We start from the raw sequence: 144,179 nt of genomic DNA, 5'->3' as shown, positions 1-144,179 counted from the left end.
GTATAGGTTTTTACACTGCTGACATTAAAACATTTGAACACAGTTGTACGAACAGCACCTAAATCAGAATGAATCAGTGTCCATTAAGGATTGACACTGTAACCAGGTAACCATGAGCAATAAGACAACATTTTTTAAAAATCTATTTTGAAAATATTTAAGTCCTTGAAACTACAACTTGATGAAATCATCTACTTTCAGTTTTTCCTCAGACTGGAGACTGATTTTATGCACTTTGGAAGGACTGTAAAAGGAAGTACTTCAAAAACAAAACTAAAGAATTTCCACTAGGGAAAATACATTTTTCTTCAAAATTACCTTAAGCATTAAACAAGTTCAGAACTCCAACACCAGAAAACATCAACACTGGTCCATTCTAATAAATAAAAAAAAATCAATTATTGCTTGAAATTCAAGTTTATTCTGATGTCCTATGGTCATCTCAATGACCTCAACCAAGAGGTGAATCTACAAGGCATCTTGTTTGACCTATTTATACTTCATGTTTCAGCCGTTTTCTTTGTTATGCCATACTGGTCCATACTTTCCCCTCTGCTTTGCAGGAGGCTGTAGCAGATTCATCCAGAGACAGTCAGTTTATGATTCACACCCTGCACTGGTGACATACAGATGTAAGCCATGCTGGTATTTCACTGCTGTACTCGGGAAGTGCTGCACTGTCAGACGCGGTGAAATACCAGACAATGGGTAAAACAAGAAATATCAAGACAACTGCGTTAGCTCCACTGGCCTCTCAGCTGCAGGCAAGAGATCCCACTTAGTGAAGAGAAGAGGAACAGCATTAAATCAGATTTAATCTCACCAGAAACAGTCAGTAGGTAAGGGAACACTACTGGAGAAAGAAACAATTATCATTTGAGATCTGATGAAGAGACTATTACCTTCACAGATCCAGTTGAACCTGTGACCACTAAGGTCTTCACCCTGAAACATTAACCTTGTTTCTCTCGCCATATTCCCTGCCTGACATGCGGAGTATTTTCAGCACTTCCTGTTTTATTTAAGTGTTTTAAGCTTCTGTAGAATTTTTTAAAATATCTTCATCACTAAAGCAGAACACTGATGTTTATGGGATGGCAAAATGCAAGAACTGCCCACCAGGTACCATGATGGCAATGATGCTTCCCACGATGGGACTGAGAAAGGTGCAATGTAAATGCAGGGCTTTTTCTTTCCCTGTTTAAACTGGCTTCCACCATTTTCTATGGATGACTATTTGTATAATGTGCAAACCACGTTGCTTATATGGCAGATATAATGTTATAAAATGTCCTGAGGTGTCTCAATAAAGCCTGACACATTGGTAGACTCATAGACGGCTCAAACCTTGGGTCATTGAGGTATGTGTGAAATACATTTCCAAAAGGACAGAGGCCCCTAGCAGCTGAAGATACAGCCACCATTGGGAATGGTAAAGGGTACAGATACCTATTGAAGATAAAGAGCAGCTATTACAGCAACTGGGAGGAAATACCGCAGATGGAACTGTAAACAAAGGACAAATGCAAAAATGAAGGCATTGGCTCAAAACTAAACTCCCTACTTACCTACCTTGTTACTTACTGACTATTGAATGGCTAAGATAAGAGTGGACATAGAGAGGATGCTTCCAATAGTGGGAGAGTCTAGGACCTGAGGGCACAGCCTTGGAATACAGAGACGCCCCTTTGTTAAAGAGATTAGTAGGAAAATTTTTTAGCCGGAGTATGGTGAATCTGTGGAATTTGATCCCACAGATGAGTGTGGAGGCCAAGTCATTGGGTATATTCACAGGTTCATGATTAAGGGCATCATCAAAAGTTTATGGGGAGAAGGCATACTGCAGTTTGAAAGGGAGAAGCACAAGTCAGATATATCAGTATCACAATGGAATAAAGGGAATTTCAGAGGCATGAGAGAGGAGCTTGCCCAGGTGGATTGGAAGTGGATACTGGCAGGGATGACAGCAGAGCAGAGGTGGCTGAAGTTTCTGGGTATAATTCACAAGGCACAGGATAGATACGTCCCACAGAGGAAGAGTTCTCAAATGGCAGGGGTAGGCAACCAGACAGACATACTTTATTGATCCCGAGGGAAATTGGGTTTCGTTACAGCCACACCAACCAAGAATATTGAAGAAATATAGCAATATAAAACCATAAATAATTAAATAATGAGTTAATCATGCTAAGTGGAAATAAAGTCCAGGACCAGCCTATTGGGTCAGGGTGTCTGACACTCCGAGGGAGCAGTTGTGAAGTTTGATGGCCACAGGTAGGAATGACCTCCTATGACGCTCAGTGTTACATCTCAGTGGAATGAGTCTCTGGCTGAATGTACTCCTGTGCCTAACCGTGGTTGACAAGGGAAGGTAAGGACTGCACAAAAGCCAAGAAAAGAGGAAAAAACTGCAGCAAAAGTGAGTGGGAAGCTGGATGATTGGGAAGTTTTTATAATCCAACAACAGGCAACTAAAAAGACCTAAGTAGGGAAAAGATGAAATTATGAGGGCAAACTAGCCAATAATACAAAGGATACAAAAAGATTTTCAGTTATATAAAGAGTAAAAGGGAAGTGAGAGTTGATATTGGACCACTGGAAAATTATGCTGGTGAGGTTGTAATGGGGGACAATAAAATGGCAGATGAATGTAATAAGTACTTTGCATTAGTCTTCACTGTGGAAGACACCAGCAGTGTGCCAAAGGTCCATGAGCATCAGGAAGCAAAAGTGAGTGCTATTGCTATTACAAAGGAAAAGTGCTAGGCAAACTGAAAGGTTTTAATATGGATAAGTCAAGTGGACCAGATGACCTACATCCCAGAGTTCTGAAAGAGGCTGCTGAAGAGATGGCAGATATATTGGTTATAATCTTTCAAAAATCACATTAGTCTGGCATGGTTCCAGAGGACTGGAAAATTGCAAATGTCACTTCACACTTTATGAAGGAAGGAAGGAAGGCAAAAGAAATTATAGGCCAGTTAGCCTAACTTCAGTGGATGCTAAAAGTGTTGAAGTCCATTATAAGATTTTGGGATACTTACAGACTAGTAATAAAATAAGTCAAAGTCAGCATGGTTTCTGTAAAATCATGCCTAACAAATCTAGTAGAGTTCTTTGAGAAAGTAACAAACAGGGTGGATAGAGGAGAGGCAGAGGATGTCACTTACTTGGATTTTCAGAAGGCATTTGATAAGGTGCCGCACATGAGACTGCTGGACAAGATAAAATCCTATGGCATGGATAACGGAATGGGTCACAGGCAATGAGTGGGAATAAAGGAAGCCTTTTCTGGTTGTCTGCCAGTGACTAGTGGTGTTCCACAGGGGTCAGTATTGGGACTGCTACTTTTCACATTGTTTGCCAATGATTTAGATATTGGAACTGATGGCTTTACGGCAAAGTTTGCAGATGATACGACGATAGGTGGAGGGATAGGTATAGCTGAGGAAGCAATGCAATTGCAGAAAGACAGACAAATTGAAAGAATGGGCAAAAAAGTGGCAGATGGATTATAGTGTTGGGAAATATACGATAATGCATTTTGGTAAAAGGAATGAAAGTGCAGACTATTATCTAAATCAGCAGAGAATTCAAACATCAGAGGTGCAAAGGGACTTAGAAGTCCTCATCAAGACTCCCAGAAGGTGAATTTACAGGTTGAGTCTGTGGTAAAGAAGGCAAATGCAATGTTGGCATTCATTTCAAGTGGAATAGAATATAAAAACAGGGAGATAATGCTGAGGCTGTAAAAGACACTAGTCAGGCTGCACTTGGAGTATTGTCAACAGTTTTCGGCCCCATATCTCAGAAAGTATGCGTTGTCATTGGAGAAAGTCCAGAAGAGGTTCATGAGGATGATTCCAGGAATGAAGGGGTTAACAGATGAGAAGCGTTTGGCAACTTTGAGCCTCTACTCACTGGAACTTAGAAGAATGTGGGGAGATCTCACTGAAACCTACTAACGTTGAAAGGACTAGATAAGGTGGATGTAAAAAGGATGTTTCCTATGGTGGAATGTCCAGAACTAGAGGGCACAGCCTCAAAATTGAGGGGTGACCTTTTAGAACAGAGGTAAAGAGGAAGTTTTTTTAGCTAGAGAGTAGTGAATCTGTGGAATGCTCTGCCACAGACTGCGGTGGAGGCAAAGACCATGGATATATTTAAAGCAAAAATTGATAGTTTCCCGATTGGTCCGGACATCAAAAGTTATCACAGAGTTAGATAGAGCTCTTATAGATAGCGGGGTCAAAGGATATGGGGAGAGGGCAGGCACGGGGTACTGATTGTGTATGATTAGCCATGATCACAGTGAATGGCGGTGCTGGCTAGAAGGGCCGAATGGCCTACTCCTGCACCTACTGTCTATTGTCTATGGTGAGAAGACCGGCATATGGGGTTGAATGGGATCTGGGATCAGCCATAAGCAATGGCACAGCAGACTTGATGAACTGAACGACCTAATTCTGCTCCTATGTCTTATGGTAAAAAATGCTGAAGGCCAGAAGGGGTAGGTGGAAGTTACAGACACACAGAGTAAAGTTTTAGATAACCTTCAGTTCATGAAGAAATTGGTCAGGAAGTTTTAGAAACACCGGCATCAGTTTTGCTGGGGTGGGTAGAGTTTGATCACAGAATGTGAACTTAGAACAGATCATCTTAGTAATAACATCAAAGGTCCAACGTTCACGCCAGTGTAAGTTATGACACCTGGGTTATGAACAGCTTGAGATTCAACCTCAGCCAGTGAGATGGACAGTGGTGGCAATCAGGACATTACATTTTTGTGGGAACCAAAGACAATGGCTTTAGTTTCCTCAATGTTTTGTTGGAAGTCCGCGCCAGGGTTACAGGGATGCTGGAGGAGCATTCTGACCATTTTGAAACCCTGGGGGATTCTAGAATACAGCAGATGTCACCAGCCAAATGCGCTTACAGGGAATGTTCCCCATGGACAGCAAGCAGATACCAGGACTTTTTTCCCTTATAGTTCTGACTGGTTGCTGCTTCCTATGAAGATATTGTACTAAATATTTGTCTCCTACTACTTCCTAGCAGCAGTCAAAGCAATGAAATGGCAGCCCATCGTAAAGTAATCCACACCCCTCACAGCATCTTGGAAAAGCTATCAAACGAGATGGAATACCATAAGGAATGGAACGGAGTAAGGTCATCCAGCTGTGCCACGTTACATAGAAACTGCCAAGGTCACAAACCTGCTGCTTACACTGACCCACATTTGCTGCTCTCTACTACCAAGTTTTCACATAACCTTCGAGATTCACCAGCCAAAAAACAAAAGAAAATCTGCAGATGCTGGAAATCCAAGCAACACACACAGACTGCTGGAGGAACTCAGCAGGTCAGGCAGCATCTATGGAAAAGAGTGTAGTCAACGTCTCGGCCCAAAATGTCAACTACACTCTTTTCCATAGTTGCTGCTTGGACTGCTGAGTTCCATCAGCATTTTGTGTGTTGCATAGATTCACCAGTGCAGCTTTCTCAAAGCCGTTTCTGTCCACACAACATGTCCCATACAATTTTAGGTGACACATATAAACAGAGAAGGGCTCTGAAGTAATAAGGTTTCATGGTAAAAGTTTCTCCTTGTCATTGAGTCTAAAATGCACAACCATGCACTGGGTCTCTACTGCTGAAACTTGAATTCATTTAACACAGCCAGGTAAGTTTTAGAAGCAGAGCATGAGAGGCTCCAGTATAGGATCCTGAGGTTTATACCAGTGGCCAGGGACACCTTCTGTCTCCTGGACTCTCTGTTAAGACCCTTCCTTTCCACAAGCAGACAGCTGCAAGGAGTTGACGAGGTCAGAATCCCCTCCCTCGTCTTATCCGCCCACGCTTTTACTTCCACGGAGGTGTGTACGGTACAAGGTGAGCTCTGTTGGCCAAGGTCCCAGCAGCCAGACACATGTCAGGCTGGAGCTTGGAGGCAGCTGCCTGCTCAGCTGGAGATGGTTCCTGCTACATCCATGTCCCCCAGTATCTACCCAGGTGATTCCACCCACCACATCAGCTGGGCTGATGTGAGGCAGCCACAAAAAATTTGCTGGAAGAGATCAGCGGGACTAGAAATATCTGTTGAATGAAAGGAATTTTTCAATGTTTCTGGTCAAAATCAGGTCCACCATCTGCAGTCCCTTCAGTCAAAGTGAAAGAATAGACAGCCAGCAGGGTGGCTAACACCTGAGTGTCAAGGAGTTTGGAGGGAGAGTTCAGGATGTCAAAGATATTTTTTTCATAGATTGTTTGGTCAAGTGGTTAGCACAATCACTTTACGGCACTGATGATCACCATCAAGGGTTCTATTCCCGCCACTGTCTGTAAAGAGTTTGTACACTCTCCCCATGGCTACGTGCGTTTCCTCCGAGTGCTTTCATTTCCTCCCACGTTCCAAAGACGCAGGGTTAGGTAAGTGGGTACACTGTGTGAGTGCCAGCAGCATGGTGTCACTTGCCGGCTGCCCCCCCAGCACAATACTTGCTGATTTGATTTGACACAAACGACGCACTTCACTGGGTGTTTCAATACACGTGTGACAAATAAAAGCAATCTTCTCTTTCTATGAATGGGGCCCATTTACATAAAGCTACAGATGAAGTTGCATAAAGTAACTGAAGCATTGCCAGGAGATGCGTAGGTGTTGTGCGACAGCGGGAGCTCACAGAACATAGCACAGCAACAGGCCATTTGGCCTACCATGTTTATGATGACCATGATGCCAGTTTAACTCATCCTATCTATGGATGTGGCCCATTACCCTCCACTGCCTGGGTATTCGTGTGTCTGTCTAAAAGTTACTGTTCCACGTAGTCTAAGTGCCTCTTAAATGGTGCTATCGTATCAGAGATCATAGAAATTAGAACAGTACGGCACACACACTCTACAATGACCTTTTAACCTACTTCACAATCAATCTAACCCTTTCCTCCATCTTTCTTATAGCCATGTGCTTATCTAAATGAGTCTCTTAAATGTCCCTAATGTATCTGCCCCTACCACCATCCCCAGCAGCCTCTACTACCATCCCTGGCAGTATTCGGCCCGAAGTAAACCATATTTCTTTCCCTGTGCTGGGGTACCGAATGGGGAGGATGAAGGTAGACTGGGTATGTGTCTGCTGAGGATGACCCAAGCACTCTGAGCACAGAAGTGGCCCGGTCACCATGGCTGGGCACCGAAGACAGTGATCCCTTTGACTTCCCGCTGGGATTAGGCAGGTGAGTCACCCTCTTACCTCTCTTCAGCAGGAAAGGCTAGCTATACCGACCACGGCATCGATCATAGGCCTGACCCATCTGAAGTCAGCACGTGGCCACAAATAGAAGTGCCGGCCAGGGCTGAAAGGCTGAGATGCCCGTAATCCCGGGCACCCGAGGCCCGCGCCATACTCCTCTCCCAGACCGGCTGCAGAGGAGTCAGTTTACGGCACCCTACCGGCGAGAAAGAGGCTTGTTAAAAAAAACCCTCAGATCTCTTCTCAGCAGTTGGCAAAGCCCAGCAGTGAATGGTTGTCTATTCCAGGGGCCTACAGTTACGGGTGGGGGGGGGGGGGCAATGCACGTGAAATGTAGCTGAGATAGGGAAGGGGCTCAGAGTAGTTTCCTCAGTGTGGAAATTCAAATATGAGAGGGCACAGGTTTACTATGAAAGGGGAAAGTGGCTTTCTCTTTATTTTATAAAGTGAGGGGAAAGGAAATGTGAGGCAAGATATTCCATGCACAGACAGTTAAAGCTGCCTGGGGAAATGGTAGAATTAGATACGATGGCAAAGATACGGGAGCATGAACAGGCAGTTGAAAGAGGGAAATGGATCGTATGCAGGCTGACGGGATTGGTTAGATTGGCATCAGGATCAGCACAAACATTATGGGCCAAAGGGCCTGTTCCTGCTCTCTATCGTTCTACATTTTATAAAACCGTCCTGCACACAACACTTGCAGATCCCAAGGCAATGCATTTTTCATTTTACACTACTCCATCCGTGATCTGCCTGTTAAGAGGTGATTCCTGAGAAGTGTTTTACATCATGCAATTCAGTATTGTACACTCGTCACCAGATACACTATCGCACACTCACCATCGGATTCACTATTGTACACTCATTGCCACTACCCCTGACCCCATACACATGAGGAAGCAGAGAATTTCCAGGCTACTACCACCTCGCAATTCTCAACGTCTGGGCAAAACGAAATTCCCTTTCCTTCCCCTTCTGCCTACAAGTTATCATTGAGTGTTCATCTCAGATTGTGAGAAAGGTTTCTGTCTTCATCACCTTTAGGCACAGATTTTCCAGACCATCTCCACCCTCTGGATAAACACACGTACATCCATTCCTACTCAATGCCTTTCACCTCCCCTTCTACCTTTCTGTTAAGACAAGTAAGTTATTCTTGTTCACCCTGCTGTTCACTGTGATGTTTTCATTGCTGTTGATTAAATCTTCCCTCAGTTTCCCAGCCTGCACAGTCCCTACTTCATACTGAACATTCCTCAGTGCTGCCAACATCCTCATTTCACCCCCCAGGGTTTGTCACATGCCTCCCATGCTGTGATGCCCACAACTGTACATAGTATCCCCTCCCGCAGCCTGACTCATGTTGTGTGCAGCTCTAGTGACGGCCTCCTTATTTGTCCTGTACTTTAGCCAATAAAGGCGGGTATCTCATATCTCCTCTAAGTCACTGGATCTGGTACCATCAGTGACCTGAGAGTATGTGACCCTGCTCTGTTTCTCCATACTGTTCAACAGCCCAGTTGGTAACTCATTTTCCCTTGCCTTGAGTATGCCCATCAGACAATTCCAGGCGAACTTCCCTCAATCCCTCACACAATTCCTGCAACCTGCCTGATCCACTGGGATCCTGCTGAAGCAACACTGTTTCTTCACATGAATCTTATCAGCGCAAATGGTAAATGTATTTAAAACAAGCAAGAAAAGCTGGATAGGTCTGCTGCCTCACAGCTTCAGTGACCTGAGTTCGACCCTGACCGGGTGCCATCATGCGGAGTGTGGACCTTCTCCGTGACCGTGTGGGTTTCCCCCACGTGCTCCAGTATCCTTCCACTCTGCAACGACGTGCTGGTTGGTAGCCTCGTACCAAGATGCAGAGGTGGTGGCAGAAACAGGTACGATCGAATGTTGAAGAGGAGTTTGGGCAGACACGGAAACGGGATGGAGACACACACCGTATGCAGATTGATGTGATTATTAGATTGTCATCATGGTCAGTACAGACAAGATGTGCCTTCCTTTGTGCTGTACTCTTCTATGGTCACTAAAGTCCCACAACATTTGGATCCACAGAACCCAATGGATAAGTCACAGAAACAACACTAAACTGCTTTAGAAATTTGACAGAGCTAAATGTTGTTCAGGTCAGCAAAAAAATAACACCCTGTGATTTTTCATATCCATCTGCTAATCATTTGGAGGACAGCACATCAAACTCCCTCAGAACTGCCTGGGGCATCAGTTCCAAGTCTGCAGGGTGGGATTGGAGCCCAGATTTTCAGACAGAGGAAGAAATATCACCCACTGAGTGGCACAATCAGGAGGAGCAGGTGGACAGGACAAGTGATGTCTTACTTCACAGTAATTGGGATCATGTGATCATTTTATCCAACTTAATTGTGTTAACCATCATGAAATATTTAGCATCCAGTTGGCAGAATGCATTGCATTTTATCTTCTTACGAAGCAAGTTATCTATGATTGCAAATATGGAAGGCAGCTGTTTCTCAAATGGCACAGTGATGCTTGTGTAAGCTCTGGGGGTGGGGGGGGGGGAGAGAGAGAGAGAGAGAGAGAGAGAGAGAGAGAAAAGAGTTTGTATTAAAGTAAAAACAAAAGAAATAAAACCAAAGGTATATAAAAGACATGCCTCAGGGGAAGACACTAAAGGGAAGACAGTCAAAGAGACAGGCAGACAGCGAGAGACAGACAAGGAGAGGTGAGAGAGAGAAAGAGAGAAGGCAGAGAACAGAGAGAGTTGAGAGAATGGAAAGAGAATAAAGAGAGAAGTAAGAATGCAAACACATATTTTAAGGAAGGTATTCTTTACCTATATGTTAAATCATGCATGTCTGAGCCATCGATAAAGGGCCAAATGCTGGCTTTGTGGCATCAGTCAAAAATAGGCACAGTATCAGTGAGAGATTTTGTGTTCCTCATTCCTCTGAGACTGCTGCCAAACGTCCATCTGTCATTCTCCCTCATTGTTATCCAGTCAACAACTGGCGACAAATTTGACCACCTTAACTGGACAGCAGATCTGGATCTATTCCCACATCCCAGCCACAATGAGAAGAGAAGTTTACAGATTCTCTTCTGCACTCCCATCTTCACCTCTCGCGACTCTCAGCTGTACTTATCAGCCCTCCCATTTCTGATCCACATCCCGACCCCCAGTGACTTCATCTGAGAACACATTAGGTTTCATCTATAATTGAAAACACCCATTTGATTTGTTCCCAATCCATCATGTTCTCACTGGATGAGTGCGGAACATCGTCCAACCAAAACTTATAATTACCGAAGCATTCACCTTTGATTCCTCTCTGCTCCCAGGCTGTTGATTTCATCTCACCTGTACAATGTCTAAGACCATTTGTAATCTTGGAATCATATCTGGTCACACTGATAGTGACCTCATCACTAAACCACCAGCTTCCATCACCATAACCTTACACACCTGGGAATCCCTCGGTCACACCTTTCTTACTTTGATTTGATAATTACAGAGCTCTTTCATCCGCCATCCCACTGACCTGAGCTATTCCAATCTGTCTGAATCCTCAACTCATACCGATTGGCCCACAATGGCTCCCATCCGGGTAATGCTCTTGGTCTTTTTAAACCTCCTCACTCCTTCCAACACCATGACCTCCTCCATTTTCACAACCTTCAAGATTGCTGCCCTCCAATTCCCTACTCACATTCACCTCTTCACCAACGGCACCCTCGTCTTTAGCTGCCCAACCCCACCCCGCCATAAACTTTCAACTCTCCCCAACTTCCCTTACGCACAGCTGCTGACACCCCGAGGTGTCTCCTGTCCACTGTTAATCATGTGCCACCTCACCCCCCTCCAACTGGGGATGGGTATCCTCACACCCCCCTCCCACCCCAACCGGGGATGGGTATCCTCACTTCCCCCCACCCCGACCAGGGATGAGAATCCTCACCCCCCCCCCCCTCCAACTGGCGATGGTTGCTTTAGCATTGGCAACCTGTGATATGAAAATAAAAGACCCACAAAAACATACAAATAGGGGAAAAAGCTTTACTTTTTCAAATTCAAGATTATATGTACACAATTTCAACTTTCTCCAAACACAGCACACTCAATGAAGAATGCATCACGTGGAACAGAGTCACACAGTGCAGAAACAGGCCCTTCAACCAACTCAACCAACCCAAGAAAGCAAGTCCAGTTAGCCCATGTTTGGCCCAAATCTCTCTTAACCTTCCCTACCCTTATGTCTGTTCAAGTGTTTTTTTAAGAGTTAATGTATCTGATTGTAATCACCATCCTGACAACAGAGAGTGTGCCTATCAGTCAGTGAAACAAACCCAATGATGTTTTGAACTGGAGACGGCATGGTCGCCTAACGGTCACCACAATGCTATTCTAGCACCAGTGGTTAGTGTAATGTTATTACACCAAGATTGGGGTTCATTTCCCGCTGCTGCCTGTAAGGAGTTTGTACATTCTCCCTGTGTCAGTGTGGGTTTGCTTCCACATTCCAAAGATGTATTGTTAGGGTTAATAAGTTATGGACATGCTCCATCACAGCATGACAACACTTGAAGGCTGTCCAGCAGAATCCTCGCTGATTTGATTTGATACAAATGACAGATTTCACTTTGTGCTTGGATGTAAATATGAGAAATAATTAATCTTATTGTATCTTATCACTCCAGGAGTCTCCCTTGGCAATTCATCCTGTCCAGGTCACCAAGGAACACACTGGTTAATCCACAACATTGGTCTGATCCCTGACTCTACAACTCTGAGGGAAGGGCATTCAGAACATGAAGCACATACCTTGCTGAACATACCCACTAAATGGACACAGTCTCTCTAACTGCACGTCGCAACCCTGCTCCTGCAATCTGCAGGAGACAGGCAAGCAAGTGTCTGAGAGCTTATCACAATCTGAAAAATTCCAAATCAATTCTGTCTACTGAGAACACTTCACTCTCCCATGACATATTATCCAGTGGAGCATGTGGTGATATTTCTGCTTCCATATCTCAATAACCTTAAATCTCTGAGCCACAAGCTCATCAGCTGCTGAGAAAGGAATGAGTCTGCACGATGTGTCGGGCTTCTGGGGATGGTCTAGTTTTCAGTCCTCCTGCGCTGGGCCAATGACCCTCCAGCTTGCTAACTTTACGATGATATCCGTAGCCCTGAAAACACCATTTATGTTCAATGCAACAGTGGGTTCTGTGCACTCCCCCTTCAAAAAAACAGCAGCACATATCCCCATGTTGCTTTGGATTTTCAGCATCAGTGTTTATGTTAGTAGACATCCCTGTCCATTCCTCATACCTGCTGTCTCCTGACAAGATGAATTACAAAGGTTGAGAGCTGCCATGTTCAGTCAGACTGGGACATAATTCTCTCCCTTAATCTGTTCCTATTTGAGTGCAACAGTAATACAGAACCTGGGATGACTATTCTTACATCCCCCCCCCCCCCATCCCAGACCGGGCATGGGTAACCTCACCCCCCAACCAGGGATGAGAATCCTCACCCCCTCCCCAACTGGCGATGGGTATCCTCACCCCCCCCTCCCCCTCCAACCGGGGATGGGTATCCTCACCCCCCTCCAACTGGGGATGGGTATCCTCACTTCCCCCCACCCCGACCGGGGATGAGAATCCTCACCCCCCTCCAACTGGCGATGGGTATCCTCACACCCCCCTCCCACCCCAACCTGGGATGGGTATCCTCACTTCCCCCCACCCCGACCAGGGATAGGAATCCTCACATGCCCTCCCACCAACCCCTGATATCATCTCCTGGCTATAAGCACAGTCAGGAAATTTTTGCTCATTCACCCACCACCAGCAAACCGTAAACCCACTTAGAACCTCTCTAGATACACCAGTGAACTTCACCTTGTAAAATCTGAAGACCATTAAACCTCAGCAGCAAGGAGGTAAAATGAAGAATGAAATTAGTTCTTCTGAACATCAATTATCTCCATTCTTTATTGAAACTACTTACTCTCCCAATCCCAGTCCATCCCATTCCTGACCTTGCCCATCACAGGTCCCTGTCCCCAGCACATCAAAAGCTGTGCTGAAGAGTCTCTCCCACAATCAGCCCCTCATCCCCACTAACATCCCACATCCCCCAATCCTCTGACACTGCCTCTTGTACCCTCCCAGCTTCCAGCACTTTGTGAGTGAGAGTCAGTCCATTTCAACACTCCTTTGAAATGCTTTCGGTTACTTCTTTGTTTTGGATACAACTTGTAGATTTGTACTTCTAGTTACTGACATAGATGTATGAGCCAAATTATAAACAGGGTTTAAAGGTGACCTTGCAACCTTGCTGGTCCTGCCACCTATCTCATAAATCCACTCCTAATGCCTCACGATCACATAACAGACACTTCAGTACATATTAATAGACAATTTTTCAGCAAGAAAATGAAAAGGGCACAGCCATTCATTCCACAAACAATGACTGTCCTGCCGTGCCCCACAAGGGATTAGGGATCCCATCTGTCCCATCAGTGGAACATGGCATGACATCAGCAAGTTACAAATTCCCCTTTTGTTCTTGACAGTGACCTAGATCAAACAGCTGACAGGGATTCTCAGTTTACTGGCTCAGTGTATCAAAGAGCACTAGCATACGGTATATGTCAGTGATTTATTGTTACCAAGAACCACAAGTGTCAACTAAGCAATTACATGAGGTAGAGAGAGTCCTCTGTCTCCAAATCTTGTGCATTCTCAGCAATAAAGGAATACTTATTCCTGCAACATTTTAACTTCCCTCCCCTTTCACTCACACCCTCTCCCAGCCCTGGAGTTTCCTACAACTCAGTGGTAGTTTTTGTTGGACTGCAGATCATGGTCTCTCTTTGGGGGCTTGCTATTGATTGCTTGGTGGGTGTTGGGGGGTGATGCTTACTGCTAGAAGTGAGGGAGGGAAGGATTGATACTTCGCTGCAACTTGTGTGTGGAAGGGGTGTGGGGACTTTCAGGTTCTAACATTCTTTTGTCATTTATTCTTTAGAGTTTTCTTCTGTTTCATGGATGTCTGCGAAGAGTAAGAATTTCAAGTTGTATACTATATACATTCTCTGAAATTAAATTGAACATTGAACCATTGAAAGGTCTTCTAAAGTCCTGTCCAAGAACAATTTTAGGAAGTTTATTCTTTTTCTGGATATCATCAGAAACACAAACACAACCATGATTCTCTTAAATTCACACTGGGCACTGGTGTGCACAGAAAAGTAATGTGATGATATAATTAGTCTTGGGAATTTTGCTATATATTTGTAGTCACAGAAAAGCGACGTTTTACTACTTGTAAGATGTTCAGCCTCCAAGTCCTGAAAGAGGCATTCTCACAAACTAGGGTGGGTAGAACCCATGACTTTGCCAAGCAAGTTCATGTTTGGTCAGAGAAGATGAAGAACCACTGAGGGAATTTCAGTCACCTGAAGACTCTTCTGCCAACCTTGGGGTAAAGGATGAGGCAGAGTAAAGGTCAAACCAACCAACAGGAAATTGGCATCAGCACTGATACACCAGGACGAAGAAACCACTTCAACTGTATAACACTGTAACTCTGACTTGGTTGTATTAGGATGATTACTGTCTTGCTACCAGCAAAGTAAATAACCAAGGTTAAACAACCTGCCATCATATTCAACCAAAACAGGTTAATAACTTTACAAGTGCCTGTTTCAAAAATACTGCCCAGCTTCAAACCCACTCTGTGCGGGTTTCATTGAGGTGCAATTAGCTGGCCTTTAACCAGTGAAAGATAGACAGGGTCAGTTTCTCCCTTTTTGTTGGTTGGCCCATTGTTTCAGAGCCAGCCAAGACTGGACCAACTTCAAGACAGGTGTACACTCCAGAGCTGCCGTCATTATTTCTGGAGTCGGCCATAAGTCTATGTGTTCTTGCAGGAAGTACCAAAACTAAGGCACTCAATTTTGAGTGACTAATACAAAGTAACGTCTATTTACAAGATAACATATATATGTATACCACGATTGAGCAACTGTCTGGACATGAAATACTTTTCAGAAAATAAAGAAACATTAACAATTTTCAGATATTGCTTTACTATAATAAACAGAATTACCACATTAAGTTCTCACAGGCAATGATTAATATGATACAACAGTTGTACTTTAAAGGTTCAAAGCAAATAAGAAAACAAGTGTTTGAAAGTCTAGTCATCATCATTGACCAATTTCCAAGGGTAGGTAATGGAGCTGTCCTGAGGACAGAAGTTAGTTGGAATTGGGCTCATTGCTGACCCCTTGGGTTTAGTCCTCAGCTGATAAAAACACATTGCAAGTGGTTAAGAACTTTTTGTTACACATTATTCTGGTGAGCATTGTGTTGTTAGCTGTGGAAGACGGATCACCATGGAGGTTGTTAAACCATCTCAATCCCTAATTAAACATCAATTTACGATTTTTTCAAGTCCACAGTATCTGAGTATGGATCAAAAGAATAAAAGAAACAGAAGTACATCATTTGGTCCGTCATCTCATAACATCAAAACAACAATTCATCACCAGCTCAGTGTGATCTCAGCCGCCACATCCCTTAGGTAGAGAATTCTCATCTTAGTCCTGAATGGAGATCCTTTATTTTGAGATTAAGTTAAGCCAACAGTCTGCCAGCCAAGGAGAACATCAATTCCTCATCCACACTGTCAAGCTCTTTAAGAATGGTTTACTTTTCAATGAGATCACCTCTCACCTTTCTGAACAGCATAGCCCTCATCTGCTTAATCTCTTCTCATTGGTCGAGTCCAGCATCCCACATAACAACATGTTGAAGGCTCTCCACACCTCCAAATGTATACATCCGACGTACGCCAAACAGTATTTCAGATGCCATCTCACCCAGGGCCCTGTACCATTGCAATAAGAGGCCTTCATCTTTTAAAAATCCTCTTGTAATAAAGGTCAACATACTGTTTGCCTTCCTAATTGCTTACTGTTTCTGCTTGTTAACCTCCAGTGGTTTACGTGTGAGTTCACTCAAGTTTCCCTGAGCACTGACCCTTTTCTATCTCTCCCCATTTAAAAATATCCCATCCTTCGATTTTTCCAGTTATGGATGACCTCACATTTTCCCACATCATATTTCATTTTCCATGTCCTTACTCACTTACATGTCCTCCCATATACCCCTAAAGATGTTGTGCATTCTTCTCATAGTCCACATGGTGAAGGAGCGTTGTATCGAGAAACATGGGCAGAGCACTGCTAATCCCCTCAATCAATTTACTGATATATGTTATAAACAGCCAGAGCCCCTGCACTGATCCCTGCAGCTCCCCACCAATCACAGCCTCCTGATCCAAAAACAAACCCTTTATTTCCACTCTCTGCTTTCTATCCATAAACTAATCCTTGATCCCAGTCATTACAGAACACCCAATACTGTATACAAATCTTGTTTCATAATCTTATTAGTAGTACGTTACTGAAGGCGAAATATATCACATGAACTGTTGGCCTTGCCTATTCTTCTAATTACAGTACTGCATAAAAATCTTAGGCACCCTAGATTTTTTTATATCGTTTCAGATGGTATGGCCATAACAAAGCCCTGATTTCAAAATCATTCAGGCTGTCTGGGATTACCTGGAAAGACAGAAGCAAGCGAGACAGCCAAGTCTGCAGAAGAACTATGGCAAGTTCTCTAAGATTCTTTGTCAGCCGACGTTCTGACAAAACTGCACAACAATGTACCTGAGAATTGTTGCAATTTTAAAGGCAAAGGGTGGTTGACAACAAATACTGATTTGATTTAGTTTTTACTGTTTACTGCTTTTTGTAGTAATTTTGTGATATCTACAAACTTTACATTATTTTTGAAAGGATCTTCGCTTTACAGATTTTTTTTTACATATGCCGAAGACTTTTGCACAGTGGAATTCTATTTGATATCTTTCAACCTAGTGTTTTGGAAGCTGACCACAAATATCTCCTTAGGATATAGGTCCTGGAGATCATCAGCCATTTGCTCCATTAATCTCTCAACTACTAGCTCTTTGAATGCTATTTTTCTTTGACTTGGAGTCCTGCATTACTTTCTGTAAATTTTCCCTGTGTTCTTCTGTAAATTTAGTTTTGCAGCCATTTCTTATTCGCAAATATAATTGTGGTTGTCTCAGTCTATAAGGATCCACATTAACTTTCCCTAATGTATTTCTCATCACGTACAGTAAAACTAATAATCCATGTGCCCTGTTACTCACACTCTTAAAACTACCATGTTCACTGCAGAGTTTATTATTCTGTGCAGCATCCAAAAAGTGATTTAAAATTGCGTTGAGATGGAAATAACATTTAATAATTCAGAAAATCTGCCAGACTAACACACTGTAGTGCTAGATTAACAGAGATTTATGATAGTTATAGAAACCCTTACGGTCTGTTTTTAAGTACCTTGGTAGATTACACTCACATTCTGCTTGTCTTTTCCTGTTTCCCCTCTGACACCTCACTTGGTTCTCTACCCAGATGAAGGGTCTTGACCTGAAACTTTGATTACCCATTTCCCTCTACAGATGCTGCCCGACCTACTGAGTTCCTCCAGTGTGTTGTTTGTGGCTCCTCTATTGAATTCAGACTGTCTGCTTCTTTTTTGGAAACAGTAGAAGACCTTTACTTTTGATCTAATAGTCCTTTTAATTTCTCTTGGTAACTATGGTAACTATACCAACTTTGCCTTTCTTTTTTCCAAACTACTAGCAAACCATAAAATAATTACATAAATTTAGCCACTGCTGTCGTACTGTCATCCTTTCAAAGGCAGTTTTCCAATCCACCCTGCCCGTTCACACTTCATGGTTGTGTAACAGGGCAAATAAAATTATTTACAATCTTAAGATAAAATTCTATCATAAAATAATTGGTGTTCCCTATCAAAAGGATCTCAGGAAACTTAGTAACTGAAACAGAAAAAAAGCGAGCTTACAGCTACAGCAAGCAATTGGGAAGCCAACTAAATGTTGGGCATTTATTATTTGAGATACAGCCCTTCCAACCCTTCAAGTCACATCAGCCAGCAATCCACTGATTCACCTCTAGCCTAATCAAGCTAACACTTACAGCACCTGGGGCACCCTATGCTGCTTGTATTGTCGGGAGTGTGGAGAACCTTGACTAGATTGATTCCAGGGAAGAAGGGGTTCACAATGAAAGGTTCACCCAGTTGGGCCAATGCTCAAGGCAGATGAGGATAAGAGGAAATCTTTTTGAAACATGAACAATTCTGGGGTGGAATAAGGTAACCTACAGCTATCTGGTTTGCCTTAAAATTACACCAATGTCAAAGTTGACGGCATTTAGAAAGGGGAATACATCCAATCCTTTCATAATACTCATCACCTTTCAAATATCTCTCACGTTTCTTCATGACATGGGTGGGGTGGGGATGGTGGGTGGATCTAGATGAGAGGATACGGAATTTGGGGGCATCGTTGCCTATTTCATATGGAGTGGGGAAATTTCTTCCCTCACAGGGCTGTGAATTTCTGAAATTTTCTGTCCTGGAGAGCTGTGGAGGCAATGTCAGTGAATATATTCAGAGAGGAGACTTAATGTTTGAAAAAGGGAGACAAGAGGTAGAGGGGGAGAGTGACAAAGCCATCACTGGATCACCACAATCTTACTAAATGCTGAAGCTGGTTCAAGGAGGTGAACATTCCCTCTCCTGCTTCTTGGGTTCTTCTAAACCCCTTCAATACCGAAGCATCAACTGACCAACTCATCTTTGGTCAAGTTCAAGTCAGGAATGCCTTCCAAACAGTCCAACTTTATCGTTTTTACACAATTCTTTCCATTTGGATTCAGTAGCCGAGCTGCACTTTTCAGTTCACAGTTTTAATGGTGGCTGAAAGTCAGTGTCTATGCTTCAGACTTAGCAGAATTAATCTCGGGGTTGAAGCATGGAATCTGAATTAAAGAGCAGTTTATGAAAGTGTCGGATTTCAAGAGATTCACGTTGGATGGATATATGTTTATCACTCACTAAAGTGAAGAATGCCAGAGTGGAGTATCACTGCTGGCATGTAATGGGGAAACCATCTGTCCAGACTTGCTGACTGCTGCAGGATATTCATTCGAGTATTATTTTGAGAGACGGGCTCAGAATTGTCCAAGATTAGGAGGAATTCTACCTAACTCCACAATCTGTCTCTGAAGTCGTTCCATCATCAGGGCACTCCAGCCTCCACCATCCTTGGGACTTTACAAAATAATGGTTATAAAGCATTTGATGCATTGCATGCTGTTCTGGCCTATAGGATGGATGTGGTTGCATTGGAGGGAGTGGAGAGGAGATTCACCAAGATGTTGCCTAGATTAAAGGACATCAGTTAAGGGGAGAGATTGGACAGGCTGGGCTGTTTTCCCTGGAACAAAGGGATCACCAGATAAGAGGTATATAATTTTTTTAAAAGAACGATAATTAAGCTAGATAGAATCTTTTCCCCTGGTAGGGGCATCAAAAATAAGAGGAACACACAAAATACCTGGAGGAACTCAGCAGGTCAGGCAGCACCTATAGAGGGGCATAAATAGTTGATGTTTTGTGCTAAGACCCTTCATCAGGACTCAAAGATCAAAATGAGGATGGGGTTTTAAAGCGGATCCTCATTTTTACACCTTGAGTGGATGATACTCTGTCAGAAGAGGTGGTGGAATCAGAACAATCATTACACTTAGGAGAGATTTAAATAGGCAAGGCATTGGGGGGCATACAGGTAAATGGGATAAGTGCAGATGGGTGAGAAGATTGGCATAGGTTAATTTCTATGCTGTGCAACTCTATGACACCTCAGGTTAGGTGATGAGAGATTGCAAATGTCAGTAACAGAGGCCAACATACTGCTCTTTTCAGAACTGGGAAAGAGTAACTCTATCTTCAGCCACAGAAGGAGACACTGTCTGCCTGATTTGCAAACCCAAATTCTTTGTATTCAGTGGAGTCAGACATTTCACAATAAACGAAATCCTGAGCAAATCCAAGATGCCCAAATCCAATGGTGCCTTCAGAACAGCGAAAATGAAATGTGATTTTTCTAAGCCAGCAGGTAAAAGGGCAACACCAGTTCACAGATAGAGAGGAGAAGGCAGCAGGAGACATGAACTTACTCTGGAAATGGTCAGAGGCATGTTGAAATCCTTCCCTCCTTGAAGCCTGAAGCCCCAAGGTGCAGGGCCAGTAAGCGACACATTGTACGCTGACATCTTTTGCTTTCCCACCAGCCACTGACACCGTTACTGGGAAAGACCTTTAGGGGGTGGGGACAGTGAGGGAAGAAACAGAAAAAAGATTGTGAACAAAAATTAACTTTTTTAAAAGTCCCAAAATGACTGAGTTGCCCAATGAAAGAGATTGGACTGCCACCCAAGAATAGAAACAAGTTATCTGGCAGGAACAGACCACAGGCAGAGTAAGCCATATATGGACGGTAACACAACACCCAATATGCCAGGATTGTATGACTCACATCACCAATATAGGACAGATCTTTCTAGGCTCCCCAAACCTATTCAGAAATCTTGTAAATGGAAAATAATCGTAATTAACACCGAAAGGCTGCAGAATCTTATCAACTGGCATCATATTTGATAGTTTTTGTAAATAAGATATTTCAATGCGAAATAAAGACGTTATTTTCAAAATAATTATGCGTTTGTAAATGGGATGTAATATTTGCTTGTTACAGTTTTATACATTTATTAGTTGCAAGTATGGTTTTTAATTTTGAAAATCCCGCCAAACCTTCTGTAACTTTATTTCACCAGCTACAGTGGGGCTGAGCAGCCAAACGTCCCAACTACTGCACAGGTCGACATCAGAGCGTGGAAATATTCAAATAATCCACTAAAATAAAAATCCATGTTATCGATATCAGAATTATCTCGCTGCAGGTGGGACGCACGGGCAAATAATAACTTTTAAAGCCCCGGCACATCACAAGTTTACGTAATGCACCAGTTTGCTGATTGCTTGGGATGGGGAGATGCTTGTGAGAGTTTTAATTTCATCAACAAAACGTCGAAGAAGCCGCCGGTGCGAGCGTGCAAAGCACGCGCTGGAAGTTTGCGATGGGATTAAAGAATTGTACTATAGAGCTGGGATACTAAATTTGGAAGCAAAACCAGCGTTAAACAGGTGCAACCGTCCTAAAGCCCTGTGCCTTTTTACTATTTTCAAAACCGTTTTTTTTCTGTTATTAAACAACCAGCCATTACCACAACCCGTCACCCCGACACCGTCTCCACAAACCACTCGGCAAATCAATCGGGGAGCAATAGTTTCTTAGTGCTGCATGCAAACTGCCAGCGCGTCGCTGGGCACGAAAGCCGGCGCTCCAAACAAAAAGAGTAGAAAAGCAAAGGGATGTTTTCCATACCCTGTCCCTGGTTGCTCGCCTTCGTCTGCAGAAGCGAAGCTGCCGGGTGTCAGTAAGCGCATTTATCAGCTCCGAGCCCCGGGGATGACGTCAGCTGACGGGCACTGACAGCCGGCCCGGCCGCGCGGCCTGGCCACTGGGCACTGGGCACCGGGCAGTGGGCAGTGCCGCCGGACACGGAGGCACGCTTTACGCTCGGACGTTGCGGCAGGGTCCGACCTCGCTCAGGTGTTCCGGCAGATCCTGCCTTCGGCGTTGTCATCAGTCCAATCTTTGAGTTAAATGGTTGCAAGAGTTTTTTTTATAATTGTCTTAAATGCCATGTTAGTGCAAAGTTGCGATTCGAAGGTCCTGACATTTTTGATTAACAATATCGAAATAGGGCAATACAGGCCCTTCGGCCCATGATGTTGTGCTGTCCTATACAAACCTACTCTTAAATATATTTAAAGAGTTCTTCCAAGATGAGCTTTATTTGTTACTTACGCATTGAAAAATACAGTGAAATGTGCCGTTTGCGTCAATGATGAGCGCTGTCCGAGGATGTGCTGGGGCAGCCTGCACGGCGCCAAAGTAGCACGCCCACAACTTACTCCCGTGCATTGGGAGGAAATCGGAGTGCATACTCCTTACACACAGTGGCTGGAATTGAACCCCCCCCCCCACCCCTCATCACTGGCATTGTACCCCCCCCCCACCCCTCATCACTGGCATTGTAAATTGTTATACTGTGGACCCCAATCAATTTAACCCTTCCTTCCTACGCAGCTGATGCACCATCAATAACTCTTGGAGACGCAAGGTGAGATATAGGCTTTTATTGGCTGGAAGAAAGGACAAGCAGCAACTGACCACCACACTATATCCTGGAGACTGAGGCCGGGGCTGTGTCTCCAATCGCCTTTATACCGGGGTCCGTGGGAGGAGCCACAGGAGCAGTCAGCAGAGGGGGGGGGGGATGTGTCCAGACCGGTATATGTAGTTGTAGTTCACCACAACAGCCCATAATAATCCATTTTTTCTTACAATCATAGGCATTACAAAGGGTCTCTTAAATGTACCTAATGTAGCAGTGCGAGCATTCGAGTGGAGCATGATGCTCTTCTAAGGGGTTGTCCATTAGTGGGTCCTCAAGTGGCTGTAGAGGCCAGTCTGGGATCCACATATTCTTGTGCAGTAGGGGCATGAGTAAATGGTGGTTGTGGTTAGTGGCTGGGTCTTTTGGTTGTTCAGTCTCTTGCAGCTGGTGTTCTTTCTCTGTGGCACAGCAGAGGTCGCTGCCATGTAGCGCAGCTCCCCCTTGAACAGATTTCTTCCAGGCGAGAGCAATGTCTTCTCAGTTTTCAGACGTAATGTGTAATTGCTTCAGGATTATTTTGACGTTATCTCTGTAGTGTTTCCTTTGCCTCCCAGGGGCTCGCTGATCTTCCTTCAAATGGGAGTATGGGATCTGTTAGGGGAGAAATGAGTTAGACATCTGGATAACATTGCAGTTGGAGTTGCTTTATTGTGGTGGAGGTACTGTTCGTGTTGGCCTCTTCCAGTACGCTGGTGTTAGTGCATCTGTCCTTCCAGCTGATCCTCAAAATCTTTCGTAAGGATTTTTGATGTTACTGTTCCAGGGCTTTCAGGTGCCCACTGTAGGTGCTCCATGATTCTGCTCCGTACAGTAATGTAGGAAAGATGGCTGCTCTATAGACCAAAAGTTTTATTGAGATCTGTAGCTCACGGTCTTCAAAGGCTCTTTTCCTTGGTCTTGCAGAGGTTTCATTAGCACTACTCGGGCAGTAGTTGATCTTTGAGTAGTTGTCTGCTTTTGACAAGAGAGCTGCCAAAATAGTCTACGTTTTTAAGAGTAATATTGTCAACATTTATGGAGGGCTGGATGGACAGTGGCTGATACAGAACCTGTCTTTTTTAATATTCACAACAAGCCGCAGGGCCCCATGTGCCTTGGCAAAGGCATTCAGGACACATTGGAGGTCTTCAGAGTGTGCTGTGATGGCACTTTGAAGCTCCATGATAGTGCTGGTGCTGACCTTGGTCTTGGCCTCGAACCGTTGGAGGTTGAAAAGCCTGTTGCCCATTCTATACACGAATGGGATTCCCTGTGGCAGGTCTTGGCCAACGGGGTGAAGGGTGGCAGCAATAACAATGGCAAATATCTGGGTGCAATGATACAGTCCTGTTTGGCAACTGTCTTGTCAGTAAACAGTATTTCTCTGAGGAACTTCATTGCCAGGATAAGTCAGCATTTCAACCTTTGGAGGGATACTATAGGAAAGGACAGCATTGACATCAACAACTCAAGTGGAGTATGACTTCTCACCATATATGCTGAGCAAAATCTTATGATCATAAGCACTCTCTCCGCCAGAAAAGTAAATTCAAGGCATCTTGGCAGCACTCACCGATCTAAATAGTGACATTCCATTGACTATGTCATGGTCCAAATTAGAGACTACCATGCTGTGAATATCACAAGGATTTTGATTGGCACAGAATACTGCTGGTCAGATCATTGTCTGATTCACTGCACCGTGCTCTTTGTCATATCTATGAAAGGGTTGCCTTTGTTTATGATGTATTTCCTATAATTGGTATGCTGTGAATGGTATCTTATTCATAAGAGGAGGGTTCATGAGAAGCAGTCCTGACCAGGACTAGAGAGCCTGTGTGACACTGCCACCCAACAGCACCTTTAGGCCTTGTTTGGGGAAAATCTCCAAAAGGATTATTAGGAGACTGCTGTCTGCTTAAATCCACCATCCTCAATATCAAAATCAACCTTCAATACATGTCTAGAAAACATCAGACTTTGTTTGATGATAACAACATGGAAATAGAACTAATTATCTCCAAGAAAAGGAAAACCTTTCGTGACAGGCAAAATGACATTGGCAGCAAGGCCAATAGAAAAGCTTACTTCAAAGCCAAGGCAAATGTCCAGTGCAGGGTGATGGAGCTAAAAATTCCTGGTGGACTGAGAAAGACCTGGAAATCCAAAGACTAGCAGAGTTTGGTGACATGAGAAGTTTCTTCAGTCCAAAGCAGTCAATGGTCTAAGAGCTTCTTAACCATGACAGTACAGCTGAATCACTAACCAAATCCTCCTGAGACCCGTGAGAGGAGACGCGGGGGGAAACTCCCAGTATGAAAGAGGTGCATGAGGAGATCATCAGGAGCCTGAAAAGTAACAAAGCCACTGGTCCTAACAGGCTCCCAGCAGAGATCCTTAAGGAACGTGGACAAGCACTCCTGCACCGCATACACGTACTGTCCCTGAAGGTCTAAGAGAAGGAACAACTGCCCTCAGAGCTCAGGATTGCTCTAATATTGACCATATTCATGAAGGGAGACAAGGCAGATTGTGGTCATCACAAGAGACATCTTCCTTCTGTCAACAACAGACAAATTCCTTGCATGTATCCTTGTCAACTCTCTGAATCACAATGCAGTTTCCATCAATCTAGAGGTACTGTAGACATGATATCCACAGCATACCAACTGCAGGAAATAAACAATGAACAAAGGCAACCCTTGTACTTGGCTTTCACAGACATGACAAAGGCATTTGATACAGAAGACCACCAAGCTCCCTGGTGTATACTATAAACACATGACTGCTCTGACAAGTACTTATGAATACTAAGGCTACTGCATAATGGCATGTCAGCCACAACACTCAGCAATGGTGGCACTGAATCAGAACCCTAATGTGTCTGCCTCTACCATCACCCCCAGATGTGCATTCCAGACACCAACCACTGTGAAAAAAACCTACCTCTGACGTGTCCCCTTTTCTTTCCTTCACTCACGTTAAAATGATATCCTCTGGTATTAGTCATTGCTGCCCTGAGAAAACAGGTTCTGGTTATACATATTATATACGACGCTTATTATCTTACATTTTTCTATCAGGTCACCTCTTCATCCGAAATAGAAAAGCTTTAGATTACTCAACCTTTCCTCAAAAGGCAAGTTCTCTAACCAAGGCAGCATCTAAAGTTTCTACATCCTTCCTAAAATGAGATGACCAGAACTGAACACAATGTATGAGCAAGATTGCTTCAATTTTGTTCAGGTCACAAAAGTGTCTTACATTTTTGATGCTGAAGGTCATTTTTACTCATTGCTAAATTGAGTATAAATAAAATTCAAAATACTTTAAAATAAAATAAAATCTATATTAAAAATTTAAGCCATGTAACATTTCAGTGCTTGACTGGTCAATGTGCCTGTGCTAAAGTTGTCCTATCTGTTGTATGAGACTTATGGTTTGGTATTACTTGGGATTCATCCCCACTTCTGTTGGTTGCAGTGGAAGTTCAATACCAGAGTGGATTTTGTGTGTGTGAAGCCCAGGAAAGAAATCACAAGGATGGAACCTCACAGCATCACATAGAGTGGCATATGGACTCAGGAGGTCACTCACCTTTGACTGACCCTTCTAATTCACTCTGCACCATGATTCACTCCAGGACTTATCCAACTCTATGCCCCTTTGGACTGAGTGTATTCTCTATCTCTACACTGTGACCAGCATTCCTCTTGTACTGACCCAACATCTAGACCCTCCTGATTTCCATATTTCCCTTACTACAATCCATCTCATATCCCAACATTTGCTCTCCCAACTCACAATTTTCTACCCCACATTGCTCCATGCCAAACATTACTGATCATCTAGTTTTAGGATCTACAATGTACCCAGACAGAATCACCCTATAAATGTCAATCTCAGGTGACTGGCAGCTGTGTCATGTGATCATTTGGCACATTGAGAATCATAATGATTCTGAAGAGCAGTAACTCTGAATTTTTTGTCAACTACACAGTAGTTGTCTGCTTGCTTCTTAAAGACGCAATCCTATAGATTCAGGAGTAAATGATTAGAGGTGAGGATCACAGTGAGGTTCCTCATGGAATATTTTCACTTATTTGGTTTGTTTAGGATCTTGAACCTCTGCTGTCCTTCTAGTGAAGGATCTCACAAAACCCTGCTAGGGATTCAGTTCCAATAATGATATTGGATTGGTGATATATTTCTAACCCTGTGGGTATGTGGCTGAGAGGGGAAGTACTAGATGGTGGAGTTCCTCTGTATCCACAGGTTTCAGCTGCATAAATGTTGGGAAAGTGACCAATCAAAACACATTCAAATTTAGCATGTATATGGCCCATTTGATGATGACTCAAATGATGACCTCAAGCTGTACCTCCAATATGAATTATACAATCCAACTGATTCCACAAGATGGTACGAACTCCAGACCTGCCACCAGCATCATGCCATTTTGCTTTTACACAATCTCAGTTTAGTTCAACTCGATAATATTACGCTGTTGCTTTTTCACATTTATTTACCATTTATCCATCCTAATGTTTCTCATCTCTTACATCACAGTGCAAGAACAACTGATGTAAATAATTTTTCTTCTTTTGTCCAATTCCTTATCACAACATGAGATGAATGGTCTCTGACTGTTGAAGTACATCTGAAGCGTTGCTACCGTTATAACAAAGGGAGACTCATACATGACCAGGCAGTCTGTCTTGATTGTGGGATGACATCAACTGGAGAATCTTCTCCATCTTCTTTGAAACAATGGTATGCCCGAAAGGTGAAAGAGGTATTGATTTAATGACTGAAAATAATCAGTATCTCTGACAATGCAACAATACTTCGGTACTGAATCACAAAGTCTCTTGTGTGGAGCTTGCTGAAAGTGCCTGGAAGTTCCATGCCCCTGCAGCCAAGACCCACACCTATTTGCTAATCTGTGATTCAATGCAAAGTGAACTTTGTAGGTACAGTATTTCTGATACAACATGGTGTTAGTCCCACAGCATCACCCTGGGAGACCTGTGGGTAGGTGAGAAACCTACCGACATTGTCAGGGCACCCACCATACTAAGACTACCTCACCAACACATTACCAGTTATCAGTCTGCCACGAGTATAAGGCACTCCCTGACCCTTTGATCCACAACCATAAAACCACAACGGTTTGATTCTCCTCCCTGTGGGAACATAGCCTCAGAATTCAGAGGGAATAGATTTAGGACAGAGAGAAGGAAATCTGAGGAATCAGGGAAGCAAATCTCAAAAGCAAAGCAACATTTACGCACTCTGCTTATCCTCATCCTTGTCTGGAAAAGAGGACTACCCTTTCGAATGATACTGTAAAGGAGTGGTCTTCAATTATTGCTTCAAGCCATAGTGTTGGTACTTAACTTTCAGTTTGAGAGTTTTATGGCCCTGTTGGCCTGGAATCTATTGTTTTTCTTTTCCTTTAAATCCTACAACAGTTTTCATTAAAGTCAGTGAACTGTTGACTCGCTTCAGTGTCTCTTTCTTTTGGCACTTGGGCCATATCCAAATGTTTTGACACCTCCTTTGAGGCTGTGAGTACCTGACACTCAGGATCCTCCTAAACACAGGTCAAAGGTCTATGGGCAACATCTTGAGTGAGGAGAACTAGCCAACATCATTTCAATCTCAAAAGCACCCAGTAACTTGCATGACCTTGATTGTAGCTGAAAACTAAAGAGTGGGCAATTACTGCTGGAAAAATATTTTGAGGCATTCCTTGGGGAAGCATCCTCAGTACAGCCATTCTCAGCTCAGGTCAGATTTAGGAGTTTTTGCTGATAATTGCATGACATTCAATCCAGTCACAGCTTTTCAGACTACATCCATTGCAACCAGATCTGAATAATATTCAGACACAGGCCAGTAATACACAAATAGTGATAGTAACATACAAGTGCCAGACAGCGACCAGTTCCAGCAACCACCTACCCTTAGTAGTCTAATCCCCATGCACCCCAGCAAGAACATCATAGGGTCATCACTAGAAGCCACCATCTAGATGCATGACTCACCATTTGTACCTAGCTCACACCAGCTCCAGTGAGGAATACTCTTCGCCTAGTGAATGGATGGAGCTCTCGCAGCTCTCAAGACCATTCATGACAAATGTGGTGAACTACATATACCTGTCTGGATATGCCCCCTCCACTGACTGCTCCTGTGGCTCCTCCCACGGACCCCGGTATAAAGGCGATTGGGGCCTGAGCCCTGCCTCTCAGTCTCCAGGATGTAGCATGGTGGTCAATTGCTGCTTGTTCTTTCTTCCAGTCAATAAAAGCCGATATCTCGCCTCACGTCTCAGAGAGTTATTGATGGTGCATCAACAAAGCAGCCCACTCGCTCAGTAGCCCCTTCCCGCCATGAGCGTTCATTCGCCCCTCCGTTGGAACACTGGAGCTGCAGTGGGCATCATTTACACAAGGGGATGTAGGAGCTCACAGGGAGGGCATCTGCAAAACAGTAAGCTTCATCACAAGCACAGCAGAAGGTGAATGGGAGCTCTGCTACCTGCAGCTACTCTTCCTGATTTGGAAGTGTTCATCATCACCAGCTGCAAGTCCCAGAAGACTCCACCCACCAGAAGAGTGGGAGTAACGTCACTACACTGAAAGCAGCTCACCACCATATACTTGCAGGCAACTTGAGGGCTAAGATAGTAGATGTTGACCCTGTCAGCAACATCACATAAAATAAATGACGAAGAAAAGGACTTTCTCCATTTGTAGCTCCCGTTTCTGTGGGGACACGTTTGTCATCCTTGGCCTACGACATGGTGAGACGGAGCCATGACGTTCAGCGGCAGCCCTCTGACATATTATTCCTGGTTTTGGTTTGAGTGGGAGCCTGCCCGTGTAGGGGAGCGCAGCTGTGGCACAGTGAACACATGTTGTTCACAACCAGCAGCCAGTGGGGTAAAGTTACACCTCCTCAATGAATTTCTCACTGCATCAGTAAAACAGCCAGCATAATTTGTTTTTTATTTATTGAGATATAGCGGGGAACAAGCCCTTCTGGCCCTTCGAGCTGCAATGACCTGCAATTTCCTGATATTAATCCCAGCCAAACCATGGGACAATTTACAATGGCCAATTAATCCACCAACCGGTACTACTTTGAGCTGTGGGAAGAACCAGGAGCACTGGAGGTACAGACTCGTTACAGACAGCAGCGGGAATTGAACCCAGGCCTCCTCTGCCGTAAAGTGATGTGCTAGCCACTACATTACCACACTGCCCCACCCACCCTGGACATGCTCTCTTCTCTTCTCCCATTGGGCAGAAGATAGAAAAGCCTGAAAGCACGTACCATCAGGATCAAGGACAGCTCCTACCTCTGTAACACTATTGACCAGCTCCCTGGTATAATAAGATGGAGTTTAAACCTCACAATCTACCTTGTCATGATCGTGCACATTATTGTCTATTTTCACTACACTTTCCCTGTAGTTGCACTTTATTCTGCATTCTGTTACTGTTTTATCTTGTGTTACCTCAATGAACTGCGTAATGATTTGATCTGTATGAACAGTATGCAAGTCAAGCTTTTTTTAGTGTTATTCAGTACATGTGGCAATAATAGCCCAATTCCAATTCCCATTTCAATTCCTTTTGCAGCTCGAGCCGTAGTAGTATGGTGATGGAATTGCTTCTATTTGCTAGAGTGAATGCAGCTCCAACAATACTGTACACCACTCCCCGTGGCTACTTAACCGGGTGATCTACCAATGTGACAGTAATTTGGATGTGGCCCTCGCAGTTGGTGACAATGGAGTTCCAAAGAGTCTGCTGGAGGACCTGAGTGGGTTGAACACCATCCGAGGGCTGAAAGGGATTGTCGATATTTCAGGTCCTGATGTGGGGGTTTCTACCCAACAGGTCAACAATTCCCTCTCCCCCCTCCCCGCCCAACAGTTGCTGCTCAACCTTCTGAGGTCTTGCAGCAGATGATTTGTTGCTCCAGATTCCAGCATTGGCACTCTCCTGTGCCAATATGCTCACTGCATTGTCATAGCGATGACATCTTAAGATTGCTTCATTGCCTAGGAATTTCATTCTGAAGCCCAAGTGGGAAGGACACCTAGTACTCCTTCATCTGATGCATTACCTTCCTCAAAACTTTTCATCAGCAGGTCCCACCTAGTAATCTGGACTTATATGGGTGGACAGTGGAACAGAATAGCTGGGAGGAGATTCACTGAAATTGATTTGTTTCCATGCAGCACCAGAATATTAAATTCCATGCAGTCATTTTCCCAGCACTGGTATTTCTTGACAAGATTGTTGGCATCTTGTGACTTTTGAGTTGCATCTTGTGATTTCGCCGACACAAGCTGCGACCCAACTTTCACAAATGCATTGCACGGACTGGAGCGGAGTGAGATGACTGCTTTCCCCCAGTGGCTGATAGAATGGCCCCTCGTCATGGGCTGTTGACCAAACCACACACGCTGTGCATGGTTTCCCTCGCCACCTGTCAACAGTTTTATTTTTGTTTGCCCACTACAGCATTGTTTGCAAGGCTATAGTTGTAATGCAGTGTCTTCATGGAATAAATGGCTAGCAGCCAACAAAGGGACATTCTGAGCTGACCATGTTTTCCATTTGCTTTATAGGAGGATTCGTGCTTCTATTTCTGCGCGCCACTCACTAACTGGGAATGACCCAAAGTGCCTTGCAAACGATGAAATACTTTGGAAGTGTGGTCACTGTTATAATGCAGGAAACATTCTTGTATTTACCACATTAACATTCAGCTTGCTCTAATTAATAGAGAAGTTTATTGGTGTATTGTTGTACTCAATTGTTCAGTCAAGTCCTGTACAGCCGACCTCACAAAGAATTCTATCTGTAAGATAAATGTAGGTGAATGGGTAAATGGGTCACAGTTGTTTGTCAGACTTGTGGTAAACAGTTATGGTCTTGCCCATGTTCTGAAGCACCTACAATTAACTTAATCCATTCCACACCTGCTTTACAACAGGATACCTCATATTGCACAGTGAGTAACACGAGCAAAATGCTGGAGCAACTCAACAAGTTAGGCAGCATCTATGGAGGGGAATAAAAGGTCGAAGTTTGGGCCATGACCCTTTACAAGAGTCCTGATGATGGGTCTTGGCCTGGAACTTCAACTATTTATTCCCCTCCATAGATGCAGTCTGACTTGCTAAGATCCTCCATTATTTTGTATGAGTGCGTTGCTCAAGATTTCCAGCATTTGCAGAATCTCTTGTGTTTATGGTAGCACATGTAACTGGTAACAAGGATTTGAAGAATTTACAATTCGATGAAGAACATGAGACTAGAGAGGAAAAAATTCTATGAAGAAACCATTCGTCCTGGAAACTGTGCAGTAGGGGAGAGAAAGCAGATAGCAGATTGAAGAGGCAAAGACCACTGTCAGACTGTGAGGCAGCTAACGTGCATGTAACAAGATGGAAGCAGCAGATAAAAGGACAGATGTGATCAAAAGGGAAAGCCAGGTATTAAACACTGGATCACAGAACATAGTGCAGAAGAACTTCTGTTTGCAGCAGCATCATGAATTACATAACCATGGTAGCTTAAGGATAGAGAGGATAAAGCAGCAGCCAAAGAGGGTACAATTGTGAAAATCCAAAAACTGCAGATGCTGGATATCTGAAATAAAACCAGAAAATGCTGGAAATCACTGATCCATCTAAGCTACCCAGGTGCACGGCCGCGCTGTAACTGAAATGCTCCCACACACATAGCCTTTGTTGTTGTGTAGCTGGAATTTTCTTTTATATTATGTTAATATAATTTTGAAGTTATGTAAATATAAATTTGCATTCAATGTTAATTGTGAAATACCACATAATTAATTATGCATTACTGAATATAATCCATAAATGTTCTAAATAATAAATGTACGACAACCATTACTTTGAAACATTTTAGAGCTCCAGCATATTTACATTGTCCATGTTTCAAGTTACAACACTGTTACAAATTGAAACAATAAACACAGAATAGAAGTTGGTAGCTCATTGAATGTCAACACTTAGGCAAAACATTTCACTATTGCTATTGTGCTGGTCAGTTGTTTTGATGGCCTGGCATCGTTTACTTGTATTGTGAGTTGTTTGTGTTTGTTTGATGTAAAAAATTCAATATTCTGACTTTTCTGGTTATGTATCTTTCAAATAAATCATAATCTAACAGGAGGTTTTTAAACTAAAAAATTGTTAGAGCAAGGTGAAAATTCAATTCTATGAAATTCATTACAATATCATTATGCCCTTAAATTAATAAGTAAATTCAAGAGTATGTGATTTAAAGTGTCACTTTAAAAAGACCGTTTTGCTGAACACCTACGCTCTGTCCGCTAGAGAAAACAGGATCTCCCAGTGGCCACACATTTTAATTCCACATCCCATTCCCATTCTGATATGTCTATCCATGGCCTCCTGTACTGTCAAGATGAAGCCACACTCAGGTTGGAGGAACAACACCTTATATACCGGCTGGGTAGCCTCCAACCTGATGGCATGAACATTGACTTCTCTAACTTCCATTAATGCCCCTCCACCCCTTCTTACCCCATCCCTGATATATTTATTTATTTATTTGATTGTTTGTTTGTTTTTCCCCTTTTTTCTCTTTTTTCTCTCTCTGTCCCGCTCACAGTCACTCCCTGCCTGCTCTCCATGTCTCTCTGGTGATTCCCTCCCCCTTTCTTTCTCCCCAGGCCTCCCATCCCTTGATCCTGTCCCTCTCCAGCTGTGTATCCCTTTTGCCAATCAACTTCCCAGCTCTTAGCTTCATCCCTCCCCCTCCTGTCTTCTCCTATCATTTCGGATTCCCCCCCACCACTTTCAAATCTCTTACTATCTTTTCTTTCAGTCAGTCCTGACGAAAGGTCTCCGGCTGAAATGTCAACTTTGCTTCTTCCTATAGATGCTGCCTGGCCTGCTGCTTTCCACCAGTATTTTGTGTTGTTGCTTGAATTTCCAGCATCTGCAGATTTCCTTGTGTTTGCAGATTTAAAGTGTCATGCGGTTTTCAGGTATTGATTTCCTGCTCAGTGCAATAGTTGGTCCACACAGCTGTTAAAAAAAACAAGAGGTAACAGAGGTAACATTGCTGGAAATACTCAGCAGAAGTAGAGTTAATATTCCTTGAACCAGAAGAGATTGCTCTAGTAATGGACCTCTCACACTCTGTCCAAGGTTCGCTGATCGAGGGGGATCATACTGGAACTGTAGGCCTGGTGTAGAGCTGAGTAATTGACTCTCCGAAAAGAATCAAAGTCAAAATGGAGTTTATTGTCATATGTACAAGTATACTGTATGCAGAGGTGTAGTGAAAAACTTACCTGAAGCAACATCACAAACACATAACATCATATAAGCAGCAATAACTAGAAAAACATAAAAACATAAACTGTACACAATTTTTTTACAAGAAAGAAAATAATTTGAATCCAAAAAAAAGTTCAGTGTAGTGCAAGGTATTCAAAGTTATCATAGTGTTGCTTGGCTGAGGTACTGATAAGAGTTGTACAAGTTGGTTGAAGAACTGGGTGAAGGGAAGAAATTGTTGTTGAAAGTAGTGGTGTGGGGCTTCAGGTTTCCATATCTTCTGCCCAAGGGTAGATGACACGGCCCAGTGGTGATGATCTTTGATGATGGATGCTGTCTTTTTGAGGTGCGTTTCAATTTGAAACTCTCGATGATGGGGAGGAATACGCCCATGATGTCCTGAACTGGGGATGAAACCTTGTGGAAGCTGGGGAATGATACACTGAATGCAGCAGCAGATGGGTTGGACAATGAGAATCAGTAGAACTAATCTCTCTCTGTCCATAAGGTGATTTGTGAGAACTGACGTGTGGGAAATAGATGAGACGCAGTCAGAAAGTTCTCTTATCCATGATGGCGGGAAGCTGCAGTTGTGGAAGCAAGAAGACATCACATCTGCTTGTGTGGAATGTCTCATCATCGGAGGAATGATGAGACAGAGATGGAAGAACTGGAATCATGGAGAGCTAGAGAATGGAGTGGAGACTTATATGAAGCAGGGTGGAAGGTGGAAAGGTGGTTTGTAAGGTTTGTACTGGATACGGCAGCAGTAAATCCCTTCAGGTGGATGTGGGGTGATACCAGCAGCCAGAGATGAACCAGGGGAGGGTGAAAGCTGGGTGTAAGTTGGCAGCTAAAATGAGGAAATTTTCCTTTTCTACCTGTGTACAGATACAGCACCAATGCAGGAAATAGAGTTGATGGAATAAAGCACAGACAGTTCCACATAACCCACAAAAGACAGGCAAAGTTTAGGACTAGGCCTGTTCCCATGGATACACCCTCCATCTGCAGATAGCTAGTGAGTTGATGGAGAAGTTGTTGGCTGTGAAGACCAGGTAACCAAGTGTGCTGTTAAAGGAGAACTGGTTCGATATCTGTTTGAGGAAGAAGCGAAGGGCACTTAGATCATCCTGGTGTGGGATGGTGGTGTCGAGGGATTGAACACCCATGGTAAAGATAAATAGTTAGCACTAGGAAATTACATCATGACAAAATGGCAGAAGGCATCTGAGGTGTCATGGATATCAATAGGTCAGGGCTAGAGCAAGGAAGAGAAACAAGGCGGAAAAATGTTTGGTTGGGTGACAGTAAGTGGAAACAATGGGTCGGCCCCACCGTCTCAATTACACAAATTGCACTTCATCACATACCACACTCTATCACACCTCACATACCACTCCATACTCTACACCCTACACCACACCCATATACCAATATCACACCTCACATGCTACAACACACTGCATATACCCACATCATACCCACACACTATACCACACCATATATACCCACATCACACACCACACCCCACTATACACCACATAGCCTACCATACCCCACCACACCTCATCACATACCACCACACTCATCACATCCACCACACCCCATCAGACCCACCACACCCCATCAGACCCACCACACCCATCACAACCACCACATCCCATCAGACCCACCACACCCATCACATCCACCACACCCCATCAGACCCACCACACCTCATCAGACCCACCACACCCCATCAGACCCACCACACCTCATCAGACCCACCACACCCCACACTCATCACATCCACCACACCCCATCAGACCCATCACACCTCATCAGACCCACCACACCCCATCAGACCCACCACACCTCATCAGACCCACCACACCCCACACTCATCACATCCACCACACCCCATCAGACCCATCACACCTCATCAGACCCACCACACCCCATCAGACCCACCACACCTCATCAGACCCACCACACCCCACACTCATCACATCCACCACACCCCATCAGACCCACCACACCCCATCAGACCCACCACACCCATCACAACCACCACATCCCATCAGACCCACCACACCCATCACATCCACCACACCCCATCAGACCCACCACACCTCATCAGACCCACCACACCCCATCAGACCCACCACACCCATCACAACCACCACATCCCATCAGACCCACCACACCCCATCAGACCCACCACACCTCATCAGACCCACCACACCCATCACATCCACCACACCTCATCAGACCCACCACACCCCATCAGACCCACCACACCTCATCAGACCCACCACACCCATCACATCCACCACACCCCATCAGACCCACCACACCTCATCAGACCCACCACACCCATCACAACCACCACATCCCATCAGACCCACCACACCCATCACATCCACCACACCCCATCAGACCCACCACACCTCATCAGACCCACCACACCCCATCAGACCCACCACACCCATCACAACCACCACATCCCATCAGACCCACCACACCCCATCAGACCCACCACACCTCATCAGACCCACCACACCTCATCAGACCCACCACACCCCAACAGACCCCCCCACACCCATCACATCCACCACATCCCATCAGACCCACCACACCTCATCAGACTCACCACACCCATCACATCCACCACATCCCATCAGACCCACCACATCCCATCAGACACACCACACCCCATCAGACTCACCACACCCATCACATCCACCACATCCCATCAGACCCACCACATCCCATCAGACCCACCACACCCATCACATCCACCACACCTCATCAGACACACCACACCCCATCAGACTCACCACACCCATCACATCCACCACATCCCATCAGACCCACCACATCCCATCAGACCCACCACACTCATCACATCCACCACACCTCATCTCACCCACCTCACCTGATCACACCCAACACACATGTACCACACCCCCAACACACGTACAACATCCCTTCACACCCACCACCCACACACCCATCACATGTACCATACCCCATCACATCCACTACACTCCATAGCACATTTTACACCCAGTCCCCCACTGCACCTGGTGTGGTCAGTGTTTTGCTTCTGTGTGTATCTCATTATAAATTTCCCCCAAGTAGACTGGACGAACAGCACCTCATGTTTCAAATTTGCTAGTCTACATCTACACTGCATGAGCAGTGAATTCTCCAGCTTTCAGTAAACTGCTACTCTTATCCCTTATCTCTCTGCCCCTGATCTACCCATTTCTTCCTGCACTCTCCCCTGTCCCCATCTCCATGTTGCCCCCTCCCCCACCCACCCTCTTCATCTGCTCATCACTCCTCCCATTGAGTTCCTTCCCCCACATCTGACAAATGCTCTACCTTCCTCTCCCATCAGATTCAATCATTTTCAGCTCTTTATCACTCCCACCTCCCTTTCTCAACTTCTGACACTATTCCCACTCTCTCCTCTCGCCCCCTGCCTATCACCTCTCCTCTGCACGGTCCATCCATCGCTTTTAGCTTGTCCCTTCCCTTCACCTTTTCATCCTGGCTCCCTCTGCTCTATCTTTGTCCAAATGAAGAATCTCAACCTGAAGCATCGATTGTCCATTTGTCAGCTCAGATGCTGCCTGATCTGCCAAGTTGCTCCAGATTATTGCGTGTTGGTCATAAACGTCATGCATTCTGATCCACCTGTAGCGATGACTTTATTGCGCAGTTTATGGGGCAGCAAGGCACTCAAGTGAGTCTGATGCACTTGTGCCTGTGCCAGGCACAGAACCACAGTCCAAGTCTCAGGAACCCACTCCTGCACCTCAAGGCGTGGAATGCAGATGGCACAGAACAAAGCTCACACGACAGCTGCCAGGTGTTGGGCACCAGCCGCCAGCTGTGTTTCTGTGATCCGGTGACTGGGTTCTGAGGTAAGCAGTCTCTGGGACTCCTTTCACTGGGAAAGGTTACGGATGGTGCTGTGATTAGATCAGACCACAGAACTGGGCGATTGTAAGACAGGGCTGTGGGATGAGGGAGGATTGAAGAAGAATGCAGCAGAGCATTGTTGTGGTCCTGGGCCAAGTTATGATGACAGCTGAAGCTCCGGAGCTAGACAAGCCTCTCACACTGATCAGGGAGGGGATTATAGGCTGCCCTTTGGGACTGGAATCTAAGGACAACTTGACAAAGAAGTGGGTCAGAGTTCATAGTCGGAGGGGACTATGGAAGTGACAATTAGTGAGCTGTGTCACACCAAGGAGATGGAGATTACCTGGATACACAAGTCCAGAAGGCAGTCACACGCCTCAGTGAACTATGTCTAAATTGATGAATGGTCATGGCCAGGATAGTAAGATTGCAGAAGAGACAGAGAGTGTAATCCAAAGGACTGTTCTGGAGGAAAAGGGAATGTGTGAACTGTTCATAGCACCATGGCATGGGAAGCTACTCCCATGGGGGAGGGGGCAAAGTCAGAGTCAAGCACCAGCACTTGATAAGCACTAGTGATGCTAATAGCTAACAAAAATAACAGAACTAATGACTAACCTGTATGAAAAAGTTCAAAAGTTCAAAGTAAATTTCTTACCAAAGTACAGATATGTCACCATGTACAACACTGAGATTTAATTTTTTGGGGGCATAATCAATAAGTTCATAATAAAATAATGATCATAATAGAATCAATGAAAAACTGTACCAATTTGGGCTTTCAACCAATGTGCAAATGACAACAAATCATACAAAATACAAAAGTAAATAAATAAACAATGAATATTGAGAACATGAGATAAAGAGTCCTTGAAAGTGAGTCCACTGGTTGTGGGAATACTTCAGTGGTGGAGCAGGTGAAGTTGAGTGAAGTTTCTTTGGTTCAACAGCCTGATGGTTGAGGGGTAACTATTTCTGAACCTGGTGGTGTAAGTCCTGAGGCTCCTGTATCTTCTTCCTGATGCTGGCAGCAAGAAGAGAGTATGGCCTGGATGATGGGGGTCCACGCAGCAGCGCTCCATGTAGATGTGCTTAATGGTGGGGAGGGCTTTACCCGTGACAGACTGGGCCGCATCTATTACACTTGGTAGTATTTTCCAATCAAGGATATTGGTGTTTCCATACCAGGCTGTGACGCAGCCAGTCAATATACTCTCCACTACACATCTATAGAAGTTTTTCAGTTTTAGATGTCATGCCAAATCTTCACAAACTCCTAAGGAAGTAGAGGCAGTGCCATGCTTTCTTCATAACTGCACTTATGTGCTGAGCCCAGGACAGGTCCTCCGATATAACAACATGGAGGAATTGAAAATTACTGACCCTCTTCACCTCTGATGAGGACTGGCTCATGGATCTCTGGTTTCCTCCTCCTGAAGTCAATAATCAGCTACCTGATCTTGTTGATTTTGAGTGAGAAGTGGTTGTTACGGCAGCACTCAGCCAGGTTTTCAATCTCCCTCCTATACGGTGATTCATTACCACCTTTGATTTGGCCTGCAACAGTGGTGTTGCCAGCAAGCAGACACCTAGCCGCACAGGCATAAGTGTAAAGTGAGTAGAACTGGGGGTACACTCACAGCCTTTTGCTGCACCTGCGCTGATGGAGATCGTGGGGACGCTGTTGCCAATCCGAACTGACTGGGGTCTGCAAGTGAAGAAGTCGAGGATCCAATGGCGCAAGGAGGTATTGAGACCAAGGTCTTGAAGCTTATTGATTAGTTTTGAGGGGATTATGGTATTGAATGTTGAGCTGTAATCAATAAGGATCATTCTGACTCATGCAAGAAAGTTTCAGAAGATTATATCTCAGGCAAAAGCTGGCAAATAGGAGTATCTTGGATGGGGCATCTTGGTTCGCTGAAGAGCCTATTTGTGTGCTGTTATGACTTGATGACTCGATGAGTTAGGTAGGATGAAGAAGGAGGTTCTGCCAAAGGTTTAAGGGGAGCTCAGGGCAAAATTAAAAAGCAGAAGCACAGCAGGGTTAAACTGTGGATTGCTATCTGAGCACACACATTGGCAAAGGGAAAATAGGATTAGTTAGGTAGTTAACTCTTGTTAATTAGGTAAATGCATGGTTCAAAGCTTGCTGTGGGAAATATAGGTTTGATAAATGGACACTGACATTACTTCTGGGGACTTAGAGAGCTGTTCTCCTGGAATGGGCTCCTCCTGAATCGCACTGGACCAGACAATAGACAATAGGTGCAGAAGTAGACCATTCGGCCCTTCGAGCCTGCACCGCCATTCTGAGATCACGGCTGATCATCTACTATCAATACCCGGTTCCTGCCTTGTCCCCATATCCCTTGATTCCCCTTTCCATAAGATACCTATCTAGCTCCTTCTTGAAAGCATCCAGAGAATTGGCCTCCACTGCCTTCTGAGGCAGTGCATTCCAGACCCCCACAACTCTCTGGGAGAAGAAGTTTTTCCTTAACTCTGTCCTAAATGACCTACCCCTTATTCTCAAACCGTGCCCTCTGGTATTGGACTCTCCCAGCATCTGGTACATATTTCCTGCCTCTATCTTGTCCAATCCCTTAATAATCTTATATGTTGCAATCAGATCCCCTCTCAATCTCCTTAATTCCAGCGTGTACAAGCCCAGTCTCTCTAACCTCTCTGCGTAAGACAGTCCGGACATCCCAGGAATTAACCTCGTGAATCTACACTGCACTTTCTCTATAGCCAGGATGTCCTTCCTTAACCCTGGAGACCAAAACTGTACACAATACTCCAGGTGTGGTCTCACCAGGGCCCTGTACAAATGCAAATAGATATCCTTGCTCTTGTACTCAATTCCCCTTGTAACAAAGGCCAACATTCCATTAGCCTTCTTCACTCCCTGCTGCACTTGCTCATTCACCTTCAGTGACTGATGAACAACTCCTAGATCTCTTTGTATTTCTCCCTTACCTAACTCTACACCGTTCAGATAATAATCTGCCTTCCTGTTCTTACTGCCAAAGTGGATAACCTCACACTTATTCACATTAAATGTCATCTGCCAAGTATCCGCCCACTCACTCAGTCTATCCAAGTCACCTTGAATTCTCCTAACATCCTCATCACATGTTACACTACCAACCAGCTTAGTATCATCAGCAAACTTGTTGATGTTATTCTTAATGCCTTCTCAACACCAGAGTCCCAATGAATCACATAAATGGAATTGTAGACAGGGTAGTGAGGAGCAAGCTTGACAAGTGTGACAGTCTGGGAACAGAAAATGTGAACAGACAGATGCAGACCGAGAAAATCCAGAATTAATAAAAGCTGCAAAATATCAAAACAATGATCTTTATTTCGGTTCTACAGATGCTGGAAATCTTGAGCAACGCGCACAAAATACTGAAGGAACTCAGTAGGTCAGGCAGCATCTATGAAGATTAATGTAGAGTCAAAGATTCAAAAATTCAAAGCATATTTATTATCAAAGAATGTTTGCAATACGCAGCCCTGAGATTTGTCTTCCTATAAACAGCCACGAAACAAACAAAACATAGAATCCATTCAAAGAAAAAAAAATCAACCCCCCTCCATGTATATAAAAAAACAAATTGCGCAAAAGGCAAAAAAAAAGCAAGAAACACAGAATATAAAACAGTAATCCAAACGTCATTGAAAGAGTCCAGGCATATTCAGTTCAGTTCAAACTAGCGCAGTGTTGTTCATTATCTGCAGCACCTCCCTGCCACCCTGATCAAAATCGCTCAAAATAGCACCAAAAAGAGAGTGACCAGAAACTGGAAACACACCATAATGTGAAACCTGAGTCCAATCCACAAACCACGTCGATTACAGCTTGCCCAGGACCCAGGACTCCGCAACCATCCTCCGGCAGCATCATGCGAGAGGGAGAGAGAAAGACCATTTGAACGAAGGGACCCTCCACCGGGAGTGGCAAGCGAGAGGCTGGTAGACACTGCTGAGCGCTCTTTCGTCCTCAGTAATTTCAATCTTCCTTGATGCTTTAATCAGCGAGAATGGGGAGGATGGGGATTTGGAAGGGCTGGGCCTCGAAGTGTGTCCTAGATAACATACAGCTGTGGTATTGATGAAGAATGTTGCCCAGGATACAATCCAGACAGGTATTGGCATAGATTCCTACCAATGACCAGAGCACTCTACCCTGTGTGAGGCCATGCCTACAGAGTGAGTTTTTGGTTTATATCCCAAAGCCAAGGAAGTGCTCTTGTCCAGTAATGAGCAGGGACATGGTACTAGATCCATGCTCCCTGCTCAGTGCAAACATTACCCTATGGTGGGAATAGTTCATGGAGAATGCACTGGGGAACCGGGCAGGAGCAGGTGACACTCCACTCACTCCCTGGGCATTCTCAGGAAAACTAATGCAAGAACAGTAATTCCAATCAGAGGACAGAGAGGGTGAGGATGATGTCATTCCTTTCATGGAAAGATGTCTTTCTGAACAAGTGTGAAGATTATTTGAAAGGTCAAGTGTACTTGCAATCAGAATTGAACAGGTTTAGCATTATTGAAGTAATTAATCTATGGTCTGTTGGCTAATAAACAGTAATGTTCCCCACAGCCTGCACAGGGTGTACACCCCTGCTGTTTACTGGTATTTCTGCATCATTAGCCTGCACTGACATGTCTATTTTGCATCATAAAATGTTGACTTTAATTCAAAATCTTTATAAAAACAACCAGGGTAGGGAGTGCATTAGGGGAAGGGGGCTCAAGCTTTCATAGAGCAGTACAGGCACATGAATAGGCCGTTTAGTTCATGGTATCTGTGCTGAACTTGACATAAATTAAACTAAATCTCTGCAAGAAACGGCATAACTCTGAAAGTCACTCATTTGCATTCTCTCTTCTTTCAGATTATAATCCATCTTTTGATTCTTATTACTGGACTGTAAGACCTCTAATTCCCCATGTTAAATTCATTTGCCAAATTCTCACTCAATCACTCTATCTATACTCGGTGGCCACTTTATTAGGTGTCTGTACACCTGCTCGTTAATGCAAATATCTAATCAGCTAATCATGTAGCACCAACTCAATGCATAAAAGCATGCAGACATGGTCAAGAGGTTCAGTTGTTGTTCAGCCCAAACATCAGAATGGGGAGGAAATGTGATTTAGGTGACTGTGACCCAAGAATGATTGTTGGTGCCAGATGGGGTGGTTTGAGTATCTCAGAAACTGCCAATCTCCTGGGATTTTCATGCACAACAGTCTCTAAAGTTTACAGAGAATGGTGTGAGAAACAAAAAAAAATCATCGAGTGAATGGCTGTTCTGTGGCTGAAAATTGCTTGTTAATGAGAGAGGTCAGAGGAGAATGGCCAGGTTGTTTCAAGCTAACAAGAAGGTGACAATAACTGAAATAAGCATGCACTACAACAGTGGTGCGCAGAAGAGCATCTCTGAACATACAACACATCGAACCTTGAAGTGGATGGGCTACAGCAGTAGAAAACCACAAACATACACTCGATGGTCACTCCTGTAACGGAAACAAAAGGAATGTGATATTTATTCAGTCATTATTTTGGCTAAATGATGAATACTGGGGAAGACACCAGCAGGAATGTGTGTCTCTTCTTGGAAGATTATGATATAATCCTTTACCAAGAAGGGTCTTTGCATTGATGCCTCATCCTTCCAACAACACCTTGGACACTGCAGCACTTCCTTCAGATAGGTTTGTTGTCCAAAGCCAGTTTGGGATTTCTCATTATCTTCTGTTCAGTTGGTGTTACCCACCAAGTAGTTCAATCAGAATATAAATAGGAGGATGTGTTAGTTGGCCCTTTATTCACTGTCAGTGTTGTGTAGAGTGAAGGCCTACCCTCTGGCTGGAAGTTCAATACTTGGATACGGAGAAAGTACTTGGAGTTAAAGGTCACAAAGATAAATCACACTTCACCAAACACTTTTGTGTTAAAGATCAAAATTAATCAGCTGTGATTTGCAATGTTATCAATTTAACCTTGTCAATTGTAGTGTTATAGAGTTATACTGCACATAAACAGGTCCTACTACCTGTAGTGCAAACCAAACGCCGGAGGTCAGGATCCAAGTCAATTATTGGAGCGGTGCGACGGAACCACTAACAAGCAAGCTCATGGACCATAGTCACCCAGCCTTCTGCTCCCCTGAGTCCAGTGAAATGAAGACGATGTGGTGAGAGAGGAATGCAGGGATCTGTTCCTGAAGGCACTGGCAATTCCCGACAGGAGACAAAGCTGGGGGTGGAACTTGGAAATCGTGTTAGAATTGCTTTTGAATTTACCAGATTTTATCTCAAAATCAGAATCAGGTATAATATGATTTATTGTGAAATTTGTTGATTTGTGGCAGCCGTACAAGGCAACAGCATAATGTACATAAAAAACTACAAATTACAGCAAGTATATATGTATACTAAATAGTTAAATTAAATAAGTAGTGCAAAAGCAGAAATAAAAAGCAGTGAGGTAGTGTTCATGGGTTCAATGTCCATTTAGGAATTTGATCTCAGATGGGAAGAAGCTGTTCCTGAATTGCTGAGTGTGTGCCTTCAGGTCCTTCCTGACAGTAACAGTGAGAAGAAGGGATACCCTGGGTGATGGGGGTGCCTTAATGACGGACGCTACCTTTTTGAGGCACCGCTCCTCGAAGGAGTGATGGGTACTATGAAGGCTAGTACCCATGATGGAGCTCACCAACGTTACAACTCTCTGCAGCTTACCCTGATCCTGTGCAGTAGCAACTCCACCCCCCCACCCCCAGCCGGACGGTGATGCTGCCAGTCAGAATACTCTCCACGGTACACCTGTAGAAATTTTTGACAGTCCTCTCAAGCTCCTAATGACATATAGCGACTGTCTTTCTTTCTTTATAGCTGCATCAATATTTTAGGACTATGTTAGGTCTTAAAAGATATTAACACCCAAGAATGTGAAATTGCTCACTCTCTCCACTTCTGATCCCTCCAAGAGGACTGGTGTGTGTTCACTCATCTTACCCTTTCTGAAGTCCGCAATCAGCTCTTTGGTCTGTCTTACTGATGTTGAGTGCAAGGTTGTAGCTGTGAGACCACTCAGCCAGCTGATATATTTCACTCCTGTATGGGCTTGTGTCACCATCTGAGTTTCTGCCAACAATGGCTGTATCATCTGCAAATTTATAGATAGCATTTGAGCTGTGCCTAGCCACATAGTCATGGGTGTAGAGAGAGTAGAGCAGTGGGCTAAGCACTCATCACTGAGGTGCGTCAGTATTGATTGTCAGTGAGGTGGAGATGTTATTACCAATCCGCACAGACTGTGGTCTTCCGGTTAGGAAGTGACGGATCCAGTTGCAAAGGGAAGTACAGAGGCTTAGGTTCCGTAGCTTTTTGATCAGGATTGTAGGAATGATGGTGTTAAACGCAGAGCTATACTCAATAGACTGTGTACTGACATTGGTATTTGTATTGTTCTGGTAATCCAAGGTCATGTGAAGAGCCAATGAGATTGTGTCCACTGTAGATCTATTGTGGTGATAGGCAAATTGCAGTGGGTCCAGGACCTTGTTGAGGCAGGGTCGATTCTAGCCATTACCAACCTGTCGAACCATCACCGTAGATGTGAGTGCTGCTGGATGAAAGTCATTAAGCCAGCTCACTCTGCTCTTCTTGGGCACAGGTATGATTCTTGCCCTTTTGAAGCAGGTAGGAAATTCCGACTGTAGCGGTGAGAGTTTGAAAATGTCTTTTACAGCCACACCAGTTGGTTGGCACAAGTTTTCAGAGGCTGGCAAGGTACTCCATCGGTGTCTGCCACCTTACGAGGGTTCACCCTCCTGAAAGACAGGCTGAATTCGGCACCTGAGACAGAGATCACCGGGTGCTGCACGGATCCTCATAGCTGTAGTCTTATTCTCCCTTTCAAAGTGTGCACAAAAGGTGTCAAGCTCGTCTGGGAGTGAAGCATTGCTGCCATTCATGATGTTGGGATTTGCTTTGTGGAAGGAATGACCTGCAAACCTGCAGAGTTGACATGCATTCAATGTTGCCTCCAACCTCACCTGGAATTGTTTCTTCATTCTGAAAATAGCCCTCTGCAAGTCATACTTGGTTTTCTTGTACCAACCTGGGTTGTCAGACTTAAATGTCACAGATCTAGTCCTCAGTGACTACAAACCTGGTTCATCCATAGCTTTTGATTTGGGTCTGTACAGTGAGTTCTCATAGGCACACAGTCATCCACACAGGTTTTAATGAAGTCGGTGACAACTGCGGTGTACTGATTGAGAATCGAAGATGAAAACTGTCACTCAGAGACATTTGAAATTGAACAAAAAAACCAGATTTTTAAATACTGAGCATTGGTGATTTCTTGAGTGTTCCTGCCACAGCCAGCACAGTAAATCCTCACATTTTGTCTCACATGAATGGCAGCATTTCTTGGAACGGGCTGAGGATGTGGGAAGGTGACCAATGAATTTCTGCTGCAGTCTGGAACTTATTTGTGGTGCAGTGGCCAATAGACATCACAAGATGGCAGCACAGGTCAGTAGGATCATTCAGGGTATCTGGTGCAGCCGACCTGACCCTGTCATCCATGACTGACACAGGCAATGATGCAGAGCTCACCATCAGACAAATCCTGAGGGATGATCACCACCGCAATCTCCAGGCCCTAGGGAAAGGCTATAAAGAGTCCCAGTGCCACCAATTCCCATATCCCCAGAATGGTTTAAAATTAATTATATGATATGGACAGACTGGTGAGCTCATGGGATCCAGAACCATTTAGATGGTGTAGAAGGTCAGCAAACCATTTGGTTCAGCTGGTGGCCATAGCCCACACGTTCCTTCTACATCTCACTCTTTCACCACTATTGCCTTCCTTGCTTGTTTATTCTCCCCTCCACGTGCCCTTCCTGAGCTCTGCATTCCAAGCAGTCTCTGTGTGAGGAAGAATCTCCCACATTCCCACCTGGATTGGTTCCCCTCTCCTCCCTCAAGTGGAAGCACCTCCTCCAGATCTGTCCCATCAAGCCTCTCTGCGGTTTACAGACTCCCTTCAATCTCCTCTCCATAAGTAGTGAGACCTGCCTCAGCCTGCGTGACCTTTCTTGCTATTTATCTATTCTTTCTGGCTTCAATTAACTATTTAATTTAATTTCATGTATTTTTCATGCGTTCTAGTTTTTTTCATCTTGTTAAATTCTCCAAATAATGCTGTAAAATTCTGTTAAAATCAGAAATATATAACAAATCTATCTCGAGCTTTGTCTCCACTCTGTGCTCTCCTTTGCCTAGCCCCTCCACCCCTCGACTGATACCCCATTCCTCGGCACTCAGGAAGGCAGAGGGCCAGTGGGATCATCTGTTCCCCCGGCCCAGCTAATTATGGCTGTGTGGGGACAGTAGGTGGAGGTTTCAGCAGGTGGACCCATTCCAGTGCAGTCTGTCACTTTTTCCCCTACCGTGGACTGTATCTTCCTCACACCTTCTCCAACACCTCTCATAGCCCCATGGATAAGTGTACAATGTGGCTGTCCCTGCTATTCCCTTCCACCAATGATCTGGTGTCTAGTACGATACAGTGACCAAATGGGTCCATAATCCTCACTGTAGTGTGGCTGATCTGCTCCCTCTCCAAGTGCAGATGGCTGCTAGCTTATTGTTTCGAGACTCATGTCTTCAAATGGAAAATATTACTGTGGAGTCCTTCTGCGTAGAGACAGGCCGCTTGGCCTGTTGTGTCCCCAGATCCTGAGTTAACTGATTGCTGCAGCTGGCTTGATCCGATGACAGGTTTGAAACTTTGTGAGCCGACACAAAATACAGCCCTGGGTATGTGCCAATTGCACAGCCACTATCTCCTGGTGTGAATACAAATGTACAGTAGGCAGTCAGAATCTTTAACCCGGGGCAGAAATGTCAAGTATTCAAGGACATTCTTTGAAGCTGGGGAGGAAAGGTTTAAAGGAGATGTGCTGGACAAGTCTTCTCACACAGAGAGTGGTGGGTACCTGGAATCGGTTGGTGGGTGTGGTGGTGGCATTTAGAAGACTATTAGACAGACACAGGGGTGTATGAAGTGTTCGGGGAGGGATAGCACCTCTCATGAAGGGGCTTGTTGCACCCATTCTTGGGGCAGCTAGATCACCTTTGGTCCCCACACCGCTCTCATTGGTGGCTCTAAGCACCTGTTTGAACATCAATATGCAGGGAATAGAGAGATATGGATCACATGCAGGCAGAAAAGATGTAGTTTAATTTGGAACTATGTCCAGCGAGGAACTTGTTCCTGAGTGTTCTATGGAGAATGAGGTTGAAAGGGATAATAAATCAGCCATGATCAAATGGCTGGGCAGACTCAATGGACTAAATGGTCTAATTCTGCCCCTATGTGTTATGATCTTATGGTCTATGACGGACCAGGTTTCCAATAACACAATGTTCAAAATAAGTTTATGATCAAAGTACATATTTGTCAGCATATACTACCCCGAGATGCATTTTCTCTGACACCTGATAGCTTCTGAGGAATCATGGGAAAAGTATTCAAAGTTAATACATTCCTCATGATTCCTCAGAAACTTTCTTGCTGACTGCTTTCTGTTGTTATAACAAATTTGATAATTCAGAGTACTATAAAGGGGCTTCTGTGATTCAATTGTCAAAAGATATTATCATTCCAAGCATAACAGAGGCCGGTTTTGTATCTAGGTAACTCATTGACTGATGTAGTTAATGGTCACTGCATGGTATAAAAGTTCCAAGGATGGAGTTGTTTGCAGAGCTAACAGGCTGAGTGTCTTGCAGGATCTCTGTGAGGTGGTGGTACTTGCAACTTTCTCGCTTCACCTGATGAGCACACTCCCATCCTCTCTAATCTGGCCTGTAAACAAGAGCAGAAAGAGCTGGGAACACTCAGCGGGTCAGGCAGCATCTATGTGGAGTGAAACAGAGTTAACATTCCACGTTGATGACCTTTCACCGCTGTGTTTTGTATGCTACAGGACCAATGCCAACCCAGTGTTCATTAAAGACAATTATAAATTTAATACTGCTTTATGGAAGAAATTCCAAGGTGTTGTAGAAAACAAATCTGTTAGAGTTCCCTAAATCGAAGCAGAACCAGATCTTCCCTGAAATCCTGTTGCAGCAGCTCTGCATAATGAAGGGGACTTTTGTATCGGATTCCGCTGCGATGAGTCACCCAGCTTCCCTCACAACACACCATGTTTGTCAGCTCTGACAACAGCAGCCATCTCTGTCTGCACTGGGTATAGAGAGCCACCATTATACCCTCAAAACCAACCCCCAGGCCAATCCCACCCACTGCCCACCCTGTGCTCTGCTAACCATGCCCATGGAAAGGACTGTGGAATAATTCAATATTATTATTTTATAAATGGGTAGTTCTCAGCATTTCAAATACATTTCAAATCCCATTTCCATAGAGATTTAGCTCAATTATTTTATATGTTATTTAAAATCTTACTACAATCTCACTATTTCACTTGACCTGACCCACTTTTCCATCAATGCACATTTACACTATTTGGTCATTTCAATATATTTTGCTCAATATTCCAGATAAGGATAACATAATTAATGTGCAATCTCATTATTTTATTTACATACACTACAAAAATGCAAATCTGAGTTACTTCATATTTATGCAAAGCCAAAAGCTACCGGCTTATAGACATTACCCGGAAACAGGCCATTCAGCCCACTGAATTTCTGTTGGCCAACACACATCCATTTACACTGATCGCAATTTTTATTCAGCTTGCATCTTCGGATTTTACCACATATCTCCCCACTAGGGGCAACTTACAACAGCCAATATACCTACCACCTAATGAGGGAGGAAATGGAAATGCCCAGAGGAATCCTAAGCAAGTACAGGGAGAACGTGCAAACTCCACAAAGACAGGATTCAAGACCAGATCTTTGGTGCTCTGAAGCAGCAGCAGCAGCTCTATTCTCTGTGCCACTGCACCACTTTTGATAAGACATAACCTTCCAAAAGAAACAAAGGCGACTGAATTTATTAATGATATCAGGGCATACAATGTTGAATAACCCAGTGATCACCCTTGTGGTTACCCTTAGTGCTTACATTAATTTAAATTAAGTTGTACTGGGATGTGGTTATCACTGGGAAGAACAACATTTTTATTGCCTCTCAACAGAAGTCAATTAAAAATAAAATATTTTGGTAGATCAGGAGTCACATAAAGGTCCCTCTGAAAGACATCAGAAACTGAGTTTTACTATAGTCCAATGTTTCCATGGTTACCCCAACACTAGCTTTCCATTCCAAATTCAGTTAATTTATTATACTCAAGTTTAGCTTCTAAAATGTATAACTTATTATTGATTATTCTGATGTATTGATAGTAATCTGAATCATTAACTGTGTTCTCTCTCCTCAGATACTCTTGGTATTTCCAGTAGTTTCTAGTTTTATTTCAGGTTTCCAACATCTGCAGTACTTTGCATTATTTATTCCATGAATATATGCATACATTTTTGCTGTTGTCAACAATTTGACCATACTATTACACTTGCAATATATTCTCATTTAGGCTGAGCTGCAAGGTTCATTATGGAGAGATAGAGACAACACTGTGTGTAAAGGCTGATTTATATTTGTGTGTTGCATCTACGCCATAGGTACCGTGTACCCTACACCATAGGGTGACGTGCACCTCCCCAAGAAACTCACTCACGCGTCGCGGCGACACAGACTGCAACAACTGTGATTGGTCTGCTTGGTAGCATCGCATTTCCGGTTGCTTCTTCTCCGCCGTGTCTATACACCGATTCGATATAGATGAACCAAATCATCAAATCTACCTGCCAACATGTGACAATGTTTGAAATGCATTTCCTTGTCCAGGTCTCTCACGAAGAAACTCAACACAGTGGCATAGAAACCCCACCACCAACTAGCGTTTTGGTGTACACTGACGCAAGCTCGCTATAGCGTAGACTGATGCAGAAGTTAACATCAGTGCTACGCTGTAGCCTGTACGCACAAGTGTAAATCAGCCTTCAGAGTGAATTTTGGGTTTAGGTCATTTACATGTAGCAAATGGCCTTGGCTATCAGTCTTCTGTTCCTTGATAATGTATTGTGGATTTAATTTGAAACAATGCATTCCTGCATGCGAATAGAAGGCGTGAAGTTTGCATGTAGTTTCAAAAGAAAGCATTATCTATACTTCATAAATGTGGAATTATCCTTTATGCTTAGCACATAAATATCGAGCCCCACATTGGGCCAGCAGACCCTTCCACCAAAAGCGTCTCCATGTGATGCCTGTTGTACCTTCTCGAATAAAGAGGCTGCTTTGTATCTAAAAGTAATTGTCTCCAGTGATTTCACTCCTGCAACAACACACAGGATTCTTTGTACTCATGGAGATCTCTGACCATCCACAACCTCAGCTACTGTATAATCTTGTTTGTGTATTTGACTGTTTTACCCAGGGCAACTTCTTCACACAGAGGGTGGTGTGTATATAGAATGGGTTGCCAGAGGAAGTAGTGGAGTCAGACACATTTAAAATGATCGGAAAAGGTTAGGGGGTGTGGGTAAATGGGATTAGCTTGGTCAGGCAAAAGGGTCAGTATTGTCATGCTGGGGTGAAGGGCCTGCTTCTATGCTGTATGACTTAATGACTCGAGGTCAGGGTCACATTGCAAGCTTCCTAACATCAAGGTTCAAGGTGGCAGAACTCTGTAATTTGTGATGTTAGTGGAGGGTTGGTGTCAGGAAGAGTCCGGTCCAATCAAAGACAGTCAAATTAGAGCGTGATTTAACTGCTCTAATTGCAGACTGTCAGCAACGCCCAGAGCACTGTGTCAGAGTGGGTGGTCCTCAGCATAGCTGGCCAGATGTGCTAACAGAATGGCCTTAACAGCTGATGATTCTCACTGGCTTACTGCTTTTCAAATCCATCGCCATTTTTAAACGCAACAAACAAATTCCTGGAGAAATTTGGCAGGCCAAGCAGCATCTGTGGGTATGAAGGAACTGTTGGCATTTTGGGTCCTGATGCAGGGCTTTGAATCTGTAACCCAGCACAGTTGTCGCCTGACCCGCTGATTTCCTTCAACTGTTTTTTTTTATGTTCCAGATTCAAGCAGCTCATAAACACACAAGACTCTGCAGATGCTGCACATGCAGGCTTGTGTGTTTCACATTCTACAGGGGTTGTTTTGAGAGCATCCTGAGCAGCTGCATCACTGCCTGGTACAGAAGTTGCACCATCTCAGACCACAAGACCCTGCAGCGGATAGTGAGGTCAGCTGAGAAGATCATCGGGGGTCCCTCTTCCTGCCATTACAGACACTTACACTACATGCTGCATCCACAAAGCAAACAGCATTATGAAGGACCCCATGCACCCTCAATACAAGCTCCTCTCCCTCCTGCCATCTGGGTAACGGCACCGGAGCTCTCACGACCAGACTATGTAACAGTTTCTTCCCCCAAGCTATCAAATCCTCGACACCCAGAGCCCAGACTGACACCAATTTACTGCCCTCTACTGTGCCTATTGTTGTGTTTATTATTTATTGCAATGCCTGCACTGTTTTGTGCACTTTATGCAGTCCTGGGTAGGTCTGTAGTCTATAACCATATAACATATAACAATCACAGCACGGAAACAGGCCATCTCGGCCCTCCTAGTCCGTACCGAACTCTTAATCTCACCTAGTCCCACCTACCCGCACTCAGCCCATAACCCTCCACTCCTTTCCTGTCCATATACCTATCCAATTTTACCTTAAATGACACAACTGAACTGGCCTCTACTACTTCTACAGGAAGCTCATTCCACACAGCTATCACTCTCTGAGTAAAGAAATACCCCCTCGTGTTTCCCTTAAACTTTTGCCCCCTAACTCTCAAATCATGTCCTCTCATTTGAATCTCCCCTACTCTCAATGGAAACAGTCTATTCACGTCAACTCTATCTATCCCTCTCAAAATTTTAAATACCTCGATCAAATCCCCACTCAACCTTCTATGCTCCAATGAATAGAGACCTAACTTGTTCAACCTTTCTCTGTAACTTAAGTGCTGAAACCCAGGTAACATCCTAGTAAATCGTCTCTGCACTCTCTCTAATTTATTGATATCTTTCCTATAATTCGGTGACCAGAACTGTACACAATATTCCAAATTTGGCCTTACCAATGCCTTGTACAATTTTAACATTACATCCCAACTTCTGTACTCAATGCTCTGATTTATAAAGGCCAGCGTTCCAAAAGCCTTCTTCACCACCCTATCTACATGAGACTCCACCTTCAGGGAACTATGCACTGTTATTCCTAGATCTCTCTGTTCCACTGCATTCCTCAATGCCCTACCATTTACCCTGTATGTTCTATTTGGATTATTCCTGCCAAAATGTAGAACCTCACATTTCTCAGCATTAAACTCCATCTGCCAACGTTCAGCCCATTCTTCTAACTGGCATAAATCTCCCTGCAAGCTTTGAAAACCCACCTCATTATCCACAACACCTCCTACCTTAGTATCATTGGCATACTTACAAATCCAATTTACCACCCCATCATCCAGATCATTTATGTATATTACAAACAACATTGGGCCCAAAACAGATCCCTGAGGCACCCCGCTAGTCACCGGCCTCCATCCCGATAAACAATTATCCACCACTACTCTCTGGCATCTCCCATCTAGCCACTGTTGAATCCATTTTATTACTCCAGAATTAATACCTAACGACTGAACCTTCTTAACTAACCTTCCATGTGGAACTTTGTCAAAGGCTTTGCTGAAGTCCATATAGATTACATCCATTGCCTTACCCTCGTCAACATTCCTCGTAACTTCTTCAAAAAATTCAATAAGGTTTGTCAAACATGACCTTCCACGCACAAATCCATGCTGGCTACTCCTAATCAGATCCTGTCTATCCAGATAATTATAAATACTATCTCTAAGAATACTTTCCATTAATTTACCCACCACTGATGGCAAACTGACGGGTCTATAATTGCTAGGCTTACTTCTAGAACCTTTTTTAAACAATGGAACCACATGAGCAATACGCCAATCCTCCGGCACAATCCCTGTTTCTAATGACATCTGAAATATCTCTGTCAGAGCTCCTGCTATCTGTACACAAACTTCCCTCAAGGTCCTGGGGAATATCCTGCCAGGATCCAGAGATTTATCCACTTTTAAATTTCTTAAAAGTGCCAGTACTTCCACCGCTTTAATTGTCATAGGTTCCATAACTTCCTTACTTGTTTCCCACACCTTACACAATTCAATATCCTTCTCCTTAGTGAATACCGAAGAGAAGAAATCGTTCAAAATCTCTCCCATCTCCCTCGGCTCCACACATAGCTGACCACCCTAATTCTCTAAGGGACCAATTTTATCCTTCACCATCCTCTTGCTTTTAATATAACTATAGAAACCTTTCGGATTAACTTTCACCTTATTTGCCAAACCAAACTCGTATCTTCTTTTAGCTTTTCTAATCTCTTTCTTAAGATTCCTTTTACATTCTTTATATTCCTCGAGCAATTCCTTTACTCCATGCTGCCTATATCTTTTGTAGACATCCCTCGTTTTCCAAACCAAGTTTCTAATATCCCTTGAAAACCATGGTGCTTTCAAACCTTTAACCTTTCCTTTCAACCTAACAGGAACATAAAGATTCTGTACCCTCATAATTTCACCCTTAAATGACCTCCATTTCTCTATTATGTCCTTCCCATAAAACAACTTGACCCAATCCACTCTCTCTAAATCCCTTCGCATCTCCTCAAAGTTAGCCTTTCTCCAATCAAAAATCTCAACTCTAGGTCCAGTCCTGTCCTTCTCCATAATTATATTGAAGCTAATGCTATTGTGATCACTGAACCCGAAGTGCTCCCCAACACATACATCTGTCAGCTGACCTATCGCATTCCATAACAGGAGATCCAACACTGCCCCATCTCTAGTCGGTACTTCTATGTATTGTTGCAAAAAACTATCCTGCACACATTTCACAAACTCTAAACCATCCAGCCCTTTTACAGAATGAGCTTCCCAATCTATGTGTGGAAAATTAAAATCTCCCACAATCACCACCTTGTGTTTACTACAAATATCTGCTATCTCCTTACTCATTTGCTCTTCCAACTCACGCTCCCCATTAGGTGGCCTATAATACACTCCTATCAGTGTTACTACACCTTTCCCATTCCTCAATTCCACCCAAATAGCCTCCCTAGAGGAGCTCTCTAATCTATCCTTCTAAAGCACCACCAAAAGATTTTCTAGTGTAGTTTTTTTTCTGTGTTGTTTTTCATGTAGTTCAGTGTAGATTTTGTACTGTGTCATGTAACACCATGGTCCTGAAAAATGTTGTCTCGTTTTTACTGTGTACTGTACCAGCAGTTATGGTCGAAATGACAATAAAAAGTGATTTGACTTGACTTCTGTTATTAAATGATTGAAAGTCCATAATATTCTATGATTTTCTACATAATATTCTACATTTTTATGTTTCTGTGTATTCAAAAATACTTAATATTACAATTTAAATTAAATTTAAATTGAAGAATTAAAAATAATGTTTAATAATAGATTTATCACAAAAAGTAAAAAACTAAAATTGTTAAAATATTGAAATAATTTAAGTCAAGTTAACAGATTAAATCTCTACTTTTTTCTCATATTGTTATTATTCTTCTCCACGTTTTGTGGCTCATCAGGTGGCAACCTTTGTGAGACTGAGTTGCTGGCCCGGAACAACCCAGCACAAATGGAAAGGGTGCAAGGAGCCGGCCGGATTCAAATTCGGGACCACTGGCCTCAAAGTCCAGTGCTGATGCCAGCACACCACTGGCCAGCTTTTTTCCCTCTCACCATTATCCATTCATGCTAGTTCTCTGGGGGTTCCTATTGGCCTCATTTCTTCACTTCTTTCCCCGTTACCTATTCTCCCTCATGTTCCCATTAACACCATTTCATTCTCTCAGGTCGTTTAGAGCAGCTGGTTAACCTATTGAATCCTTTTGTCTTTGGGAAGTGGGAGGAAGCAGGAGCACCCCCAGAGGAAAGCCATGCAGTTACAGAGGGAACATGCAGACTCCACACAGACAGCGCTGGTGGTCAGTATTGAAGCTGGGTCAAGCTATCATGCAACAGTGGAACTAACTGTTGCACCACTGAATCAGCCTCAGTTTTAACATTGTAGACGCTTCTTCCACTTCAGCTCAGTAGGCCCGTGCTTCAGAGTGGGCACATGTGCAGCCCTTGGGACACCGCTAAGTGTAACCAGGGTGACCTGGGGTGGGCTTCACTAACTGAGGTGGTGGGTGTAGCTCTCAGCAACTGGGGGTATATCTCATTGTAGGATTTGTCTCCCCGAGTGAACCAAGGACCCCATGGTTGGAACAAGAGGGTCTAGAGACTCACCACAGCATTTGTAAGGTACTTGGATTGGAAGGGTGCAGGGGGATATGGGCCATATATGGGTAAATGAGATAGTTCAGCATGGACCAGTTGAGAAAGGGGCAGGTTCTATGTTGTATGACTCTATTACTCTCTGACAGTATCCAAACCTCACTGAGGGTGGACTACATTTTGGACTCACAGTCGCTGTTGGTTAGCACAATGCTCTACAGTGCCTGCAAACAGATATCGTGGTTCAATTCACTGGTGTCTGTAAGGTGTTCGTACATTCTGCTGGATCTCTGTTTATTTTCTGATCCTTCCAGGAGTCAAAAAAATGGCAAGCAGTCTTAATTCCAAGATTTAAGTTTATTTTAGAAAACAAACATACAAATACTAAGCAAACTAATTAAAGAGCTGAGAAACAATACTAAGAGCGGAATTAATGCTAAGGGGAGTATAGACTAAAGAATAAAGATGGTACTTCTGTAAAATCTATCACTTTTATAGATGAGATAAGGAAATTCCTTAGGTACAAATTAGTTAATAGGCTACATAAATAAAACAATTACATCATGAGAGTGCTAATACTTAGCCAATGAAAAATTAGGAAGGTGTTAAACAGCTAGTTTAGCTGCTATACCGTTTTCTGTCAGTGTGAAAAGCACATGAGTTTGTTAAAAAGTACAAATCTTATAAAAATTATTTTTAAAAAATAGTGGTTTCCAACAGTTCTCTCCTGTGACCCCTTGGGTTTCCTCCGGGTGATCCGCTTTCCTACCACAGTCCAAAGATATACAGTTGGGGTTGGTGAGTTGTGGCCGTGCTATGTTGGCACTGAAAGCATGGTACACTTGTGGGCTGCCCCCAGCACATTCTTCAAGTGTGGTGGTCATTGATGCAAATGATGCATTTCACCGTACGTTTTGATGTTTGATGTACATGTGACCAATAAATCTAAACTCTATGACAGGGAAGTCATTTATCTTTCTGCTCTCTTGTCAACTACTTGAAAAGGGGACATTCTCCCCATCCTTGTTGTTAGTTATGGTGTATATTGCATGAGCCAGTACTGTAAACAGTTAACCTGGTGGTATCTTTAATGGCAAACTTCACAACATATGCCAGTGATATTAAACCTGATTCTGATTCTGGCTGTGTTCCTAAAAGGATAAAATATCCACTCCAAACCTAGGTCCATAATTGTTTTGAAATATTCTGAGACTGGAGAAAATGCAGTCTTTTCTCACATTCCAGAAGTGTGAATAAGGCCATCATTGCAGATAAACTTCAATTTGACAGGTAAAACTCCAAATGTTCTGGTGTAAACCACAATAAACAGCATGACAGATGTTGAAATGCTACATCAACCATCAAAGTAACATGTAAAAAACTGCAATGAAATGAGAAAGGGTGGAAAATACGTGAATGACATTGCTTCAGCACTGTGGAAGAGTAAACCCAGCATGGTTCGAAGAATGGAATTCCGAGTGCTAATCAGAAACACAACATGAAATAATGGCTGTGTTTATTCCAATTGGCAATGTTTACTTAACCTTATCAAGCTAATTGCAATTGATTGACTGACAATTTTATTTACCAGCATGCAAATATCAAAAAGTACTGTTAATTATTTTGATTATAGGGTTTTTTTTTGCTTTTGCACCAAATTAAATCAATGACAGAAAGTTAAATAATTGCATTCCTTCGGCTAAAATATTCACTTTGCAACAATTCACAACTTCGAAATAATTTAGAGTTTCTTTCTGCAATGACAAAACATGTTAGTTCACAGTCAATAAACTCAGAAGGCAGTGCATGTGGGACATAGTGAAAGGACATTAAGCTCAAGTCCCAGCATGGAGCAAGTCGCAAATCTGCCTGTGAATTGGACCTGGGCCACAATGAGTTAACTGGGCTGAATCTGTGGTGCCTCCAGGGAAGCTGACTCCTGTCATTCCATCGACTCTGAGCCTCCGAGCTGCAGTTCGGTAAGTTCCGAAATGCTGAGGATACGGGAAGGAAAATGGAAGGGCTGGGATCAGCAGTCCCATGTGTCAAAACAGAGGCGTCCTGGGTTATGAACGACCTGACATAAAAAAATCCAACAGTACACTTTCAAGATAATAATGGTGGGGTGGCTCTGTTGGTAAAAAATAAATCAAATCCTTTGAAAGAAGTGACATAGGATCGGAAGATGTAGAATGCTTGTGGGTAAAGTAAAACTACAAGGGTAAAAAGACCTTGATGGGAGTTAAATACAGGCCTGTGAACAGTTGCCATGACGTGGAGTACAAATTACAATAGGATATAAAAAGGACATTTAAAAGAGCAATTTTATAATAGTTATGGGGGATTTCAATATGGAGGTAGATTGGGAAAATTAGGTTGGTGCTGGATCCCAAGGAAAGGAATTTGTAAAATGCCTATGGAATTGCTTTATCAAACAGCTTGTGGTTGAACCTACTAGGGAAAAGACAATTCTGGATTGGGTGTTGTGTAGTGAACCAGATTTGATTAGGGAGTTTAAGATAAAGGGACCCTTGGGAGACAATGACTATAATGTGATAGAATTTACCTTGCAGTTTGAGAGGGCAGAGCCAGAAATCAGACAAATCAATATTACAGTGGAATAATGGGAATTACAGAGGCAAGGGAGAGGAGCTGGCCAAAGTTGATTGGAAAGGGATGTTAGCAGGGATGACAGCAGAACAGCAATGGCTGGAGTTTTTGGGAAGAATTCCAAAGGCACAGGATAGATACATCCCAGTGAAAAAGAGGTATTCTAAATGGAAGGTGAGGCAACGTTGCTGACAAGGGAAGTCAAAGACAGCATAAAAGCAAAAGAGAGGGTATATGGTGGGAATTTAGAGAATTGGAAAGCTTTTAAAAGCCATCAGAAGGAAACTAAAAAAGTAATAAGAAGAGAAAAGCAGACATGTGAACGTAACTACCCAGTAGTATAAAAGAAGATACCAAAAGCTTTTTTCAGATTTATGAAGAGTAAAAGAGAGACGAGAGTGGATATTGGACCAATGGAAGATGATGCTGGAGAGGTGATGGGGAAACAAAGCAAAGGCAGACGAATTTAATAAGTATTTTGCATCAGTCTTCACTGTGGAAGACACTAGCAGTATGACAGAAATTCAAAGTGTCAGAGCCAGAAGTGAGAGGAGTTGCTATTGCTAAGGAACTGAAAAGTCTGTACAAAGTTAAGTCACTTGGACCACTTGAAAGAGGTAGCTATAGAGATTGTGGTGGCATCAGTAGAGATCTTTCTAGAATCACAGGACTTGGGAATGGTCCTGAAGGACTGGAAAATTGCAAATGTCACTCCACTCTCAAAGAGGGAAGGAAGGCAAATGACGGGACTTTATAGGGCAATTACCCTGACTTCAGTGGTTAGTAAGATATTAGAGTCCATTATTAAGGATGAGGTTTTGAGGTTCTTGTGGTCACATGATAAAATAAGCCGAAGTCAGCATGATTTCTTTAAGGAGAAATCTTGCTTGACAAATATGTTGGAATTCTTTGAGGAAATAAAAGGCAGAATAGACAGAAGAGAGTCAGTGAATGTTGTTTATTTGGATTTTCAGAAGGCCTTTGACAAGCTGCTGCACTTGAGGCTGCTTAGCAAGATAAGAGACAATAGCAATACAGAAAAGATACTTGGATAGAAGATTGGCTGACTGCAGGAGGCAAAGGGTGGGAATAAAGGCAGCCTTTGTTGGTTGGCTGTTGGTGACTAGTGATATTCGGCAGGAGTCGGGGTTGAGTCCGTTTCCTTTCCTGTTATATATCAATGATTTGGAGGCCAGATTGATGGCTTTGTGGTTAAGTTTGTGAATGATACAAAGCTTGGTGGAGGGGCAGGTCGTGTTGAGGAAGCAAGGCGTCTACTGGAGATCTTAGACAGATTGGGAGAATGGGCGAAGAAGTGACGGATGGAATACAGTGTAGAGAAGTGTATGCTTATACAATTTGTTAGAAAGAATAAAGACAGATTATTTTCTAAATGGGGAGAAAATTCAGAAATTGTAGGTGGAAAGGGACTAGGAGTCCTCGTGCAGTATTCCCTAAAGGTTAACTTGCAGGTTGAATCAGTGGTAGGGAAGGCAAATACAATGTTAGCATTCATTTTGAGAGGATTAGAATACAAAAGCAAGGATATAATGCTAACACTTTAAGGCATTTATAAGTCCAATCTTGGGGTACTGTGAGCAGTTCAGGGCCCATTACGTCAAAAAAGATGTGCTGACATTGGAGCAGGTTCAGAGAAGGTTTACGAGAATGATCCCAGGAATGAAAGGGTTAATGAATGAGTTCTTTTGATAGTTCCGGGTCTGTACTTACTGGAGTTTAGAAGAATGGGGGAATCTTGTTGAATCCTATCAAATATTGAAGATCCTAGATAGAATGGACATGGAGAAGATGTTTCCTATAGTGGGGGAGTTTAGGATCAGAGGGAGCAACCTCATAATAGAATCTTATAGACTCTTTGGAACTGAGATGGGGGAGCGATTTCTTTGGCAGAAGGTGGCAAATCTGTGGAATTCATTGCCACAGATGGTTGTGGAGGCCAAATCATTGGGTATATTTAAAGCAGCAGTTGACAGGTTCTTGATCAGTCAGAGCATCAAAGATAAAGGAGAGAAGGCAGGAGAATGGGGTTAAGAGGGATAATAAAACAATCATGATGGAATGGTGGAGCAGAGTCAATGAGCCAAATGGCCTAATTTTGCTCCTGCGTCTTTTGGTTTTACAATAATAAAATGTATTCATTAATGAATATATTAATGACTTTCATTAATGGTTTTCATTAATGACTGGATACAGTTTAAATTCCATTAATTTAATTATGAATACTGACAAATGGAATGAATGAATAATAACACGCGCATGTAGATCGATATAATAAGAGCAACATAGGTAGAAAACAGACATTTCCAACTTACAGAGAAAGTGGGCTTACGGTCATTTCTCAGGAACAGAACCCTTACAGTATTTCACCTGGGAACTACCTGTACATGTCACTGGGCTACGTTAGAATGATTGACGAGCCTCATATACGTACATGTGAGGGCCCAATGCCCATTTCTGATATATCAGCAATACCTGAAAGTAGTCTGAGATGATCTTTGCAATTCAATTCAAATCAGGCGGAACAAGATCAACCCAAACATTTCACATTTGTGATTTCTCTAGTTTGTTTTTTATACTTTCCCCAGAGTTTCACAGATCACATTGTTATTATTCTCTATAGCTCCAACTCACTAATGTCTACTTGCAAACCCAAAGCAAAATGAAACGTAGAAGGCCATGATCTGAGTTAATATGTGATGTCTATGGAGGTGACTGGAATCACCAAATACAGGACAACGAGAGAAAGGAATCATTGGGATTGGACATCTACCACCTGGGCATATGACAGGTCATCACATGACTACATGTTCCATGAAATGTGACATGTCATTGTGGGTTGAGTCCAGGGCTGGAAGGGCTGTTATCCATGAAGTGCTTGATTTGTCTTGTATAATGAAGAATGAGAAGAGACTTCATTGAAATTTTCACATTCTAATACTACTCGACAAGCTGGAGTCAGGAAGGATGTTCTCCTTTTGTGGGGGATTTAGGATTACTGTGTCTAGATACACAGCATGGTATTTACTGAGGAGATGAGAATATTCTTCACTAAGGGTTTGGTGAGCTTGAGGTACTCACTAGCACAGAAGGCTGTGAAGGACAACTCACCAAATGCATTTAAAAGGGAAACACATTTTCCTTGTATGTAGATTCTGAGGTCTTCAAAGGGGTGTTGCGGACAAACTAGAAATGGGTATTGATGTGGCAATTCAACCATGATCCTGCTGCGTAGCACAGCAGGTTCAAAGGGCTGAATGGCCTGCTGATGTTCCTAATAGAGTCTTCCAGTGCAGAAACAAGACCTTCAGCCCACTGAGTGTATACTATTAAGCACAAATTTGCACTAATCCTATAGTAATACTATTTTATTCTCCATGTTTTCCCCACAACTCCTGCCAGGTTCTCATGTATCTGCCTTTACCACCACCCCATGTCCACAGATCCCTCAAAGTCAATAAGGTTGTTAAGGAAGCATGTGGTGTGTTTGCCTTCATTGGTTGGGGGATTATATTCAAAAGTCGTGAGTTGGATTCCAAGAGGGTGAATTTCTAGAATGCCTAGGAGATGGCGATTTAGAGCAGCTTGTGGTTGAGCCCACTAGGGTATCAGTTGTTCTGGATTGGGTGTTGTGCAATGATCCAGAATTGATTTGAGAGCTTAAGGTAAAAGAACCCTGAGGAGAAAGTGATCATAATATGATCAAATTCACACTGAATTTTGAGAAGGAGAAGCTAAAATCAAGTGTACTGGTATTACAGTAGAGTAAAGGAAATTACAGAGGCATGAGAGAGGAGTCAGGCAGAATTGATTAGAAAAGAACACTGGCAGGGATGATGGCAGAGCAGCAATGGCTGAAATTTCTGGAAGGAATTTGGAAGGCACAGGATATATATATATATATATCCCAAAAAGGAGGAAGTTTTCCAAAGGTAAGATGACACAACCATGGCTAACAAGAAAGGTCAGGGCCAACGTAAAGGCCAAGGAGAGGGCATATAATAGAGCAAAAATCAGTGGGAAGTTAGAGGAATGGGAAGCTTTTAAAAAACCAGCAGAAGACAACTAAAAAAGTCATTAAGAGGGTAAAAATAGAATATGAAAGTAAGCTACCCAGTAATATTAAACAGGATACCAGAAGTTTCTTCAGATACATAAAGTGTAAAAGAGAGGCAAGAGTGGATATTGGACCCCTGGAAAATGATGCTGGAGAGGTAGTAATGGGGGACATTGAAATGGCGGAAAAACTGAATAAGTATTTGGCATCAGTTTGCATTGTGGAAGATACTAGCGGTATGGAGGAAGTTTCAGATGTCAGAGGTCATGAGTGTGTGAAGTTACATTACTAGGGAGAGATTGATTCTTGAGAAACAGAAAAGTCTGAAGGTAGATAAGTAACCTGGACCAGATGGTGTACACCCCAGGGCCCTGAACGAGGTGACTGAAGAGATTATGCAAGCATTTGTAATGATCTTTCAAGAATCACTAGATTCTGGAATAGTTCTAGAAGACTGGAAAATTACAAGTAGTACTCACCTCTTCAAGAAGGAAGAGAGGCAGAAGAAAGGAAACTATCAGCCAGTTAGTCAGACCTCAGTGGTTGGGAACATGTTGGAGACAATTGTTAAGGATGTGGTTTTGGAGTATTTAGAGGCCATAATAAAATAAGCTGTTGTCATCATGGTTTCCTCAAGGGAAAATCTTGCCTGAAATATCTGTTGGAATTCTTGAAAGAAATAACAAGCCGGATAGGCAAAAGACAATCAGTTGATATTGTGTATTTGGATTTTCAGAAGCCCTTTGTCAAGGTGCCACACATAACGCTGCTTAACAAGCTATGACCCCATGGTACTACAGGGAGGATTTTTGGCATGGATAAAACAGTGGCTGACTGGCAGGAAGCAAAAAGTAGAAATAAAGGGAGCCTTTTCTGGTTGGCTGCTGGTGACTAGTGGTGTTCCACAGATGTCTGTGTTGGGACCAATTCTTATATGTTATTTGTCAATGATTTGGATGATGGAATTGATAGCTTTGTTGCAAAGTTTGGAGATGATACAAAGATAGGTGGAGGGGCAAGTAGAGAGGCTACAGAAGGACTTAGACAGATTTGGAGAATGGCAAAGATATTGCAGATGGAATGCAGTGTTGGGAACTGTATGGTCATGCACTTCGGTAGAAGATATGAAAGGAGAGAAAATAGAAAAAAACTGAGGTGCAAAGGGAGGTGTGCAGGATTCCCTAAAGGTTAATTTGCAGGTTGAGTCTGTGGTGAGGAAGGTAAATGTGATGTCAGCATTCATTCCAAGAGGACTAGAATATAAAAACAAGGATATAATGTTGAGACTTTATAAACCACTGGTGAGGCTTCTTTTGGAACATTCTCAGCAGTTTTAGGCCCCCGAGCTTGGAAAGGATGTGCTGAAACTGCAGAGGGCTCAAAGGAAGTTCGCAGAAATGATTAAAGGTTTGAACGGCTTGTCATATGAAGAGTGTTTGATGGTTCTGGGCCTGTATTCACTAGAATTCAGAAGAATGAAGGGTGACCTCATTGAAACCTAGCGAATGATAAATGGCCTTGATTGAGCGAATAAGGAGAGGGTATTTCCTGAGGTAGGAGAGTCTAAGACCAAAGGACACAGCCTTAGTGTAGCGGGACATCCTTTTAGAACAGAGATGAGGAGAAATTCTTTAGCCAGTGGTGTCTGTGGAATTCTTTGCCACAGGCATCTGTGGAGCCAAGTCTGTAGACATATTTAAGGCAGAGGTTGATTGGTCAGTGTATGAAGGGATACTGGGAGTAGGCAGGAGATTGGAGCTGAGAGGAAAAGTGGATTTGCCACGATGGAATGGCAAATGGGCCAAATGGCATAATTCTGCTCCTATGTGTTAAGGTCTTATGGTAGTGTTGCAGCTCTATAAAACTCTGGTTCGACCTCACTTAGAATATTGTGTTCAGTTCCACGTGCTTTATTATAGAGGGATGTGAAAGCTTTAGAGAGAGTGTGTAGGAGATCTACCAGGATGCTGCCTGGACCAGAAGTCATGTCTTTTGAAGATAATTTGAGTAACTAGGGCTTTTTATTTTGGCACAAAGGAGAATGAGACATGAATGGACAGAGGTGTACACACTGTTAAGAGGCATAGATAGTGGCAGTCAGAGACTTTTCCCCAAGACAGAAATGGCGAATACAAGGGTGTTTAATTTTAAAGACGTTGGAGGAAAGTACAGGGGGATGTCAGAGTTAAGTTCTTCACATTGAGAGTGGAGTGTGCATGGGACGCCCTGCTTCGGGTGGTGATGGAGTCAGATACATTAGGGGCATTTAAGAAAGTCATGGAGGATCAAGAAATGGAGGGCTACGTATGAAGGAATGGTTAGATGGGTCTTAGAGAAGATTAAAAGGTTGGCACAATGTCATGGGCCAAAGGGCCTGCGCTGCTTTATGATATTCTATGTTCTACCGCTCATCTACACAGTAAGAGTGGCCATTAACCCATCAACTTGCATGTCTTTAGTACATGGGAGGAAAACCAGCACTGCCAGGGGAAACCACGTGGTCAGAGGGAGAAGGTGCAAACTCCACACTGACAGCAATGGATATCAGGGTCCATCCTGGTCACTGGGGCTGTGAGAAAGTGTCTCTACCTTCTCACTGTGCAGCCCAACAGTGCACCATGAGAAGAGAAAGATTTTCTTCAGAAAAGTGTGAATTTTAGCCACATATTTTGCAGGCTCTCAGGAGTGTTTGAGCACTTATAGTGCTCAAAGAGATAGAGTCTCTACCTAAGCAAATCTATAGTCTGGTTGTGTAAATATTGATAAAATTCCTTTTGACTGGCCCAGCCCTACTTAAGAGTTAATACCATAGATCTGTCTGGACGAAAATGTGAGTGTAGCTTAGGCATGGTGCTTTATTAATTTGAACTTTTTAAAAAGTTATTTTTCTAAACACTATGAACTTTTGTGTTGGCATTAAAAAACCTGCAATTATCTGAAGTTCCAACGTTTGGCTGAAACACATTTTGGCAGCTGATATATGAAAAGGAGTTCAACCTTGTCAGTGTTTGCTCTGCAGAAGTAGGTCAGTGACACTTCGGTGCAGAAAGCTTTTAACCCAGTTGGATTCCAGTGGTGCTGATGAAAGTTGACGACCACAGATCAATAACTGTTGTGTCACCCACAACAGCAATGTCACAGTATGTCAGTCTGTCAGCTCCTGCAAGTCCAACGTACACACTGCTCGATGCATTGTCTCCACCGCCACCAGTAAACATCCGTCCCAAGAGAAATAGCTGGCCTTGGGCACTATTGTTCACCATGCTTCCTCTGTGGATATACATTATACATTCTGATTCCACATTTGTATTGGAAAATCTTTGTGTGAACCTGTCATGCTCTAATTACACAATATCACTGTAGGCAACAAGAGTGAATACAGTGTCACAAGTCTGCATTGTCAATAAAACTGCTCTACATGAGAAATATAAACTGTTGTGGCTTTTAAATAGGGATTTTTTAGATAAGTTTCCTTAATTCAAATTAAATATGACAGTGTACCTCTATACTAGTGAATATTGTGGTATATTTATTATTGTTTAAATATTTATCCCATACGTAATCCATAAGGTGCAACTTGACACGTATGTAATATGTATTCCTGCATATGTATATTGCTCATCTTTAGTTGTTTTTCTCAAGTGGTAGGAGGCTACCTTCCTAAATCATTACAGTCTGTTGTTATTCCCAAAGTGCGGTCAGGCTAACAGTCAGGCTAACAGTACTGCAAGAATGGCTAAATCTAACCACAGGTCATGGAGGTGTGCAACCTGCAGCATGTACAGTTATCTGGCTCCTGCTATACTTGTCCTTCTCGATACTGGAGCTTTTGTGGCAAAGAGCGGATGATTCCTGCACTATGTATAGCCCTGACAAGTTATTGCACTGTGCATAGCTTTAATGAGCTCTTGCACTGTACTCTGCCCTAATGAGTTATTGCACTGTCTTTAGCTCTGAGCACTACAGACATTCCAGATGAGTTCTGGCGCTGTATATTCTCAGTGGTTACTTTGTTAAGTACTTATACACCTGCACGTTATTGCAGATATCTAATCATGCGGCAGCAACCCAGCCCAGAGCTAGATAGGTATCTTATGGATAGGGGAATCAAGGGATATGGGGACAAGGCAGGAACCAGGTATTGATAGTAGATGATCAGCCATGATCTCAGAATGGCGGTGCAGGCTCGAAGGGCCAAATGGTCTACTTCTGCACCTATTGTCTATAGTCTATTGTATAAAAGCATGCAGATATTATTAAGAGGTTCAGTGGCTGTTCAGACCAAACATCAGAATGGGGAATAACTGAGATCTGTTACAGAGAATGATGCAAAAAGCAAAAAAAAACATCCAGTGAGTGGCAGTTGTGTGGGTGAAATCGCCTTGTTAATGAGAGAGATCAGAGGAGAATGACCAGACTGGTTCAAGCTGACAGGAAGGTGATATTAGCTCAAATAACCTCGCATTACAATAGCAGTGTTCAGAAGAGTATCTCTGAATGCACAATATGTTGAACCTTGAAGTGGATGGGCTACTACCACAGACAGCCACACCAGGCTCCACTCCTGTACTTAATAAAGTGGCCACTGAGTGTATGTCCCTGATCAGTCATTCCACTGCGTACAGCTCTGATGAGTTGTACTGCATACACTGGGAAGCACACACTCCAGCCATGGTGTAGCCAATGGGCTCGATGTGCTAAGTGGGCCACCAATCACCTGAGACCCTTGTCTACATGATCCCAAGCATCTTAGGTGCTGCAGCGTCAATCAGAGTGAACTTACTTTCGTAACTCCATGATGGTCTGATTATGTAAAGCAGAAAGCAAAATGTAACTGATGTCAGTGCAGAGATATGAGGCCCTTTCCATACAGATCAGGTGAAAGAGGTTCACAAAGAGAAACCAAAAATCCTGGTACTTGCTTGGGAAAGTCACACTGTTTGGTCTGAATCTAGTTCAGTGACTATATTACCATTCAAGTGGGAAATTAAACCAAGACTTCGGCAGCTTTGTCAGGTGGTTGCAAATGTATTTTTGTCCAAGAAGAATAATTGTGCTGTTTCTCAATGAGTAATTATTTTAATGAGCCAAAGCAGAGACACCTTATATGCGGACACGAGCAGATGAGTATACACACACACACACACACACACACACACACACACGCACACGCACACGCACACACACACACACACACACACACACACACACACACACACACACACACACACATGCACACACACACACACACACACACACACACACACACACACACACACACACACACACACACAGAGTCATGGTCAGTGAAATAGTGACACACTCTGTAAAGGCTGTTTTTGTTTAGATGTTTTTTCCTTACGCACATTTATATTTTGCTCATTTATTGTTGGTGGGCTCAGGCTTATTCACTTGAACCGCAGGAACTGACAACAGTAAAATGAAACAACATTTTTCACAGCTTGGATAGTGTTTCAACCAGTGTAGGTACAAAAGCTCCAAGGAAACACTGGACGAGCTTTCTCCGCCTGGAAGGAACCCCTGATGTCACAATGATTGCTTTCTCGCAAAGTGAAACAGCCAATTCCTATTTCACTCAGCAACTTAATTTAACTAGTGATGTGGAGATGAAAGGAAACGTGGTAACTGCACAGCAGTTCAGAGCGGACAAGCAAAAAATAGACATTCCCAGAGGCAGGAATTTGTTTTGATGTTTTTTCTACCAAGGTAGAAAGAAGAATGAAATGTAGTTGGTAAAATTCAGTGAGATAATGATGAGAGTGAAAAGCAGACCTCAACATTATCAATCTCTGAATGACTCTTCTCACCACATTCCAATGAGGATGAAATAGGAAGATAGTGTAGATCAGCTAAAAGCAGATGGCATGGGAGGGAAGTTTTGAATTTCATGAGGCAAGAGGATCAGATCGAAGGGATGTTGGGTCATCAGGAAGGCTGTGATCAAGATCACAGGGATTGGGCCAATTTGCTCATGCTCTGATGGATAGTTTAGGCTCACATGCAGAAAGAGGGGACCAAACGGAGACTCTAAAAGGAAAGTTCAAATGGAAGAAATGGGACAAGTAAGTGAGGTGACAATACTTGAAGTGACGAGAAAGGATAAGGTGCGAGGAAGACCTGAAAACAAAATAGGGAAATCACATTGCTGGAAGTTTACTCAAGACTCCCAAAAGAACAGAGGGAAGTGGAACATTTCTAAGGGGTGCAAGTACAACGGACCATTAATGGACATGGAATTCAACTTGCCTGACATTAAGTAGGACAGTGCTTGTGTGAAGGGTGTAGAGGACACAGTACTGATTGTTTTTAATTAATGTGTATGAAGAACAGCATAGGATGTGTCCCTGAACATTGCAGAGACAAAAGGGCGATCTCTGGACTTTGCATGCCTCAATAAAATAACTTTTCAATCTATGCTCTATGTCTCAAACCATCCTCCTGCCTGCCTTATCCTGTGCCATGTATAACATAATCTGCATGACCACATTGGCTTTATCATTTACCTCAGGACTGAAGGAAAAACAAGTCATTCACGATGCCTCAGAAGAAGGAAGCGATTTAAACATACTCTAATGTTGCTCTAGAGCAGAAAAAAACATGGACTTTTGCCTTGGAAACCAACTTTCCAGTTACAGAAATACTTATTGATCATTTTTGTTTCCTTCCTGGCACAAAGATAATTTGGGATCCATTTTGCAAATCTTTCTTGAATCCCAGAAGTTTTACTTTTCTTATCAGTCTGCAATGTGAAACCCCAACAAAAGCCTTTCTAAAATCCATCCAGACTACATCAAAAACCAGCTCTGCGGTGCTGCTCCACCTGCTGAGCTCTTCCAGCAAACTGGTGCTCCACATTGCCGTATCTGCAGTCTCTTGCATCTACAGTGCACTCAGCTCCTTGCACTTACACAGACATGTGGCTCTTTTAATATCAGTTTAAGTTCCTGATATCATAACAATTTTTAACACTTACTTTACCCAAGCCAACTAAATAATTCTATTCCCCTTAACTGTGTAACCTCCCCACATCGACGTTCAGGGATCTATATGTTCAGATTCATTGCTTGGTGCAGTTTCATCTTCAATTATGGGTTTCCAAATGGACAAGAAGATTTTGTGTGATTTACATTGGTGGCATTATTGATCCAACTATGGTTCTAGCCAAGCAACTGATTGATAATTGTCTCGGAAATGTTATCCACTGGATCTTTCACCCTTCCTCTATCTGGTCCACGTGCCCTTCACCTCTCCCCTAATGGTTCCCATTACTGCCCCCCTTACAGATCAGATTATGCATCAGTGGCCTTTGTGTGCTCACTCATCACTTCCAGTAGCTGTCTCCACCTTACATCCTCATCTTTCTCTGCCCCCCCACCCAAGTCTCTATCTGCCCTTCATCACCTGCTTTTTATTATTTTTTTATTTTTTAAATTAGTTTCTCAAAACATTTTACAAATTAAAAACCCCAAATCCCAATGAGGAACATTAAAGCAGTGCAAAATTAAGCATACAATAACAATATGGTACAAAGGAAGAGAATTTAGCAAAAAAAAAAGCACCTAAATTAAAGACAAGTAAGCTTAGTGTCCTCCCCAAGCCCCACAGCACAAGAAAAAACAACAGCAACTCCAGACCGACCACAACACAATATAGAGAGTATAAGTCAGGACAGCCAAGCTCCCAGACTGTGAATACACTCAGCAACAGAGGATAATAATGCCTACTACCAGAAAAAAAAGGAAGCTGAAAGCAAGGGACCGAAAAGAAAAAAAACCCTAGTCAAGAGGAAGGTTATGAAAGTACTCGATAAAAGGTCCCCAGACCTTATGGAACTTTAGATCCGAATTGAGAACTGAATAATGAATTTTTTCGAGGTCCAAGCAGGCCATGATGTCGTTAAGCCATTGAGCTTGAGTGGGCGGGGCAACATCACTCCATCTAAGGAGGATCAAGCATCTAGCCAGGAGAGAGGCAAAGGATAATATTCGGCATTTGGTCGGACCCAGACATAAATCTGTCTTGCCCCAAAAACCGAACAGAGCAATTAAGGGGTTTGGTTCTAGGTGCTGATTCAGAATACACGATAACGTAGTGAAGACATCTTTCCAGAATTTCTCCAAGCTAGGACAGAACCAGTACATATGGATGAGAGAGGCCACGCCCCTCTTGCATTTATCACAGAACGGACTAACGCTAGGGTAGAATCGAGATAGTTTAGATTTAGACATATGGGCTCTATGAACAATCTTAAACTGTAAAAGGCAGTGGCGAGCACAAAGAGAGGTTGAGTTAACCGATTTGAGAACTGAATCCCAGCTCTCCTCAGATAAGGAGATATTTAAATCCTGCTCCCAGGCCATTTTGATTTTATCCATGGGGGCCCGTCATAAGGCCGCTAGTTTATCTCGGATGATTGATATTAAACCTTTACCTAGTGGATTCATGGAAAGAAATAGGTCCATAGCATTTTTCGCAGGCATTTCAGGGAAGTTAGGAATTAAAGGAGCAATAAAGTGTCGGATTTGGAGATATCTGAAAAAATGAGCATTGGGCAGATTGAACTTAACAGAGAGCTGCTGAAAAGAAGCGAACCGATTATCAATGAAAAGATCTTCAAAATGTCTAATGCCCTTCCTATACCAAACCTGGAAAGCTGAATCGTATGTAGTAGGTAAAAAAAGGTGATTATGAGCAATAGGGCTGGAAACGGAAAACCCCTGGAAACCATAGCATTTCCTGATCTGAGCCCATAAACGCAAAGTGTGTCTAACAAGAGGATTAGCTATTGATCTGGGCAGACTACTAGAGAGAGCAGAGCCAAGAAGTGCAGAGATAGATAATTCTTTGGTGGAGCTCAGCTCCATCGCCAGCCAGTTAGGGCACTCGGGTTGGCCATGGAAGAAAGACCAGAAGGTAGCACAACGTATATTAGCTGCCCAATAATATAAACGAAAGTTAGGTAAAGCTTAGATTTTTGGAGATGGATTTTATTAATTCTAGAGTGCTTATTCTGCCACAGATATGACAAAGTAATAGAGTCTAAGGAATCAAAAAAAGATTTAGGAATAAAAATTGGGATAGATTGGAATAGGTATAAAAATTTGGGGAGAACATACATTTTAACAACATTAATACGACCTACCAAAGAGATAGATAGAGGTGACCATTGTACCAGACTCTGTTTTATAGCATATGAAAGGTTGGCAAAGTTTTCACGAAAGAGATCTTTAAACTTCCTTGTGACTGTAATTCCAAGATAAGTAAATTGATTATGGACTACTTTAAAAGGGAGATCATGAAATGTTAGTTCTTGTGCTTCTTTATTAATTGGAAGAAGTTCACTCTTATGTAAATTAAGTTTATAGCCAGAGATCTGGCTAAACTGGTCAAGAAGTGAAAACATTAGAGGTAAGGATGTAGATGGATTTGAGCGAAAGAGTAATAAGCCATCAGAATAGAGAGAAACTTTATGCTCAACACCCCCTCTCCAAATCCCAGTCAATTCAGGGCAGTTTCGAAATGCTATCGCCAGAGGTTCCATAGCCAAATCAAAGAGAAAGGGACTTAAGGGGCATCCCTGGCGGGTGCTACGTTTGAGATTAAATACTTGGGATTTCTGAAAATTGGTTAAAACCCTTCATCACCTGCTTGTCTGCTTCCACCTATTATCCGCCTGCCTCTGGTCTCCCAACTCCTCCCCTCCCCTCCTCTACCTAGCTCCACCTGCCTATCATCAGTTACTCCTCCTCAGTTCACCTATCACCCTTTGGTTCCTGTTTCACCTTCCTCTCCTCTTCCCCTTTATACTTGCTTTCTGTCCATCATCATCACTCCTGATTCATTTCAACAATTACTTTCCTTCCACTGACATTGCTGAGTTCCTCCAATAAATTGTTGTTGCTTCCTCTACCAGAAAATATGGTTTATACGATTAGTCTTCAAAATAATAGAGCCACAGCATTCAGAGTCACTTGTTCATGCATTTATTAAGCTGACAAACATGAATATTATTGCCAATAATTAACATATTACAGCAGCATTTGCGACAAGTGTTGTGCTGAGAAGTTCAAAACAAATCATAGTCTCAAGCTCAATCTCTCCGTGTATCAACCCCAATACCATCTACACAGCAGACACTTTGGCAAACTATCTATTACTGACCTCCCCTATTCTTTATCAGTAATTTTAGTTCTAAAATCTTTTAAAGAAAACCTTGAGATTCAAGATCTGTGCTTTTTCCCTCAAGAAACCTCTAACTGAAGACTTCAATATAGAGTTCAGGTTTTTTTCTGTGCCTGTGCAATACTTTTTAAAATATACACTAAAATCCTTTGATTATAATATCTTTTAAATAGATGTGCTGATCATTGATTATTATTTATAATTATTAAAATAGAGCTAACATCTTTGATAATTACACTTCCATTTCTCAGAAACTCACTTGATACAGAAAAGATAAATATTAAAGTTCCAACATTACAATGGAGACACACTTCACAAAACTTTGCATTGATTCCAAAGTGTTTCAGGTGACCTTGAGGTCATGAATGAAAGGTGATGTATAAATGTAATTTCTCTTCAGTTTTACAATGTATGGAAACAAATGACAGCTTAAATAACTCTTTAAGAATTATCATAAAATTAGGTTACATATTTAGTTCCGTTTCCCCAAAACTGGCTGAATCAGCCCAAGGAATTAAGGAGTTTTTAAGCATATTGATTTTTCCTTACAAGTGAGATAGTAATTGCCTCCCTGATCAAATTGAAAGAACCATCCTTGGGAGATTCCATGAATTGCACTCATTTTGTAAGTCTTCACGAAGCCTCTTAAAATTTTCCATGTTTTTATTAAAATATTTAATATTCAGTGGATTTCAGTTAATTGGGCCAACAGTCAATTGGGGCAGCCACTTATTTGGGACAACTCTTAAAGAACAAAAACTAATTGAGAACATTGCTAGGATTCCCTTTGCTTATTTTGGACACTATGCTGCTCAATTGGAGCAAGAAACTATTGCCAAACAGGTTCTAAATAGTATCAGTCATGCATACTTGTGTTACTATTAGACACTACAATGTGCTTTTCAAGCAAAATTTTTAAATAGTGTCACTTGTGTTTGCTTCTGTTCAGAAGGCAGTCAATTGTTTGTCATTGATAGTTGCCAAGAAATGAGCTGGAAGACAACTCAGAACTGTTTTGATCACTGCGGTTTCAAGCATTCATGCTTGGAGATACCAGAAATGGGCAGGAGTAAAAATGAACAATTTTGCTTCTTCAACACTTCAAGTTAGGAACTTGAAGGTATTGACAATCATCTTGAATGTTTCAATGAAAATGAAGAGTTGGAGGATGCAATTGTCAATAGTATTGTATGAAGGCAATCTATTATCTGTTCTAAGTATTTCCACTGATTTTGTTTATTGCATACACTGCATGAATTTCTCCAAAAAATAACTATTTGGAACTAATACACAGATTTATAGTATTGTAGTACTATTGGTAGTATTCTAATCTGTTCTGCATTTCCTTTAAATGCACTATATGCTTCTGAGTTTGTGTATTTTTTAATACTTTTTTAACTATTTCCATAAAGCTTTGGCTAATTGGGGCAAAATTTACTGGGACAGCTGTGTCCCAATTAATCAGAATCCACTTTATGAAAGCTGAGAAATCTGTACAAAATAAAATGGTTTGCCGTTCAATAAGATCACAACTCAGTGGTTACCTATTTGCCACATTCTGGCACTAACCCCTTGATGATTTCATCCATTTCAAAGAATTATCTCCACTTGCCTTGAATATACTCAGGGGCTGAGCACTAAGAGCCTTCTTGGTAGAGAGTTCTAGAGACTCACTATCTCGGCCCTGAATGACAGCGCATAGTCGATGACCATATCTAGCCAGAGGAACCATTATCCCTGCATCTGCCCTGTAAAGAACCTTGGAAATCTGTGAGATCATCACTCATTCTTCAAAACTCAGGAAACCCTCACCTTACTCCCTCCTTATTCACAAATCCTCCATGCCAGGAATCAATCTGGTGAACCTCGATAGCATTCCTTCTATCGCAATGGTATCTTTCTAAAGAGAGGGAAATGACATGCCATGTGCCTGTAAATAATATTCCATGTTGCTGCAGTTTGGAACAATATATCTCTATACTCTTACCTTGGTCCCCAAAGGCCAATGTGCAGTTTGCTTTTCCAATTGCTTGCTGTGCTGATAAATGAACTTCCAGTAATTTATTTACAAGGACACCCAGGTCCATCTGAATACAGCACCTTTCAATCTCTCCTTTATAAAGATGTACTTAGCTTTTCCATTTTTGCTTCTACCAAATTGGATGACATTGCAGTTCTCCATGGTATCTTCCATGCTCTCGTCCATTAACTTAGCTTGCCTATACTATCCTGAAACGTCTCTAGTCCCTTACAACCCATACTCTCACCCAACCTCGTATCATCAGCAAACTTAGATATATTCATTTGGCCCCCATATCTAAATCATTGGTGTGGTCTGTGAAGATCTGGGGCCTCAGAACCAGTACCTGAGGCATCCCATGAATCATAGCCTCCCAACCCAAAAGGGACCCATTTATTGCACCTGCTGTTGTTTCGTTACTGCTTATTAACTAGTCCTCAGACCATGGCAGTATAGTGTCCCCAATCCTATGTCGCTTCATTCATCTCTTGTATAACTAATTATCTGTAAGTCTGCTACACAACAACCCTCTGCGTCTTCTGTTTGTTACAATATATAGGTATAATTTCTCTGCCCAGCACATTAATCTCTGATAATCCGGCATCTTGAAACTTTAGTGCCACCAGATGAGCAGACTATCTGGACTGTTAGATGCCATTTCTATAGTACCCTAACACACTTATAGGTAATATTCTTACAGATATTATACAATATAATAATCCATTTTTTCCAATGAACCCTGCAAGTTTAAAGCAAATGTGGGAAATGTGGCCCTAGTGAATAGGAACAGATTGAGGGAACCAAACACCTGGTGCATCAGAAGACAGCAAGGAAACAGGAGGTCTAGTGAGCGGGAAGGTTAGGTGGGAACTGGGAGATCTCTAATGCTCCTTAACTGCAAGGTTGTTAATGAACCCTTTCTCATTACATAAAACTAGATCTAAAATAGCGTGTTCACTCTTTGGTTAACATACTAATCCAGAAAAGATCTCTCAATACAGTCCATAGTTTCAGGATTCACTGTTTGGTTTGCAATGTCTGTATGTAGACTAAAATCACTTGTGTTTCCTAGGACGCACCCCTTAACTTCCACATTATGCAATGCCACAATTTACCAGCACTGGATGGTCCATACACAACTCCCACCTCTGTCATCTTCCCTGTGCTGTTTACACCTTCAACCAAATTGCTGCTACTTCCCAATTTCCAGAACTCTGATCCTCTCTCTTTATTTCATTTCATACCTCAAACCAGCTTCAAATACTTTCCCATTTCATCATACAACATGGAATATTTAATATCCTTGTTCATGGCAGATTTTATACGATGAAGTTTTAAATGGATGTGACAGAAAGTCAAAACAGCTGAATGTTTAAAATCTAGTCCAATGCCAAATTGGACGTGGATGAAAATTGTGCCATATCACTTTAAAATAGGTCTACAAGGGTGAAGCTGAAAGCAAATATCACATGTGATATTGTCTACAGATTGCTGGGTCCCAGGTTGTCACCTGATTAGGATTTGTGTTTTCTTTAACAAGGTCCATTTTGGAGGATTTGTTAGGAAAGGACTGGTGATTCCATCAAGAATGGTTCCTGGGGTAGGGAAGGAACCATAAATCATGAATGATGTGAAGCCAATAAAAGGAGATACATGGAAGGAGAGGGAAAGAGTGAAGGAAAGAGAGAGAGAGAGAGAGTGAGATAAAGAGATAGAGAGAGTCATAGTCATAAAAGACATAGAATACTACAGCCCTTCAGCCTATGTAGTCTGACCTGCACCCAAACCATAGTGCTCCAAACCCCTTACATCTATGTAACTATCCAAATTTCTCTTGAAAGGTAAAATCTATCCCACATCCACCACTTACACTGGCAGCTCATTCCATACTTTCGCACCTCTCTAAGTGAAGAACTGCCCCTTAAACATTTCACCGTTCACCCTTAACTTATGACCTCTACTTGTAATCTCACCCACCCTCAATAGAAAAAGCCTGTTTGCATTTACCCTATCTACCCTATCTATACCCTTCATAATTTTGTATACCGCCCCTCAACCTTCTATCTTTAATGTTCTAGGGAATAACCTGTAATAACCTATTCAAGCTTTCTTTATAACTCACGTTCTCAAGTCCAGGCAGCATTCTTTTAAATTTCCCTGCACTCTTTCAATCTTATTTACATTTTTCCTGTATGTAGGTGACCACAACTGCACACAATACTTAAAATTAGACCTCACCAGCACCTTGTATAATTTCAACATAACATCCCAACTGCAGTACTCAATGTATTGAATGTGATTCAATGAAAGCTAATGTGCCAAAAATTTTCTTTTACGCCCTCTCTACCTGTGATGCTACTTTCAATGAATTATGGACCTGTATTCCTAGATCACTTTGTTCCACCACACTCCTCAGTGCCCTACTGCTCATTGTTTAAGATCTACCCTGATTGATCCTCCCGAAGTGCAATACTTGTTTATACTTGTCTCAATTAAATTCCATCTGCCATTTTTCAGCTCAGTTTCCCAGCTGGTCCAGACCTCCAAACTTTGATAGTCTAATTCGCTAACCATGACACCCCCAATTTTGGTGACAACTGCATATTTGCTGATCCTGTTTCCCACATTATCATCCAGATCATCGATATAGATGACAAACAACAACGGGCCCAGCACTGATCCCTGCAGTACACCACTTGTCACAGGTGTCCAGTCAGAGAGGCAACCATCTATAATCTCTCTCTGTCTTCTGCTTTGAAGTCATGTCTAATTCAATTTGCTACCACATCTTGAATGCCAAGCGACTGAACCTTTTTGCCCAACCTCCCATGAGGGACCTTGTCTAAGGCCTTGCTAAAGTCAACGTACAGTAGATAATATGCATTGCCTTGCATATGAAGATCAATTTTCCTGATAACTCCCTCAAAAAACTGTAAGATTAGTTTGATGCAACTTACCATGCAAGAAACCATGCTGACAATCTATAATTAGTCCTTGTCTATCCAAATATCATACCTATATATCCAGTCCCTTAGAATACCTTCCAGTAAATTTCCCACTACCAATGTCAGGATCACTGGCCTATAATTTCCTGGTTTATTCTTAAAGCCTTCCATAAACAAAAGAAAAACATTAGCTACCCTCCAGTCCTCTGGCACATCACCCATGGCTAAGGACCTTTTAAATATCTCTGTTAGGGGCCCCTGCAATTTCTGCACTACCCCACCCCCAATATAGTATCCAAAGCGGTATATTTATTATTGAGAGGAATGGCTGCAGGAGTATTCTGCACTGGTTGCTTGATCCCTTTCCCCTTGTCTAACAGTCACCCAGTTACCTGCCTCCTGCAACTTAAGGGTGACAATCTCCCTGTAGCTCCTATGTATCACCTCCTCATTCTCCAGTATGAGCCAAAGGTAATTGAGCTGCAGCTTCAGTTCCTGAGCATCATGCTTGGTGTACATCGTGCAGAAGTAGTTATGAGGGAGACTGGAGGTCTCCTAAAGTTCACACATCTCACACAAGAAACATACCAGTAATTCTAGACCCATTCTCAGTGCACTAGTACTGTATTAACAAAAATAAGATTTACTAGAAATTTACTTAGAATTTCTACTTGCACTTCCCCAAAATCGTTGAACCAAAGGCAGACCCATCTAACAGTGCCCACTCCAAAAGTGACCACTCCACTTACACCTCCTTTCTTTTTACTGGCTCAAACAATGACTCACTCCTGATGAGATTTGCAGTTTTCAAATGGCTCCTGTCCTGCAAGATGTCGCTCTCTTACTCAGAGGAAGTGGACTGGAGTGGAAATGAGGAAAACGAAGAATTAGAAAATGGATAAACAAAGAAATGAGGAGAATGAAGAATTAGAAAAAGGAAATTAGTTAAATGAGTGGCAGGAGGGTAAAGGAGGAGCAAGGTGCAAGAATGTGTATTTTGGGTTGTCTTGGTTTGTTTTAAATGTTAGGTTGGACTTGTTGGATTTAAAGCCCACGAAGGAATATTTTGAGGTGAGTCTGGTAAGTGATCTGGAAGGGGACTCGGGGATGGTGCTATCCTCTCTTATTCTGCCCAGAGTTACCATCTGTGGTTATGGGCTTCTGTCGAATTAGGTTGGGCAAGTTGTAGAGGCATGAGTCTTACCACAGTCCCAGACAGAGTCAAAAAAGGTCAATGCAAAGGAAACAGAGATTCAAGTCATAGAAGAATTAAAAATGTGTTGAGATTTTTTTCACCTGACATTACAGGGTGTGGAACTCACTAATTCAAAGGAGACTAGTAGTGAAAGCAGATACAAAAGTGTCATTCAAGAGACACATGGAGATACCGAGAATGGAGAGATATGGATAATGTGTGTGTAGAAGGGATTAGTTTAATTTGGAATTTGCTTCATCAGTTCAGACCAACATCATCAGCTGAAGGGCCTTTCCCTGTGCTGTTCTATCTCCTATGTACTGCACACTAATAATCCCTTGTTTACTTGGTGAATGATGTTTATACAGGCAGCAAGTAGCACATCAGTGAGGTTGGTGAGACTGCTCAATCCTTGTCCCATTAAAACAAATCACCTGCTTTTCTTCCTTCCTGATCCATGCCCTATTAAAATCTCCACCTGTTTCTTTCTATAGAATCTCAGAACCATTACTCTCATCCCTCTAAATCTGGTCTCTTTGCTCCAATTTACAAAGGCCAAATCTAGTCTCATCCAATCCCAATCACATGATGTAAGCCCCATTTTTCCAAGGATGTTTGGACCTTGTACCTTCATTTGTGTTCTCCAGTAGATAACGAACCTTCTTGTTCACGTCTCCATAGCAACACGAGCACCTCATTCTTGGTTCATTAATTTTGGAGCTGGTGTCATGAAGGTCTAGAACTACAGGGAAAACACCCCTCCCACAAACCCTGCTACCCTCCCCCCAAATCCTAAGAGTTGTCATGATTACTTTGTCTTCATATTGATCCAGTTAACTTGAATGGGGCAGCTGCAGCACTGTGGCATCACAAGGGAGTCAGGGTTGCTGATTTGCCTGCAAGCTTGCTTCCGAAATGGGGCTGAGGCAGTCTTTGGAATGCTGGTTGCTGCTCTGAGTAATTACAATACTGGGGATCCAGGTTGCTTTTGTCATTGGCACACCTACTTTCTTCTGACCAGCACCATCCAGATTTCCGACCACCTGAATAGATAATAAGCCATTAGAGAGAACATGGTCAAGTGTTCGATTCCTGTGTATCTCGGTTAAACATCAATGCAAACGCTTGATGCATGTCCTACTCCGAGGAGCTTCTTTAGCATCTTTATTTAGCATCTTTTCCTAATCTTATCAATCGTTGCCAAGAAACACCATGTCAGAGCAGCACCATTATATGTTTGAAGCATTTAAAATCATTCAGTCCAGTTTAAGATATTTCTAACTCACGTGCATAAAAACACTCAAATACATACTGTATGTTCTATACAAGTGCATAATATAAAGAATGTAAGTAGCCTGAAACATAGTTCATCATAGAGTTATATATCATGGAGAGAGCCCTACTAAGTTCCCATTTGCACAATCCTACTTAAGAAATTAATCCTATTTTATTCTCCCCAAGTTCTTATCAACACTCACCGATTTCCACCACTCACCAACACAATTCTCAAAGGGTAATTAACCTACCCATCCACTTCCAAAGTTGTGGCTGTAATTAACCTGAATGTGCTAATTAGGTGTAGTTCAGAATTCCCAGTGTGACTGCTATGGAGATGGTGGATTTTGACTCTGAGCTCATGGACTCCATGAAAAATCCAACACTGCAGCCCACTTGGAATGGTAACAGAAGGGGTCTCATTCTCAAAGCAACTAACCAAAGCTCTAGTACTGCCTTAAGTCTCCAATATGCCAGTACACCTTAATTACAACAATCAATAAATAATTACAATGTGTACGAACAGATTAGAACAGCAGTGAGCAACTTGATTCAGGTCTCTCTTGGTGCTGACATTTATCGTCATAGTATATTTCACCTGATAGCTGCCTCCGTATGTGTACTTGTGCATGTGAGTTTGTATCTGTGTATATTTCTATTTGCAGCAACACACACAAAATGCTGGAGAAATCAGTAGGTCAAGCAGCATCGATAGAAAGGAATAACTGTCGAGGTTTTGGGCCGAGACTCTTCATCAGGACTGGAAAGGAAGGGTTACGGTGCCAGAATAAAAAGGTGGGAGAAGGGGAAGGAGGACTAGCTGGAGGGTGATAGGTGAAGTCAGGTGGGTAGGAAAGGGAAAAGGCTGGAGAGGAAGGAATGTGATGCGAAAGTAGAGTAGACCATTGGAGAAAAGGAAGGAAGAGGGAACTCAGGGGGAGGTGATAGGCAGATGAGAAGAGGTAAGAGGCTGGGGTGGGGAATAGAAGAACAACATGTCAGAGTAGGAATGGAAATCATAATTAAAATGTTTGGCCACCAGGAAATTCCACTTTTGGTGGATGAAGCAGAGGTGCTGACGAAGTGGTCCCCTGGTTTACAATGTAGAGGAGGCCACATGGGACCACTGGGCACAATAGATGACACCAGCAGATTTGTAAGTGAAGTGTTGCCTCACCTGGAAGGGGGTGAGGGAGGAGGTGAACGGGCAGGTGTAGCACTTGGGCTGTTTGAAGGGATAAGTGCTGGGAGTGAGATTAGTGGGGAGAGATGAATGGACGAGGGAATCACAGAGGGATTGATCTCTGCGGAAAGTGGATCGAGGAGGGAGGTAAAGATAGGTTTAGTGGTAGATTTTTGGAGATGGCATAAGTTGCAGAGAATGTGTTGGATGCAGAGGCTCATAGGGTGGTAGGTAAGGACATGAGGAAATCTATCTCTGTTAGGGTGACAGGAAGATGGGGTGAGCACGGATGTTCGTGAAATAGAGGAGATGCAGCTGAGAGCAGCTTCAATGGTGGAGGAAGGCAACCCCATTCCTTGAAGAAGAGGACATCTCTAATGTCCTGGAAAGGAAAGCCACGTCCTGGGTGCAGAGGTGGTGGAGATGATGGAACTGAGAAAAGGAAATAACACTTTTTCAGGAGACTGGGTGGGAAGAAGTACAGTCATGACAACCATGGGATTTGGTAGGTTTATGAAAGATATAGGTTGACAGTTTGTTTCCAGAGATGGAGACAGAGACAGAGTGAGAAAGGGGAGGGGGGTGTTAGAAATGGAATAACTATTTAAATGTATCTGTGAATGTGTATGTGTAAGTGTGCTTGTGTATATATACATATGAGTGTTTGTCTGTGGCATGTGTGCGTTCATGTGCATTTGTGCATCTTTTGGCATCTGTAGGAAACAATCTGGGTGACACACACAAGTGTGTCAGCTCATTGTACGAAATAAACAGATGATTGTGATAAAACAAATAAGAAAACAACACAATTTATAAACTTTTACAAATGTTAAAGAAGTTGACCACAAGAGTTCTGGCAGTTTGATTCACCAATAGGCTGCTCCTTTACTGTAATGTCTTAGGGCATGCAAAATCATCTCCGATCTTTCCCTTTAACATCATGGAACTGGTTATGACGTACCTTAGGAGGGAGTTTCCCATCATCTCGGGGGTTCATTTGAACCAGCGTGATGTTATCTACATCGAGCGATGTCTGGAAAGGAAGCAGTTAGACTGTTTACTGAGTCCATGGCGCTCAGGAGTTTGGCTTACTGTCCCTTAGATTACATGTGTCTTCAATGTGCATTGCTCAGTATTCCAAATTAAACCTTAAAGCTTGCTCCTCTCTATAAATGTCAGTGAAACCTACCTGCAGCATGCATTTGATCAGACTTAAAGCTGGCAACATTTGAGGAGTGTGTTGCAGCCTGCTTTCCTTCTCGCCATTGCAAGTCCTTGTGACATGCAGCTAGCAGCCAATACATTATCTCCCCCGCCAGTCCATCAGACACCGAATGCAGAAGGTTGGCACAGTTCGCCTGGCTTTGATTAAGGAGCAAGGCCTAAAAACACTAGTGCGCCCAAACAGCTCAGTCTCAGTGTCTCTTCACTAGCACTTCCCTGGCTCCTTTAGAGCCAGTGGCATTATTGATTTGCAACCATCAAAGTTAAAGCAAGAGTTCCAGTTGCAAGAATCTAAAGATTTATTTAAAGATTCAAATGGAAGGAATGGGGTCTGCAGTGATGGATTAGGGACTAGGGATTGTGGTGGGGTGAGGAACGGGGGTTACTGTCCTCAGTGATTGGAACCAGCGTTGTATTGATGATCAGTGTTGAGTTTGGGCTGGGGAGCGGGGGAGGCAAGATGGTGGGAAGAACAGAACAGTGCTATGGGCCAGAAGGATTCCTTGTACCTACAGGACCCACCTGACAGGTTTCTCAGGTGAATGCTACACAGGGAACCAGTGAGGGTTACTCCTGGGGCACAAGGAATGGCATCATCACATGTATCCCTGACCTTTTAATCATATCAGGAGTGCAAAGAAACCGCATGCCTGCAAGAAGCTGACTAGATTCATGAAAATAGGGGTTCATGTCGAGTAAAATTGAGTTTAAATTACGTAAGGCTAACATTGACAGTCCTTACTTTGTATGCCATGGTGGTGAAGTTCCAGAGCTGGGATTTCAATTTTGGTGCTGTTCTGTAAGGAGCCCCTTTATGTCCTTCCTGGGTCTACTGGTTTCCTCACACAGTCCAAACATGGACTGAGTAGGTTAATCGGTCATTGTAAATTGTCCGGTGATAAAATTGTTGGGAGTTGCTGGGACAGCATAGCTTGTAGGGACAGACAGGCCTACTCTGAATGTGTCGCCGAATAAACACATACATAAATAAATTGTGCCAGATATATGTATTGCAATAAACGATTCCTTGTCTACTAATCAGTGTCGTTTTTTAGAAGGTTAAGGAGACTTGGCTTGTCAGTGAACTTCTCCAGATGTACTATTGATAGTACCCTGACTGGTTTGGTCTGGCAATTCAAAAGCACGGGAACACAATCAACAGCAGAGAGTGATGGACTCTGTCCAACACATCCCTCCCACCATCACCAGTATCTGTGGGGCACTGCCTCAGGGAGGCAACATCCTTTATCGAGGATCCCCATCATCCAGGCTGGCTTACCTTCTCATTGCTACCAGCGGGCAGGATGTACAGAAGCCAAAAGTCCCTCACCACCAGCTTGAGGAAACATTACTTCCCTTCAACCTTTCACCCTGGAACTAAACGGCACAACCCTAATCACTACAACAGTACAGTATGTCCACTTTGATCACTCTGTGCTAAAATGGACTGTATTTTGTTCTGATTGTGTTCTTTCTTGTAAAAATTGTACATAACTTATGGTTAATCTATTTTAATCTATTCAGAGGTACAGTGGAAAACAGCTCTTCCAGCCCATTGAGCTGCACTGCCGAGGAACACACCTATTTAACCCTACACTCATCACAGGACAGTTTATAATTAACCTACTAACTGGTACAGCTTTGGAATGTGGGGGGAAACACATACACTCATGCGAAGGACATACAAACTTCTTACAGACGTTGAACTCTGAACTTCGATACCCCGAGCTGTGATAGAGTTGCACTAACCACCATACAGCTTACGTAATGCTCTCAGCCCGTGATGCTGTGCATGGTTATACTTGTGCACATGATAATAAACTCGACTTTGACTTTGATTCTTTCCAATTATGCATAGGCGCATCAGGTCTGTAGTTCCAGTTGGATCGCCCTCAATCAGTGAATCCTCGCCAGACTGGGAGAGATCGTGCATTACAGCACCAGAGGGAACCCCGTCTGGCTCAAGGACACGTATAGTCCTCCCTTTCTCCACAGGAACTGGCAGCACCCCCATGGAACTTGGGGCCTAATGAGTTCAGTCATTAATCTAAAGAACACAGGACTTTAAGTATTTTGACTTACTCTCTGTTCTCTCTCTTGCAAAGAGTTTAAATTTCTTTCCCTCTACACTGAGCTACAGAGCCTCCAGCCAATGGGAAGAAGTTGGGCTATTTCAGATCTGTGACTGTCTGTACACTTCCCCTGATCATGGCTGGCAACATCACGTTAAATTACCCAGAGACCAAACTATCCTCTTCATTATTCGGTGAGTAAAATCTTAGCTCCTGCTATGTCTCATGATAGGACTGAATTCAAGCCATTACTAAATTGAGCTGCTGTTGATCCTTACTGAATGAGTTCACATAATCCCCAGCTGTTGCCACTTGAATTGAGCTCATTACCTTCTCAAAGATGCCTGAATCATTGCTTTTCAATTTTGATTTGTCTTTGCTGTTACTTTGCCCAGTCGGATCTTTGTTGAATTCACAGGAAACTTCTCTGCTGACAGGTCTTGAGCTTATGGTGGAAATATCAACATCATTATCAGTCCAGCCCTGCAGATATTAGAGAAAGTTAAGATTACTGGTTTTGCAAAAGGTAACTTTCTCTCCGTTACCACTTAAAGCCTAAGGAATATTTTGGAAGTTGCCTGTGTCGAGCCACACTAGACAAGTTGTTTTCAATTGTAATCATATTTACCAAGGGATGTTGTCCCTATAACCTATATCATTTCCCAAACAAAACCATTCAAGCCAGAAATAAAAATCAAGCAACTGCAAATACTAGAAACCAGAAATATAAACAGAAAATGCTAGAAACAATTAGTAGGTCAGGGAGCACCTGGGGAGAGGGAAACAGATATCATTTACAGTTGAAATTTTAGTTCTGACAAAGGCTCTCAAATCTGAAATGTTTCTCTATGCACAGATGCTGCCTGACCTGCTAACTGCTTCCAGTGTCTTCCGTTTTCATCACCCTTGACACAAATGCTTTAATAATCTGGCAATTTTTAATGTGGCAACTTTAACAGAAAATAAATCTCAGGGTACATAATCAAACATTCTGGTGCTGTGGCAGGAACGGAGAGGATAGAAGAGGTAACCAAAGGTTGTGTGTCAAGGAGGGTCTTTAGAGAAGATCAGGAGATCAAAACACAGAATAAAGATGGCTGGAGACCTTCCCTTCAGCTGTGTGCTGGAGACTACAGGGGCATCTAAGGTTTGAGGCAATTGGGTGGTGGTTCAGCAGGAAGCTAATGACATTCAGAGAGATGGGTTGAGGAGTTGTTTCAGAAAGAGTTATTAATGAGCACTTTCTGAGGAGTCTGTTCAGGAAATAAATCAATGTAATTTGTGGAGGGAGTATACAGAGCATGTTCAGAGTGTGAAGAGATGAAAGAAGATCAAGGACAATAAAAAGATGAATGAGGATTTCAGAGCAGAGGGGCTGAGGAAGGGTAGCATGATAATGTATCTTTATAATAGAGACCATATGAGATCTGTGTCAAACAAGAAATGTGACCAGTCTGCTGCAGTAGTTGGAGGGTATGGAATGGAATCAATGAAAGAGTTCAAGGTGAGGGCCAAGATGGAGATCTCAATCTCCCTATTGTTCAGCTGGAAGAGAGCGTGACTTATCAAGGTCAAGATATCAAACAAGTTGGCTAACAGGACAGATGCAGCTGAGTAAGTGAGAGGGAGCTGAAGGGGTAGAAATAGGTAGTAACAGTGGAAATGTGGAAATTAACTCTCTGGCTGTGGATGTTACCCAAAGATAGTCCGAAGATCCACGAGAGGGAGAGGTCAAAATAGATCCCGTGGGAAGATAGGACATCATTGAGCTGCTTGGGAAAGATGTATTTGAAAAGGAGAATGGCATGGTCGGCTGTCGAATCACATTGATAGGTTTGATTGAAATTGCATCAGAGTCATTAGCAATGGAAGCAGAACAGTGGCATTGAACTTTTGCTTCTGCCTTTTGGGCAGGGTTTATTGTCTGGGAATCTGTATGGAATTCAGTTACATGTTCACCTTTAAACTTGCAGAAAGTCATGGGGTAATGAGTACACATGTCAGCCCAAGGACTTTGACTGCTAAGGATAAAAAATATTCCCAAAATATACTGTAGATCAAGTGCTGAGAACTATGTTAGTGAGCCCACTGCTGCTGAGTGCATTCTCAACAGAAGTTCTTTTGTCTTTTTGGGTCAGAAAGACTGTGTAATGACAGGGAATTGATGAAATAGAGGTCTGTTACAAGAGAGCACTTAAATAACTGACATTTAATATTGCAATGACTGGTCAAACGCTTTGAATCAAAAGTTAATCAAAATGGTAATATTGTTGCGAATGTATATAAACCGTACTGAGAGACAACCAGGATTAAAACGAATTCTTCCTGCCAGCCACCACTTGCTTGCACAATTTGGCACCAACTTCACTTGGCTTCATGTTACTTTTACTTGAGAGGATGCTATTTTCAAGTTACTTTCTTCGTCCTTTGGCTGCTTTGATGAACTGAATGCTATGGAACTCACTGACCTGTTCCAAACCCCCTATCTTGTGACTTCCAGATTACTATGGGTGCTGTGTTGAGGCAGTCTCATTGCTGAAGGCCTTAACAGCTTCTGACATTTATGTAAAATTCTGGCTCTTCACCAGTCTTCTAAATGCTTGGGTTACGAGGAGAGATTGGATAGGCTGCAAACGTTTATCCTGGAACGTAGGAGACAAAGGGATGAATTTACAGAGTTTGATAAAATCATGTGAGGCAGAGATAAGGTGATTGGTCACAATCCTTTTACCCAGGGTAGGGGAGTCTAAAACTAGATGGCATGGGTATAAAATGGGAGGCGAAAGATATAAAGGGGAACTGAGGAGCAGATTTCTCACACAGAGTGGTTCGGATATGGAACAAGTTATCAGAGGAAGTGGAAGGAATTGGACACTTTTACAATGCTTCAACAGGTATATGGACAGGTATATGGATATATAGGTATTTAGAGAGTTATGGGCCAAATGCAGGCTAAGGGGACAAACTCAGATGGGCAACTTGGTCAGCATAAACTGATTCCACTATGACAATATGCAAAGCACACAACAACCAGTTACTGCAGAACAGCAACCCACAATGACAATCAGTTTCAGCAATGCTGGTTAAGGGATAAATGGAAGCCAGGACACGGGGAAAACTTCACTTGCTCTTCTTCAATTGGCAACTTGGACATTACATCTTCAGTGGGGCTTTATGTTCATGTCACACCCTTACAGTGCCATACAAGTTTCTGACATGGGATTGGGACCTACAACTCCTGCTGCAGAGAATATGGTAGCACCTCGGAGCCACAACTGATAACCAGCCTTCTTTCCAGGGACTCTGTCTGCACTTCTTGCTGCCTCAGAAAGCAGCCAGCATCATCAAAACGTGCTCCCACCCCAGATGTTCTTTCTCTTCCCCAAACTGAAACAACACTCCAAGTGAGGTCTGACCAATGCCTTATAAATCCTCAGCATTTAAGTCCTTGATTTATATTCTGGTCCTCTCAAAATGAATGCTAACATTGCATTTGCCTTCCTTACAGCTAGCTGACTCAACCTGTAAATTAACCTTTAGGGAACCCAATATGGGGCCTCCCAAGTCCCTCTGCACCTCTGATTTCTGAATGTGCTCCTTGTTTAGAAAGTTGTCTCCACCTTTAATCCTTCTACCAAAGGGCATAACCTACGCTTCTCTACAGTATTTTCCATCAGCCACTTCTTTGGCCATTCTCCTAATCCATCCAGGTCCTTCTACAGACTCCCTACTTTCTCAATACTACTTGCACCTCCATTTTAGAAACATAGAAACATAGAAAACCTACAACACAATACTGGCCATTCATCCCACAATGCTGTGCTGAACATGTACTTACTTTAAAACTACCAAGGGTTACCCATAACCTCTATTTTTCTAAGCTCCATGCACCTATCCAAGAGTCTCTTAAAAGACCCTATTGTATCTGCCTCCGCCACCGTTGCCAGCAGCCCATTCCATCCACTCACCACTCTCTGCTTGAAAAACGTACTACTGGCATCTCCTCTGTACCTACTTCCAAACACATTAAACCTGTGCCCTCTCGCACTAGCCATTTCAGCCCTGGAAGAAAGCCCCTGAATCCACACGATCAATGCCTCTCATCATCTTATACACCTCTATCAGGTCACCTCTCATCCTTTGTTGCTCTAAGTAGAAAAGGCTGAGTTCACTTAACCTATTCTCATAAGGCATGCTCCCCAATCCAGGCAACATCCTTGTAAATCTCCCCTGCACTCTCTCTCTAATATCTACATCCTTCCTGTAGTGAGGTGACCAGAACTGAGCACAGTACTCCAAGTGGGGTCTGACCAGGGTCCTATATAGCTGTAACATTATCTCTCGGTTCTTGAACTCAATCCCACAATTGATGAAGCCAATGCACCGTATGCCTCCTTAACCACAGAATCAATCTGTGCAGCAGCTTTGAGTATCCTCTGGACTCAGACCCCAAGATCCCTCTGATCCTCCACACTGCCAAGAGTCTTACCATTAATGCTACATTCTGCCATCATATTTGACCTACCAAACTGAATCACCTCACACTTATCTAGGTTGAACTCCATCTGTCACTTCTCAGCCCAGTTTTGCATCCTATCAATGTCCCGTTGTAACCTCTGACAGCCCTCCACACTATCCACAACCTCCAACCTTTGTGTCATCAGCAACTTTACTAAACCATCCCTCCACTTCCTCATCCAGGTCATTTATAAAAATCACAAAGAGAAGGGGTCCCTAAACAGATCCGCGAGGTACACCACTGGTGACCAGCCTCCATGCAGAATATGACCTGTCTACAACCACTCTTTTTCTTCTGTGTGCAAGCCAATTCTGGATCCACAAAGCAATGTCCCCTTGGATCCCATGCCTCTTTACTTTCTCAATAAGCCTTGCATGGGGTACCTTATCAAATGCCTTGCTGAAATCCATATACACTACATCTACTGCTCTACCTTCATCAATGTGTTCAGTCACATCCTCAAAAAATTCAACCAGGCTTGTAAGGCAATACCTGCCTTTGACAAAGCCATGCTGATAATTCCTAATCATATTATGCCTCTCCAAATGTTCATGAATTCTGCCTCTCAGGATCTTCTCTGTCAACTTACCAACCACTGAAGTAAGACTCACTAGTCTATAATTTCCTGGGCTATCTCTAGTCCCTTTCTTGATAAGGGAACAACATCTGCAACTCTCCAATCCTCCAGAACCTCTCCCAACCCCACTGATGATGCAAAGATCATTGCCATAGGCTCAGCAATCTCCATCCTTGCCTCTCACAGTAGCCTATGGTATATCTCATCCGGTTCCGGAGACTTATCCAACTTGGTGTTTTCCAAAAACTTCAGCACATCCTCTTCCTTAATGCCCATATGCTCAAGCTTTTTAATCTGCTGTAAGTCATTCCTACAATCGCCAAGATCCTTTTCCGTAGTGAATACTGAAGCAAAGTGTCCATTAAGTACCTCAGCTATCTCCTCTGGCTCTATACACACTTTTCCACTGTCACACTTGATTGGTCCTATTCTCTTACATCTTGTCCTCCTGCTCTTTACATACGTGTAGAATGCCTTAGAGTTTTCCTTAATCCTGCTTGCCAAAGTTTTCTCATGGCCCCTTCTGGCTCTCCTAATTTCATTCTTAAGCTTCTTCCTGATAGCCTTATAATTTTCTAGATCTCTATCATTACCTAGCTTTTTGAACCTTTCGTAAATTTTTCTTTTCTTCTTGACTAGATTTTCTACAGCCTTTGTACACTACGGTTCCTGTACCCTACCATCCTTTCCTTGTCTCATTGGAACGTACTTATGCAGAACGTCACGCAAATATCCCCTGAACATTTACCACATTTTTGCTGTACATTTCCCTGAGAACATCTGCTCCCAGTTTATGCTTCCAAGTTCCTGCCTAATAGCTTCATATTTATCCTTACTCCAATTAAACATTTTCTTGACTTGTCTGCTCCTATCCCTCTCCAATGCTATGGTAAAGGGGATAAAATTGTGCTCACTATCTCCAAAATGCTCTCCCACTGAGAGACCTGACGCCTGGCCAGATTCATTTCCCAATACCAGATCAAGTACAGCCTGTCCTCTTGTTGGCTTTTCTACACATTGTGTCAGGAAACCTTCCTGAACACACCTAACAAACTCCACCCCATCTACACCCCTTGCTCTAGGGAGATGCCAATCAATATTGGGGAAATTAAAATCTTCCATCATGACAACCCTCTTATTATTGCACCTTTCCAGAATCTGTCTCCCTATCTGCTCCTCAATGCCCCTGTTACTATTGGGTGGTCTATAAAAAACCCCCAGTAGAGTTATTGACCCCTTCCCGTTTCTAACTTCTGCCCACAGAGACTCAGTGGACAACCCCTCCATGACTTCCTCCTTTTCTGCAGCCGTGACACTATCTCTGATCAACAGTGCCATGTCCCCACCTCTTTTGCCTCCCTCCCTGTCCTTTCTGAAACATCTAAAGCTTGGTACTCTAAGTAACCATTCCTGCCCCTGGGCCATCCAAGTCTCTGTAATGGCTACAACATCATAGCTCCAAGTTCTGATCCATGCTCTAAGCTCATCTGCTTTGGTAATGATACTCCTTGCATTAAAATAGACACACCTCAAACCATCAGTTGGAGCGCATCCTTCCTCTATCACCTGTCTATCCTTCATCTAACCCTGCCTACAAACTTTCTCTATCTGTGAGCCAATAGCCCCTTCCTCTGGCTCTTCAGTTTGGTTCCCACCTGCCAGCAATTCTAGTTTAAACTCTCCCAATAGCCTTAGCAAACCTCCCCGCCAGGATATTGGTCCCCCTGGGATTCAAGTGCAACCCGTCCTTTTTGTACAGGTCACACCTGCTCCAAAAGAGACCCAATGATTCAGAAATCTGAATCCCTGCTTCCTGCTCCAATCCCTCAGCCACGCACTTATCCTCCACCTCACTCTATTCCTATACTCTTGTCGTGTGGCACAGGCAGTAATCCCAAGATTACTACCTTTGTGGTCCTGCTTCTCAGTTTCCTTCCCACTGTAGGCTGTTTTCAGGACCCCCTCCCTTTTCCTACCTATGTCGTTGGTACCAATACATACCACGACATCTGGCTGTACACCTTCCCACTTCAGGATATCGTGGACACGATTGGAAACATCCCAGGACCTGGCACCTGGGAGGCAAACTACCATCTGTGCTTCTTTCCTGTGTCCGCAGAATCATCTGTCTGACCCCCTAACTCTAGAGTCCCCTATCACTTCTGCCTTCCTCTTCCCTTCCCTACCCTTCTGAGCCACAGGGCCAGACTCTGTGCCAGAGACGCGGCCGCTGTTGCTTCCCCCAGGTAGGTCACTTCCCAACCCCCCTCCCCCCAACAGTACTCAAACAGGAGTACTTATTGTTAAGGGGGACAGCCACAGGGGTACTCTCTAGTATCTGACTCTTGCCCTGCCCCCTCCTGTCTGTTACCCACTTATCTGTCTCTCGAGGCCCTGGTATGACTACTTGCCTATAGCTCCTATCTATCACCTCCTCACTTTCCCTGACCAGACAAAGGTCATTGAGCTGCATCTCCAGTTCCCTACCCTGGTCTCTAAAGAGCTGCAGCTCGATGCACCTGGCGCAGATGTGGCTGGGAGTCTCCCGAACATCCCATATCCAACACCCAGTACAGAACTCCGGCCTCACTGACATACTTCCTATTCCTATTCTTCACAAGTAACTTAACTCACCTTGACATGTCATTGCTGAAGCCCTGTTGAGCCAAAGCCCTCCTACTCTGACTCCCTCTACTCGGTGTCCACTCTATAAAGCAGTCTTTTTAAATTCTTCCCACCGGTCTAACTTGCTGATGTCCATGTGCTTGTGCAGTCGTGTCTTGATCAAACCGCTTTTGAAAGAATTATCTCCTTGTAAATTCTTCCCGCCGGTCTAACTCAATGACGTCCATGTGCCTCTGCTGTTGTGCCTCGATTTTATCTTTGTGTGATCCACAAACTTGGCCATAAAACCATCAATTCCATCTTACAAATTATTGACATGCAACTTGAAAAGAAGTGGTCCTAACATTGATCCCTGTAGCACATCACTAGTCACCAGCAGCCAATCAGAAAAAGTCTTCTTCATTCCACTCTTTACATCTTGACAGTCAGCCAATCTTCTGCACATGCTAGTATTTTTCCTGTAATACATTCGGCTCTTATCTTGTTTAGCAGTTTCATGTGCAGCACCTTTCAACAGCCTTCAGAAAATCCATGTAACCAACGTCCACTAACTCTCATTTGTCTATTCAGATAGTGACAAGATGGCATACAGGAGGGAGATAAATCAGCTGGTTGAGTGGTGTCACAGCAATAACCTTGCACTCAATGTCAAATAATTCCAACAGATTCGTTGGGCAAGATTTCCATTTAAAGAAACCACGCTGACCTTGGACTAGTTTATTATGTGCTTCCAAGTATCCTCAAACCTCACCCTTAATAATGGACTCCAACATCTTACCAATCACTGAAGTCAAGCGAACTGGCCTTTAATTTCCCGTCCATACCCTCCCTCCTGTCTTAAAGGGTGGAGCGACATTTGCACTTTTCCAGCCCTCTCAAATCATTCCAGAATCTAGAGATTGTTGAAAGATCATTATCAATGCATCCACAATCTACTCAGCTACCATTTTCAGAGTCATGTGGTCAAGTCCACATGACCAGTCCAGCTGACTTATCCGCTTGCAGACCCAAGCACCATCAGAATCAGAATCAGGTTTAATATCACAGGCATATATCATGAAATTTATGCGGCAACATACATACATATTATGCAATACATAATAAGTACTGTCAATTACAGTAAGAAGTGTATTAAAAGGTTAAATTAAGTAAGTAGCGCGAAAAGGGAAAGACAGAAGTAGTGAGATAGGGTTCATGGGTTCAATTCCATTCAGAAATCTGCTGGCAGAGGGGAAGAAGCTATTCCTGAATCGTTGAGTGTGTGCTTTCAGGCTCCTGTACCTCCTCCCTGATGGGAGCAATGAGAAGAGGGCATGTCCTGTGTGATTGGGGTCGTTAATGATAGATGCCGCCTTTTTGAGGCATTGCTCCTTGAAGGTGTCCTGGATGCTAAGGAGGCTGGTGCCCGTGAAGGAGTGCGTTATCAATTCTTGACGTTGAGTGCAAGGTTGTTGCTGTGAACCTACAATCAGCAGACCTGTCTCGCTCCTGTTTTCCTTCCTGCCACCATCTGAAATTCTGCCAACAATAGCTGTGTCGTCAGCAAATTTAGAAATGGTATTTGAGTGTGCCTAGCCACACAGTCATGGTTGTGGGGAGAGAGTAGAACAGTGGGCTAAGCACGTATCCTCGATGTGCACTGGTGTTGATTACCAGCGAGGTGGAGGTGTTATTTCCGATCCGCACTGACTGTGGACTTCTGGTGAGGAGGCTGGGAATCCAGTTGTAGAGGGTGGTCTGCAGGTCCAGACTTTGGAGCTTGATGATTACGACTGAGGGTATGATTGTGTTGAACACTGAGCTGTAATCAATAACCAGTAGCCTGGCTTAAGTATTAGTATTGTCCAGGTGATCCAAGGCCACATGAAGAGCCAATGAGGTTGCATCAGCTGTAGACCTATTGTGGCGATCGACAAATTGCAGTGGGTCCAGGTCCTTGTTTAGGTAGGAGTTGACTCCAGCCATAACTAACCTCTCAAAGCACTTCATCACCATAGATGTGAGTACTACTAGACGATAGTTGATAAGGCAGCTCACCCTGCTCTTCTGGTATGATTATTGCCCTTTTCAAACAGGTGGGAACTTCCTACTGTAGGTTGAAGATGTCATTGAACCCACCTGCTGGTTGGTTGATCAAGGTTTTCAGAGCCCTACAACCATCGGGGTTTGTTGCCTTGTGAGAGTTTACCCTCTTGAAAGACATTCTGATGTTGGACTCCAAGACAGAGGTCACAGGGTCACCGGATGCTGCAGGTATCCTCACAGCTGTAGGTTTCTTCTTCTTTTTAAGACATGAATAAAAGGTGTTGAGCTCCTCTAAGAGTGAAGCATCAATGCTCTTCATGATGTTAGGCTTCGCTCTGTAGGACATAATGGCTTGCAAACCCTGCCAGAGTTGACAAGCATCCGATTTTGCCTCCAACCTCATTCAGAATCATTCCTTTGCTCTTGAGGTATCCCTCCATAAGTCATACCTCCTTCTTATATAGTCCTGAATTCCCAGACTTGAATGTCACAGATCTAGCTCTCAGTGGACTACAAATCCCCTGGTGCATCCATGTCTTTCGATCCTGGTATGTATGGAGCGTTATCATGGCACACACTCATCCACAGGTTTTAATGAAGTCAGTGACAACTGTAACGTACTCTTTCAGACTTAAAGATGAATCCCTGAGTACTGTCCAGTCTACTGACTCAAAACAGTCCTGTCAGCGCTCCTCTGCCTCCCTTGTACATACCTTCTGAGGTCCTCAGTTTCTGACATATTCAGGGGACAGAAGTAGAGACAGGTGATCAAACTTCCCAAATTATGGGTGTGGGATGGCATGAGAAGCATTCTTAATGGTGGTATAACAACAGTCCAGTGTGTTGGCTCCTCTGGTTCCACATGTGCTATGGTGGCAATAATTATTTAATGACTTTTTCTAGCTGACCTGGTTAAAACTCCCCATAATGTTGGGGAAGGCCAGAGTTCACTGTTTCATGCCTGTTGATTACATTGGTCAGTTCGTCTAGAGGCGAGAAGTACACCACTACCAAGATGATGGTTGAAAACTCCTATGGCAGATAAGATGGACGATCTTTGATTACTAGATGTTCCAGATCTGGTGAGCACGACTGAGACAGAACCAGCACGTTTCTGCGCCACGAAGAGTTAATTATAAAGCATACTCACTTCCTCTGCCTTTGAAAGTCTCAGCAGTCTTACCTTGGCAGTGAATCATGAAGCCAATGAGCTGTATCACTGCGAGAGAGAGCCAAGACTCCATGAAACAAAAAACACAACAGTCCCTGATGTCCCTCATACAGCAATCTTGCTTTGATGTCTTCGATTTTACTTTCCTTAGAAATGGCTGCCCCTGACACTTGAATTTCTGGCATACTGCTGGCGTCTTCTACAGTGAAGACTGTTGCAAAACGCTTATAAAGTTTGTTCAAAATTTTTTGTCCCCATTACTACCTCTCCAGCATCATTTTCCAGAGGTTTAATATCCACTCATGCCTCTCTTTTACGCTTTATACATCTTTGATATTATTGGCTAGCTTACCTCCATTTTTCATCTTTTCGCTCCTTTTTTTAGTTTCCTTCTGATAGTTTTTAAAAGCTTCCCAATCTTCTAGCTTCCCATTAATTTTGGCTATATTGTATGCCCTCACATTTGGTTTTACACTGTCTTTCACCTTCCTTGTCAGCCTCGGTTGTGACATCCTCCCTTTACAATACTCCTTTTTGGGATCTATCTCACCTGCGCCTTTCAAATTGCTCCCAGAAATTCCAGCCGTTGCTGCTGTGTCATATTCCCTGCTGATGTCCCCTTCCAGTAAACACAGGCCAGCTCCTCTGTCGTTCCCTTGTAGTTCCCTTTACTGCATTGTAATACTGATACATATGATCAGACCTGTATTCATCATCCTTCTCAATTTTGTCCCATGTTACAGTAAGTTAAATTCATATCCCTTTCTAAACATTTTTTCTTTTTGTTTCTTCTGGGGACTTCTGTAATCTCTCATGAACTCTCCTTCTCTTTAACTTTATCCTCACTTTAACTGTTAAACTGTTGAACCTATTACATAGTTTAAACACTCACTTCTACAATTTTTCCCTATCATCTGCCTATCCTTTCTCACAGACTCACTGCGCACTCTGTCTACTTGTACTCTGGCATCCCCATCCTCTGTCCTATCACTCCACTTCTCATTCCTCCGCCAAATTTGTTTAAATCCTCCCCAACAGCTCCACCGAGCCTGCCTGCAATAAACCAGTATCAATACTAGCCAGCCTAATACTACCAGTTAACTGGTTGAAGGAAACCATATACTGGAGAGCAGTGAATTTCTGGAATTCATTACCACAGACAACTATGGAGTGTAAGCCATTGGGTATATTTAAAGAAGAGGTTGATAGGTTCTTGATTAGTGAGGACTTCATAGGTTATGGGGAAAAGGGAATTGGAAGGGATAATAAAGCAGCCAAAACAGAAAGGCAGGGCAGACTCGATGGGCCAAATGGCCTAATTTTGCTCCTATGTCTTATATTCTTATAATACTGGGGATCAAGAAGTGTAATTTCCTTACTCTTCTTGAGGTAGGGTATGAAAGGAATGAGGATGGTGAAATGTTGAGATAGTTGTCAGCTCTGATCCAAGTGAATCTCAGAAATGATAAAAATTCTAACTATTTCTTCTTGTTGCCCAGAGTTATAAAGCCCCTCCTTACCGACTCGCTGTCTGAAGTGGAGAGGCGACTCTTTGTCCGAACATTGCCGTTCGAGTTTGACGTTTGACTGGTCATGGTGGACCGCCTGGTGGAAGAGTAGCTGCTAGCTAATTTGTAATCTTTATGCGAGATTCTCAGTATCCATCCGAAGACAGGAATGTATTTAGCAATTGCCATTCTGAAAGTGAAGAGTGATAGTTTATTTTTTATTATTTAGAGATGCAGTAGGGTGACAAGCCCTTCTGGCCCAGTGAACATTGACCATTAGCCTATAAACCTGTACTTCTTTGGAATGGAGCACTCAAAGTAAATCCATGAGAAGAACATTTAAGCTCAATACAGACAGCAGCAGAACTGAACCCGGGTCTCTGGTGCTGTAATAACATCATTGCGTTAATCACCACACTACTCCTCCACCCAACTAATCTCGTTGGGAGTAAACATCACCAACTATATTCATTGGAATGGCCACTTCTGAGCCTTTCTTGCTGGCCAGAACCTTGCCAGACCATTTTTGGTACATTTGATTAGAACTTTTTTTCTGGGATGAGGGTCTAGATCATAGGTGTCAAACTCAAGGCCTGCAGGCCATATCTGGCCCGGCATACAATTATATCCAGCCCGCGAGATCATTTTAGATAGATCTATTATTTTAATTATAAATGGCCCGGCGATATGAAGCCTATGATTGTAAGTTAATACCAATCATAAAAATAATGCTTGCTCAGCAGTCTTCTTCATAAGAAACAGAATTTGTGAAGTGAAACACTTTGTAGTTATAGCAGAGACTGAGACACATGAGAACAGGCTGAAAAAACGGAGGCAATGAAAGCTGCGTTCGCACGCGCTCGACTGATCCGGCCCGCATGAAGCTGCATTTTGCCCAATCCGGCCCATGACCTAAAATGAGTTTGACACCCCTGGTCTAGATAGACAGAACAATGTTGACCCCTTTGTCGCTGGAAGGTGGGAGTTAGACTGTTTCCTTGGACCATCGCGGCCCATGTGCTTTGTGAGAGTGTTGCTGCAACTGAGTGGTTTCCAAACCCACTTCCTAGGGCAGTTTAGAGTCAACAGCTGAAGTCACTTATACACCAAGCCACTGAGGTCCAAGGGAACTGCTTAGGATGTTACCAATCCACCCAGCATTTTCTCCAAGTTTCCTTCAACTACATTTGCTAACCAAGTTTTCCTTTGTACCTGTTCATATATGTATTTGTGCATATGACAATAAGCTTGACTTTGTCTTTGATTTCAGCCTACGCTGGCTGCACCTGAACATAGAGTTTCTTGATTATTAGCTCAACCATTCTTTCTTCAATAACATGACCGCTACATATTACGTCATTGAACTCTGACTTTATCGTTCTCATCGCATTACCATGGATAATAAAAAAAAATCCTACCTGTACTTGGGATGGGTAATAGCATAGATGATTGGGTTGTGAATGGCAGAGGCTTTGGCAATCACAGCAGGGACGGAGTTCATGTAGGGTGTGAGGATGCTGGCATACCTGTAATCACACAGGGGAAGTAAATCAGCAGTGCGCACCGAAGTGGAGAGTGCTGAAGGACTGACGTTGCATACCAGCACTTCTCATTAGAAGAGCAAGAGCACCAGTGGCCACTTGGTCCTTCAAACCTGCCCCACCATTCAATGAGATCATGGCTGATCTACCCCAGACCCAAATTTACAGGAACTTTTAAACATTAGTACAGAGCAGAAATCTGTTTCAGAGTGATACCAAAACTGTATTACAAATGCAATTCCAGGACACCAACAATTAGCAAAAAAGAATTGTTTCTGTACGTGTACATACCCAGCAAAAGCAGTGAGGGCCACAATCGAATATGGAGACCAGGAGATGATATAAAGCAGGATGACTATCAATGCAATTTTGGCCATTTTCCACTCATTCTTTATCCTATTATATTGTCTCCGGGATTCCCTGTGTGAGTTTCCTCCAATTTTCTCCACATCTCTGTTGGAATCAGGAATTTGTTCTGTTTGAGTCAAATTCTACCAAGATCCAAAAGGTGAATATTTTATTCCAGAAAGTGTGGGCACAATTAATGTACCCTCATTGCAGGTATATTTCCATGGATTTAGAAAGTCTACGTTTATACCGAGTTAGTCTAGAATAAATTCTGCAGCAAAATACATGTAGAATAATCTTTCTCATCACCAAATGCTTAAAGCAGGGAATTACTAAATCCAACACTTGAGCTGTTACCTTTCATAGAACATTGAACAGTACAGAACAGGAACGGAGCCTTTAGTTCACAATAGCTATGCCGACCATGATGTAAATTTAAACAAATCCCATCCACCTGCGCATGATTTTCCCCTCCATTCCCTGCCTCTTCATTATGCCTGTCTATTGCTGCCCCTTAAACATGGCTGCCATATCTGCTTCCATCACCTCCCCAGCAGCAATTTCCAAGAACTTAGCACTTTGTTTAAAGAAAGGCCTTGTAAATTTCTGTTAAACTCTCCCCATCTCACGTTAATATTTGACATTTAGTTTTTGACATTTTCAAATGAAGGGAAGTAATTTCGAGATAAGGGACTGGTTATTTCAAACCAAAAAGCCCTTCTGGCAGGGCAGCAAAACTCTATCTGAGAGAAGTTTGAAGAACAGATCATTATATAAACACGAGTAAGTCTGCAGATGCTGGAAATCCAAAATAACATATGCAAAATGCCAGAGGAACTCAGCAGGTCATACAGCATCTAAATATCTATGGAAATGAATAAACAGTTGACATTTTGATCAGAAGAAGGTTCTCAGCCAAAACTTTGACTGTTTATTCATTTCCATAGATGCTTAGATTCTGTATGACCTGCTGAGTTCCTCTAGCATTTTGTGTGTGTTGCTTTGGACCATAATATATTTAAAATGGAGGTAGATACCTTTTCGATAAATAGTAAGGTTGAGGGCTCTGGGGATTTGAGTCGAGGGTTAGGATGGCTCAGGGGTGACAGGTATATGAGCATCAAACTGTAAGCAAAGGAGTCAATGTGGCCAGTGGAACTCAGGAAAAAGGATCAGCTCAGGCTGATTATCTAAGAAATGTGATTTGTTAGGTTGGGAATCTGTAACTGACTAGCTGAAGTGATTTATTATTACAGTGAGAACACTGGAGAAGGTGTAACACGCAACCTGAATAATGTCATTTGGTTCTGGTTTCTGAAGTATCTTTCTTGTTGAAACTTACAAAGCTGAATTTATATAAGCAATGGAAGTGTTGGAAAGACTCATTTCCTACAAAGCAAGGCTTTGTGCTTTGTGACATAAGAAGAAGAAGAATTGTTAAAATGGGTAAACTGATTTCTGAGGAGATAATGGAATACTTCCCCAGAGAAATGAACGTAGAGCAGAGATGAGCACTGGGTGTTACTGAGATGGGCCATTCTCACCACGAGTCTTTTAATGCCTGGAAGATCAGAGTGGAAAGCTGGAATTTGATTCTCTTACGCCGCTCCAATGAAACCCAAGGGACAACACCATTCCATCCATTCCCATGACAGATTTCATTCACTTGCTCCAGTGTAACCTTCTTCCAAACACTCAGTTCTCCGCACATTTTGTGCCTCCTCTCACCTGAAACCACTAGTGTCACACTCCTATCCTCCGCGGTGTTTCTGTTTCTCCACATCAATAAAATGATATAGGGCTTGAAGGGGTAGTTAGAGGAATGATGTTGCCTCTGGTGGGGAGTACAAGCGATGTACATGTTATTGGTTTAAAAAAACGTGTTTATTTCTTTACTTATTTTACACATAATAAATTCTGTGAGAGCAAATTATGTACCTCAATTTTCATAAAGTGATTTGTGGAGTCTGTTGGGACAAATTTCTGTTGCCCAAACAATTTTGACATGGGCTTTATAGAACAAGGGCTGATGGTCTCAAACTAAGGGTTAGGTCATTTATTACTGAAATGAGGAACTATTTCTTCTCTAGCCCAGGAACCCAGTGACTCAGTCATTTATTGCATTTGTAAGAATGATAGATAAATCTCTGGGTATTAAAGCAGCCAAATTGTGCATAGAGAGAAGGAAAAGAGTGACTAAATTAGGACGTCAGACATAGACCTTGTCAAATGGTGGAGCTGGCTTGAGAATGAAGGACATCCTCTTCACTTACACAAAGACAAATAAATAAGATTATGAAATCCTTGCATCTGAGTAATACCAGTTTAGAATTAATTGCAGGTAATCTCTTCAGGGGACCTGAATATAACTCACAGAAAGAAAGAATAAATTGACTGATCTGGACAATTACACAGTTCACAACTGAATTTTCTATAAATGAAAGCATCAAAAAGATTTTAAAATGGAATTGACGTGGAGTGCAAAGTAATGAGACACAGCAGTTTGGAACTGGATTACTGAAATAATTGAGTTAAAGAAATGTTAAAGTTTAAGCCATTTTCTTCATATTCAATCAAAATCAAGTGCTGAAGGCTAAGTAACCATTCTCTTTGTATGAAACAATTCCAAGGAGGTCAGCGAGTCCTGCTGTTGAATGGTGATAGTCAGCCAGACCTTGGCTTTGTTAGGTCACACGTTTGTGGGACTAAAGATACAGTTTTCCTTCCATGATGATCATAAGTGAAATAGTTAGGTTTCCATGCTAACTTGATAGTTTCATGGTCAACGTTAGTGATTCCAGGTGTATTGAATTGGTTGAATTTAAGGTGCTGTGGTGGGATCATTCATCCAAGACTTGGATCACAAATCTAATTACAGAACCATCATGTGGCTGCTTCAATAATGAAGAACGCTGTCAGAAGGAACAGTACATTAGTCAGGGCATTGAATACAGGAGAAGGGAGGTTTTGTTCCAATTTAAAATCTGACCTCAGGTGGAGCACCATGTGCATGTCTGGTCACAGCACTGGAGGAAAGATGTAATAGCACTGGAGATTGTTCAGGACGTTGCCTGGGATGGAGCATTTTGGTAATGAAGAGAGACTGGAGAGTGTGGGTCTGTTTACCCTGGAATGGAGGGGGTTAAGAGGGGATATAGAATTAGGGTAAGGAGTAAAGCTCCTGCCACTGATTCCCTCCGTCTATTGTTCACATCGTTCCACCTCACCTCCATTTCTTGGTTCTGTGCTTCCTTTCCTATCAGATTCCATCATGTACAGCCTCACCTTTTCATATTGGCTATCTCCCTTCTGCTCTTTCAGTCTAGATGACCAAAACATTGACTATCTATTTTCCTCTATATCTGATACACTGAGCGCTTCCTGCAGCCCATTCTTTACCTCTTTATTTTGGCTCCCAGCCTAGTGAAAGATGCTTCAAACCCGCCACTGTACACAGCAGGTTTAACAGCCACCAGAGGTCCATTTATCTTATTACTAATTTTGTTGGTCACAGCTTGAGAAAATGAGCCATACATTTCAAATATGAACAACAATTCAAATTATGTGACAAGTTCAGTTTGCAACTGACTAAAGGTACATATCATCAGATATTCAAGATTATGAGTGATGCCCCTCCCCGAAACTCCATAAAACATAAAGAGAAACTGGTTTAAATTTGGAGAGAGATGGAACAGCTCTGATTTGTGTTTGAACTTCAAACAACAGCAGCATGAGCTAACGCCAAAAGGAGAATTGAATACATTGAGCAGCAACAATTTGATCATCTTTTTTCGATGATATAGGAGAGGCTCAGCAGGGCAGCTAGTTAAATCCCGACCTCTGCTGCTGTGTGTGTGGAGTTTGCACCCCCTCTCTGTGACCATGTGGGATTCCTCAGGGTGCTCCAGTTTCTTCCTGCAATCCAAAAATGTAGCAGTTTAATGGTAGCTTAACTGGACACTATAGTGTGTCGATGGGAATGGTTAGGGTGGGTTTGGTGCAAATGGGTGTGTTTGGTGGTCAGTGAGGACTTGGTGGCTTGTTTCCATGTTACGTAATTCCAAGACTCTGCATCTAGCTGCATGTGTCTGTGACTCTGTAGCTCTACGGTCTAGAAGAAGGCCTTAGGTGAGAGTGAAGAGATTTAGTCGGAACCTGAGGGGCAACCTTTTCAACCTGAAGGGTGTCGGTATATGGAATGAGGCTGCCAGAGGAAGCATTTGAGGAAAGTACATTAACAATATTTAAAAGCTACTTAGATGGGTACATGAATAGGAAAAGTTTAGATGGAATACACACAGAATGCTGGAGCATCTACAGAAAATAGTATCGTCGATGTTTCTGGCTGAGACCCTTCAGCAGGACTGGAGATAAAAAAATGAGGAGTAGAGTTAAAACGTTGGGAGAAGGAAAGGAGAAACACAAGGTGATAGGTGAAACTGGGGAGGGGTGAAGTGAAGAGCTGGGAAGTTGATTGGTGAAAGAGATACCGGGCTGGAGAAGAGGGAGTCTGATAGGAGAGGACAGAAGGCCATGGAAGAAAGAAAAGGAGGGAGGCGATGGGCGGGCAAGGAGATAAGGTGAGAGAGGGTAAAGGGAATGAGGAATGGTGATGGGGTGAGGGGGACATTATTGGGAAATCAATGTTCATGCCATCAGGTTGGAGGCTACCAAGACGGAATATAAGGTGTTGTTTCTCCAACTTGAGTGTGGATGGATTTATCAGAATGAGAATGGGAAGTGGAATTAAAATGGGTGACCACTGAGAGATCTTGCTTTTCCTGACAAATGGAGTGTAGGTGCTTGATGAAGTGGTCTCCGGATCTACGTCGGATCTCACTGACATACAGGAGGCACACCCGGAGCACTGAACACAGTAAATGACCCTAACAGACTCATTGATGAAGTGTCGCCTCACCTGGAAGGACTGCTTAGGGCACTGAATGGTAGTGAGGGAGGGGGTGTAGGGGCAGGTGTAGCACTTGTTCCACTTGCAAGGGTTAGTTCCAGGAGGGAGATCAGTGGGGAAGAATGAATGGACAAGGGAGTCACATAGGGAGCAATCCTGTGGAAAGCAGGAAGTGGGGGAGAGGGAAAGATGTGCTTGGTGGTGGGATCCTGTTGGAGATGACGGAAATTGCGGAGAATTACTGTAGGTGCCTGATGCGGAGGCTGATGGGATGGTAGGTGAAGACAAGAGGAACCCTATCCCTGGTAGGGTGGTTGGAGGACGGGGTGAGTATGTGAAATGGAAGAGATGCAGTTGAGGGCAGCATTGGTGGTGGAGGAAGGGAAGCCCCTTCCTTTGAAGGAGGACATCTCCTTCTTTCTGGAATGAAAAGCTTCATCCTGGGAGCAGATGCGATGGAGAAGTTTAGATGGATGTGTGTCAAACCTGGGTAAATGGGACTAGCTTGGGAATATGATGGGCACTGATCAGATGGGCTGAAGAGCCTGCTTCTCTGTTGTATGACCCTCTGACTAGATATGAGATCCAGAGAACGTATCAGATTGCAGACTTCCAAAAAGCAAAGCTGGAACAGTCAGACAATGAAGTGTGAAGCAGAGCAGCTCCCTTGCATGAGCGCAGGCTCCTCAAGCTGAAGCAGAACTCACCTGTTGGTAGACAGAATGGCCCGGAAGATAAAGATGTAGCAGTAGATGATGATGCCCAAAGGAATGAAGAAGACAAAGCAGAACAGAAGCATGGTGTAAGCCCGGACAGACGGCGTGAATGTCATGTAGTCCCAGGTACAGGAGGTCATCAATCCTTCAGGCACGTAGGCACCTACAGGAAAGAGATGGAGAACAGGGGACCATTAGCAATTGTTCAAGCAAGCATGAAACAGGAGATAGTGATCGTCAATCTGGGTAGAGTCAGTATTGTGTCCCCATTCTGCATTGGCTAACTTTATGGCAAAGTCTGCTGTCATCATCTCCAGAGGCTCTGGTTATGCAGGAAGCCCTGAACATGTTGGTATGAAAGAAAGTTATAAAGGCTGCAAGAGCCTTTAAGTTGTGCTTTTTCACTCTATGGCTGAAAAGTTGCTCTACATTTCTTTGTGCTAAATAAAGTCTTTAGGTCGCTTAAGTGCTACATAAAGTGTGATGACATGGGCAACACTGGAGGTCAGGACTGGACACGAATCGTCGGAGCAGCAAGGCAGTGGCATTACCTGCCACAACACTATTCCATCCCAAAGGTGAAAACTGCTTCCAAAGGGAATCGAGTGAGGCTTAAGTTGAGGTGCATTGCTGAAGGATGATGACAGTGACAAACAGTGGGTTGTTTGCCTGCTGGAAGCACAGGACTGCTGCTTATACAGTATGGAAAGGAATCATACAACACAGAAACAAGCTCTTTGGCCCATCTCATCCATGCTGACCCTTTTTCCCATCCACACCAGTTCCATTTGTCCTATCCTTCTACGCCTTGCAGAGTTAAGTGTCTGTCTATACACCCTTTAACTGTAGTGCATGTATCTGAATCCAGTGCCTCCTCTGGCAGCACACTCCACCTAGATAGATAGATACTTTATTGATCCCAAAGGAAATTGCAGTGTCACAGTGGCATAAGTGCCCAGATATACAAATATACACATATTAGAAGAGAAGTAAGAAAGAATATTAAATAAGTTAACTCAAACAGTCTAACAGGAGAGGGTCATCACTTCCCTGGCCAGAGGTTGACTCATATAGAGCCTAATGGCCGAGGGTAAGAATGGCCTCATATAGCGCTCTTTGGAGCCGCTCAGTTGTGTGGTCTATTTCTAAAAGTGCTCCTCTGTTCAGCCAAGGTGGCATGCAGAGGGTGAGAGACATTTATACATTATACATTTCTATTGTGTCACCCTTCAGCCTCCTTCACTTGAAGGAAAACATGCCAACATCCAAATTCTCCCCATAACTAAGGTCCCCCATCCAGGCAATGTCCTGGTGAATCTCCTCCGCACTCTCTCTAGCACATCCACATCTTTTCTACTGCGCACAATAGTCCAAAAGTGTCCAAATCAGTTTTTTTAAAACTACAATATAAATCCCGGTTCTTATATTCTATACCCCAAGCTATTCTCACATTGAGACTTCTGTGGACTATGGACTCAAGATCACTCTGTTCATAAATGGTGTTTAGTGCCTTAGCAATTACTATAAAATCTCACCTTAATTTGACATCCCAAAATTCCAATTTCCATCCACTAATAATCTGCTCAACTCCCCATCTGCTCTGATCTGCATCCTGCTGAAAGAGAAAGGCTCCAAGGTATTGAGGGAATGCAAGGTACAATTGCAGAACAAGATTTTCCCAGCAAGAGGAAATTGGAGCCTTCTGCAACTCAAACCGAGTCATGTCAATCAAACAGTGACCAAAATATATTTACACAGATTGATCCGATAATGTAGTTTACATTGATCTAATCCAGTCATTGACAGAACAACACACTAACCCACTGGTTTGATCTCTACAGAAAGGCTGAGGAAGTTGCCTCATCCTGAGGCAGAACATTTCAGCTGTAGGAATGGTGACATTGATGGTCAGGCAGTGAGAAAAGCAGGCCGAGGGAGACAGCAAGAGATGCAGAGAACATGATGGAGGAAGAGAGAGGGGTACACACAGAGGCTAAATTCACATATTTGTCCTGTTGGATGGGAATCAGGACCTTTCAGCACCACTTGCAAAGTTTGCATTGGGAGTTGACTGTGTGTATGTAACACGTGAATTAGGAGCAGGGGTACATTTCAGCCTTTGAATCCTGTTCCACCACTCAAGTATGTCTGATTGTAACCTCAACACCACATTGCTGCCTCCCTTGGTAACCTTCCACAGCCTTCCTTATAAAGTACCTCTCTACCACTGATTTCATGATATTCAGAGATTCCTACTTCCATCAGTCTTTGAGGAGAATGAGCTTCAAAGATGAATCACTCTATGAGGGATGAAATTTCACTCACCTCTGTCCTGGGATCCCTTTGACCCAGACATATTCCCAACATCCTCCTTTCATCCATTCATCAATGCCCCTCAGGATCTTGTATGCCTCCATCAAGTGCCCTCTCACTCTTGCAAACCCTGAGGTGCCATAGAGACTAACTTTTTTAGTAGTGGGAACCCTATTCTTTAACTGTGCCATGGTGGTTGGTTGGAAATGACTTCCCAATGTTTTTGTTTAGGGAAGATTTAACCACCGTGTAATATTTTGTATAAATTGTTCAGACTTACTCCAGCCAAAGAAAGGAGGCAGACTCCAGGCCAATGAGTAGAGCCAGACCCCGAGCAGGATCAGAACAGCGCGCTTCTTGGAGAGAATCCCAATGGAAGCTAAGGGACGGGTGATCACAAAGTACCTGTCCACCGCAATTACAACCAGTGTGATCATCGAGGTGATTCCAAACAGGGCGCCGCAGAACGCATACAGCTCACAGCCTGCAAGGAAGGAGCACTGTTAAAAAGTTCATCTGCGACAGGCTAGACTAATGTCAAGTAAATGGACAAATGGTGTTTGAGTGTTCCAAAAACAATGACTTGTTGTTACATAATCAGTGAGGTTCCCCTCATGAATCCCCACTTTAGTTTGTCACTTTGCTGGTGAACAAAAGTCGGGTCGTTACACCCTCTGATTTGCGTGTGGGTGTTGGTGATGAGTAGCGTGAGGAAGGTACATGCCAAATTAATAAGATGTTGTGCAAGACCTGTCTAGGATTCCCACTGCTTAGATTTCTAGTCTGCTTTGATTTTGCCAACCATCAATCTTCCCAGGAATAAATGAAAAGGGATGAAAAGCAAACAAGCCCACAGTGTCATATGTGGCTCTGCTATTATTGGAGTATAAAAGTTGTATTATTTGCTGTGTAACCAAAACTATGTAATCAGTTTGCTGTGCATGTATCCAATATGAAATCCTAGGAATGTAGAAGGCAATGGTGTATTAATGTGTTAATGGAAGGTAGCTAAGAGATGTAGTCAGCTTTGAAACTTGCTATTTGCTATGCATGTACCCAATTTAGCAGGAGAATGAAATATTAAGAATGTTAATGAAAGGTAGCTAAGAGATGTAGATTAGAACTGTACGTGTGGTACGTGTGAAACTGGACCAGGAGATTGCTATAAAAAATGCTGTGTCCATAGATCGGTGGGCAATCAGTGACTAGCTCAATGACCGTCTCAGCTTTGATTTGCAAATTGAAGTTTAACCTTTCTTGAAGAATCTTCTGCGTCTCCTAATCATTTGTGGGGCACGAGAAACCACGACAAAATTGGCGACCGTGGCAGGACCGGAAAGAGACCCGCAGAAAGGAAACGGCAGATTGGGGATGCTTCCCAGTCTTCTAGGGACCCCCACAAGGCTAACAGAATAAATGGTGCACCCAAACAAAAGGTAAGCGCTTTTTGCGACAATTTAGACTAAGAATTCTGTTGGCTTTGGGGAGGTCTTGGAGTCTCAGAAGTGTGGAACCACGGCCGAAGGGTCCCTCTGGTCCAAAGAATCTGGCAGAATTGGGGGTTAACAGAGGAGGCTCAGAGGATTGATCAAGAACACTGCAGTGAGGGTAAGTACAAATAAGTTAATAAGAAGTTAAGAAAAAGTCCACGTGGTGTTGGTAAATCCTTGTGGGTACCATTTCGTATGAAACGAAGGGCTGAACGGGCAGGGAAAGGAAAATAGAATAGAATTAGAGTAGAAAATCCTCGTGGATACCGCCTTAAGAGATAAGGGTCTGAACAGACGAGGTGCAAAGAGCAAGTTCTGTGGGTACCGCTCTGAATAGAGGTCTACACGGGCAGAACAGAATGGGAAACAAGGAAAGTCCAATATATAGTTTAAAGCGCTGGTAGATAGATGATAGACTAGGCATAGAATTAGAGTAAATAATATTATCCAGTAAATGAACTGCGAATCTCTGAAATACTTTAAAAAGAGAGAATAACATGACAGGTAGAGGAACGGCAGTAGAGATTCTGAGCAAAAAATTCCCGTTAATTAAATATGAGATCACAAAAACTTCAGAAAAATGGGAAAAAAGAACCAAGTACCTGGTCACAAAATGGCCAAGAGAAGGAACGTTTGATGTAAGTTTGTGCGAAGAAATGGAGGGACTAATTAAAAATTACAAACCAAAAGATAAATCTAAGAAAAGAGGTAGGAGGCAGAAGCCTAGAAGAGCAGAAGGAGGCAGTAGGGGAGTGACTTGCGGAAGTAGAGAGAGAGCCAGATAAGTTACTGAGAGGGGATTGCCAGAGGAGATGCGAAAAATACTCCAGGGGCCAACCAAGTATTGAATCAGGACAGAAAGGAAGGACTCCACAAGGAGACTGAGGAAAGAAGAGAACCCCTGAGGCATTTGTGTGAGAGGCAGTAAAGACATACCCTGAGACAGATGGGGAGTCAGGTGAGGAGGAGAGCCAGGGCAGGTGGGAAGAAGGAGGAAGAATGATGCCGTTGTTAGTAAAAGGATTAGGACAAGTGCAGTATATCCCTTGGGGATCCCAGGACCTAAAAGGGCTGAAAAACACTCTGCCCAATCTACATGAAGAAGCAGGGAAATGGATTAGAGCCTTTGAAGAAGAAATGGCGGAACGATTATTGGCTATGGGAGATTTGAAGGCACTATTGATAAGGTTGATGGGAACCTCCAAATTTAACAAACTAATGGAAATGGCTGGCATAGTAAACTCGAACAACTCAAGAACTGATGGAGACGGGTTTGACAGAGTGAGGCAGAGGGTATGGCAGGCCCTCAGAAAGCTTTATCCACCCAAAGTGGACCCCAAAGCCTTAAAAGGGGATCCACTGGGAGACACTGAAAACCCAGCAGCCTACGTAGAAAACCAGTTGAAAAGGTGGAGACTGGAGACTGAGCAAGAGGTGGAGAATAGCTTATTTATGACCTCACTGTTCCGACATAGCATTTTGGATGCAATGCCTCCACAAGTAAAATCTAAACTGGAGGAAGGGGTTGGGCTGACGTCAAAGACCCCACAAGAATTTAGAGACCACCTAGTCCATGCGATTGAGAAATACCGGAAAGACAAACGAAGGTTGGCTGAGCAGCAGAAAGAGGTGCAAAGAAAGTTAATACAAATGCAGCTCGAAGAGCTCAAAAAGAAGGAAAAAGAGAAAAACAACAAGATGCTGCCAGTAACCACCGGTCCGAGTACAGCCATCGAACTGGACAAAGCACCACTATATGGAGGAACCGATCATACTGTAAGACAAGGGCCGGAAAACCCCATGCCAATAATCAACGTCTTTGGAGGAGCATTCCCACAAATGCCCTATCAGGAACAGACTAAATTCAAACAGCCCAGACAGGACTGGAAGTCCCAAGGAGGGGGACAGAGGAGCTATGGGCAGAGGGGACCAGTGAGGAAACAGGGGGAAAGAGAGGTAGAGAGATTGTGCTGGGAATGTAATCAGCCAGGTCACATGAGAAGAGATTGTCCGTTTACACTATGGCCTGTCACACACCAGCAGGAACCGATAAGAAGGGAACTAAAGTTTAGCCAAGGACCAGCCCCCACAGGCCCAAGTGGACCTGTGAACCCCTATGTGAGGTATTAGGGGTGCCCCGAGAACTCAAGTGGGAAGGGACATTACCCAATGATAACGAGGGAGGCAGACGAGGAACCCATTGTTCAGGTTATGTTAGGGCAACTGACACCAATGATGATAGATACTGGAGCCACGTACACTTGTGTACAGCCACAATATGCCCTTCACCTTCCCAGGTCAGGAAAGTTTATTAAGACGGTAGGGTTCTCGGGGAAAACACAGTTGACGCAGTGCACGGCTCCAGTGTGGTTGAGAATGGGAAATAAAGGAATTGTTTTGCTGGTGCTAGTATTTAAAGGAACTCCGATTAATTTGTTAGGCAGATGCCTTTTTGAAACTGGAATTAAAATTAGAATGCACCAGAAATGGGCTGAGTGTGGAAAGAGCAGGGGCTCAATTGATTGTGCGAGAAGACAAGAAGGCTAATGTCTTTTGGATAGGAGACATCGCAGATCAGATTCAGGAAACCTGGGGAAAATGGAAAAAGGGCGTGCAGGCTACATTACCCAGGGCTGTAATGCCCAAATCTGAGCTACCTTGTACAGTGATTTTTGATGAGACTCAGAACAGGGAATTAGAGGAGAGATGGCACCTGGAGGTATGTACCCAACAGCACCTGGAAGGGGAGGCCATGGTAATTGGAAAGCAAGGGGCAGCTTTACAAGTTAAGTGGAACACCGTTTTAGAAAAATGGTACAGGATACCAGAGGCTGCGCCCCACGTAACATTGTTGGTAAACAAGAGATATCAGTCTAAAGACCTAGGACCCTTAGTTAAGAGTGTTGAAACTGTAACAGTGTGGAGGAAAATCATGCTAGAGGTGTGGGTATCAGAAGACAACAATTGCATTAAAATAATGGTAAGTGTAGATATGGTAGGGACAGTGAGAGAGGTCGAAATAACTCCCCAACCACACATGCGCTTGCTGGGAAAGGAAAGACCAGCAGAAGGTTAGATGAGTTGCCGTCTATTCTGTGGTCGCAGCATGACACGGACGTAGGGAAAATAAAAACAGCTAGTCCGTTGGAAATAAGGCTGAAAAGGGGAGCAATTCCACCCAGGAGACCACAATACCCTCTAAGACAAGAAGCAGAAGAGGGAATAGTATCGACAGTGCAGGGGTTGCTTGAAATAGGAGTGCTTAAAAGAACAAACAGTCCATGCAATACCCCGTTACTGCCGGTCTTAAAAGCAGATAAATCTAAGTGGAGATTGGTGCATGATTTGCGAGCGGTAAATGATGTGGTAGAGGACTGGCCAGCGGTAGTCCCCAACCCACACACGCTTTTGACTAATGTTCCACCAGAAGCAAGTTATTTTTCAGTGATTGATTTGTGTTCGGCTTTCTTCAGCATTCCTCTAGCCGATCAGTGTCAGTATCTGTTTGCATTTACTTACAGAGGTGCTCAGTATACCTATACCAGAATGCTGCAAGGATTTAAACATTCACCACACGTTTTTAATCAGGTATTGAAGACAGACCTAGAGGGTATGCCATTGGAAAGTACATTGTTACAGTATGTGGATGACCTGTTGATTTGCTCCCACAGCGAGGAACAGTGTGAGGAGGACACTATAACTCTGTTAGAAAAGCAGGCGCACGGAGGACATAAAGTATCCAAAAAGAAACTGCAATTTTGCACGCAGCAAGTGGAATACTTAGGCAGGGTAATATCCAAGGGAGTGAAGGCGATAGCACCAGATCAGATTGAGGCAATAACTAAGGCCCCCAAACCCCAGAATGTTGGGGAAGATGATGACGTTTTTGGGAATGGCAGGGTACAGCTCAGATTGGATAGGAGAATATGCTGAGATTCTGGCACCTTTGAGGAAGATAATGAAAGAAGCAGGACATACAAATTTGAAGAACGGCTTACAGTGGAATGGAGAGGCGGAGATAGCTTTCAATACCATTAAGCAGGAATTGCAGTCAGCACCAGCATTAGCTTTGCCTGACTACGAGAAGGTTTTTCATTTGTATGTATCTAACTGACAGGAGGGTTATGTCACAGCGGTTCTAACACAAGAGACAGGCAGAGGAAAAGCAAAGCAGCCGATAGCATACTACAGTACGAGACTAGATGAGGTGGCTCAGGGGTATCCACCCTGTTATCAGGAACTGGTGGTGCTGTACTATGCATATGAAAAACATCATCTGTAACCCTGGGCTATCCTGTGACTCTGTACACACACCACAAAGTAGCAGAGTTGCTGGAAGGAGGGAAATTTGTGCTGACGCCAGCCAGGATAGCAGCGTATCAGATGCTATTGACATTTCCTGACATAACTATACAGAGATGCGCTACCAGTAATATAGCCGATTTTGTCCCTTTGGGCTATGAAGGAGAACCCCATGATTGTGTAGGGAAGACGATGGCATTTGCCAAATTGAGAGCAGATTTACGGTCAGAACCACTAGAGGATGCAGATAAAAAGGTTCTGTTCATAGATGGCTCTTGTTATAGGGACTATGATGGAAATCATGCAGGGTTCTCAGTAGTGAAGCAGGATCAGTTGAGCTATAAGATTATTAGGGTGGAGTCCTGTCCCCAACCGTGTTCCGCCCAACCAGCGGAAATCAAAGCCCTGACAGCTGCGTGTGAATTGATGGAAGGTGAGAAAGTAGACATCTATCCTGATTCGGCATATGCCCATGGAGTATGCCATTTGTTCGGGGCAGTGTGGAAGCAGAGACATTTTAAAAAAGTAGCAGAGATCCCATACAACATTGTCAGCAAATTCTAGACTTAATAAAAGCCATAATGAAACCTAAAGCATTGGCTATAGTAAAATGCCAGGCACACAAAAAGGGAAATGATGTAATAACAAAGGGAAATCAAGCTGCGGATGAGGCAGCCAGAAAAGCGTCTGGGTGTACGTCAGCTGTCATTGCCCCCCAGGTAAGCCTAACTCCAGAACTGGAGATAAAGGACCTAATTAAAATACAAGGTAAGGCAACTTTGGCAGAACAGACAATGTGGAGAAAAACGGAGGCCAAGCAGAACCCGGAAGGCTTGTGGAGCATGGAAGACGGTTTGTTGGTAGCGCCCATCCTTCTCCTGACAATTCTGATTTCAGAAGCGCATGGGATAGACCATTGTGAAAGGGGGGAAGTGATAAAGAAAATAAAGAAGGCTGGTTTTTGGTCACCTTATTTACAGGCTTCAGTGGAATTTTTCTTGTCACAGTGTGAGGTATGCACACAGAATAATGTTCGAAAGGGAATTACAACCCCAATAGGCCACATTCCTGTACCTGAAGGACCATTTAAACATCCAGTGATCGATTACGTAGACATGATAAAGACAGTGCGAGGGAAAAGATACATGCTGGTAGTAATTGATCGATTTAGCAGATGGGTGGAGGCGGTACCTTCAAAAGATCAAGGGGCAAAGACAGTGGTAAAATTTCTGACAAATGAAGTGATCCCAAGGTTTGGAATACCTACAGAAGTTAGCTCAGACAATGGTTCAGCTTTTATCCAGAAAGTGGTCAAACTGGTACTACAGGCGCTGAGGATAAAGCAAGATTTGGATGTGTATACCACCCTCTGTCGCAGGGCATGGTAGAGAGAATTAATGGAACCCTAGAAGCCAAACTAAACAAAATTTGTGCAGACACTAAACTTAATTGAGTCGATGCTTTACCGTTAGCATTGATGAGTTACCGCATGCAAACTAATCGAATCACATGCCTGACACCGCATGAGATGCTCACTGGGAGGCCCATGCCAGTGCCCCAGCGGAGAGGGCCGTATAAGGGACCTAGTTTGGAACAATTGGAAATAGAATTGAAACAATACATGCAGCAGCTAACTATGATACATAGGTCTATTTATGCCCAGGAAAAACAGAAAGAGCCGGAGACCATACAAGGGGAAGGACCGATTAAAATAGGAGACCAGGTTTACGTGCGAGTTTTTCGGAGAAAGTGGAACGAGCCAAGAAGGGTCTTTCACCAGAGCAATGAATAAATTAAAGAATCTGCGAATGGAGGTCAAACAGAATGCAGGGTTTGGACATCAGTTTTTTGATTGGTTAGAAAGCAGACTCGGAGGATGGGGAGCATGGCTGACTAAAATAGCAATAACTGTCAGTATTGTATTGTTGAGCTGTGCGCTTGTGCTGTGCTGTTTTCTTCCTTGTCTCAGGTCTCTTGTAGTGCGTGCTGCAACCAAACAATTTCCAATGCTCGTGGCAATTACTGAAGCAAGCTTAGTGGAGAAAGAAACACCAAAAATGTATCGTTACAGCCTACAACACCTGCAGGATGAACAAGAGCAAAACGACAATGTGGGAGTAGATTGTAAGGGCTTCTGAGTTTTTTTTCCCTGTCTCAGGTACAAAGGGACAGGTTTTTGGCTCAGCGGCCCAGGGTAACGGAGAGAATACTTTGAGATCTTGGCGCAGAAAATTATAGTTTAACCCGAGATTTGGGAATAAGTGCTTGAGTTTATTGGGGCTTTTGTGCGCAGACTCTTAGTCTTCTTTCTCAAAGGGGGGATATATTGGAGTATAAAAGTTGTATTATTTGCTGTGTAACCAAAACTATGTAATCAGTTTGCTGTGCATGTATCCAATATGAAATCCTAGGAATGTAGAAGGCAATGGTGTGTTAATGTGTTAATGAAAGGTAGCTAAGAGATGTAGTCAGCTTTGAAACTTGCTATTTGCTATGCATGTACCCAATTTAGCAGGAGAATGAAATATTAAGAATGTTAATGAAAGGTAGCTAAGAGATGTAGATTAGAACATGATTAAGTCACGAAGTATTAAGAATGTAAACTTGCTATTTGCTAGAGAATGAAATCTTAGGAATGTAAAAGACAATGGTGCGTTAATGAGAGGTAGCTAAGAGATGTAGATTAGAACTGTACGTGTGGTACGTGTGAAACTGGACCAGGAGATTGCTATAAAAAATGCTGTGTCCATAGATCGGTGGGCAATCAGCAACTAGCTCAATGACTGTCTCAGCTTTGATTTGCAAATTGAAGTTTAACCCTTCTTGAAGAATCTTCTGCGTCTCCTAATCATTTGTGGGGCACGAGAAATCACGACACTATCTGCCCATCAAGGATTGTTGCTCTGAAATTTCCAGAGCGATAGTAATAACCTCCACAAACCCCCTTCAATACCTCTCCTAGTCATCCACAGGACCCACAGTCAATGAAATTTTTTTAAAAACAAATTACAGGGAACTAGAGATAACATTTCAGGTTGAAGTTACTTTGTCAGAATTGATGAAGGGTCTTTTACCTTCCAAGTCTTCTTCCCTTTCCACAGAACTGCTGATCTGAGTTTTTCCAGCATTTTGTCTTTTTTATTTCTGAGGGAATGATACGCTGCTGAGTGTCAGATCTCTCTAATTTGTTAAATCAAGGTGTGCGTGTGCGTGTGTACGTGCGTGCGTGTGTGCATGTGCACTGAATTTCAGTGTGATGAGACAAGCAACCTTCTCTTAGCAACAGTTCATACAGCTAAAACCCTAAGACTGACCTAAGGACAGACCAACAGAACATTCACTGTGTTGTCACTTGTGATCCGGCAGTCAACATAAACTAGGTTTGGCAGATGTAACAATGCATAAATGACTTCAGTATAACTGACTGTGGAATGTTTCAGGAATGTGAAAAGGCGCAATCCAGGAACGGCCCAGCAGAAGGAAAACCCAAGTGAATGGAACTGCTCCACGGATAGGCAGTGGCAAAGCAGCATTCTCCACACCCGCAACGTCTAACAGTTAGGTAATGTTGGTGGGTATTTCAGACACCCCATTGGCCCTGAAAGCTGCAGGAAAGCCTGAACTGGAAGGGAGAAAGGAAGATAATTAACTTTTACCTTTCTCGCCAAACATCCATTGTTTGTGCAGACTACTGGTGAAGAAGACTGGAGCCTGTGTGATTGACATAAGGAAGTCACTAATGGCCAGGTTTATGATGAAAGTGTTGGAAGGGCTTCTCAAAGTCTTGCTTCTGTAACAGAGGGAGGGGAGGTTTAACAAGAAAATACACAACATCTTCTCTCAAGCCATCAGACTCTCCTGTCTAGTTCACTTCTTCTCCAATTTAGTAATTGATCAGCCGGGATCAGAGGGTAAATCAGATTACAAATGCATATTTTTGGTTAGACTCCAATCCCTTACATTACCAGCTGGTTTCCCTAACCACCCAATCTCACTGTGGCCTACTTCACTGATTTGATGTTGTCAAATCACAGCTGTCTTGATGTTTATGATTATCATTACAAGTATTTCCTAAAGTTTGCAAGAACTTTGAGCAGCTCTGACATATTAATTTTTCTCATGCCTTTCAATAGGTCAATGACAAATTCCTTTAATTCAAGGACATCAGCACAGTGTCAGTTCTGATCGCAAGCTTTCAATGGCTCCTTTCATCCTTCAATAGCCTCACAATCTGTCATTACAAATGACTTACTTTTCAGTGGGAAAACAGTCAGGAAACAGTAATCACAGCTCATTAAATTTTATGATAGCTTTTAATTTTAAGATAAGTATGGGCTTTGCAAGAGAGTCTTAAATTGGAGCAGGGCAATTCATGAGAATATTTGGCTGAAATTAGGGAGTGTTCATTGGGAACAATGGACGGGTTTTAGGGCGGGTCTGCATCTGAAATGTGGGGGTGTCTAAAGATCATCTGCACAGGGAATAAGACAGGTATGATCCAGTAAGATGGAAGGGCAAGGGTGAAAACATTGGGAAACCTTGGGTATCAAGAGGGGTGATGAACTTAATCAAGGAGAAAAATGAAGTGCAGGTAAGGCTTAGGAAGCTAAATTCAAACAGAGTTCTTGAGGGTTATAAATAAGCTAGAAAAGAACTCAAGAAGGGAATAAGGCAATCCAAGAGAGGCCATGAAAAGTCTTTAGCACCTGGGATTAAAGAGAATTCCAAGATATTCTTTACAAACATCAAGAATAAGAATATAACTAGGTAGAGGTAGGACCACTTAAGAATAAAGGAGGAAATATGTGCTTGGAGGCAGAGGTCCTAAATGAGTATCTTGCTTCAGAATTTACCAAGGAGAGGGTCATGGAGGGTAGGGAGATCAGTGTGGAGTGTGCTAATGTGTTAGGTATTTTGAGGTCAAGAAGGAGGTGGTGTTGGATTTCTCAAAGGATATTAAGGTGGATAAGTCTCCAGGGCCTATTGGGATATACCAAGGTTATTGAGAGAAGCAAGAGATGAGATTGCTGGGGCCTTGATCAAGATCTTCATCTCCTCTTTAGCCAGAGGTGAGATCCTGGAGGACTGGTGAGTAGTCAATGTTGTTCCATGTGTCTCATATCAGTGGCAGGCAAGCTACAGGGAAAGATTCTTAGTGATAGGATTTATGAGCATTTGGAGAACCATGGACAGTGAGCATTGCTTTCTGTGGGGCAAGCCATGTCTTACTAACTTGATTGAGCCTTTTGAGGAGAAGAGGAAGGTAATTGATGAAAATGGGGCTGTGCATGTTGTCAATATAGATTTTACAAAAGCATTTGCCATGGTAGGTTTATCCAGAAGATTAGGATATATGGGATCCATGACGAATTGCCCATTTGAATTCAGAATTGGTTTGTCCATAAAAGACAGAAGGTAGTGGTTGATGGGACTTATTCTGGCAGGAGATACATGATTAATATTATTCCGCAGTGATCTCTACTGGGACCTCTCCTGTTAATACATATATATAGAAATAACCTGGATGAAGATGTAGATAGGTCTGTTAGTAAGCTCATAAATGATACAAAGAATAGTGGTGTTGTTGATAGTGTAGATGATTGCCAAAGGATATAATAGAATATAGGTCAGTATAATGGGATACAGGTCAGTTGCAGATATGGGTAGAGAAATGTTCGATGGAGTTTAATCTGGCCAAATGTGAGGAGATGAAGTTTGAGCGATCAAATGAAAAAGAATAGCATATTGTTATTGACAAGATCCTTAACAGTATTGATGTACAGAGGATATTGGGGGTCCATGACATACCAAAAGTAGCTGCACAGGTTGGTAGAGTGGTGAAGGTGGGGTATGGTATGCTTGCCCTTATCAGTCGAGTCACTGAGTTCAAGAGTTGGGCAGTTAGGTTGCAGGTTGATGGAGGGGCAGAGCTTAGGATGGTGGTGCCTAATGGCAACTGTATTGCTTACATCTTCAGAAACAGCTCTATTTCTATAGTTAATATCTCTTTTTTAACTTTTCAGGGTTCTTCTGAAGACCCTGACCTTGAGTTACATGCTGACTTCAGTTCTGTGGAAATGGGACCCGCTGTCAGGGCCTCACCATCGGCCACTTTTCAATAGGCCAAGGACGTGCCCTAGAAGACTAGTGTGTCTTCAGGGTGCCGGATTTTCGTGGCTCTGGAGCCGGGTGGATTCGAGGCCTGTGCTGCTGCCTGGTGTGTCATGGGAGTACAGGGAAGATTGAAACCAATGGGCTGGCTGCTGGCTTTGTGCCCAGAGCTCAGAAAAAGCAACCCAACAGACCTTTAACTTCATAAATCAGCGAGTTGTCTTGTTATGTCTCCCTTCTCGCTGTGAAACGGGGATACCTCCTTTTCCCTTATTAGGGAAAGAGAGCCTGTGGTATGTCGAATTAGCAGGTGAACGAGTAGTCTTTGGGGTACTGCAAGCCTGTGACTTTATTGATGCTTTGCTGCACACTTGAGTGCTCAGTGGGGGGTGCTGATGCTCTTTGCTGTTGTGGGAGGGGGGATTGTTGCTTTGCTGCTGCTTATGTGTGGGAGAGGGGAGCTGGGGGGGCTTTGGGGTTCTAATTTTTAATTCATTCATTCTTTGGGGCACTCCTTTGTTTTCATGGATGTTTGTGAAGAAAAAGAATTTCAGGATGTCTATTGTATACATTAAATGTACCTCTTGAAAACTATTGAAGGTTTATAGATCTCCAGCTAGGCCATATCTGGAGTATTGCATTCAGTTCTGGTTTCAGCTTTGGAGAGGGTGCAGAAGAGGTTCACTAGGATGTGGCCTGGATAAGGGAGCATACATTATAAGAAGAGATAGGACAACCTTAGTTTGCTTTCTCAGGAGTGGTGGAGTCTGTGGGGAGATCAGATAGAGGTTTATAAGATTATGAGAGGCATTATGCATTTAAAGTGAGGGGGTTAAGTTCAAAGGAGATGTGCAGGGTGAGGGGGTGTTGCCAGGGGTTATGGTGGGCCCTCATCGAGGAATCAGCAGTGGAAAGTGTGAGTAGTTTCAAGTTCCTATGTGTCAACGTTTCTGAAGATCTATCTTGGACCTAACATATTGAAGCAATTACAAAGAAGGCATGACGGCAGCTATATTTCATCATGAGCTTGAAGAAACTTGGTACGTCACTAAAGCCTCTCACAAATTTCTAAAGATGTTCCATGGAGAGCATTCTGGCTCATTGCATCACTCTCTGGTACGGAGACACCGCTGCACAGGATTGAAAAAAGCTGCAGGAAGTTGTAAACTCAGCCAGCACCATCGTGGGCACTGGCCTTCTCAGCCTTGAGGACACCTTCAAAAGGCAAGGCCTCAAAAAGGCGACCTCCATCATCAAGGCCACCATCACCCAGGACATGCCCTCTTTTCTTTGCTACTATCAAGGAGGAGGTACAGGAGCCTGAAGACACACACTCAACATTTCAGGAATAGCTCCTTCCCCTCTGCCATCAGATTTCTGAATGGACAATGAACCCACGAACACTACCTTTCTACAAACGTATGTTTTTTGTTTCTCTTTTTGCATTACTTATTTAATGTAATCCTTTATATGTATTTATTGTAATTTATAGATTTAAAAAATATGTATTACAAAGTACTGCTAATGGTTTATATTAAAGTTCATTCTGATTCTGATATGATTGAAGTGTTTGAGCCTTGGAACCCATGTTTGATTTTGAGAAAAGATGGGGTTCATTTGCTTGTTACTACCATTTGAGTTAATTGATAGATTTCTTCCACTACCTAATTGTAAATTTTGGTATAATTTTTTTTTTGCTGGCGGTTTGATGTTTATCTTTAGAAGCTTTTTGTATGACACATGGCTCCGGGGTTGAACACCTGATGGTTTCTTTTTCTCACTTTTCTTTGCTTTAGTAGGGGTTTTTATTTCTTTTCTTTTTGTGTCACCATATTTTTCAATCTTTAAAACAATGTTTTTTTATCCTTTGTGACATTGTAAGTGTACTTTGATGTACTCATTATTTTGGATAATAATAATAAAAAGATTTGAAAAGAAAGAAATGTTGAAGAAGCTCTAAGTACTTTTCACTGTTTCTCTGAGGCTTATGGGAAGCGGTGGGAACCGGACCCGCTCATAGTCATCCTTGGAGCAACAAGCTCCCTATCTTCAGCCAATAAGTATGAAAATATGGCTGTATTGTTTGGAATGGTGATTGCTAAGTTAATTCTGCAAATGTGGAAAATGGACCATGTGCCTACATACGATCTGTGGCTGAGAGAACTGGCAAATACTTTACATTTGGAGAGATTGAGACTATGTAATGAGGACAGAGGGGACATCTTTGAAAGGAAGTGGGGCCCTGTATTGGACTTCCTTACGGGGTGAGGACTGAGGTTTTTTGGTGCAGTGCTCCTCTGCTGTGTACGTTCACTTTTGCCTTTATATTATTCTCCCTTTTGCTGCTGAATTTTTAATTTGATTTTGTTATGGTGGTGGTTTTTGTGGACATGCTGTATTTTTGTTGTTTGTTTGCAGAAAAAAAAGAATAAAAAATATATTAAGAAAAAAGGCCAGTTCCTGTGCCGCAGTCTTCTATGTTTTAAGCACAAACTGGACTCGTACTTTTGGAGCTTTTTGGTGCTCCATAAAGATAAAGGTGAGCCAAAACATGACAATAAAAGGTGGGAGTTCTTGTATTTCCACAGGACACTGTGTAAGTGTCCTGAGGCATACCATTGCCTGTCACGTCCTTGCAAAGGGTAGTTTGAATGCTGGAGTCATTGGAACAGCCTGTCCTTATTAACTTTAGAGCAGAAGGTGTTGAGCCTCCTTCTTAAACTGCTTTAGCCTTTAAACTGAAAATATTTTCACAGTGTTGTTAGGTTGGAATTCCTAAGTTTGGCTGAGCAACAATGAAAAAGTAGTGATCGGAGTTTAGGAGGTCAAGCTGAAAACTTAAATAACCATACAGAATTCAGCAGTTCAGGCATCACTGGTGAAGAAAGAAATTGTTAATGTTCCAGGTCAGTGTACTTTTAGAATAGTGTGCAAGACTTGTCCCTCTCAGTAGCATGGTCTCTGTTTTGTTGTTGAAGCTTTGGCAAGGTGTTGTAGGTGGGAAATGAAGAGTTAGTGGGGTAGCAGTTTAGGACCAGTGACCATAATTCAATTAGTTTTAAAATGCTTATGGAGAAAGAACAGGTCCACAAATTCAAGTCCCAACATGAAGCAAGCCTAATTCTGAAGGTGATAGCTGGGAATTTGCGAAGGTTGATTGGGAAAGGCTGTTTGCAGGGAAATTGATATCTGGCAATTGTGAGACTTTCAAAAGTAGGATGGGGAGTGTTCAGGGCCAGTGTGTTCCTGATAAAGTGAAAAACAAGGATGGAAGGATATAGAAACCCTGGCTGATGATGAATGGTAAAGCTGGAAGGGAAAAGGCAGCATATATCAGGTGTAGGATCCTGGGATCAAGCAAATCCCTTGAGGAATATCAGGAATGTTGGAGGGAAGTAAAGAGGGCAAAAAGTGGACATGAGACAGCTTTGGCAAATAAGTTAAAGAAGAATCCTAAGAGATTATACAGGGATATGAAGAACAAAACGCACTTAAACTTCCCTGTTTGAAATTTTGATGTTTCATTGTTCTCCTCTCTTTCATTGTTCCTTAACTTCCATAACCTTCTCAATGGTAATACAGGAAACCTCACATAGAGGACCACATTGACTCTTTAGAGGACCTGTTCTTTCCATACTTAAGGTAGATAAATTTCTGGAGTCTAACCAAGGGTATCCAAGGATGTTGTGTGGAGAAGAAAAGAAATTGTGGGAAACTTGTTTTATCTGCCCATCACCTCACTCTGGTTCTACACCCGCTTCCCTTTCTTCCATTGTCTTCTACCTTCTCCTATCAGATTCCCCCTTCTCCAGCCCTCTATCTCTTTCACAAATCAACTTCCCAGCTCTTTATTTCACCTCTCCCCCCTCAGTTTCACCTATCACCTACCACCTGTTCTTCTTCCTCCCCTCCCCCACCTTCTTACTCTGACTTCTCATCTTTATCTCCAGTCCTGGTCCGAATATTGACTGTTTGCTCTTTTCCATAGATGCTGTCTGGCCTGTTGAGTTCCTCCAGCATTTTGGTTTTGGATTTCCAGCATCTGCATATTTTCTTGTGTTTGCAATAAATATTTGCATCTTTGTTGTCCATGGGGGCTGGAGTGTGGCTAATATTGTGCCTTCGTTTAAGGGGTGCTGCAAGGACAATCTGAGGAACTACAGGTCACTGAGCCTAGCATCAGTGGTCGGAATGTTACTGTAGGGCACTCTGAGAAATACGATCCACTATATTTGGAAAGGCAAGGATACAGTTCAGATAGATTTTATGCCTGGGAAATTGTGTCTCACAAATTTGAGCTTTTGAAGAGGTGACAAAGAGGACTAATAATGGCATGATAGTAGGCATTGTCTACATGGACTTTGACAAGGTCTCACATGGTAGAGGTCAGAGGGTGATAGTGAAGGGTTGCTTTTGAGATTGGAGGCCTGTGCCCAGAGGTGTGCCTCAGGGATCAGACTGGATTCCCTCATGATTGTTATCTATATTAACAATTTGAATGAGAATGTACAGTAGTTGGGAGGGTCACTATGTTTGTCAGTGACACCAAAATTGGTTGTATAGTTGTTAGTGAAGGAAATTGTCTTAGAGTACAACAGGATCTAAATTAAATTGGAAAGTTTGCCAATGAATGGCAGATTCCTCACTATAGGAAGGATGTTATTAAGCTGAAAAAGGTGCAGAGATCATTCACGAGGATGTTAGCAGGATTAATTTGTAAGGACAGACTGAATAGGCTTGGGTTTATTTCCCTGGAACGTAGGAGGCTGAGGGTAATCTTATAGAGGTATTTACAACCATGGAGGGCAGAGTAAAATGAATGGTCACAGTCTTTTGCCCAGGCTAGAAACTAGAAGGCATACTGTAGATTAGAGAGAGTGTAAAGATTTAAAGGGGACCTGAGGGACACCTGAGTGGATAGGTATGTGGATCTTGCTGCCAAAGGAAGTGGCAGAGGTGAGTACAAGAACAGGTTTTAAAAGACATTTGGACAGGTTTAGAGCAAGGGTTACCAACCTATTTTATGCCACAGACCTATACCATTAAGCAAAGTTGGGAACCTCTGGTTTGAAGGGATACTGGGCAAATGCAAGCACCTTCTGCTCTTTGCAAACAGGTGGAAAGGTGAATGGCTGGATGGAATGTCTCATCTGTAATGCCTGCTACTATCACTATTTGGCTCATCAAACCCTTGGTTCTCCACACTGCAGTTGGCCCTTTGCCACTCATGAAGTGCATCCTAATCAATCCTCCTTCATAAATTTATCTTCTTGCCAGCTTGTTGGGTCTTGTGGATATTCTGCATTGGGGATCTCCATTCCTTACTTGGACTTTTAAACATAAGAGCTATTCTTCACAGCTGATCACAGGAGGTGTGAGCATGTGGTTGATTCTATAACGAGAAATGGTCTTTGTCCAATTCACATAGGTGCCAGCTGCTCTCCAATATTGTAATCAGGAACAGAGAGCCATCTTCCACATCACAATAATTGATTTCTGAAATAATTTTTCCCACCTCATTTCTGGACCACATCATTGTCTCCTTTGGTTACTAGGCCTCCTGCCATAACTTTGGCCTGATTACACCCTCAGCTCTGAGAAAAATTCTCTCCACATAAATAAAGTTCTTCATTCGTCTCCCTGCATTAAAAATTTTTTTCCATAATCCTTCCTAAACTGGTGTACTCAAAATTGCACCATAGTTTTGCAGTTCCTAGCGACTAATTCATTAACTGGTGCTCAGAGGTAACCTATCACACGCCTCCTTATGGTTGACCTGGAGATAGAGTGGTCTGTAAGCTGTGACCACTAGGCAAATTGATGCACACTGGTTATGTGATTGGAAGCAAGAAGATGGAAGATGACATTTCATGTCGGCAAGTTTGAAATTATTCATTGATAGGAAGAACAAGGGGTAAGAAAGCTCTGAATATTGATATTCAGAGATCAATATGATAGAAAATTAACATGAGATGCTGCATAAAATGAGCTTGGTAAGTAGTATTGCTAGGGGTGTAGAATACTTGTAATTCCTTAGAACATTGGGGTGACCATAATGTGCACTTTTGCTTCACAACACAGAGGAAGGGTATATTTGCCTTAGGCTAGATTGAGAGTGTTCACAAAATTGATTCATGAGGTGGAAGGTTATCTTGACTGATGAGAGAAGGATTGCAGGTGCAGCAGGAACAAAGCTAAGGTTACAATCAGACCTTGTTTAATAGTGGACATGCTTGCGGGGATAAGTGGCCCATTCTTGCCCCTGATTTATGTGCGTGCTTATATGTAGATGCATGTACTCTGGAGTTTGATAGACTGAGAAATTGGACGTGTAGGATTCTCAGATTTGAGAGAATCGATGGTGCAAGGATGCTCTGCTTGGTTGGACCAGATGTGTTGTTGACCATCTGAGTTATGGAGATATGTCTTTGTTTATCTTTAAAATTATCTGCAAGCAAGGTCAGAGGATGCTCGCCTGATCCTGATGGATTCTTGGACAATAAGGAAAACAGGGATATGAGGCTGGTGGGATTGGATACAGAAATTAATTAACTTAGAAGTTCAGCTGCCTTCTTATTGAAAAGCATGACAGGTTTAAGGGATGGTATGACCTGTTCTAGCCCCTCATGTTCTCCCGTGCTTGTTGCTTACATGGTTTAAACAGCACAGACTGTGCAATGAACTTGTCCATTCCAGGTTTGTACAGATCACCAACATATAAGAGGAGCTGTAACTAGCTGTAACCCGTAACTAGCTGCATCATCAACTGGAGCGGAGGCTTCAATGCACAGGATTGAAAGAGGTTGCAGGCTCAACCAGCTCCATCACGGACACAAGCCTCCCCACCATCGAGGATATCTTCAAAAAGTGGTGCCTCACAAAGGTGGCATCTACCATTGAAGATCTAGGATCTTCAACATCTAGGACACGTCCCCTTCTCATTATTACCATCAGGGAGGATCCTGAAGACCCACACTCAATATTTTAAGAACAGCTTCTTGCCTCTCCCATCAGATTTCTGAATGATCCAAGAACCCACTATTCCTCTTCTGAACTGCTTACCTACCTAGTTATTTATTGTAGCTTACAGTAATGTGTTAGGTCTTTCACTGTAGTTTTGCCACAGAACAGCATCTTTCATGACATATACCAGTGACAAAACACCTGATTCTGATTCACTATACTACTGAGGAATAAATTTCAGGTAAAATAGCACAGATCTTTGCCTCCCTTTATCCCAAACTGCATTAAGGGCAACTCTGCAAGTATGTCCAAACAATAGAGAATTTCATACACTGCCAGATCATGTCTGGGGCACCTGAAGGAACTGGGTCCCAAGGAGGTCACACACATACCTGCAGAAGGCATAGATGACCAGGAAGTTGCCCACTACGCCAGTGATACCTACTGCTAGAATGACAGCCCCTATGGTGTAGTGGGCATGATCCGGGACATTCACAGTAGGAAAAACACGCCGATTATAAGCATCGGTCACCGACACCTCCTGTAATGGAGAGAAAGAGAAGACAACATGTACAACTCACAGATATACAGACAGCTCATAACTTCAGTAAGAGAAGGTCCTTGATGAACACTGACCCCTAATGGACGGCACCTAAAAGTACAGAGACTTGCATTTACAATTTATGTTTGTTGGGTCAGAAACACTAACTTTCTCTGAATTTCTCACTGCTCCTGATCCTCCAAACTGCAGCTGAGTTTATGGTGTCCAAGTCAAGCATGGATAGCACCCAGGCTGCTGACTGGGATTTGATCCACGTTCTTCAGCAGTGCCTCTCAGAGCTAGGCGGCTTGTTATCTTCCAGGTAGACTCCATTCCACAATTGATAGCTGATCGCAGCTGCCCCATTCCTTGAAGCACATCATGTCTTCTTCACCGCCACTGCCTTACTCCAGGTTTTTTTAAACTTCCAAAATTTTCTACTGCAAGAAGTGCTATCAAAGACAGGGTTTAAACATTTAGGAAATCCAACAGATTGGTTCTATATATTTTAATCTTAGTTCTATTTCTGACTATTTAAACTTTATTTTGGTGCTATTTTGCAATGCGAACAACATAGTATTTTGCATGACATCTCAGCTCCTGCCTCTTCCACAATGTCACCTCGTGGGATATTGCTACTCCCATTACCTCACTCGCCAGGGTCAGTGTATCCTTCCTAATATGTGATGCTCAGGACTGTTCACTGCAGTGCAGCAGTACTTTCCCCAGTCCCTTATATAGTTGTAACATAACTTTAGTGATTTAGTTCTGAAGGCATAGAGCCCACATTTCCATTAAATTTTGGGATATTTTCCTGTATCTGTTCAAGACATTTTACTAACTTACAGATGTAGACACAGGATACTCTTTAGACCTGCATTGGATACAAAATATACAAAAATGTTCATGGATACAGAATAAGTGACTTTGCACTTACATTGAAATCTATTTGTTAAGATTTTACACAGTCACTTAAACTACGAACTGTTGAAGGCATTACTGATAATGCAACAAAATCGGTGTCATCAGGGAAATTAGTTCCTCTCCCACCAGCTATCAATAACTACAACGAATGACGGAGGCTCCACTACAGATCCTGTGGAATACTGCCTGTCATATCCTCCCAAGTTAATTCGTACAGACGGTGTCCTGCCACGCAGACAATTGCCTAATCACAGCTATCTTGACTATACCTCTTCCCACCCTGTCTCCAGTAAAAATGCTATTCCCTTTCCTCAGTTCCTTCGTCTCCATCGCATCTGTTCCCAGGATGAGGCTTTCCTTTATAGAACATCGGAAGTGTTGTCCTTCTTCAAAGAATGGGGTTTCCCTTCCTCCACCATTAATGCTACCCTCACCTACATTTTCTTCATTGCCTGGACATCCATGCTCTCCCCATCTTCCTGCCATCTTAAGAGGGACAGAGTCTCTCTTGTCCTTACTTACTACCCCATGAGCCTCCACATCCAACATGTCATTCTCCACAACTTCCATCATCTTTAATGGAGTCCTGTCACCAAACACGTCTTTACCTCCCCCCCTCCCCCCACTCTCCACTTTCTACAGGATCAAGCCCTCGGTGATTGCCTTGACCATTAGTCCTCACCCACTAATCTCTCTCCTGCCACATACTCCTCCAGCCAAAATAAGTACTACATCTGCCCATTCACTTCCTCCTCCATTCAGGGCCCTAAACAGTCCTTCCAGGTGAAGCAACATCTCATCTGAGAACCTCTTGGGCTCGTCTATCATATCCAGCGCTCCTAGCATGGCCTCCTCAACATTGGCTGCTTTGTTGAGCACCTCTGTTCCATCCACCAAACACAGCATTTCTCAGTGGCCAACCATTTTAAATCCTATCCCTGTTCCTGTACCAATACGTCAGTCCTTGGCCTCCTCTTTAATCAAAATGAGGTATTTCTCAGGGTGGAGGAGCAACACCTTATGTTTGGTCTATACAGCTTCCAACCTGATGGCATGAGCATTGATTCTTCCTTCCAGTAATTTTTTCCCTCCCGCTTCCGCCGCCTTCCATTCCCCACTCTGGCCTTTTCTCCTCACTTGCCTACTACCGCTCCCAGTGCACCCTCCTTCCGTTTCCCCTGTGGTCCGTTCTCCTCTCCTATCAGATACCTTCTTTTCCAGCCCTTTATCTTCCCACCCAACTGGCTTCACCTATCACCTTCTAGCTAGTCCTCCTTCCCTCCCACCACCACCTTTTTATTCTGGCATCTTCACTTTCTTTTCCAGTCCTGAAGAAGGGTCTCAGCCCGAAACGTTGACTATTTATTCATTTCCATAGACGCTGCCTGGCCTGCTGAGTTCTTCCAGCATTTTGTGTGTGTTGTAAATGAATGTATTAGTGTTTGGGTTGTAGAGTTCTCAGGGAAATCCACCTAGTCACATGCAAAACTTGGAAACTCTACATAGAGAGAACACAAGATTAGCCTAAGTGGACATAGACTTGGTGCGTCAAAGGACCTATTTCCATGTTGTATCTCTCTATGGCCTCTGATTGTTAATTCAATTTACTCAGCTACAGGATTCCCACAGGCACCACCACACCTGGCTGGCAGGCCACTAGTGTTAATCATGGTATTCTTCAATATGGTAGACTATTTGACTCATTGGGACCAAACTGCCAGTCGGCCTGGTCCCATATGCTCCCTGATCATCGCTCACCTTCAAAAATATGAACTCTGGTGACCTTGGGTACTGTCTGTGTGGAGTTTGAATGTCCTCCTGTGATGACATGTTTTTCTTTCCCCCGATGATCTGGTTTCCAGCCACACCCCAAAGATGTCCTGGCAGGCTAGCTGGCAATTGTAAATTCTCTTCCAGTGTAGGTGGGTGACAGGAAGCTTGGGAACATTGATGTGAACGTTAGGAGCATGGGAGACCGATGGGTACTTTGTGAGGGCTGGCACAGACTCAATGGACCAAATGCCCTCCTCATGTTGTTGAAAAGTATAAAACTATCTAGTTTGCTAGCATCCTGCTCATTGTTTACTAACTGTCAACATCAGCAACTCTTGAAGATGTGTAATCTGTTCCCAAATCCAGGTGATTAAAAATCATAAACAGGCTCCTTGACATAAATTTCCTCAGTCAGTAAATCAGCTGATAGCATCACTCTGTTCTGTCCTTTACTCCCAACCTTTTGCATCATGAGGCTGCGTTTTCAGATAAGAGCATCTTTTACTTTTGATGAGAGGGCTTCCTTCAGCCACGGCCAAATCCATGCTCTCCTGCTCAGTCTTCCATCTTCCACGCTCTTTAAACATTGCCGCCTCCCAGACGTCTGCTCCCTATCCTGTGCGGCGCTGTTTGCTAGCCGGCCCCCCTTCACCCCACGATGAGCACTAGATTTTAGCTCCCCACCATGGCAATCTTCTAAAAGCAGTTCTTCAAGAAGGTGGCATGCATTGTTAAGTACCCTCATCATCCAGAACATGCCCTCTTCTTGTTATGACCATCAGGGATGAGGTGCAAGAGCCTGAGGACCCACATCAACATTTTAGGAACAGCTTCTTCCTGTCTGCCATCAGATTTATAAACGGTCCGTGAACCCATGAACACTACATTGCACTATTGTTCTTTTGCATGATAGGCTGTATTCATTTTATTGCCATAGTGATTTGTTTTGAATGCACTGTAGTGCTGCCACAAAATAATAAATTTCTCGACTGATGTCAGTAACAATAACCCTGTTTCAAATTCTGATTCTAATTCTGACTCCAGCAAAGCTCGGAGTTTAACATTCTCATCCATGGCCTCTCCCCTCTGTGTGCATGGCACTCACCCTGCCCTGTAACCCTGCCTGCGCTTACGTACAACACTCCCTCAGTCGACAACTTCTAGATAGACCACAAAACTGCTAATTTCACTTCTTTTATTTCTGTTATTCATCTTAAACATGTTTCTGGAACTGCTAGAGCCTGCGATTTACAGCTTGGCGATCGATGGAGTGTTTGGTGCTCTGCTGCTTCTGGGAAGATTCGGGGAAACATGCTCAAGCCTCAATGCGAAGGAACTATGAGATGGGGTGCGAGCCAACATTCGACTCCATTTCGCCGATTAAAGCTTCCATTATTCTCTGACTAAAGCAATGAGGAAGATTGGAATATCAAGGCGAAAGGCAAGCGTGGGCTCTGTGCAGACTGCCTGCCTTTTGATCACTGATGGGATCGTTCTGCTGCTGGAGAAGGGAGTCTGTTTGCAGCCTATTGCTGGGTGGCAGCTTTCTGTGCCCTGGGGGGGGGGGGGGTAGACCTCTACATTCCAGTGGTGTCTCTCTCTTCTCATGATGTCAGAGGATGTTACCAAGGTTCTGCGTTTATAGATTTGGACTAAGGATTTTTTAAGTCTTATGGTCTTTATATTCTGTGATTTCACCTGTGTTTTCTTGTTTTTTTTGGGGGGGCCAATGTTCTTGTTGTGTTTTGTGTGTGGGGAGAGGGGTTTGGGGGCCAATGTTCTTGTTGCGTTTTGTGTGTGGGGAGAGGGGTTTGGGGGCCAATGTTCTTGTTGCGTTTTGTGTGCGGGGAGAGGGGTTAGAGGGCCAATGTTCTTGTTGTGTTTTGTATGCGGGGAGAGGGGTTTGGGGGCCAATGTTCTTGTTGAGTTTTGTGTGCGGGGAGAGGGGTTTGGGGGCCAATGTTCTTGTTGTGTTTTGTGTGTGGAGATAGGGGTTTGGGGGCCAATGTTCTTGTTATGTTTTGTGTGTGGGGAGAGGGGTTTGGGGGCCAATGTTCTTGTTGTGTTTTGTGTGTGGAGATAGGGGTTTGGGGGCCAATGTTCTTGTTATGTTTTGTATGCGGGGAGAGGGGTTTGGGGGCCAATGTTCTTGTTGTGTTTTGTGTGCGGGGAGAGGGGTTTGGGGGCCAATGTTCTTGTTGTGTTTTGTGTGCGGGGAGAGGGGTTTGGGGGCCAATGTTCTTGTTGTGTTTTGTGTGCGGGGAGAGGGGTTTGGGGGCCAATGTTCTTGTTGTGTTTTGTGTGCGGGGAGAGGGGTTTGGGGGCCAATGTTCTTGTTGTGTTTTGTGTGCGGGGAGAGGGGTTTGGGGGCCAATGTTCTTATTGTGTTTTGTTTGCGGGGAGAGGGGTTTGGGGGCCAATGTTCTTGATGTGTTTTGTGTGCGGGGAGAGGGGTTTGGGGGCCAATGTTCTTGTTGTGTTTTGTGTGTGGGGAGAGGGGTTTGGGGGCCAATGTTCTTGTTGTGTTTTGTCTGTGGGGAGAGGGGTTTGGGGGCCAATGTTCTTGTTGTGTTTTGTGTGCGGGGAGAGGGGTTTGGGGGCCAATGTTCTTGTTGAGTTTTGTGTGTGGGGAGAGGGGTTTGGGGGCCAATGTTCTTGTTGTGTTTTGTGTGTGGGGAGAGGGGTTTGGGGGCCAATGTTCTTGTTGTGTTTTGTGTGTGGGGAGAGGGGTTTGGGGGCCAATGTTCTTGTTGTGTTTTGTCTGTGGGGAGAGGGGTTTGGGGGCCAATGTTTTTGTTGTGTTTTGTGTGCGGGGAGAGGGGTTTGGGGGCCAATGTTCTTGTTGTGTTTTGTGTGCGGGGAGAGGGGTTTGGGGGCCAATGTTCTTGTTGTGTTTTGTGTGCGGGGAGAGGGGTTTGGGGGCCAATGTTCTTATTGTGTTTTGTGTGCGGGGAGAGGGGTTTGGGGGCCAATGTTCTTGTTGTGTTTTGTGTGCGGGGAGAGGGGTTTGGGGGCCAATGTTCTTGTTGTGTTTTGTGTGTGGGGAGAGGGGTTTGGGGGCCAATGTTCTTGTTGAGTTTTGTGTGTGGGGAGAGGAGTTTGGGGGCCAATGTTCTTGTTGAGTTTTGTGTGTGTGGGGAGAGGGGTTTGGGGGCCAATGTTCTTGTTGTGTTTTGTGTGTGGGGAGAGGGGTTTGGGGGCCAATGTTCTTGTTGAGTTTTGTGTGCGGGGAGAGGGGTTTGGGGGCCAATGTTCTTGTTGTGTTTTGTGTGTGGGTAGAGGGGTTTGGGGGCCAATGTTCTTGTTGAGTTTTGTGTGCGGGGAGAGGGGTTTGGGGGCCAATGTTCTTGTTGAGTTTTGTGTGTGGGGAGTGGGGTTTGGGGGCCAATGTTCTTGTTGAGTTTTGTGTGCGGGGAGAGGGGTTTGGGGGCCAATGTTCTTGTTGAGTTTTGTGTGTGGGGAGTGGGGTTTGGGGGCCAATGTTCTTGTTATGTTTTGTATGCGGGGAGAGGGGTTTGGGGGTTTTCTGTACAAGACTTAACACAATCTCTTTTTATTCACAGAAAGTCATAGTTTGCTGACGACACAACTAGTTTTGGCGGAATTTCAGATGGTGGCGAGGAGGCATACAGGAGGCCATAAGATCATTAGACATAAGAGCTGAATTAGGCCATTTGGCCCATCAAGTCTTCTCTGCCATTTCATCATGGCTGATCACTACCCTCTTAACGCCAGTCTCCTGCCTTCTCCCCACAACCTTTCATGCCCTGACTAATTAAGAATCTATTAACCTCCTCCTTCAATTCACCCAATGATCTGCCCTCCAAAGCCACCTGTGGCAACCAATTCCAAGATTTACCACTCTTTGGCTAAAGAACTTCCTTCTCATCTCTTTTCTAAATGGACATCCCTCTATTCTGAGGCTATTCCCTCTGGCCCCAGGACCCCCCCCCCCCCCCCAACCCAAGGAAACATCCTTTTCACATCCACTGTATCTGGGCCTTTCAACATTTGATAGGTTTCAATTCTCATTCTTCTAAATTCCAGAAAGTACAAGCCCAGCGCCTTTAATTGGTGCTCATGTGATAACCCTTTCATTCCTGGCATCATTCTCATGAACCTCCTCTGAACCTTCTCCAATGTCAGCACATCATTTCTTAAATAAGGGGCCCAAAACTTCTCACAATTCTCCAAGTGAGGTCTCACCAGTGCCTTATAAACCCTTGGCATTATATTCTTGCTTTTACATTCTAGTCCTCTTGAAATGAATACTTACATTCCCTTCGCCTTCCTCATTACCGATTCCACCTGCAAATTTACCTTTAGGGAATCCTGATCAAAAACTCCCAAATTTTTTTGCACCTCAGATTTTAGAATTTTCTCCCCACTTTGAAAATAGTCTATGTTTTTATTTCTTCTACCGAAGTGCATGGACCATACACTTCCCATACACTATATTCCATCTGCCAACTTTCTCCATTCTGCACATCTGTCTAAGCCCTTTGTAGCCTCTCTGCTTCATCAACACTATTTCCCCCTCCATCTGCCTTTGTATCGTCTGCAAATTTGGCCACAAAGCCATCAATTTCATCATTCAAATTATTGACATACATTGTAAAAAGATGTGGTCTCAACACCTGCCCCTGTGGAACACCAGTAGTCATTGGCAGCCAATCTGAAAAGAACCTTTTATTCCCACTCTTTGCCTTCTGCCAATCAGCCAATGCTCTATCCATGCTAGTATCTTTCCTGTAATACTCTGGGTTATTAACTTGTTTAGCAGTGTCTTGTGTGACATCTTGTCAAAAGCCTTCTGAAAATCCAAGTAAGTAACATCTTGTCTGTTATTTCCTCAAAGAATTTTAACAGTTTTATTAGGCAAGATTTTCCCTTAAGAAAACCATATTGACTTTGGCCTATTTTGTCACGTGCCTCCAAGTATCCTGAAGCTACACCCTTAACAATTGTCTCCAACCTCTTCCCAACCACTGAGGTCAGGCTAACTGGCCTATGATTTTCTTTCTTCTGCCTTCCTTCCTTCTTGAAGGGTGGAGTAACATTTGCAATTTTCCAGTCCTCCAAAACTGTGCCAGACTCTATTAATTCTTGATAGATCAATAAATCTGCTGCCTCCACAATCCCTTCATCTACCTCTTTTGGACCCCTAGGGTGTAGTTCATCAGGTCCAGATGACTTATCTACTTTCAGGCCTTTCAGTTTCCCAAGCACCATCTCCTTGGCAATAGCAAATGCAGTCACTTCTGCCCCTTGACACTCTCAAAATTCCAGCCTACTACTAGTGCCTTCCACAGTGAAGACTGATTCAAAATAGTTCTGCAGTTCACCCACCATTTCCTTGTCCCCCATTACCATCTCTCCAGCATCATCTTCCAATGGTCCAATTTCTACTCTTGCCTCTCTTTTATTTCATATATCTGAAGGAAAACTTCTGGTACCATTTTTGATATTAAATGCTAGCTTACCTTCATATTTCATCTTTTCCCTATTTAAGATTATTTTTAGTTGTGTTCTGTTGGTTTCTTTAAATTTCCCAATCCTCTAATTTCCCACTAACTTTGCTCAATTATATGCCCTCTCTTTGGCTTTTATGTTGGCTTTGACTTCCCTATTCAGTCATGATGGCGTCATTCTATCTTCAGAATGCTTCCTCTTCTTTGCTATGTATCGATCCTGCACCATCCAAATTGCTCCCAGAACCTCCAGCCATTGCTGCTCTGCCGTCATCCCTGCGAGTGTCCCGTTCCAATCAACTTTGCCCAGCTCCTTTCTCATGCCTCTGTAATTTCATTTAATCCACTGTAATACTCATTCATCTGATTTTAGCTTTGCCCCCTCAAATTTCAGGGTGAATTCTGTTATATTATGATCTCTGTTACCTCAGGGTTCCATTACCTTACGCTCTCTAACCATATACAGTCATTACACAACACCCTATCCAGAATTGCTGATCCCAGTGTGGGCTCAACCTCAGGCTGCTCCAAAGAGCTATCTCAGAGGCTTTCCACAAATTCTCTCTCTCTTGGGATCCAGCAGCAGCTTGATTTTCCCAATCTGTCTGCATTTTTGAAATCTCCCAAAACTAATATAACATTGCCTTTATGACATGCTTTTTCTTTCTCCCGCTGTAATTTGTAAACCACATCCTGGCTACTTCTCAGAGTCCAATCATGGTCTTCTTAGCCTTGCAGTTTCTTAACTCTACCCATAAGGATTTTACATCTTCCGATCCTATGTCATCTCTTTTCAAAGATCTGATTTCACTTTTTACCAGCAGAGCCGCTCCTCCTCCTTTGCCTACCTGCCTGTCCTTTTGATAGATTGTGTATCCTTGGATATTAAGCCCCCAACTACAACTGCCTTTCAGCCATGTCACCGTTACCCTCAATGTCATACCTGCCAATCTTTAACTTCGCTACAGTTCTTATACTGTGTACATACAAATATAACACCTTCAGTCCTGTATTTGTCACCCTTTTCAATTTTGTCCCCTGCAACACATCCCACTGACTGCAATTTTGCCCTCTATCATCTGCTGGTCTTTTCTGACAAGTTCACTATACACTACCTCTGCTTGTAAACCAACATCCCTAACCTCAACCCTATCACTCCGGTTCCCTGCCAAATAAGTTTAAACCGTCCCCTACAAACCTGTCCATAAGGATATTGATCCCCCTCTGGTTCAGGAGTGGCCTGTCCCTTCTGTACAGGTCATATCTTCCCCAGGAGAGATCCCGATGATCCGTAGATCTGAAACCCTGCCTCCTGCACCAACTCCTTAGCCACACGTTCATCTGCCAAATCTTTCTATTCTTGCCTTCATTAGCACATGGCAGAGGCAATAATCTAGATTGTTACTCTCGAGGTCCTGCTTTTCAGCTTTCTACCCAGCCCTCTAAAGTCTCTGTTAGGACCTCCTCTCTTTTCTGTCCTACGTCATTAGTACCAATATGTACCAAGAATGCCTGGCTGCGCACCCTCCCCCTTTAGAATTTTGCAGATATAATCCAAGAAGTCCATGACCTTCGCACCTAGGAGGCAACATACCATCCGGGTCTCTCTATCACATCCATAGACTCCCCTATCTACTCCTCTAACTATCGAATCTCTATCACCATTGCATTTCTCCTCTGCCCCCTTCCCTTCTGAATCATAGTGCCAGACTCAGCACCAGAGACCTGGTCTCTACGGCTCCCACTGGTAGATCTTCCCCCTCAATAGTATCCAAAATAGTATACTTGTTATTGAGGGGAACGCCACAGTGGTACTCTGTACCAACTGTCTATTTCCCTTCTCTCTCCTGACAGTCACCCCCTCATCTGCCTCCTGCAATGAAGGGGTGACTACCTCCTGGTGGCTCGTAACTATCATCTCCTCAGTTTCCCTTATGGCTGAAGGTCATCAAGTTGCAGTTCCTGGTTTTTAACATGTTCTCTGAGGAGCTGCTGCTTGATGCACCTGGTGCAGAAGTGGTCATCCGTGAGGCTGAGGGTCTCCAGAATTCCCACATCTCACACAAAGAACAAAACACAGCCCCCAGATCCATTCTTACTGCTCTAGCTATAGGTCAATAGATGAAGAATGAGCAAGAAAAAGCTTCCCAGGTACTTACGTCACCCACACCTGTTATCACCCAAGGGGCAAGATCAATCAGCTGGTTGAGTGATGTCACAGTAACAACCTGACAACAGTAAGACCAAAGAATTGATTGTAAACTTGGGGGAACACACATCAGTCCTCATCGAGGGACCAGAAGTGGAAAGGGTGAGCAATTTTAAGTTCCTGGGAGTCAACATCTCTGAAAATCTATCTCGTGCCAAGTGCAGTTACAAAGAAGGCTCGACAGTGGCTATATTTCATTAGGAGTTTGAGGAGATTTGGTATGTCATCAGAGACACTTGCAAATTTCTACAGAAGTACTGTGGAAACAATTCTAACTGATAGCATCACTGTCTTGGGGAGGCAGAGCACTGCACAGGATCAGAAAAAGCTGCAGCAAGTTGTAAACTCAGCCTGTTCCATCATGGGCACTAGCCTCCCCAGCATTGAGGACGTCTTCGAAAGGTGATGCCTTGAAAAGGTGACATCCATCCATCCATGCTTTTTTGCACTATTTAGTTTAACTTTTTTAACATACGTATAAAACTTCTTACAGTAGTTTACAGTTTTATTATAATGTTTTGCAATGTTCTGCTGCTGCATAACAACAAGTCTCGTGACATGTGCCGGTGATATTAAACCTGATTCTGATTCCAGTTCATTCAGCAAAGAAACGGTCCTCACAGCCCATCAAATACATTGACACTAATCCTCCACTAATCCCATTAGCTCCTCCAGATTCTTCCACTTACCTGCAGGGTGCACTTGGGACAATTCGCAGTGCCTGACGATCCGATCCAGTTGTACATCTTCAGACTACAGGAGGAAGCCTGAGCATGTGGAGGAAACCCACATAGCAACAGGGAGAACATGCAAACTGGAGTCATGAGGCAGAAACTCTTCTAACTCCCTAACTGCAGCACCTCACAATTAAATCATTACACTCTTTGCAATACAGCATATGGGATGCTATCTTGTTTGAAATGTTTGAGAGTTAGAGATCTGAGTCATCTTAAGAGTCAATTAATAAACTGCTGGAAATTGGCAGGTAAGTTTTCTTCTTATAAAAACTATAAAGTTCAAGATACTGTTGTTTGTCCTTTCATGTTTTTAAAGATTATACATTGTGCAGGCTTTTGCACTTACGTATCACTGGTTATTCTGTTTGCATGCGCTGCTGACGCAGATCAGGCTGTTACAGAACAACTAACATGTCTTACAAAATTGTTCTCAGCTTTATGTAATTGGACACCATTTTCTGCAATGATGAATTCCTCTACAGCATATCTTGTCTGTTTCTGGCCAGTGGAAATTAATCCCCCTAGTTATTGCAATTTATCTAATGATTAAACATGCTTTTTACAAAATTTAGCTTTACAAGCACTTCTGAAAGTTAAATTAGTTATTTGAATTGATTGAAATCAACTGAATGTCCAGCTGTAGCTTCCTGTGCATTCAATATATTCAGTTTTCAGTTCTGTAAATTGTACCCTGTATTAAAAATCGAATGTAGAAATGAAACACGAACAGTAATCACAATTTCCAATTGGCATTTACCCACCTTTTAACATATACTTCAGTGTACCAAGCAGAAAGGTAAAAAATAGTGTTATTTCATTAATGTGAACTAAACCATTATGCATAGCAGTTAGTGCTGCTGCTTCGTTCCTCCAGCCACCCGAGGTTTGATCCAGCCATTAAGTCTACACTTTCTCCCTCTGGTGTATAGATTTCCACAGCTGCTCTGGTTTCCTCCCACATCCCAAAGATAGCAGGTTAATTGGCGACTGTATGAAGCACCTTATTGTCAATAGGATCAAGGGGAGTATGACAGGATAAGTTGCAGAGATACAGGGAAATGAGAGGAAGAATTGGACTGATGGGATTGCGCTGTTGTGATCCTAATGGGTTGAATGACCTCTTCTATATTGTAACAAGCTTAAATGAAAACATAGTAGAATTTAAGTTTAATATTTTATGCATTGATAAACTGAATACCCCATATAAAAGCTTTGTATTTCATTATAACTTTAGCTCAACCTTAATCTTCATTTGTTTTAATTGTCCCTTGTTTTAAATAATCCTTGATAGCTTTTCCACATATTATCTAGCGTGGACTATTTAGTTTTATTTGTTTGCATGATGATGATAAGAAATATACTTCTGGGAAAGCTTTTTAAAGGAGAACATCTATCATTCCTTAATTTGCAAGGTGTGGCTGATGTCCTGAAGGAATTCTACTGAGGGATGGGAAAAGAATCTCAAGTGTAAAATCAACATTGTATCATCTTCAAGTCCTTCTCTGTATCTCACTCACTTACTCACACAAGTCAAATGCACTGCTGTTTGGGTTGCTGGAACATAAAGGTCTTCCTTTCAATATAATTTTCACAGTATCCCACTCCTCCATGGTCAAAGTAAAATTCCACCATCAACTCAGACTGCAAAATACCTGGGGACTGTGTTTATAGAAATTGCTGGGATTCAGTCACCGCATATGGTGCCCTCCCATTCAGCACATGCACCAGCCTGTGTTGATCCAGACAGGAATGACAGGAGTGGGGAAACTTTGAAAGCCTCAATGAGCTGGAACTTATCACTGCAATGTTATGGAACTGGAATCCAAATCAGAATTAATCTCATCGGCATATGTTGTGAAATTTGTGAACTTTGAGGCAGCAGTACAATGCAGTACATGATACATAAACAAAAAAAACTGAATTACAGTAAGTATATATATATGTGTGTGTGTGTGTGTGTGTGTGTGTGTGTGTGTGTGTGTGTGTATATTAAATAGTTAAATTGAGGTAAGTATTGCAAAAACTGAAATTTTTAAAATAAGTGATGAGGTAGTGTTCAAGGGTTCAATGTCTATTTAGAAATTGGATGGCTGAGGGGAAGAGGGGAAGAAGCTGTTCCTGAATTGCTGAGTGTGTGCCTTCAGGCTCCTGTATCTCCTTCCCAATGTTAACACTGAGAAGAGGGCATGTCTTGGATGGTGGAGGTCCTGATGATGGAAGATGCTTTTCTGAGGCACCGCTCCTAGCAAATTAGTCACCTCCATCATGGGTACTAGCCTCCATAGTGTCCAAGATGTCTTCAAGGAGCGGTGCCTTAGGAAGGCAGCATTAACGAACCCCACCACCCAGGACATGCCCTCTCACTGTTACCATCAGGAAGGAGGTTCAGAAGCCTGAAGGCACACACTCAGCGATTCAGGAACAGCTTCTTCCCCTCTGACATCCGCTTTCTGAATGGACATTGAACCCAAGCACATCACCTAACTACTTTTTATTTCTGTTTTTTTGCATGACTTATTTTAAGTTAACTATTAAATATACGTATACACACACACACACACACACACACACACACACACACACACACACACACATATATATATATACAAATGACAAATGTGTATAATTTAATTTAACTGTTTTTTCTCTGTATTTATTTAGTATGGACTGTATTTCACTGTACTGCTGCTGTAAAGTTAACAAATTTCACGACATATGCCAGTGATATTAAGTTTGATTCTGATTATGAAGATGTCTTCATTAACGGAGGCTAGTACCCATCATGGTGTGACACCACTCAACTATCTGCTATACCTTACTCCTCTTGTCACCATCTGAGATTCTGCCAACAACATCAGCAAATTTATAGATGGTATTTGAGCTATGCCTAGCCACACAGTTATGTGTATAGAGAATAGAGCAGTGGGCTAAGCACACATTCCTGAGGTGTGCCAGTGTAGATAGTCAGCGAGGTGGAGATCTTATCACCAAGCCCCAGTGTTGCAGCACAAGGCCCTGCTCTCTGGCATTCAGTGAAATAGAAGCTTCATATTCCTGCTGAGATGTGTGCTTAACCGAAAGTGTATTGAGGGGTGATTGATAAGTTCGTGGCCTAAGGTAGAAGGAGATGAGTAATTAACTTCAAACTTTCTGCATATTCACTCAAAGAGTTCGTCTGCATGTATATGTAATGAGAACTGTATAGCTCATCTCCTTCTACCTTAGACCACAAACTTATCAGTCACCCCTGCTGTGGACCACTACTGGAGGTCCAAGACGCCGACTTCTACAAAGAAGGATCCGTTTGCTCCACCACCGCTGGACTCACCATGTAAATGTAGGAGGGGACTATGTTGAAAAATAAATATGCTAGGTTTTCTAAAATTGACTCCTTCTAGTTTAGGCCACGAACTTATCAATTACCCCTCGTAAGTGTGAAGGTGCCAGCCACAGGTGTAACTGTGGCTGTGCCTCTTGAAGATCTGTCCCGATGTCCTTATGTCCTTCAGCTTTAGCTGATAATGATCCTTCAAAGCTATGTTGACACATTGAAGAAAAACACAAAATGTTGTATACAGGCATCAATTATGCATTGATATTTTGCTATTCCATCTTCATGGGGAACTTCTGTTGCATCACACATTAAATATGTTTGTGTTCAAATGCTGCTTTATTGTTATGCAAATGAACTATGTACAGCATGATAATTTGGGTATAAGTTTGCCAGAGCATCAGAGATACCAGAATACTTTAACTTTCCCCAAACTGACTGAGTGCCATTCGATTATTTCACTGGGACCACCATCAACTGGACACATCATCTAACTGATGTCGCTTCCAACATTTCATGCCTGTCCCAGTACTGCCCTGAACCCAAGGTGGAGGGGTTTATCTTGGGGCTTGACTATCTGTCTCAAGGCAACAGGCAACCGAAGACAAGATCAAGAAAAATAGCTTGGAAATTAATTCATGATCTGGGAGACCTCCAGAGAAAGTTATAATGTAAACAGGCTCTCACATTAGGTTGGAATTAACTACAGCAGAAAGAATGAAACCAAAAAAAGTCTATAAATTCCTAGTGAAAAGCAGATGTCAAACAGAATCAGAAGTAAACAAATACAATTGATGTCATGACTTTTAATAAAGACTGAATGTGGAAAGTCAGGATGGAGAACAGAGTGTTTCTATAGTACCAAGACTTTCTCACCAGAACCCAGCCAAACCGTCCCTCCAGGTCTCAGACCACAGACCAGCATCCAACACTGGCAGGCTCCCATCAAAACGAATTCCTCCAATGTCCAAACTCTCCCATAAAAGCATTCCTCTCTAATACACTATCTCCCCAACGTCCCGCTCTCTACTGAACCCAAACCTTCCGATGTTGCACCAATGGTAACAATCTCTTCCAGGGTCCCATCTCTCTTAAAGCCCCCCCCCCCCCCGTCTAATACCCTCGCCCTTCCAGTGAAATTGTTCTCCCTACTGCGCTGAGACCCATCCCTGGAATCCCATCCAGTCCTCGACGTTTGCTGTGCCATTTCCGTCAGGTTGATTGTCATAAATAATTAACCCCTCTTTACCTTAAAATACTTCTCACAGAAAACCTTATCAGAAATGGAATGTCCTGGTTCATCATTTTCGCCGGTCGCTATTTTATGGCAAAGAGATAAGTTCTCGGTTCGCATTTTTCTGTAAGTTAGAGAAGTGAAATTGTCTATCGGCGATACTTTCTGCACCCGCTGCCACGGGCGCTTGTGTATTCATGTGCGGGACCCGGGAATTCAACCATCACCACTGGGTAGAATCTGCTTGGCTGCCGTTCGCCGTGCAATAAAGGAGTATGCAATTTAATTAGATCACCAAAACGTCCCGTCCTACCAGTACAAAGCCCGACCGGCCACTCCACCCTCCGTGGGGAGTGAAGAGGTGAAAAAAATATACGCGAAGCAATAATTATCGATATTGGCAGAGAAAGAGAGCAAAATTGTAGGCTCTTTTACGGGGGAACCAATGCCGGGCATCTTTGAACATCCTTTGGAGTAATTGTAACATAAATGCTCACCGGGAGGGTACGGGACGGGTACTTTCGACAAGTTTGGAGGGGACAGGCGGATAAACAAAAATTGTGTTGAAATTTATCTAAATCCTTGGCGATTGTTGGGTGGAGAGACGAAACATAAATGTCCCAGGTTACTGAGGCGAGAGATCGAACACAAATCTCTCGGTAGCGCGGACAGAAGGGATTAATTAAATTCCTGACATCTTGGCGCAGAAGTTGTGTTCATAGCATTTCAGGCTAAGAAGAAAGGTTAACTTCAGGTTTTACGATGCTTCGCTGGAAGCGAAGAAAGACCAGATGTATAGGCAGGCGGTAAGTGTGCGTGCGTGCGCAAAGGTGAACGACGGGGAAAGAGGGAAGTTAGTCAGTGAAGGTTTAGATTATAGCGGGAGTGGGGCGAGGGCAATGGTGGCGCAGCGGATGGCCAGGTTTAAGGTTTGACCCCACTCTGTGGAAAGGGTGGAGAGGCTGGGGAGGATTTCGGTTCCTACCGTGGTTCCCAGCTGAGGCAGGTCGCCCGCCGATTCATTCCACGCGGACATGGGTCCCGCCGCGCTGCTGCAGTTGTCCCGTTCACAGGGAGTCACCATCCTGGCGTCACGACCACTCATCCTGCACAGCCTTGTTTCACACTGCGTCCCAGGCCGTAACAGCAGCGGAAAGAGGAGGGGACCCGCGGAGTGAAGCTGTTGGCTGGATATTTATACAAAGTTGAGTAGTCGGTGGGTGGGAGAGATCATCACGTTGACCCGGAGATCACAGAACGGGGGGCGGGTTTGCTTTCAGAACAGCGTGCTGCAAGTGTTTGGGGCGATGAGCAGGGGTCCTTGGCTGTCATCACGGAGTGGGAAGCCCCGGGTATTTGAGCGAGTTTTGCATGGAGTACGCTCACATACTCAAAACATCTGATCACCGTGCGAAACGCCAGGCGGAGACGGTCCAATTTCCCCCACAGATGCTGCTCGACCTCTTGAGTTCCTCGACCAGTGTGTTAGCTTCAGATTCTGCCGTCTGCTGACTCGACTGCTTTCTGTTTCCACGACATTGTCAGGACACAACCATCACAGCCAACTCAGAGTATCATGTTCTTTATTCTGCTGGAATAATTCATAAAAGTAAAGCTCTGGGAAGCGAAAACCAGCCGCCCGCACTCCCGCCGGAGACCAGATGCGAGTGGAGAGTTGGCGTCGAGGGCAGGAAGAGCGGCTGGGCTGGAGGGAGGGGATAGGGCGACCACGGCTTGAAACTTGAGGCTGATTTCACCATTCGC

The 144,179-nt window shown here is 43.2% G+C and overlaps 2 protein-coding genes across 2 annotated transcripts in view; both read right to left on the bottom strand.

Moving 5' to 3' along the window:
- LOC132378935 (LIM domain-binding protein 3-like) overlaps window positions 1-21,705 on the bottom strand; it is a 102,146-nt gene extending 80,441 nt beyond the window's left edge. Inside the window, exons 1-2 of the mRNA XM_059946302.1 lie at window positions 21,678-21,705; window positions 20,410-20,549 (exon numbers count right to left, since the gene is read on the bottom strand). Coding sequence (XP_059802285.1) covers window positions 20,410-20,505 — 96 coding nt within the window. The 5' untranslated portion in view covers window positions 20,506-20,549; window positions 21,678-21,705. The remainder of the gene's footprint in view (window positions 1-20,409; window positions 20,550-21,677) is intronic.
- Window positions 21,706-80,201: 58,496 nt separating this feature from the next.
- On the bottom strand, window positions 80,202-143,499 carry opn4a (opsin 4a (melanopsin)). Its single transcript, XM_059946095.1, has 12 exons — window positions 143,401-143,499; window positions 137,803-137,880; window positions 126,588-126,736; window positions 116,778-116,911; window positions 107,610-107,813; window positions 105,008-105,179; window positions 99,335-99,496; window positions 98,921-99,028; window positions 97,515-97,692; window positions 85,408-85,560; window positions 82,743-82,814; window positions 80,202-80,366 (listed from the first exon to the last, which is right to left on the bottom strand). The coding sequence occupies exons 1-12, from the start codon at window positions 143,497-143,499 to the stop codon at window positions 80,202-80,204; spliced, it is 1,674 nt and encodes a 557-aa protein (XP_059802078.1).
- Between the last annotated feature and the right edge of the window lie 680 nt (window positions 143,500-144,179).

This window comes from Hypanus sabinus, chromosome 21 (genome assembly GCF_030144855.1).
Source record: "Hypanus sabinus isolate sHypSab1 chromosome 21, sHypSab1.hap1, whole genome shotgun sequence".
Lineage (NCBI taxonomy): Eukaryota > Metazoa > Chordata > Chondrichthyes > Myliobatiformes > Dasyatidae > Hypanus > Hypanus sabinus.
The sequence above is the reverse complement of the archived record's forward strand: the minus strand, read 5'-3'. Positions and strand labels throughout refer to the sequence as shown.

What these genes read in the sequence shown, in the direction of transcription:
- opn4a (XM_059946095.1), bottom strand. Translation starts at nt 143,499, where the DNA reads ATGGTGACTCCCTGTGAACGGGACAACTGCAGCAGCGCGGCGGGACCC. An exon ending in GTCCCAAGTGCACCCTGCAG is followed by an intron (nt 126,737 to 137,802) that starts GTAAGTGGAAGA and finishes TCTCCATTACAG; the next exon opens with GAGGTGTCGGTGACCGATGC. An exon ending in ATTACCCATCCCAAGTACAG is followed by an intron (nt 97,693 to 98,920) that starts GTAGGATTTTTT and finishes CTTCACTTTCAG; the next exon opens with AATGGCAATTGCTAAATACA.